At 44.7% G+C, this 143032-nt stretch overlaps 7 protein-coding genes across 13 annotated transcripts in view; 2 read left to right on the forward strand and 5 right to left on the reverse strand.

The window, feature by feature from the left end:
- Nucleotides 1-620: 620 nt before the first annotated feature.
- Nucleotides 621-30948, reverse strand: LOC117604974 (uncharacterized). Of its 2 annotated transcripts, none has more exons than XM_076688375.1 (10): nucleotides 30543-30948; nucleotides 30363-30464; nucleotides 29660-29874; nucleotides 28609-28890; nucleotides 23735-23833; nucleotides 23426-23598; nucleotides 23072-23229; nucleotides 22594-23005; nucleotides 4274-22238; nucleotides 621-4196 (listed from the first exon to the last, which is right to left on the reverse strand). In XM_076688375.1, the coding sequence occupies exons 4-10, from the start codon at nucleotides 28886-28888 to the stop codon at nucleotides 4027-4029; spliced, it is 19257 nt and encodes a 6418-aa protein (XP_076544490.1). In that variant the 5' UTR covers nucleotides 28889-28890; nucleotides 29660-29874; nucleotides 30363-30464; nucleotides 30543-30948; the 3' UTR covers nucleotides 621-4026. The 2 variants fall into 2 exon arrangements, with proteins under 2 accessions (XP_076544490.1, XP_076544489.1); XM_076688374.1 differs by having other exon boundaries at nucleotides 30363-30472.
- A 3302-nt stretch (nucleotides 30949-34250) lies between these two features.
- Nucleotides 34251-44503, forward strand: LOC117604939 (tubulin epsilon chain). Of its 2 annotated transcripts, XM_076688376.1 has the most exons (13): nucleotides 34258-35169; nucleotides 38483-38679; nucleotides 38746-38978; nucleotides 39067-39182; nucleotides 39241-39429; nucleotides 39504-39755; nucleotides 39814-39960; nucleotides 40043-40192; nucleotides 40281-40455; nucleotides 40537-40702; nucleotides 42119-42177; nucleotides 42262-42376; nucleotides 42451-44503. In XM_076688376.1, the coding sequence occupies exons 2-10, from the start codon at nucleotides 38655-38657 to the stop codon at nucleotides 40681-40683; spliced, it is 1434 nt and encodes a 477-aa protein (XP_076544491.1). In that variant the 5' UTR covers nucleotides 34258-35169; nucleotides 38483-38654; the 3' UTR covers nucleotides 40684-40702; nucleotides 42119-42177; nucleotides 42262-42376; nucleotides 42451-44503. The 2 variants fall into 2 exon arrangements, with proteins under 2 accessions (XP_034181458.1, XP_076544491.1); XM_034325567.2 differs by lacking the exons at nucleotides 39814-39960; nucleotides 42119-42177; nucleotides 42262-42376; nucleotides 42451-44503 and having other exon boundaries at nucleotides 34251-35169; nucleotides 40537-40683.
- DCP2 (decapping mRNA 2) lies at nucleotides 36333-38513 on the reverse strand. The gene is made up of 5 exons (XM_034325569.2): nucleotides 38379-38513; nucleotides 38237-38291; nucleotides 37372-38164; nucleotides 37009-37297; nucleotides 36333-36930 (listed from the first exon to the last, which is right to left on the reverse strand). The coding sequence occupies exons 2-5, from the start codon at nucleotides 38281-38283 to the stop codon at nucleotides 36677-36679; spliced, it is 1383 nt and encodes a 460-aa protein (XP_034181460.1). The 5' UTR covers nucleotides 38284-38291; nucleotides 38379-38513; the 3' UTR covers nucleotides 36333-36676.
- On the reverse strand, nucleotides 40773-42037 carry Vps60 (vacuolar protein sorting 60). The gene is made up of 4 exons (XM_034325570.2): nucleotides 41852-42037; nucleotides 41446-41763; nucleotides 41159-41386; nucleotides 40773-41053 (listed from the first exon to the last, which is right to left on the reverse strand). Exons 1-4 carry the CDS (start codon nucleotides 41918-41920, stop codon nucleotides 41003-41005), a joined length of 666 nt encoding a protein of 221 aa, XP_034181461.1. The 5' UTR covers nucleotides 41921-42037; the 3' UTR covers nucleotides 40773-41002.
- On the forward strand, nucleotides 42798-85937 carry orb2 (cytoplasmic polyadenylation element-binding protein orb2). The gene is made up of 8 exons (XM_034325564.2): nucleotides 42798-45746; nucleotides 51442-51553; nucleotides 68478-68528; nucleotides 75208-75516; nucleotides 75599-75711; nucleotides 75786-76178; nucleotides 76243-76353; nucleotides 76446-85937. Exons 1-8 carry the CDS (start codon nucleotides 44649-44651, stop codon nucleotides 76560-76562), a joined length of 2304 nt encoding a protein of 767 aa, XP_034181455.1. The 5' UTR covers nucleotides 42798-44648; the 3' UTR covers nucleotides 76563-85937.
- Nucleotides 85938-101570: 15633 nt separating this feature from the next.
- On the reverse strand, nucleotides 101571-104931 carry LOC143305325 (uncharacterized). Its single transcript, XM_076688377.1, has one exon. It carries the CDS (start codon nucleotides 104888-104890, stop codon nucleotides 104627-104629), a length of 264 nt encoding a protein of 87 aa, XP_076544492.1. The 5' UTR covers nucleotides 104891-104931; the 3' UTR covers nucleotides 101571-104626.
- A 176-nt stretch (nucleotides 104932-105107) lies between these two features.
- Nucleotides 105108-143032, reverse strand: part of Chi (LIM domain-binding protein 2 Chi) — an 85964-nt gene continuing 48039 nt past the window's right edge. For 2 of the 5 annotated variants that reach the window (XM_034325652.2, XM_034325649.2), the window contains 8 exons: nucleotides 120171-120246; nucleotides 108639-108741; nucleotides 108283-108455; nucleotides 107979-108182; nucleotides 106830-106962; nucleotides 105663-105787; nucleotides 105345-105587; nucleotides 105108-105247 (listed from right to left, as the gene is read on the reverse strand). In XM_034325652.2, coding sequence (XP_034181543.2) covers nucleotides 105146-105247; nucleotides 105345-105587; nucleotides 105663-105787; nucleotides 106830-106962; nucleotides 107979-108182; nucleotides 108283-108455; nucleotides 108639-108741; nucleotides 120171-120246 — 1159 coding nt within the window. In that variant the 3' untranslated portion in view covers nucleotides 105108-105145. Of the gene's footprint in view, nucleotides 105248-105344; nucleotides 105588-105662; nucleotides 105788-106829; nucleotides 106963-107978; nucleotides 108183-108282; nucleotides 108456-108638; nucleotides 108742-120170; nucleotides 120265-143032 lie in introns of all 5 variants that reach the window. The other 3 variants (XM_034325650.2, XM_034325647.2, XM_034325648.2) reach the window with 2 other exon arrangements.

Here is a 143032-nt window from a genome sequence, read left to right on the forward strand (position 1 = left end):
ATTATAATAATATTAATAATAATAATTAATAATCATAGCACCATGAACACTCCATAGTAAGTTTTTAATTTGTTACTCGATTAATGCGACGTCCCGTTACGCTTGAAGGGGTGAGAACCGCGATTCGTACAATAAATATAGTCGTGAAAAAATTTGAATCGCCGCGAAGTGTGCGATATAATGCCGCAGTGGCAAAAGATCGACTGTGATAATGACTAGATGATCGCAGCATTAGGAAACGAGACTGTCTGACTAGAACGTTGAGCGTATCCAAAATTGCACTCGGGGTAAATAAACTTTCATCTATCCTGTCTTTTTCGACACCGATTGCCTTTCTTTCGAAGCTTTCCACTTCGAAAATTTTCAACATTTTTTTTATAATCGATCGATTCAACCGTTCGAGCACGCAAAATCGGTCGACAGACTTCCGGTGAGTCTTATCAAAAACGATCATTTAACGAGCCTCTCACCCCGGTACATATTTCGCTGTTGGATGGATACGCGATCGTCAATCGATATCTCTCTTTTACTCCACCCTTTTAAGCCTATTATATTCTATATTCAAATGAAATCGTATCACCGTTCCCACCACCCGTTAAGCACCACGATTGATTTAGGAGTTCGTACACAGGTGTTGAGATTTGTAATTCGTAAATTTTTCTCTCATCTTCTGTTTCTTCTCTTTATTCGCATAATTAAGTTTCTTCCTATTTTTTTTTTCTTTTGCCCTTGTATTTATCTTTTATATATTCGTGTGTTTGTCTTGCTGTCTGTCTGTATATGCGTGTACGTGTTGAGCGTATAATATGTACGTGTATAAGTGTGAACGTGTTTTATATTATATATATATATACTTTTTATTCTTTTCATCTTCATATTTATTCTAAACTGTTTTAATGAAAGCTCGTTCTTAACTTTTATATTCCTCTCCTTCTTAACTTAAATTTGTTCTTTTCGCCATACAGAATTGCCGACGAGTATATTGAACCATTCGCTTTGGTTTACCGATCGGCAATGCCTTCGTTTGCTTTTCTCTCTCTCTCTCTCTCTCCTTTCTATTAAATTCAATTTCATAATTTTAATATCCTACCTAAACAGCTGGTCATTTATATTTGTCAATAAATAATACATAAACACATAAGTGCATGCTTCGTCATTGCCCTTTTACGTTCTCGATTCTTCGATCGGGAACAAAGAAATTGTTCTGAATCGTGATCAGCGATCGATGATGACAGTGACGGTATAACGATCGCATCGGTGTTGATGTGAAACGTAACAATAGCAGCAGCAGGCGCAGCAGCAACAACAGTAACAATAATAATGATTAACGCGATGATAGTGATAATAAGAAAAAAAGAAAGAATCGCAACAATTACCACTAGCAACATTAATGATGGTTATATGTAACAATGACAATAATTACGGTCGTAAGTATGATAATGGTGATGATGGTAATGATAATGCGAGCCCCTATGTCCTATAGTAAAAATAATAAGTATAAATCATAATAAATATTGGAAATTACAAATTCGTAGGATATTCATAATTTTTTCAGTTGTTTGACTGGAGAAAGGAAAAGAAAAATGAATGATTAATTTTACTATGTACATAAATAACCTATTCTATAAAAAGTAAATAAATACATAAATAAATAAATAAATTAAACGTAACGTAGGTACACGTGAAAAAATAAACGATTGCTTTGAGACTGTCGGCAATAAATGAATGGTAAGAAACTTATACGCTAATTAGAAGATTTATTCGAACTCGAAATCACTATAAGCCGTAAGCCGTAAGAGAATCGCACGGCTTTTTCTCTTTGTTCAACTCTCGGTTGTTATTAGAACATCGTCGTCGGATAAGCAAATACGATTATTGTAAATTTCCAAAAGAAATCGGTGTACATTATTTTAGGCAATGACCCGTCGCTCGACGACAACATTTTTCATTCTTTTATTATCTTTCACTGTCCCTTTTTCTTTCGCTATAAAATAACTAAAAACATAACGTATTCAAGCATGTATTGTCACAATCTATCACGCCGCGGTTAATCTGTAAAACGATTATTTCATTCTTTGATTATTATCGAGTATTAATCATGCTTAGAATCACTCTCATTATCACCATTGTCATCATCGTCGTCGTTGTCGTCTTCGTCTTTGTCATTGTCATTATTATGACCATCACCATCATCATCATCATCATCATCATCATCATCATCGTCCTTGTCGTCGTTAGGTTGCGTTATCACCCATCGACATTATCAATATCATCATTCTCTCAACATCATCATAGTTGTCGTCCTCGTCGTCGTCATTGTCTTCGTCATTGTCGTCGTCATTGCCGTCACCAGATATAATCGTGACAATTGAAGCAATAGTTGCTCGAATGCAACGTATCGCGTTTCGGCATTGCGATGCAACAGAAAGACGAGTTGTATAAGTACGAAAAACTGAATCGTCGCGGTGTTGAACGTTGTTAGTCGAATAGTTTCTTTGACACTGCCTGTTCCGATAACAGTAACGCGTCGAAAAGAATAATTAGTCGTACGTATTTTTTTTTTTTTACTTTTTTTTTTATCGAGGGCAAATATCAGAATCGTCAGACTCTATGAGATCCGAAGAAAGTGTAATAATATCCGTACATCGGATAAGTATATTCGGTTTGTTAAAAATTCTTATTAACCGACAAGAATCAGCAGCGCAATAATCGTTTGGTCGTGTGTCAAAATGGTGCGTGTATCATGTTCGCTTCACGCTTATCTCACTCTCATCGTCAGAATTAGTATCTCTTTCATTTGTTTCAAATGAAATATCGATTTTCTACAAAATATCTACAAAGGAATTCGTTAGGGGAGCGATCAGCTCTGTTCGCGGCGTTCCCCAAACGAAACGGAGCACCGTGAATCAGAGATTTTCGCTCGGATAAAATTATCGAACGTGGACTTTGTCCGCTGGATGGATGTTGTACGAGTTTATTTATCGCCGTACCGCGACGCGACGCGGTTTTTCGCTTTTCGCTAGATATCCAAGACTTTCCTCGCTAAATTCTCGTCTAGATGGATTCGAGTGACGTATCCGAAATAGAACACGGTACATGTACCGATGACGATCATTAACGCGAGAAACATTTTTCTTTCGCTTCCGTTTAGTTCGTTCAATTGATACCCGACACGTCCTTTTTTTCCAACTCACCGCTCATCGAATCTCTATCCTCTACACTCTACGGTATAGGTGAATAGGACACAGATAATCCCTATCTATAACACATCCGGAAGTATATTAGTCGTTTACCTATACACGAATAGACACTTACAACGAGAAAGTTGATTTTTTAATTGTCATTACGGAAACTTGCCGTGGAACACGTATCAGGCTAGATAACAATAGTTCTAATTAACCTCTCGAATGACAGAAATTTCAGAAATTTACGAAGAATTCTTCTTCGCCGTCAACGTCGTTTCTTTCTTTTCATCGTGACTGCCTGATTGTTTAGTATAGTTGATGCAGCTTAGTTTTCTTTACTCGACGTATAAAAAATCAGTTGTCCAATATTCGGTATCAAGGAGAGACTTCTCAGAGTTGCATTTTGCGCGTTCTTTAGCTTCGCGAAGAAACGTTTGGAAAATTGACGACGTCTTTTATAGGACGTTAGAAATCGTCAAGAATCGAAAAGAAATGTGACTTTTGAAACCGGTACTCGACCGATAAAACGAGCCTTAACAATCCAAGCCCGTTTTACCGGTCGAAGGTGATTTTGCATTCTTTTTCTTTCCAATCGAATATGTGCGAACAAAGGAAATTGAATGAAAGTCCTAAACGGTTATCGCCTCCCCTTAAGACTTAAGAGCGAAGCTATCGCCGAGTTTCAGGAGTCGCGCACACAGTTTTAGGCACACAGAGTGTAAAGACGGGGCGCGTACTCGATCAATTCGACGGGAAACGAGTCCGTAAACGAAAAGCGACGGCGTTACACCTCGGGCTCCGCTCAGAACTCGACAATCACGGCTGAGCAGGCTGCCAATCCCTAGAATTCGAGTCTATAGGCACTGCAGCTAGTCTCGTGGTCTTGGAGATTGATGGTGCAACGGGATGCCGATGGGGAGAGGTCTATGTGATTCGCAGCTAGGGCCTCTTCGTTGTCGGCCACCCAGTATCCCAGAGTATCCGTGTCGTAAGTTGGTATCATGGTCACTTCTAAAATGATAAAAAAGAAGAATGAAACGAACGTTCGAAGTATCCATAAAAATGGTACGAAAAAGGTAACAACTTACCGAGATCTTTGTCTTCCCAAGTCCGTTTAGCTTCAAGCAATGCATCGTACACTTCTCGACTCGGTTCAGTACCGCTGAATACGTAATATCTAGCACGGACTCTCTTGAAAAACTCCAGCGAAGTGTAATAGGAATTTCCGTGATGAGGAACATAGGTTAAATCGACGTACACCGGTTGAACCTTGTTCTTCGAATCCTTGATCTTCTTCTCATTCTTCGCAGGACTCTCCGAGCGTTTCTTGTTCTTCAAGTTCTCCGACAATACTTTCCTCGCTTGTTTCTTTTCCTTCTTTGGTGTTCCTGGCGCGGCCTTGTTCGACATTTCGTTTGTCACGGGAGCCGGAGAAGGTAATCCAAGCGGTTCGTCCCAGTCGCTAATTACATCGACGTTTAGTCGCACATCGTTTTCGATGCTGGAAGTTGTCGGAAGGTGTTGGGTCAAATTTGATGGTACCGCGAAACTTGTACTCGGTACAGTGTTCTTCAAGTTAAATTTATGGGGTGGTTTAGGGGAAGGAAGACCCAAAGGAGTGCCCCAACCCTCCAGGGGATCTTTCTTCGAATCCTTCTTCGAATCCTTCTTCGAATCTTCCTTAGCAGCGTCCTCGGGCACGGTCCTCTCGGAGGAGCCTTCTCCTCGAACGCTACCGTTCGTGTACCTCTGCGACGACTCTTTCGTTTCCTTCCTTTCCATCAGGGCTTTCTCGAAATCGAGATCAGCTTCGTCGATGTACTTCTTTGCTTCGTGTTTCTCCTCGTACGCACCGGCGTACTCTTTCTCCACTGTGAATCGTTTGAACGAGTAATCCTGGTCAGTTTTGATGGGAATGGGATCGGTGCTCTTGCGAACGGTGTCCAGCGTTTTAACGGGAGCGGATTCGGGTGGGACAACGGGTAATTGGCCGTAAATGCTGCTACTCATATCAGCCGCGGTGAATTCGATCGGTTTTCCCTCCGTTTCCTTTTCTTTCTTTGTATCCTCCAAAACAGGTGTCTTCGATGTACCCTCAATTGCGTGTGGATGCAGTTCGATGCAATCTTTGCTGGGTATGTATTCGTCTACCTTCACGTCGACTTTCTCCGCCAAAATTATCGTTTCACCTTTCTCATTAGTCGTTTCCGTGACCTCCCTGGTGGTTGTTACGATCTCGCCATCGTCAGACACCGTTTTCGTGGTGGTGATGATGGTCCTGATTACCTCGCCTGATCGGAAGCCTTCCGGCGTGCCTGTTAACGATCTGCAATCGGGTCTCCTATCGGGAGTAGAAGTTCGTTCGGGAAGTTGAGAATGAAGGATGCTGCTGTCCGAAGCGACGGCACTTTTCTCTACTTTTTCCGGTACCTTCTTTTCCTTAACTTCAATTTCTCCTCCTTTCACTTCTTTTTCTTTTACAACTTCTTCGCCGCTCTTAATCTTCTCGACGGTAGAAGACGTATCGGCTACCGAAGTTTTTCCTTCGTCTAATTTCTCAGTAACCAGAATTTTCTTTGCTTCAGTCTTGACGGTTTCGATCAGCCGGGAAACCGTTTCCCCGCTCGTCACTGTCGACTTCAACACTTCCAGATCCTCCTTCTCGAGAACTTCATCTTCGGGTACGATCACTTCGCGCTTGATAACCTTGGTAATCACCACCGGTTCCTCCTGTTCGATAATTTCCCGCCTTACGATCCTATGAATCGTCTCGGGTTCTTCCTGCTCCTCCCAATCGATTATTTTCCTGCTTTGCTTCGAGTCCTCGGAGACTCGAATAGTTTCCGGTTCACCGATCTTGCTTTCTTTCAACACGGTGACCATCTGCGTGGTACGCTTTTCCACTGGTTCCTGGATTATCGAAGTTTGCGTCGTCCGTATCGAACAGGTGGTATCTTTGTCCGGTGAAGCGGCAAGATCGGATTTTCTAGCAGCACCTCCGATGGATTTATCATCGACCCTCTCGACGGTGGAAGCCGTGGGTTCAGAGGTAGAATCTGGTGTTCCGTCGCGAGTCAGGTCTGGCGTTGATTTACCTGACAGCGTGGTAATGTGAGTTGTACGTATTTCGGTCATTCCAGCCGCGAACGCTTTCTGGAATTGGCTCTCGTAACTGGCCGGATGCTCGGTTATCGAGCGTCGTTTGGCCGCCTCTTCCGAGTACTCGGTTACCTTGTAATCGCAAGTGGAAGAAGGTTTAATTCCGGCGTCGTGAAGGTGTTCGTAGCGGGATTCCGACGGCGATTTTTCGAGACGGAAGCGTTGCTCTTCGCCTCTTTCGAAAGCGGCGACGATAGCGGCGTCGGCAGCTTTCACCTCTTCGTCGTCGGCTTCCTCCTCTTGATAGATCTCGATGTCTATCACGGTGTCTCGCGAGAGTTTCCTCTTCCAAATGATCTCTTCGATTATCTCCAAAATAATGTACCGGGGCAGAGAGGATCTTATGATTATCTCTTCTAAAATCAACTCTGTGATCTTCCTCCCCTTTTTAACGTACTCCTCCTCTACAAGCTTCTCGATCTCGGTCCTCTTCTCCTCCGATATCGTAATCTCCTCGTCGATATGCGGTTCCGAACGTGCCGGACTATCCTGCGTTGATTTATCGGAGGGGATCTGGTCCGAACTTGGACTCATGCTCCTCGTACTCGCTTTATCCTCCGCGAGAACTTTTCCTAGTTTACCCTCGCTGCTGATATCTAAACCCATTATGTCTTTACGCATGCATTCTTCGATGGAAACCGTGTCCACGATGATATCTATCACCAACGATTCGGACACCGAGTAAATTCTACAGATTTCTTTTATCGCAGAGGCTGTGATCTCCTTCTTCTTGGATGCATAATTGTCTAAAACATATCTTTTAATCTCGGCTTCTTTCTCGATTGACACTTTTGATGCCCGTCCTTTCATTTGCTCTGGCGAGGTAGTTTGGGCGCCCGGCTCGAAAGACATTTGCTCTTTTTTGTCTGTCATCTTTTCCTCTTTCTCTGCTGCTTTCGAAACAATTTCAACTTTCGTCTTCTCCAACGTCACTTCCGTCGATGGTTTCTTCTCCTCTAATTTTTGCGAATCTTCTTCCTTCTTGACGGTAACAACCGTTTCGATGATCGATCGTGTTATATCTTTGGTTTCGTGCAAACTTTCGGATGGAGATTTGTCATCTTTCAGCGTTTTTCCTGTCGACGAATCTTCGGGCTTTTCAGAAATTACAGGCGATTTTTCTTTCTCCTCCATGATTTCCTTCGACTTAGCGTCTTTCGGAGGAGACGGCTCCAAAGAAACGCTCGGTGCTCTCGAACGCTCCGCGGCTGAATCTTTCGGTTTCTCCGGGATACTCGCTACACTGGGTGATCTGGATTTTTCAATGGTAATCGCGTCAAGATCCTTAGAATCGATCGCCTCTCCGGCGACGCTCGGCGATGGCGATTTCGATGCAACTCCACTGGTATCCTTCGCCTCGGAGGATACGCTGAGTTTCCTCGATTCCTCGATCGTCTTTTTAACTTCACTAGATTCTTTCGAATCGACCGTGTCTCCGGAAATGCTCGACGATTTTGAGCGATCGGCTGCTTCTTTTGATTCTCCGGGAGTACTCGTCAGGCTGGGAGATCTGGATTTTTCATCCGTCTTAACGTCCAGGCTCTTTAGATCTGCTGGTTCGCCAGCGATGCTCGGCGATTTTGATGGTTCTTTCGAATCCTTAGGCTCGATCGCAGAAGCACTTGTCACACTCGGCGATCTGGATTTGTCGATCACTTTTTCGTCGACAACGTCTTCCGAAATGCTCGGCGATTTCGAATGAACCGCTGTTTCTTTCGATTCTCCAGGCACACTGGTCACGCTAGGAGACCTGGATTTGTCAATTACTTTTTCGTCAACAACGTCTCCCGAAATGCTCGGCGATTTCGAATGATCCGCTTCTTTCGATTCTCCTGTAGTACTCGTTACACTAGGAGATCTCGATTTTTCGGCTATTTTAACATCAAGAGCCAGTTCAGCTGCGATACTCGGCGATCTCGAATCTTTGTGTTCAATCGCAGGAGCGCTAGTTACGCTCGGCGATCTAGATTTATCCTCGGATTTTGCATCAACAACGTCTCCCGAAATACTCGGCGATTTCGAATGATCCACCATTTCTTTTGTCACGCTGGGAGATCTTGATTTGTCCACTACCTTCTCGTCAACCTCGTGAACGTCCCCAACGCGTTTCGATTCAACTATTTCCTCGGAAATACTCGGCGATTTCGAGTGATCCGCGATTTCCTTCGATTCCATGGAAATACTCGGTGTTCTGGATTTATCGATTACTTTAGCGTCCGTCTGTTTCGGCTCAGGCACATCGGTGGAAGTAGGCGAAGACTTGGAACCATCTACGCTCTCCTTCGATTCCGCAGGGCTAATTACGCTGGGAGATCTGGACTTTTTAATCGGTTCTTTATCGAGGTCCTTCAGATCAATCATCTCGTCAGCGATGCTCGGCGATTTCGATTGATCCTTTGCATCCTTACTAACTGAATCCTCGGTTACACCAGGGATTTTCGATTTTTCTTCTTCGGGAATGCTCGGTGATTTTTCTAAACGATCTTCCGTTTCCTTCGATTCGACGGAAACGCTGGATACGCTCGGTGATCTTGATTTATCTTTGGCATCCGCTGGAATTCCAGTGGGTGAAACATCTTTCGATTCGCCGACAATACTGGGGGACCTAGATTTTTCAGCTACCTCCGCCGCGTGAATATCCTTCGAATCGGCAATCTCAGACGCGATGCTCGGCAATTTAGAATCGTCCTTCGCATCCTTCGATTCGATTACAGGAACGCTCGTGACGCTCGATGATCTGGATTTGTCCAACGCCTCTTCGTGGATCGATTCTCCTGGAGTACTCGTCAAGCTAGGAGATCTTGATTTTTCGCCGATCTTAACGTCGAGAATTTTCATTTCGGTGGGTTCCTCGGCAATGCTCGACGATTTCGAACGGTCTTTGAGGTCTTGCGGTTCGATCACTGGAGCGCTAGATATGCTTGTTACGCTCGTTAGACTCGTCACGCTCGGAGATCTGGATTTGTCGGCTGCTTTCTCGTCGAACGCCTTCGAATCAACCATTTCCTCGGCGATGCTCGGCGATTTCGAACGGTCCTTTGAATCTTTCCGCTCGATGGTAGCGGTAACACTCGCTACGCTAGCCGATCTAGAACGATCTACAGCTTTCTCGTCTATGTCCTTCGAGTCGATCGGCTCTCCCGAGACACTTGGCGATTTCGAACCGTCGATCGTTTCCTTCGACTCTCCGGGAACGCTGCTTACACTGGGAGATCTGGATTTTTCGTCCACTTTGATGTCGAGCTCCTTCGATTCGGAAGGCTCACTCGGCGATTTCGAAGGTTCCTTTGAATCTTTCTGTGCAGGAGCAGAGACAGGAACGCCAGTTACGCTAGGCGACCTGGATTTGTCGCTTGCTTTTTCCTCTACGTCTTTCGAATCGATCACCTCGCCAGAAATACTGGGCGATTTTGATCGATCGATCGCTTCACTTGGAGACCTGGATTTTTCTTCGGATTTAACGTCGACATCTTTGATGTCTGCTGGTTCACTCGCGATGCTCGGTGATTTCGAATGGTCCTTTGAATCCTTAACATCAGCGCTGACAGCAGCGGTATCTGTTACACTAGGCGATCTAGATTTCTCGATCGCTTTCGCGTCAACTTCCTTTGACTCGATCGCTTCTCCAGAAATACTAGGCGATTTCGAGCGATCGCTTGCTTCCTTCTGTTCAGGAACACTCGTCACACTGGGAGATCTTGACTTTTCTTCTATTTTAACGTCCAACACTTTGGAATCGATCGACTCACCGACGATACTCGGTGATTTCGAAGGCTCTTTGGTATCTTCTTTAGTTTCTGCTGGAGCGGTTGTTACGGTAGGAGATGTAGCTTTTTCAACTGCTTTCTCGTCGACTGACTCTCCTGAAATACTCGGAGATTTGGAACGATCTGTGGGTTCTTTCGATTCTCCGGGCACACTCGTCACACTGGGAGATCTAGATTTTTCAAGAGCTTTTAAATCGACCGGTTCACCAGCGATGCTCGGCGACTTTGATGGTTCTTTCGAATCCTTAGGCTCAGTCGCGGGAGCACTCGCTATGCTTGGCGATCTCGATTTGTCGATTACTTTTTCGTCAACGTCTTTCAAGTCTACAGCTTCTCCGGAAATGCTCGGTGATTTCGAAGCGGTTGTACTTTCCTTCGGTTCTACGGTAATGCTCGATATACTCGGTGTTCTTGATTTTTCGGGTGCTTTGGTGTCTGGCTCTTTCGATTCTGCAGGAATGCTGGCCACGCTGGGGGACCTCGATTTTTCGATCGATTCTGCGTCGAGGTCTTTCAGATCGGTCGGTTCACCTGCGATGCTGGGAGATTTTGAACCTTCCTTCGCGTCTACGACTAGAGCAGCAGCTGTCATAACGGAAGATACGATTTTGTCTATTGGCTCTTCTGAGATACTTGGGGATTTAGACTTGTCAGAGGTTTCTTTCGGTTCCACGGTGGGAATGCTGGTTACACTAGGCGTTCTGGATCGATCTGCTTCTTTAGCAGACACGTCTTTCTGATCGGCGACTTCCGTAGAAATGCTGGGTGATTTTGAACGATCGGTAGGTTCTTCGACCGATTTTGCTTCGATATGTTTTACATCGATCATCTCGTCGGCGATACTCGGTGATTTTGATTTCGCGTCTTTTGGCTCTTCCGAGGGCGATCTAGATTTTTCAGCCTCTTTTGTGAGCTTTGGCTCTTCTGAAGGTGATTTAGGTTTCTCATCCACCTTTACGTCTTTTGGTTCCTCCGAAGGCGATCTAGATTTTTCTTCGACCTTCACGTCCTTCAGTTCCTCCGAGGGCGATCTAGATTTCTCTATTGATTTTACGTCCTTTGGTTCCTCTGAGGGCGATCTAGATTTCTCCACTGCTTTCACATCCTTTGGCTCTTCTGAGGGCGACCTTGATTTTTCATCTACCTTCACATCTTTTGGTTCCTCCGAAGGGGATCTAGATTTTTCAACCTCTTTTATGTCTTTTGGTTCCTCCGAAGGGGATCTAGATTTTTCAACTTCTTTTATATCTTTTGGTTCTTCCGAGGGCGACCTAGACTTTTCATCCACCTTCACGTCCTTTGGCTCCTCCGAAGGCGATCTAGATTTTTCATCCACCTTCACGTCCTTTGGTTCCTCTGAGGGCGACCTAGATTTTTCAACCGCTTTCACGTCCACAGTATCCTTTAAATCGACTGCTTCTCCCGAAATGCTCGGCGATTTCGAACGCTCCTTCGCTTCTTTGCTCTCTTCTACAGCAGCAGAAACAGTTTCTACATCTTTCTTCTCCATAACTTCATCCACTGTGGTTGGCAATTTCGAACGATCTACGATATCTGCCGATTCCGCTGGAAGACTCGTTACACTGGGTGACCTAGATTTCTCCACCGTCGTCGCCACGATGTCTTCTTTCAAATCTGTTGGTTTTTCAGTAATAGTCGGCGATACTGATTCTTTCAGATCGGTGGGAGCAGGCGTTGCATCAGGAGACTTGGATTTCTCCTTTACCTCGACATCTTTGAAATCTACAACTTCGCCAACAATGCTTGGGGACTTCGAACGATCCATCGATGGTTTTGAGTCCTCGTCACGGACACTCGCGATGCTAGCTGGGCTTGATTTTCCACTAGCTTCCTCAACGGAGTCTTTGCTCGGTTCGACTGTATCGATCGGTAGTTCAGAAACTTTCTTCGCTTCCTCGGGTTTCTTCAAATCATCTTTCAACAACGTTTCAACTGATTCCTTCCGTTCCACTTCCGGCTGCATTTTCGCGCTTACGATATCTTCTACAGGTGATTTGTCTGCTTTGGTTACTTTGTCCGCGGTAGGCGGAGATGTTTTCTCTTCCGTCGTCTTTTCGACTTTCACAAGCTCTTCGATCGCTTTCTTCTCCTTCTCCTTATCGATATCTTTATCGAGCACTTTCGGCTCTGGTTTTTCCGGGGAAATACTGGGAGACTTTGATTCTTCCGTGACGGATTTCCTTGGTTCCGTGGCGATCGACTCCGCCGGACTCGGCGACTTCGAATCGCGTCTCGGTGCTTTCAGGTCTGTTATCGTTTCTACCTTTTCCTCCTCTTTCTCCACTTTCTCTTCAATTTTGCTCGGAGATTTGTCTTTATCGACTTCGGGTATCTTCGCCTCAACAGCAGACTTCGGTGGGCTTTCCAGCTGTTTTTCAACTGTTTCCTTCAAATCTAATTCGGTTGGTGCAGTTATGCTCGGAGTACGAGACTTTTCCTCCACCTTCGTATCCTTCTCCTCGGGTTTCTCTTTGTCGATGACAATCGTTTCCTTTTCTCCTTCCTCCACCTTCTCATCTTTAGCCAGCGGTTTATCTTTAGCTGCTTCGGGACTTTTCTCGTGCGGTGTCTCAACAATTGCCTTCTCCTCTTTTTTCTCAACAGGAGATTTTACTTTTTCTTCTTCGACTCGTTCAGGCGACGCTTCTTTCGATGCAGGCTTCGCTGCTTCGATCGGCGACTTTTCAGTCGTGGAAACAACTACTTCGGATGGTTCTAAGTCTTGGATCGCGTCTAGAATTTGTGTCGTTTCTTTTTTGTCCGTTGGCGATTTCTCGAAGATCGTCTCTGCCGGTGATACATCTTCCGAACGTAACGATTCTGGTGACTTTACTACACCTATGTCCAAAGATTTCCTTTTCTCCGCGGGAATTTCGGCATCAAGCGTTTCGGCGAGGCTCGGTCGTTTCTCAACCGAGACTGGCGCCTTCTCCGCGATCGGTGATTCGATCGCTTTTTCAGTCTTCGGGGTCACTTCGGGGATCTTCTTCGCCTCTTCCAATGGCGATTCCTCTTTTGGAGATTTAGGTAATTCCTCCTTTGGAGATTTAGGCAGCTCTTCCTTGGCGGAAACGGAAACGGAAACGGGAATGCTCTCCGGTTCCTTCGGTTTTTCAACAACTGCGGCCTTCTCCAAACTGTCTTCGAGTTCGTGGGAACTGGAATCGAACCGATCGACCGGTGATTTTTCCAGACTGTCCTCGGGCGTTACTTTTCCAACATCTTTAAGTTCTGCTGCCGATTTCTCGGAGATGCTATCCTTCTCCGGACTGCTCGTTTCAGAACGCAGCGAATCTTTATCAGTAATCAAAGAATCCTTGTCGGGCGTTGACTTAATCGAAGTGTCTTTCAAGGAATCGTCGGGAGTGATCGGTTTGCTGATCGCGGCGCTGTCGGTCGCGCAGATTTCTGTTTCTTGTCCGCCGTCCTCGCTGCTCGCTGTCACCAACATCCGTCGAACGAATCCCGCGTCTTCCTCGGGCTTCGGCTTGACGTCGTGAGTTTCTTTGGCAGTGATGGTGGCGGGGGTGGTGGCTGGCGAGGGTAATTCCTTCGAAGGCTCGGTTACTTCTTCCCGAACCGGCGACGGAGTTTTCGATTTTTCTTTTTCGATTTTCGTTTCAGGACTTTCAACTTCCTTTTTCTCCTTTTCCTCCTCTTTCTCTTTTACAGCTTCTTTTGGTTTAAGATCAACGTCAACGATCGGTTCGGCAGCTTTAGTCAGTGGAATATCCTTTGGTACCTCCTTCACTTCTGCTTCCTTCTCGAGCGGTGCTGCTTTTTCTTCTTTTGGTTTATCTTTTTCTTTGTCCTTTTCAGCGACGAGAGGTGCTTCCGGTTTCGCTGCTTCCTTTACTGCGGCTTGGTCAGAAGGTTTCCCAACGGATATATCCTCTTTTTTCACTTCTGGTTCAACTTTAACTTCCTCTGGTTTTTCCTTATCAACCACTTTACCAACAACTCGCTCCTCTTCCTTTTCTTTTGCTTCATCCAAGTACTTCTCCACGGTATCGAGAGACTCCGCTATTTCCGCTGGTGTTTCCGCTTTCGCGACAACATCCTTCAACTTCTTATCTTCACTAATGATTTCCTCTTTGCGCGTTTCAATGATCCCTGTGTCCTTCTTCTCCGCTTTCTCCTTTGTCTCGTGCACGAACTTTTCATCAGCTTCGATAACGTCGGTGCCAACCTCTTCCACGGCTTCCTCCGCTTCCTCTCGTTCCCTGGGTTCGTCTGGTTTAGCTGACAACGAATCGATTACACGCTTCTCGTCGGAAACGATCGATGGTACATCGTGTACTTTTAACTCTTGCTCAACCGCTTCGAAGTCGTCTTCTTTCTCAGTCTCTCGATCGTGTTTCTCCTCGGCTTCTTTAGTCGGCTCCGGACGATCCGCAGGAGCCTTTGTCGGTTTCTGGTCCAACTGGGAAATCGTGTCTCTTGAAACTCTTCTACTTTCGATGCGAACGAAACCGTCTTCTTCTACGTCTTCCTCCTCAACCTCCTCCTTTTCCTTTTCCTCCAATTTTGGTGAAGGTGCCTTTTCTTTTTCTTCTAATTTTGGTGAAGGTTCCTTTTCCTTTACCTCTAATTTTGGTGAAGGTTCCTTTTCTTTATCCTCTAATTTTGGAGAAGGTTCCTTTTCTTTTTCTTCCAATTTTGGTGAAGGTTCCTTTTCTTTTTCCTCCAGTTTTGGAGACGGTTCCTTTTCTTTTTCCTCCAATTTGGGAGAAGGTTCCTTTTCTTTTTCCTCCAATTTGGGAGAAGGTTCCTTTTCCATTTCTTCCAATTTTGGTGAAGGTTCCTTTTCTTTATCCTCCAGTTTTGGTGAAGGTGCCTTTTCTTTTTCTTCTAATTTTGGTGAAGGTTCCTTTTCCTTTACCTCTAATTTTGGTGAAGGTTCCTTTTCTTTTTCCTCCAGTTTTGGAGACGGTTCCTTTTCTTTTTCCTCCAATTTGGGAGAAGGTTCCTTTTCTTTTTCCTCCAATTTGGGAGAAGGTTCCTTTTCCATTTCTTCCAATTTTGGTGAAGGTTCCTTTTCTTTATCCTCCAGTTTTGGAGACGGTTCCTTTTCTTTTTCCTCTAGTTTTGGTGAAGGTTCCTTTTCTTTTTCCTCCAGTTTTGGAGACGGTTCCTTTTCTTTTTCCTCCAATTTAGGAGAAGGTTCCTTTTCTTTTTCCTCCAATTTGGGAGAAGGTTCCTTTTCTTTTTCCTCCAATTTGGGAGAAGGTTCCTTTTCCTTTTCTTCCAATTTTGGTGAAGGTTCCTTTTCTTTATCCTCCAGTTTTGGAGACGGTTCCTTTTCTTTTTCCTCTAGTTTTGGTGAAGGTTCCTTTTCTTTTTCCTCCAATTTGGGAGAAGGTTCCTTTTCTTTTGCTTCTAATTTTGGAGAAGGTTCCTTTTCTTTTTCTTCCAATTTCGGAGAGGGTTCCTTTTCTCTTTCCCCCAATTTGGGAGATGGTTCCTTTTCTTTTTCTTCCAATTTTGGTGAAGGTTCCTTTTCTTTTTCCCCTAATTTTGGTGAAGGTTCCTTTTCTTTATCCTCTAGTTTTGGAGAGGGTTCCTTTTCTTTTTCTTCCAATTTTGGTGAAGGTTCCTTTTCTTTTTCCTCTAATTTTGGTGAAGGTTCCTTTTCTTTTTCTTCCAATTTTGGTGAAGGTTCCTTTTCTTTTTCCCCCAGTTTTGGAGACGGTTCCTTTTCTTTTTCCTCTAATTTTGGTGAAGGTTCCTTTTCTATTTTCTCCAATTTGGAAGATGGTTCCTCTTCTTTTTCCTCCAATTTGGGAGAAGGTTCCTTTTCTTCTAATTTTGGAGAAGGTTCCTTTTCTTTTTCTTCCAATTTCGGGGAGGGTTCCTTTTCTTTTTCCTCCAATTTGGGAGAAGGTTCCTTTTCTTTTTCTTCTAATTTTGGAGATGGTTCCTTTTCTTTTTCTTCCAATTTCGGGGAGGGTTCCTTTTCTTTTTCCTCCAATTTCGGGGAGGGTTCCTTTTCTTTTTCCTCCAATTTGGGAGAAGGTTCCTTTTCTTTTTCTTCTAATTTACGAGAAGCTTCCTTTTCTTTTTCTTCCAATTTCGGGGAGGGTTCCTTTTCTTTTTCCTCCAATTTCGGGGAGGGTTCCTTTTCTTTTTCCTCCAATTTGGGAGAAGGTTCCTTTTCTTTTTCTTCCAATTTTGGTGAAGGTTCCTTTTCTTTTTCCTCCAGTTTTGGAGACGGTTCCTTTTCTTTTTCCTCCAATTTGGGAGAAGGTTCCTTTTCTTTTTCTTCCAATTTTGGTGAAGGTTCCTTTTCTTTTTCCTCTAGTTTTGGTGAAGGTTCCTTTTCTTTTTCCTCCAGTTTTGGAGACGGTTCCTTTTCTTTTTCCTCTAGTTTTGGTGAAGGTTCCTTTTCTTTTTCCTCCAATTTGGGAGAAGGTTCCTTTTCTTTTTCTTCCAATTTTGGTGAAGGTTCCTTTTCTTTTTCTTCCAATTTCGGGGAGGGTTCCTTTTCTTTTTCCTCTAATTTTGGTGAAGGTTCCTTTTCTTTATCCTCTAGTTTTGGAGAAGGTTCCTTTTCTTTTTCCTCCAATTTCGGGGAAGGTTCCTTTTCCAGTTTCTCATCAGCAGGCAATGGCGGGCTCGCCTCCTTCTCTGGTTTCGTTTCTGTTTCCGGTTCCAACGATACGTCCGGGGCAACAGAAATGTCGATCGTCCTTCGCGAGATGATCTCCCGAATGATTCGAATCACGATCGTTCTCGAGAGGATCATTCTCACGCAGATTTCTTCGATTATTTGAATGGTGATTACACGAATTCCTTTTGTAATGTATTCGTTGAAAATATGCTCCTCCACGTCCATCCTCAATTCCGTCGAAATTAATTTTTCGTCGATCTTTAACATTTCAACATCCTCGACAACGTCCTTCGCGGAAAGTCCTTTTCTTATGATAATCTCGTGGATCATGTAAATTATACGTTCCCGGGATACTCGTTTGATCGTGATAATGTATTCGATGATCTCGATCGTGATTCGCTTCTTTTTCACGACGAGTTCCTCGATGATCTCTGTCACAGTGCGATCTGCTTTGTCGACGATCGCTTTTATTTCTGTCGCTAGTTGAACAGACATTCGACGGCCTTCTAATTGTTTCTCTCTATCGGTGATAAATTTAGGGGAAGCTGGTGTAGAACCGGCGGAAACGGTTACGATTTCCGCTTTCGCAGGGGAAAGCTTCTGATCGAAACCGATCACAGTTTCCTCTTCGTCCGTACCCACTTCAGTGTGCTTCTTTACGCAGATATCCTCTATTCCAGCTTCCATTACATCCATTTTTAAAGGCTCAACTTTCTCGCTCGGCGCTGCAGCTTCTTTTCCTACAGGAATCTTCAAATCTCCCTTCAGGATCTCCTCGCAAATCTGCTTCGCGTCGCGCTCGTCCTTCTTCTCCTTCTCGTCCGGCGGAGGGCGGATCTCCTCCGTGGTTTTTCTTAATTTTAAACAAGGTTCTTCGAGCGGTTCGATCGAAACCGGCGACGGCGCGACTTCAACCTTGCCTTCGACCAGCTCCTCGATCTCTTCCTGTGGATGGGGAAATACTTCGGTAACGCCGACTTTGGTTGGCATCGCGATCGCCGCGAGTTTCTTATCCTCGCTCTCGATCTCCTTTTCTTTTTCTTTTGCTGCCGGTTTTTCTAGCAACACCTCCAGCGGAAAATCGTCTTCTTTCAACACTTGGGCGACTTTCTTCACGATTTCTATGACATCTTTCGGTTTCTCTTCGATGTCGATACCGGCGGTTCCCGCCAGGACCTCGCCGACATCGCGCACCGCCTCCTTCACGTCCTTTACCGGGATACCAGGAGCTGGGACATCGGCAGTGACTGTCATCGCACTTATTTCTTCGTGTTCCGCTTCGAAAGTTTCGTCCTTTGCTATGTCGAATTTTACTTTCTCAGGTTCTTTACTTTCGGTCGATACGGTTTCGATATGCGGCTTAATCGCTTCCAGTTTCTCCACGACGCCTTCCAAAGTGTCCTTAACGACGTCCTTCACTGGAGGAGCTGAAACTGCGTCCTCCTCAGGCTCCTCGTCAACGATCTTCCCTTCCAAGGACTCCAAAGAATCTCTTAAGCTATCCTTCACTGTCTTAAATTTCTTTGATGCTTCCTCTAGTAATGCTTTTATTTCCTCTGTGTCTTCTTCTACTCCTTCGACCACCTCTTCTTCCTTTCCAATTTGAGCGTCGACTTTTACTATCTCTTCCTTTTCTTCTTTCTTCTTTTCCTCCTCCTCCTTCTCTTTTTCTTTTTCTATTTCTGTTTCCTTTTCTTTTACAGTTTCTATTTCCTTCTCTTTTTCTATTTCCTTTTCTTTTACAGCTTCTATTTCCTTCTCTTTTTCTATTTCTATTTCCTTTTCTTTTACAGCTTCTATTTCCTTCTCTTTTTCTATTTCTATTTCCTTTTCTTTTACAATTTCTATTTCCTTCTCTTTTTCTATTTCTATTTCCTTTTCTATTTCTTTTTCTTTTTCCTTCTCTTTCTCCTTCTTTTCTGGGACAACAGCAACATCCTTTGTTTCGGCTGTTACAAGTTCCTCGGTGGCGGGTGCAGGTTTGCGATCCAACTCGGGTACGGTTTTCGATACAATTTCGGGTTCGATTTCGGGTTTAGGTTCAGGCACGGGTTTAATTTCCTTCTCCTCCTTAACTGGTTCTTCGACAGGTTTTTCTTTAACCTCGGGAACTGCAACGACAGGTTTTTCTTTAACCTCGGGAACTGCAACGGCAGGTTTTTCTTTAACCTCGGGAATTGCAACGGCAGGTTTTTCCTCGAGTTTCACCTCTTCCTTTTTCAAGACAGTTTCTTCGACGATCGAAGGTTTTCTATGATCGACCTTCGCTTCCTTTTCAACAGGTGGAGCTTCTACCTTTTCGGTAGGCTTGGTCACTTTCGGGAACATTTTGTCCATGTCGACCTCTTCGAGAAGGGTCTTCTCCTGCACCTTCACCTCCTTCGGCGAGCTGGACTTGGAGGAGGATTTATCGTCAGTGTCCTTGTCCTGCTCCTTCTTCGATTTCTTCGTCAACTTGTCGATACCCTTTTCAAATTTATCGGCAACTTTTCCGAAGAAGCTGAACACTCCCTTCTGCTCTTTGATCGGTGGCGTGGGAGGCTCTTTGACTTCCTGTATCGGTGGGGATACTTTCTCCTCTTTCTCTTTCTCGAAGTCCTCCATTCGGTACAATTTCGGATCGACCTCTTCGTGAACGGGTAAGTCGGCTACTTCGTCGGGTGTCTTGACGATGTCACGTTGCATCATTTGCGTGGCTTGTCTGACGTCGAACTGTTGGACATCCGGTTTAACCGGAACCGAAGGGACGGTGCGGGAAACGGCGACTCCGGTAGGGAGGCCGACGGAAGTTGGGGTTGGAGTGACCACGGCACCGGTACTCGTCGTCACGGCCGCCACGGCGATCTCTTCTTCTTTAGCTTTTATTGGCGCCTCCTTCTCCTTCACGTCCTCGATTACGTGTTTCTCGTCGATGTCCTCCTTTATTTCGTCCATCGGTATACGCTCGTCTTCGGGGAGCGTCGGCGCCGTGGTCGTGGCACCGGATTCCACGGTCGAGATGCGTTCTTGCGATTCCTCCAGCTTCTCCGGCATTTGCTCCTTTTGATCGGCTTCCGGTTTCAAATCGGTATCGCTGGTCTTCTTCTCGGATAAATCGAACTTGTCCGGGCTCAAACTGGACGGTTCCTTCGTGATATCTTCGCTGTCTCTCTTAACAGAATCTTCCCTTTCTTCGTGTCTCGGTTGTACGGCGTCTGTCGGCGACGCGACGACAGCGTCCTTCTTCATCTCTTCTTCCAATCGTTCGCGACGATCGGGCGACAGATCGATAGGTTCAGCAGTTTCTTCTTCTTCCCTTTCTTCTTCGTGACCCTCCTCCTCTTCTTCCTCCTCTTCCTCCTCTTCTTCCTCCTCCTCCTCTTCCTCTTCTTCTTCCTCCTCCTCTTCACCCTCCTCAGCTTCCTCTTCCTCCTCCTCCTCTTCTTCCGCACCTTTTCTGGACCTCACTTTCAGTTTCTTCTCCACGCTTTCGTCCTTTTCTTTCTCTTCGACTTCTTCTTCCGTACCTTTCTCCTTCACCGTTTCCATGTCCTTTAACATCTTCACCTTCTCCGACTCGGCCTCGTCCAACACGTGCTTCTGTTCACCATCCCCGCTCTGCGCGGAATCTTCCGTGTACACCTCCTCCTTTTCCACAATCAGGTATTCGTCCTCTTCGGTCAATTCTTGACTGCCTTTTCGGAGGCTGTCCTTCTTCGGCGCGTCCTCGATCTCGGCGGTTACATCCTCCTCGGTGATGTCTTCCTCTTTTTTATCAGTTACCTCCGCGGTAATTTCGTCGTCACCCTCGAAACGATCCTCCTTCCTCGCGCCCTCTTCGATGCGTTCCGCCTTCTGGAGAACCGCCTCGATCTCCTCCACCACTTCGCGTTCCTCTTTCAGGTCCGCCAGTACCTTGCTCTCGATCGAATCCAACGAAATGTCCTCCGACTTTTCCATCAGACCCTTGTCTACGAGCCGCGTTCCCGCTTCCGCTTCGATTCCTGAGGGAGTCGACACTGTGGACGAATCGGTCGTGCCCCTGTCGCCCTTCGTTTTACGAACGACGCCGTCTTTGTCGGACTTGACGGAAGCCGTGGGCGTGCTGCGAGTCGATTTCGCCGGGCTGCCGGGCATGCGAGCTTTGCTCGGGCTGACCGGCTTGCCCCGACGACTGATACCTCCTTTTCTATCCATCGGTTTCGGTTTTGCCGTCGCTTTCAACGTACTCACAGCCGTCCCCGGTGCGGCTTCTTTTATCGCCGATTTTTCTATGTTCTTCTGCTCCACCACTTTTCTGTTATTCGCGTCCTTGGTGCTCTTCGCCGGGGCCGCAGTCACGGGTCTATGACCTACCGTTGGCTTCCCTTTCGCGACGCCTCCTCTGGTTATCTCCGTCTTCGTTGCCGCGCCGTTCACCACCTTCTTCGGGGTGGTCGGCGAGGATTTCACGGCCGGACCGGTATCCTTCTTGTCCGCGCTGGTCGGTTGCTTTGCCCTCCTCTCGATAGGCTTAGGCTTCGGCGCGGTATCGATCTTTCCAGCTTTCGGTGCGGCAACTCCCTTTGTATCCTTTGTTTCTCTCCTTCTCGAGTCCACCCTCGATGTCTTGGGCGGTTTCGGCTCCTTCGGAGCAACCGTCGTCTTCTCCGTTTCCGGTTTACCGGTCTCGTCACGTTTCTCAGGCTTTTCTACCTCTGACTTTTCTTTCTTCGCTTCCTTTAATTCTTTCTCCATCTTTTTGCTCTCTTTAGTTTCTTTTCCTTCAACCTCTAATTTCTTGCTCTCCGCTGCGGCTTTTCTCATCTTCGCCTCGGCCGCAGCCGTCACCGCAGCTATCGCTTGAGGCTTCGTCGGGATGATCGGTGTACCGCCCTTCCCTATTTCTTCACCCTTCACTCCTTTCCCGTCGGACGGTTCCTTCTTTTCTTTCTTCGCCTCGGTGCTCACCTTCTTCGCGTCTTTCTCTATCAGGCTGAACTTTTGTCTGGCCGGTTTGTCGCGCAGCGTCGCCAATGACGCGGACGGCGAGAGACTCTTCGCCGAGCAGACCGGATGTTTGAGGAATTCCAAGTGTTTCAGACGTTCGAAACCTTCGAAGATCTTTTGCTGCGGCGTGCTGCCGGGAAACAGAATTCTCGTGATCGTGTCCTCCGGATTGGCCGGTTGCCAGACCAGAAGCGCGCATATCGAGACGAGATTTTGAATGGGAAAAGTTACGTTGTTCGAGTCTTTTCTGTGCGATCCCGCGAACAGTTTCGAATCGGACGAGTGCCATTTCGCCAGGAATTCCCTCACTTCGCGGCTGTCCTTGTTCGGGCTCAGAACGTACATGTCCAGGGTGCCGTGACCGACTTTGTGGTAGAGATTGATAGGGTCCGGATCCCTGTAGCAGGGGTGGGCCTTCAAATTGATGCGGCGAAGATCGACCACCATCTCTTGGCCGATGTCGGTAAGATTCAAGATCAACGGATCGATGTCTTTGTCCCCGTCCGGTGAATTGGATTGTCTTCTCTCCTGTTACGTGAATCAAAGCAATATCGATGTATAACCGTGCTAAATTCGCCAGACTTTATTACGTAAAAGCGAATTACTAAAGAAAAACTGGTTTAATCTTTTCCGTGTAAGTGTACGATGGATCAACGAATAAATTTTCAACACTTTAGAGAGCAAGACTCAAAGTCGGAACACCGTTGCAAGCATGCATCTATCTGGGTCATCGACAAACATACTCTCTCTAAACTCATTATCAGGTTAACTCGATTAAGAGATTAGTATCGCAAATACGGTAAATGAGCATATTAGCAAATTAGCAGATTTCCATATGAAAGGAGAAATAATTATGTTGCTCGATGGACGAGGAGATACTCACGACTAGGTTGCAGAAAAAGTGTCCAATTTGAGGATAAACGTGCATCTCCCTCTTCTTTCGGAGAACGCTAGACATGCCTCCCACGTTACTGTTGTTTATTCTGGTAACCAGAACCGCGTCGAGACGGTCCAAGTGTCTGGTGAAGTCCCAGAAGCATGCCTTTCTGGCGAAACCACCGTCCACCAGCATGTTGAAACCGTTGATGCCGAAAAGTGCGGCATCGCCTTGACCGCCAGGGAAGACGTACAAAGTTGGATGACTAAATCTAATGTTGCCCACCACATCGGACGGCTCCATAAGCTGGTCCAATGTCTGGGCAACGAGATACTGTCCGACATAATTCGTGAAACTGGTGATGGCTGGCACACCCGCCGTAAGGACGTCATCGGGATTTACTCGAACTCGACAGGATCTGAAGAAAAATGAAAATGAATCCGTTTGCTATTTCCTTAATGTATCAATTATTCGAAATTCACACCTGGTACAGGCTTCTTTCGACAGTCGACTCGTAGTCCACTCGCCGACTCCGGCGCAATGGATATCTACTGTGACACTGTTCTCATAGGCGCGAAGAACTCTTTGCACTTCGTGTTCACTGAACGCGTCTAGAAAATCTGCGAGACTAAAGGTTCCATCCTGAAACGAGATCGCAAGGTTGTCGGTGAAGTGTGTGGAATAACGATGAAAGATAAAACTGGGAAAGATAGAATTGAAAAGAAAGCATCTGCGCAGTTGATAATACTAATGTGCTATAATATATTGTAGCAGAATATCCTTGGTTCGAGTCGCGAAAAGGATTACGCTACTAATAGGTAACAGCAACTGCACGTACTTGCAATATCCAGGAACCATTTCCACCAAAGGTATAGCCGGCGTGTATAATGTGTCGGTGTTTCGTGAAACTTGCAAGAAGATTACGAATACACTGTAATAAAGTGTTCGTTTGCGGATGAATGAGAACCTCCGTGACAAGGTTCTCGGTGGCGTATTGGATCAGTCGTTCGCCTAAAATTTCGTTTGGTCTCGTTAAGGGAAACAAGTCACGGCTACGCATCCCGCGTTCGACCATTGAACAAATTTTAATAGCGGATCATATTATCGGCGATTAGCGAAATAATTAATTAGACGGTTATACAAATACCATTTCTAGCTTCTTCTCCTTCGGGAGCTTGCGCCACCAACGCCAATAATTCTTTTTCTAAATCTACGTGACAACTATCCTTATCCCACGACAGGAAACCTGAAACGTAAGAAACATTTTAGAAAAAAAAATATCCCGTGAATCGAAAACGGAGCTCGAAGGGTGCTCCGTCAGGGTGCTTCGATTCGATAGATCAACGATATTACAGCCGGGGATGAGGAGACGCACGATACTTGCTTTCGATCTTCGATCGATCGGTATCGCGACCTAGCACGTATTAAGCCGACGGATCGTAATAGTGGGTCATAACGACGCATAACGATCCCAAGAGTACGCACTAGTTTGGCTTCGTACAGCGAGGCTTGTTCAGGGCTGAAGAACGTAAGGTGAAGGTTAAGAAAGCGAGCAATCTCTTTCTCTCGGCCGTCAATTTGTTTAAATTCCATAAAAAAAAGAGATGACCCTTTAGATCCAATAATTTCCCATTTAACTATCTTCATTTTAATTCGTCCTTGTATCAGAGAATTTCATTCAAATTCTATCTTCTTTCGTTTCAATCGTAGCGAAACGAAATCTCGGAAGGTACAAATGAGAAAAAATTGAATTTCTCGCTAGCCCGATGAGACAGAGGGGTAGTGTGACGTCACGAATACCGCACCCCGTCACGTGGTTCCGTGCTAGTCAGCCAGCCAGCCATCCGGCAATCGATCGACGCACATAGTAGTACTTATATACGTACATATATATCCTACACCCACTCTCTTCACTGCCTACCACCTCTTTTACCTCCTATCAAAAGAACAAAAATTCATCCCCTTCCTTTCATTGTGTTTAATAACATTTCTATTCAGCCGATAAAACAAAAGCAAGATATGTAAATGGATGGTATAATAGGAATTTATATTAGGAATTAAAATCATCTTTCTCATCCCTTGTATTCAAAATGAATTTAAGGGAAAGATTTTTATAACGTGACGTTGAAAGAATTTTTTTCTTATAATAACTACGTTACTGGGTATAATCTCAAACTCTGGGTGGCTCTCAAACCATTGAAATTGTCGCATTGAGCCACACCAGCAAATTCTCTATGTCAAATTGATCGGAAGCCCTAATGATGATACAAGAGAAGCCGTGCGTCGGGGGTCGTACCTTTTAATACGCGACACAACCCCTGCACACCTTCTTTACCAAACCTATCACCCCCCCAGTTATACGTTATAGTCGCAACATATTTAACCAGCGATAAACCTAGAAGCAGTTAAAAATCGACAGCCTGCACAGTACGTTGATTACGATGAAAGTAATTTTTAATTAAAGCAGAAGAGAGAAATACGCTAAGTGACGGTGACGTTTGAAAGTCGCGCAGTACTTAAAAACGGTATACCTAGTTGAAGATAGGGAGTTAAATATAGACAAAATCGTGGGTTTCTTCGTCGGAGCATTTACCCCTCTCATAGCATCTTTTAGAAGCCGAGGCATTCGTTTTCATCGCGTTTCTCGATTTGCATTTTACTTCCTTTCTTCTTTTTTCCCTCTCAATCTCTTTTTTTCTTCCTCCCATCTTTCTTTCTTTCGTTCTAACTTGACGACCACAGCGGCGACGAATGCCCAGAACGTTAGGGGTTGGCCCAACTATGTTTAGACACGGTTTCCCGTTATCCTTCCTGCAACTTTTCGTTCCCAAAGTTCGTACAGATTTTTCAACATACGCAACTCGAGCGAAGAATAACTTGAAATACTGATTTATAAAGGATAGTAGGGAAATTTAATTATTTTCTTGAGTAAAAGCAAACAAAGACAGCGTTAAAATAAAATATATCCCAGAGGATTCTGCAAGTATGGCGCACACGAGAATATAAAATATATCAAGCGAAGGCTTTTGTTACCTATAACAGGGTCAAAAAGTTTTCAACGAGTTTTCTTCGAATAATGCTGACAACGTTGTTCTCGATTGATCTCGCGAGAAAAGGAAACGTCGAACGCGGTCGATGACGAACTGCTGTTTCAACCTGTTTTAATCGCTAATGTTCATCGCTTTACTTTGCTTCTTTAAATATACCTCCAGCAATATTGCATTTCGAACAATACGAAAATAATTCAACGTTGCTCTATTTCTTGGTAGCTACGTGTTAAAAAAAAAAAAAAAGAAAAAGAAACAAAGAGAACTGAAAATGAAACAAACTTTGTTCAATATATATTTCATTTTTTTAATGTTGAAATGTATCAGTAAATTGCATATTATTCTGGTGCTACAATGAAATACTTTGAAATCGTCGACACCAATTAATAAATTAGAAAGGAATGCACACGTTCAAGGAATGAACCAGTAAAGCAATATTTGAACGCGTACGATGATCTCGGTAGAATAGTACAGGGATCGACTTGGCTTATACGCGGCTATTTATATTTTTAAGAGACAAGGGCGAAGACCCGATCCAAGGATTTGTCAAAGATGCGTTAAAAATTGATTCCATATCTGTTGTTGAAATAAACTTATCAAGAAATAGTTGAAATCAACACTGAATATAAATAAAAAGATATACCATAAATTATCAATATTTTGAAACGTTCCACTTAAAACTTTTCATTGTATACTGACAATAAAAATTGTAATTGACAAAAATTTTGATAATCCCCAGAAAAAAGAAAGAAGCAAAATGAAACGGAATGAAAAAGAAGAAGAAGGAAGCGAATAGAAAAGAAAAGAACGAGAAATCAATACCAAACGATTTTGTTACTTCATATACTGTTTCAAGATTACATGGTATTAAAATGTACAGTACGATAGAAGGGTCAGGTTCAAGAACAAACTATAATCGAGAAACGGGGTTTCACGACTCAAAGAGCAGAAGAGCACGATGCACAAGAGAGCAATCACTGGCGAATGTCGTGGTAAAATTAGATACACTATATTCGGTTGAACGTACATACAATGAAATTGTAACGGTCCCTGCTAAATGTCCACCAACTATCATCCTGATCGATTTTTCAATATTCTTTAACAATACTTTCTATCAAGAAAAATAATGTAAAAAAATGTGAAAAAGTATCTGTTCTGAAATCTATACCCGATGGTCCAAAACCTACTTTACATGTACGTAGGTACCCAAAGTTCCTAAAGAAGACACGCAATTCCATTCGATTCGATTCGGTTCGATTCGATTCGATAGAACCTCCCACACTTCGTACGCGAGTTCTTCCGGATATTACAAGCATCGAATAACTCCAACTTTCTCGATGCTCCCCACGTCCTCTCAATCATGATTCATACCGACAAGTATGCCTTCCTATCTTGCGTATGTATGCACGGATTACCTCTACGAGATCTGTAGGTACACGCACCTACACATACGTATCCTCATAAGCATTATCACATCAATCGTTTTTCACCGTATTATCTACATTACCGTATAAACCCGCACGAATCTATTCGTTACCTTTATTAACCCAAATATTATCATTCTACGGGAATATTAGATTTATCCTTAGAAAATTTTCAGGCAATTAAATATACCACCAAATCGGTGTTTTAATTCCACTATACGTATATTTAATGCCACGCGTGATGATCTTATATATTTTATCGGTAGAACGTACCAGTGAGAAATAACTGGAAAGTTAACGCGTTATATAGGTTCGACTTAAAATAAGTAAGTATGCGAATGAATTCACGTCTCGGCTTCTTTCCGCTCTGCCAAACCTTCTCGTGCCCGTCATCTATCTACATAAGCGTGTTGTGAGTCACATGAAACCTGCTCACACGTTTACACCGTACTCTTCGCATACAAAGTGACCCATACGTACTATATACTCCGATACGTATGAATGACCGCGTATATAAATTTATGTTTTTTATCATATCCGTGGTTAACATTGAAAACAGTCGAATCAGACTGTTGGTATAAAGACAAGAGAACTTTAAAAGTACTTGGTGCGAACTTTTTGTGAAAGAGAGCAAATTGCATGTATAGTGAAAAGAAATATGTAAATGGTTCGTGGAAAGAGGGTTGGCGTTCCAAGAAACAGAAGAATACCCTTATAATCTTATTGAAATTACCGCATTTCGAAAAATTACAATAATTATCAGTCTTTCTTCCATCCCTCCTGCGGCAACCCTATCGGTTCTCCCTCCGATCGTTCAACTAGACTAGTGTTTCGCGTGCACGCGCTTCCTTCAATTTTAAGCAACCCCGTTTCCCCTGCTTTCCCTGACGTGCCCACCTATAAATATACACAAGGGTTGTTCATTCAACCCGAAACGTCCAAAACGGATGACGAAATAATATCGTCAATTGTGGTCGTAGTGACAGTTTTCGCTAGATACCGCGTAGACGGATTATTGATCCAAGTTCTGGGGACTGCGGGGATGTGGCTGTAGGCCGATCTAACATGCGCATGCCGCACCAACTTACACCTTTTTCCTTCTTCCACGCATTTATCTTCATTTTATTTCCCGATTTACGCACGAATCTCGATTCTTTCCAAACTAACATACATTGCGTTTTCTTATCCGCGTAAGGAACGTAACGCGCAGGTGTTCAGGGCAATGCGTTGCACGAGTTACACGTGCACGAGTAATTTACAAATCCTCGGTCATTAACAATTAACGAGTAATCAAAGAATACCTCTATATACCGATCGATTTCCTTGCTAATAAGAAGCAGGTGTTCGCTTAAACTCCGCCTAGCAACAGGAGAGAAAGAAAGTAACCCATCGAGGCGGTGGATAAACTAATTCGATAAAAGTACCGCGACGAACTTACATCGACGTACAGGAAAATTAGATTTTATAAAGAGCCCCGGTGCGATCCTGTTAACGCGATGTTAGTCAGGGGAAAGGGAGTTTAGAGGATGAAACTGGTCGTATGCACTTACCTTTTGCGAGGCGATTCAAAATGAGATCTGTATGTTGCGCGGTATGAGGTTCTGGAAGCACAACGAGAAGGTAACAACCGCTTAGCGGCGATGGGGGTGGATGCTGTTGTTGAGAACCCGGTGGAACCGTAGTACTTCCGATCACCGGTGTAACCGGAGATGCATTTTGTTCAACATTTGTCGGTGATGCCGTAGTAGTTTCCCCTCCTCCACCTCCTCCACCTCCGCCTCCTCCTCCTCCTCCTCCTCCTCCTTCACCGGTAGGGTCCGTAGTGCTCATGGCTGCGGAAACGACAGATAAGATACTATGCGTGTATTATTCTGATTTACCGTGACCGATTCTTATTTTTATGGTCTAATTAAATAGCAATCAAACTATTACAATATTGGACCACCTGTCGAGATACCGAAATCGCTCGTTAATAAAATATCATCGGGGTAAAATCGATGATTCCCGGCAATTATGAACGTTTGTCCGAAAATCTTGTCTACTGTCGCTTCTTACATTCTATGTCTGACATATGACATCCTGTTTCACTTATTCTTCAACTTATTTTAATTAACTCATTAATACACGTGAGAAGGGGGTGTCGCGCACGCGAATCTATAAGACACGGTTTATTAAAAGAAATTATTCTATAAATTTATCGTTGGTCCGATAAACAATTTATTCCTTGTTAAATTATCGATAACAACCGATATTTGTTTAACTTGTTGCTCAATTTATTAAAGATCCACCGACAGCCTACCCTACATCATCTCGCGATGATTCCAATGATTTAACTAATCGGTGACGATAATTTGGAACGATCCACCGATGTCATAACGTGCGTACAATTTTTAGATAACACTTAAATATTAACAAATTACACCTGATACTAATCATTTGATTATGCGTGAATGTGTGTGTGTGCGCGCGCGCGTACATTCACTATATGAAAAATGAATATATATATATATATATTGTATGTTATATAATGCATTAAATATCGTATAATTACAAGAGGATTAGTAGCAACGAAAACAGGCTATTTTTACAGCTGAATCTTACCGAAGCAACAAACTTTCGAAGAAAATCTTCTATGAGAAAGTCACCGGGTTGTCTCACCGCGATTTCATGCGGACAATGTTGGCGTTGAGTATTGCGCAGGATTTGCACGTCCCTTTCCCTGAAAGGCGGTAGGGCTATATCCTACCGTCCAATTGCGCAGGACCCGAGCTTCTCTGCACGGCCTTAGATCATTGATCCAAATTCTGGCTAACCAACTAGAAAACAGGACATAAAATGTTTATTCTTAATTATCGATTACGATACGACCGTTCAATGATCCAACTAAAAAAAAAAAAAAAATTTATGGATCGAAAGGATTCAAAGGACGATGTTACTAAAAGGACACAAGAATGAGAAAAGTACAATTTATAAAATATCATTTGTCGTTACAACCTTCGTCAATTTCGCAATAATGAAAAATCAGAAAAGAAAGCAATTGTCACGACACGACAGTACGAACGTTCGAAATTAGAATACATAAGTTTCAGGCGACACCCCACTGTGTGTCGGCACTGCAGTCTACCCCCTAGTAACAACCCCCTCCTGCAGACCAGCCAAATACGCATACGACCGATAGGAAAATCTATACACAGGATGATTCTGAAAATCGCTATCAAACATTTCACCGACTTTCGATGACGATTATCTCGTTTCTACGTTTACAATGAGAAACTACTCTAAAATGCATCTACTGTTCGCTTACCTCTTTACGCGGCAGCGGCGTTAGCAGCGGCAGTGACAGCGGTACGTTCACTCGCGAATCGGACTTTTCGATATCCCAGCAATTTTTTTTCCTCCACGGAAACTGTAATCCTTCGAAGAATACGTTGTTGATCGAATGAAAAGAAAGCGGGAGAAAGGAAAAGAAGAAAAAGATCTCTACCTCGTTGGATTCCCTGCAGCCGATTAATCTCTGCCCTCTCGTACGTGGCGCGCGGTACGTAGAAAGAAGCAGAGGAGATGAGACGCGAAGTTTTAAGTGGAAGCAAAACAAGGGCAATGATAGTGGAACAGGAGAGCGATAGGGAACCGTGTTGCTAATAAAATGGCAAAAAGGAGCCGGAAGAGGATCGTTTAACGACACAAGTGACACTAAGAAAAACGTAACCGGATACGAAGCTGACGGAACGCAATGATGTATCTCGTCGTGACGAGTTTCCTCTTACGATATACGAATGTCTTTTTCTCCCTAACGTTTCAATCGACGGCAAAACTCGAATCAACTCGGCAGCAAACACTCGCGTTGCGGGCTGCCGGCTCTCTGACCAACTTTGCGATATCCTGAGTTGCTGCCACGCAAGCCACCCCTTCTCTTATCTAACTTCCAGTATCCCCACTAGCGATGCGCGTCACCTCGATTTTGCTCCAACTCGCGCACTTTAAACTCTTTCCTACCACCGTTTCGTCGATCCACATCCACCATTTACACACTAATACACGTGTACACCTCCCGCATATACCTGCATCCTGCTACATGCACCTATACCTATGTAGATAAGAGCATGCGCGGCTACATCGCCGCGTCATCGAAAAGTCGCAATGTAAGTAAGTACATAGATCCCATTTACATCGGCACATACGCGTACACACTGCATGCGCTGCTTCACGTATGCATCGAATCGTGTGCATGCATGTCCCATGCATATGTGTACGTATATGTATAACTGACTGACTGACTGACACGGACGGCAAGCCGGCCGGCGCGGCGCGACGTCAGAAAACGCCGGTATCGGAGGAAAAGGACTCGTACCGGAAACGAGGGAAAACGAAGAGAGGATCGAGTCGCACTCTGCAGTACGGGTGCAGCATGCATTTAGGAGAAAATGTTACGAGGTGAAATAATGACCGGATGAAAAGCACGCGATACGCTTTGCCTGTTAGCCCGCCATGCCGCTCCGAGCCAAACCGAATGCCCCGCCGGCCGGCTTACTGTCCCAAATTAACAAATTCCAATTCCTCCCATCTTAATTTCCGATACACCATGGGATTGTACGTATGCACCTTCTGTCCACCAAATTTTTAAACAACCTTTTAAACAGCTTTCGTAGAAACGAATCGAATCAACGCGAGTATTTAATGTCCGACATTTATTTGCGCTGTTCGTTAACTGTAAGATGTAACCACCGTGAATCTTGTTAATATTAACGTTCAACGTGCTTGGGAAATTAAACACGTAACGGGGAAATGAACAGGGTACGATAAACTGATGAATGCTTATCATATAAATTTGTCGCAATGCGGAAAGTAAGAATCTGTGCCCGTAATTCTACGCCTTCGATTTATCCGTTCAGATAATCTTTTTTCCTTACTTTCCACGAGATCTAATCTCCGACGTGTCTTTTGAGAAATTTATTTATTTACTAGAAATCGAATGAACGTAGAAAAGTACCATACACAGAGGTAATTGCATTAGAGGAGAAATTCGTAATTGGATTCGAATTTTTCATTCTTCGATGCGAACCAATTTAAGTAGTTGAAGAAGATATTTGTTTCCGTTTTAATTTTCAACTTATTCTGAACGGTTTGGCTTCGTAATGGCAGCAAAAGAGGAAAAACGTCAACCGAAGCAAACAATCGTGCCGTCGGTTTAACGCGGGATCAATAAACTCTTTCGTAATAGAGGATTTTCTCAGAAACTTATTGTCTGCAGCAGCCCATTTCGTAAATTTATATATAACATTTACCGCGTATATCGATCACATTTAGAAAGCATTCTACTTATAAATGGTTTCACACTTATATACTGAATGTCTCAAATCATTCTTAATTAGCGTTAAATAGCGTTACTAATTGTTTAAAGAAGCAGTACAAAATAGCTACATTCTGGACTGACTATTACAGAAATATCCCTGTTTTTAAAGGAGCAGAGATCTTATCTCGAAAATGCTACAACTTATCTTGACGTAAAATCGTTGTTTATGCTTATACTTATACTTACATGAATTACGTAAAGGATTGTATCTTGAAAAATAATGAATATTTTAATAAATATAAATCGTTTATTTCATGATTAGCATGTTATGTTTTAATTAAATAATATATATGATACATGCAATAGTTTTATAGTGATAAGAAAGAGGGCAATAAAAAAAAGTAATGACGTGATAAAAAACAGGACTTGCGAGAAAAAGTCGATTTATCGATTTGCTGAAATTTTTCGATTGCCGCATTGCATCGCAAGATCCCCAGTCCTGTGCTTACGTGACATTCGTACCCCGTTACTGGGACATTTATGTTCTAATTTTTCAGAAACCACTCATATTTCATGAATATTGTGACAAATATCTTTCTGAATATCTTCTGACTTTCTTCTTGGTTCTCGTCGTAAAACTTTTATCAAACGTCACTTTTAATTTTCTTTCGAGAACCATTCAAAGTAGAAGAGCAAATTTAAGAAATTTTCCGTAAACAGGCATACTTGTTTCATTTTCAATTAAAAAAATAAGAGGATTAAGAAAAAATAGTAACCAGAGTGTCGGAAAAGTGGTATAATTTAATTTCTTGAAATAACAAATTTATATTCCGTTTATTATTCAGAATTCCCATCGTCGTGTACCTGTTTTATTATACATTTTCCATCAATATACGTATGTGATCAGGGTACGGGTTCAAATTTTCACGTCGCTGGCCATAGTGCGCGGCGCTAGTATTGACCGGTACCCCTTACTAACCGTGTCGAGAATATCAGAAACCAAAATATAGCATCTCTTCGAGTCTCGATACTATCTCCTCGTCGTCGTAATCACGATGTATCCCTGCACTTCCTGCTACCTTGCTCTACGTACCTGCGTGTGGTGACGTAGGTAAATGCATTCACGCAAGACGTCGCGACGCGTCGTGTCGCGTCGCTGCAACACATATGACGTTCTGGGTGCACGCGTTACATCCGTACACGGTGCACGTGTTTCAGTGAACCCATTAATGTCGAAATAATAAACAATTCGAACTGGCAACATTATATTTGAAAATATGCATTTGCAAAACGAATTGCATTCAAGTGCATCATTCGAATTCAACTGATTTCTGATGCAACGAGCATACTAATTAAAGAGTTTACAGTCCATATTTAGTAGTACGGTTTTTAAAATGATACTTTTAACAGCTATAACGTTCTTGGCCTCCTTTTAACAGATTTCAAATTCCTCATCCGCGATAAAGCAGCTTCGCCCGCGCCTCTTCTAACGTCTGAATAACCAGCATTAACCAATTGTTCTTTAACCACCTACTTTCTCTGGCGGTTTGAAATTTCATCGAAAACTTCGTTCGTTACATTTTCTACGTTTCGATCGAATATTAATGGCACAATAATCTAGTATCGGTCGTTTTGTTTTCAATATCAATGCTTATTTCTTGTTATACTTATGAGATCCACTATCTGATAGAGTTTCATAGTATTTTCTATGTGGAGATGTACATGTATTAAAGAACTATGATGGGTCGAAAAGAGCAAGTTTATCGAAAACGGTGGAGTTGGGCGTTTACGAGGCGCCACGACGACGGCATCTCATCGATCTGACTAGCCGAATACCGCAGCCACTTACAATATACACAGACCGTGTATAGCCGTGTCATAGAAAATCCACGTATCCGCAGAGACCTGCCAACCACTGCAAACAGCATACCACCTCCGTTACTCGTATATCTTAGTAGTACTTTTAATCACTCGTGTGCTTCTTTGTCTTCTTAATCTTTGCTATTTGTCACACTTTATAACATGGTAGCTTGGCGTTGCATTCCAAGAAATTTTCTTTTTATATTTCCTCGTTTTTATTTCTTTTCTCGTTTGAAGTAAAGAAATTCATCTCGCAAATTAAATTAAAATATAAAAAGGCATCTCTTCCTGCGATGTACATGATCGTAAGTAGAAAGACAAAGTAAGGTGAAGCAAGGAAATAGAACTCGAGTAACGCTATCATTCTACTATTTATTTGTTTTAAAAATTAACTTGCTGGTTTCAAAAATGCATTAGACAAACATTCGACCTAAACACGGTATCTAAATCTACCCCCTGTCAGACAGCTACCAGGAGAGACCATCTAAATCTACCCCCTTTAAGGGTGCTTTTAGATGCCCTCTAGGTAGAATCACGCAAAGGTGAACTTTGAAAAATTGTCTCGCACGGAAGGTGTTAACATGATGTATAATCGTTGTATAATCACGGTGTCATTCTAATTTAAGTTTCGTTTCAAATTTATAACACCTAATTTTTCTCGATCACGTGACGTTCTATTTCTCCGTCGATATACTGTATATGTTGCAAATGTCAGAGGAGCGGTCAAAGGTGCTCTCATCAGCTCAACACATTCGCAGCTATTTGATCAGTTCAAAAGTATAATGAATTAACAAAGAACAAAGTAAAACGACACAAGTATTTATATAGACGTAACATTTTTAATTCTGCTCTGAAATGTCGAGCAAAGATGAGGATACGTTTTGTAAACAAATGCGAAAAGCCACGAGGGAAGTTCATAAAATTAGTGACACTTTAGTGAATGCAAAATTAGCGTTTGGTAAGATCAATTATACCTGTATTTAACTTTCTACTTCTCGTTTGCTCGTAATAACATTATACAGTATAGGTTAACCTTATTACATTTATATTTATAAATAAGGATCCACCTTCTTTGATACCATATTTCTAAGTATTAAGGCAGAGTGTCCTATTATGATTCTTAAATGTTTATCTGAAACAGGATTTTTCGATGACTCTGTATGGGCAGATGGTCTGTTGGTCTTCTTTGAAATTTTTCGATACTTGGAATGTGCAATGGTCAGATTAAAGAACACCAACGTAGGATTATTTTTCCATGATGAACTTTGTCGTACAGAAGCTTTTAAACAAGATCTTGATTTTTATTTAGGAAAAGAGTGGACAAACGATTATACTCCTAGGTATGTTTCTATATAAAAAATACACAAGTGATGCATAAAGTTTTAGGGGTACAAATGAAATAAAATATTATTATTAACTTCAGGGAGAGTGTTGCCAAATATCTAATGCATCTACAAGAGATAGAGAATAAAGATCCAACATTGTTGATAGCATATATTTATCATCTGTACATGGGTCTTTTGAGTGGTGGAATTATTTTACGTAAAAAGAGACAGCTTATGCAAAAGATTTTACCCCAAAAGGAATCCGAAACAAATGGTAATAATGTTACAAGCTTTGCAAACAGTAATATCTATGAACTGAAACATCACATGAGAGATACAATGAATAAGATTGCTGAAACCTTAGATGATGATACAAAGAATAAACTTATTGAAGAAAGTAAAATGGTCTTTACATTAAATAACGAGATTATTAAAAGTGTGCGAAGTGTAGGAACTCCTTTTCTTAAAAAAGTAGCTTGTTTTATCGTCATTCCTACGTTAATTATTTTTGTGTATTTCATTATCTTCAAGTGACAAATTAGACTTTAAGATCTCTCGTATTTTTTTACTTTAACGAATGTACAGATTTTCAACAATTATACCACATTATTCGGAAAACAAATTTTTATTTTGCAACAAATTGATACAATGTTTCAATCGGCTTTTGATGGCTTATTAAACATTCAATGTATGTACATATGTGATGCCATTTAAAGTGGAAAATAAAATTTCGATCGTGTTTATCTACAATCCGCGGATAATGAATACTTCTCAGCATGTTTTTATCAGCTATTTACAATTAAATTTAAATTTATTGCCATTTTTTGTAGCATAATCTATAAACGCGGAAGTTGTTTAATTACTGCACATGATAATAAAAAGAAGAAAAAAAAGAATTTAACTACCTAGTAGTCACTATAAATTAGTAATGGTCTCATTGTTATATCATCATTGTATTTGATAAAATCAGTTGAAAACAAAGTACAGATTGTTAAGAAACTACTGAGATCACAAATATTTAAAATTATATTTAGTACAAATACGAGTATAAACTCATCGAGTATTACGCTTTTTCAACCCCTTTTGCCACCATCGCTCTCTTCCACTGATCACCTATGTCAAAACCTTTTTAATAAAATTTTATAAACAGTTAAGTATTGCTTCCTTATCGAACTTAAAGTGCGCCCAAATCACTGAACTTAGTTCCGTAGAACGTTGTTGAGTTTCTACGTAATTATCAGAAAGAAAGCGCGATGACCTACGATTCATTATCATAAACGGGGAAGGTATCGTTTTTAAATCTGTTTGTAATTTGTTTGTAGCTTTGTCAAATAACAAAGATTTTATATTTCCTTTAAAAAATTCACGATCTTCGAGATCATCCGATGCTTGATCTGAAAGAGGAAATATTATTTTTATTATTTAGCTTAAATTATAGTTGGGGAAGTGAAAATTGTATTTTGAAACGCAACCTTTTATTTCGTTTGTCGAAGCTTGTGCTTTGTAGCTAAAATCGTTGCACTTCACCGACTGAATAGCAGGGTCCATTAAAAATGTGCACGGCTGTTGACCTTGCGGACTGTCCGTTAATTGTTTAGCAAGAATGGCTGTTTCATCTTCAGTTTGTTCCCCAAATAAATTACGTTTAATTGCCGCTTTTGATATGACATTTTTGTTATCGTATATACCGCGACGATTTCGCGCGGGTGATGTATTAGATTGTCGAAAGTTTTTCACGTCTTTAAAACTGGCAATATCATTCTGAAAATAATTCATACTCATTAATGATCCTTACAAATACATATTATTGCAATCCACAATAGAAGCTTAATTACTTGAATGAAATGGGAAAGTGGTTGCTGTTGTCTTTTATTTTTTGAAACAGTCTCAACATCTCCAAGAGATCTGTGTCTGTGTCTTCTAACAGTATTTACATTTTTCTCTCTCAAATGTTTTTCTTGTATCCAACGTCTCATTCTCCTTACAAAAGGGATGACCATAAAAAATGCATTAGGACCAACTCCTGTTTTTACTTTTGGTGTCATATCTTTTTTATTGTTGGGTAGGTCAGCTAAAGAAAACCATTCTACATTTTTTATTTCTTTTCTTGTTTTTGGCTGAAATTTTGTGTCCTTCTGTACACCAGATATTATATACAATCTCACCAATTGTTCATTTATCACTGATTCTATATATTCGTTTTCATCTATTAAATTTGAAATGTCAAAACCAGTTTCCTCTAAAACCTCTCGAACAGCACAGTGGGATGGATCTTCATCTTCATTGACTTTACCTTTGGGAAAGCTCCAACTGCTCTTTGCCCAGTAACTTTGAACAAGTAATACTTTTGTTAAGTCTTCATTTAATACAATTGCTCCAAATGTTGGAACATTTTGTTTATATTCTCTCCATTGATCAAGAATATTATCTATGTTAGCTACATGTGGTTTTAAAAATGGTATGTGATGAAAGATATGAGTGGCAAATTCCCGCATACTACATGGTCGTAGTTTCGGATTTTCATCGGTACAATAAAAATCTAGATAAAACCAGTGAGCTAATTCAATTTGAAAACATATCCGAACCAAATCTTTCCTTTCTTCTTCCGGAACGTTGATGATAAATCGACTGAAAACATAAGATATTTCGGATTAATAAGAAACGAATGATACTTTAAAAGAATAATTAATAAAAGCTAACCTGCTTAAATCGTCTAAAATATCGGATGGTATCGAATGTTCCGTCATTTCAGCAACTGTTAAAATAATTTTCCTGTTTATTACACGTCACCTTTAGTTGTATAATATTAGTTCTTTTACGATAAAACCTCCTGTAAACGTACAATCATTATGTATACATCATTGCGCACTAAACGTCAGTTTCAAAATTTCAACTTGTTCAAAATTATTATACTAATAATGTTGTTCGTTTTTTTTATTTTTTCAGCTTAACTCCTGCCATCTGATGTATTCTTCTCGTAATTATGGCCGAAATCTACTCCGATAGAGGTGCTAGTTTCACTTGTGTTGGGTGATTCGAAAATACGTTATGATCTTGGAAGTTGGAATGAAAGGAGTACGGAGGATAGCAATAATATTAAAACATATAAAAATTCTTAATGAGCCAGTTTATTACAATACAAGGTATATTTACACGAAACTAATTTGAACATTTTCAATACAAGTTACATTCATTTATGTCGATTTTAGTTGGACAATGTGGAAACCAAATTGGCTCAGCATTTTGGCCCCTGGCATTGCACGAGTACGGCATAGACACTGCAAATACTGGCATGAATTTACTTAAGATACAACGAAATTACATTAAAAATCTAAGCGATTTATCAGACGCGTTTCATAGCTTTTTTTTCGTACCCGACAATCGGCATGATTTTTGTTTCAAGACTGTAAATGATTTGAGAAGAGCTAAAGTTAAAGCCAGAGTATGTTATTTTCCTTCTTATAGCGCTATGGCAAGCTAATAACAGAGTAGCCTTAGTAAATTAATATAATGATCTTCCTACTATTTAGGCAATATTAATAGATATGGAAGATAGTGTTGTAGGAGGATTAAAGAGAGGTCCTTTGCGTGATTTGTTTGATCAAAAATGCACAGTGACTAATTACCCAGGATGTGGAAATAATTGGTAATTCTTTATTTAGATAACTGTTTTGGTTTCCAACTAAAAGTTGGATTACTTTTAGGGCTGTAGGTTATCATACTTATGGTAATGAATATCATGAAAAACTGGAGGATGCTATAAGACTTACAGTAGAAAAATGTTCACAGCTACATGGTTTCCTAATTTTGCATTCTCTTGGAGGTGGTACTGGTTCTGGTTTAGGAACAGCTGTTTTAAAATTACTAGCTGACAATTATCCAGTAGTAGATAGGTACTCCCATTTATCTTTTTTATTTACAATTAAAAATATTTATTTTGGTACAATCTTGGTAGTTGATTTTACAGATTAGTATCTTGTATATATCCAACAGCCATGCAAGATGTTGTTACAGCACCTTATAATGCACTGTTAGCAACACAAGAACTCATAGAACATGCAACATGTGTATTTCCTATAGAAAACACATCCCTCCTGGATATATGCAATGCACAATTGAGAAAGAAAGAGAATATAAATCAGCTGAACTATAATATTTCGTGTAAACCATTTCAAGACATGAACAGTATCATTGTAAACATGCTTCTCCATTTAACTAGGTATGTAATTCGATGTAATTAATATAATTAGTAAACGTTGAAAGAAAAATTATTTCAGTGGATCCAGATTTCCTGGTAGCTTAAATATTGATATGAATGAAATAGCGACGAATCTTGTTGCGTATCCGAAATTACAGTACATATTTAGCAGTGTTAGCCCGACAGCGTTAACTGGATCCTCAATGTGCACAACTCAGGGAACAAAGTACATAAGTACTTAACTATTCCTTGATTTTATTACATAAAATTACGTGGAACAAATATGATTTCTCTATTTCTGTTTTTAGATTAATCGACGAATTATTCGCTGATGCCTGGTCACGGAACAATCAGTTGATCAAAGTAGATCCGCTACAAGCCGATTCAAAAGTATTAAGCGCCGCACATATTGTCAGAGGGAACTGTTTTATAAGCGATTTAAAACGAAACATTGAAAAGTATGTGGCTTGTGCGTGTAACGAGCAAGAAGTCTATGTAAGATTACAACGGCTAGTACTAACAATTTACTTCTGTCACATCTCTTAGATTTCAACGGAAAAGTACGTGCACGGAATGGAGCAGAGATGCTATGAAGATAGGTTTGTGCTCTGTACCTCCAGCTGGGCATTCAACATCTTTGCTGTGCCTTTTAAACTCTTCCTCAATGTCCTTGTTGTTTAAAAATATAATAAAACAGTTTGTTACGTTATACAAGAGGAAGGTAATGTTCATAATCATAAACTATCATAATTGTTTATACGTGTACGATAATATTTGTTTAAACAGTACAATTACATTGCAGGCACATGTGTATCACTACACGCAAGTACGTGGTTTCGAAGAAGCACATTTCGTTAATAGCAAAGAGATCATATTGAACTTGATCGCGCGGTACACGGAACTAGAAAATCAGAGACCAACGAGTATATCACGGCTGCAAATCATTTAATTACGTCACAACAAATTTGGTAGTAAAACCTAAATCATATAAATTTTATTTATTAGTTTGATCTATACATTAACAACTTAAACACAATGGAATAAAAATAGTATATCTATCGGCAACAATGAAATATCGCGTTAGTGATCGAGAGACTCGCAATGCGCAAAAGTGTATAGTTGATCGGTTGAAAAATTTTGTTAATACTTTGAAAGTTTATCTACAGAGACGGCATTTCGAAAAGCTTTTCAAAGTCTCCCACGGGCCGAGCTTATTTAGGTACATATATCGATAAACACTGTGGTTAATTATATCGTTCGATAATGTTTTAACTGGCTGGTATTTGCGGCAAGCCAAACTCATCGACCAAGACACCATCCTAAAATGAATAAACGATTTTACAGTAATGAGCAGGGTAATTATCGAAATGACATCGACGAGGAAGTGTTTGCTAGATTGAAATTCATCGGTTATAGATACAAACCTTATTCCTGACCGAGCTAGCGCCCGGTTCTTTATCCGGAGCGTTCGGTGCTTTGATAGCGTCATCCAAATAACTAGTGTCTTCATCGATGGCTAAATCATCGCCAAGAGCTTCTAATTCGGCAGCTAATTCATCCTCGTCGATTTCTGGCATACCGTAGCTACGACCCATTGCCTCTTGAACTTCGTCGGCTTGTTCAAGCATATCGGCTAGGTCATCTTGAAGGTCCTAGAATGCACGTACTCGTTTAATGCAAGAACAGGAAAGAAATATTTCTCCAAAGATACCTCTATCTTATCTATATTGATATTTTTAAATTCCTTCTGCATCTGTTTAACTCCCTCTTTCATAGCGACCACAGTCGTCTGAGTATCTTTTAACGTTTGCGTCGCGTAATTTGCTTGTTCCATGTTAAATGCTTGTTGACGTAAATTATCAGCCTGTGCCTCGTACATTTTTCGTTGCTTTAAAACGCGTAATGCTTTAGCCTTTACTGAGTTCTTTGCGGGACCTTCTCTCATTTTAACCATCTGATCCTTGTATTTCTTTAGTTCCGCGTCCAATTTCGCTATCTTTTTCTCCGTGGAGTCTGCTCTACTGTCAACCTTTGGAAAACATAAAAGATAATTACGTTTCGAGCAAGGTAGAATGGTATCATAACCTGCTTAATGGGAAGATAAAATGTAATTTTACCCCAGCGATGCAATCGGTGATACTCGCTGCTGGTTCTTTGGGTTTAGCTCGACCGAAAAGTCTGTTCATTTTGTTAAGCGAAGCACAACTTTAAAGTTTGGAATAGAAGACTTATTCGTTATTCACTATTGTTCGAAACGTCAAATAGACTAGTTCACACTGATTCATTAGTTAACTCCTCCATCTGTCGAATAAAAGTAGCATTGAGGAAACCTTACAGGGAGTTCGGGACTTCCCCGTGTTATTAATTTTGTCTTTCATTCTCAGATGGAGCCAGATGTGCTGTTTTCAAAAGGCGCGTGGAAACCGAAACGAACTTCTTAAAAGTAAGCAAAACGTTGGGAATACATATTTCCTTTATGGTTTTGCAATTATTGTAAGCATGTAATTCATGAGATTATGGTTTTTAGATATGGGACGCGCAGCAAAATCCCTACTTTAGAGGAGGTACAGTTGATACATCAGATCGTACGAACCGAACTCTTTTAAGATGATCTACACCCGGTCGACGTGAAAACGAATCAGGTGAGCATAGTCGTTTAAGTCGGTGAAGATTAGAGGAATGTCTCGGTTAGTAAGTGACCGAGCATGCAATTTAGTTTCCTCGTCTGACAGAAGAGGGAAAAGACGAGGCGCGCGCGTTGGGCGCGTAATTGAAACCGGAGAAGGGAAGATAGTTGGGTCGGTCAAAGGGAAATACGGTGGTGAGGATGGCTATGGAGGTTTTCTCTGATTATCGGTAGCGGTGGTGGCGGCGGCGGCTAAAACGCGGATACGAACGCGCGTGCGTGACCGATGTCGCCGCACGACGCAACAGCGACGTAGCGACGACGACGTCGACGAGGACGAGGACGAGGACGAAGCGGCGGCCGAAGATCGCCGAGCGCACGGGTACGCGAAGAGACTACGGCTGGTATGGTGAGGGCCGCGGCACGGCCACAGTGTTCTAAAAGTCGGCAGCACGCACGAATCGTATCAGGCGCGACGCAGAGCGACGAAGCTGCGTCGTCGAATCGCGGTCTCCTGGCCACCGATCGTGTGCGGCTAGCAGCTAGGCAGCCAGGGACAGCGAACAGTCAGCCGGCTGCTCGATTGGCAATCGAGCCAGTCTGCGTTTGCCGAGTCACGGGAAACTCGAGGCGACTTTGCGGAGGAACCGCTGCTGCTCCGTATCGGTTCTGAAAACGAGCGAGCGAATACGAGATAAGGAGAGAGAGAGAGAGAAAGAGAGAGAGAAAGAGCGAGAAGAAGGAGAACGATAGCGATAGCCCGAGCAAGAACGGGAACGGGAACGGGAAGGTTGTGCGGTAGCAGCGCGAGTGGGCAAAGTACGTGAGCTGCCAATGGGAAGAGGCGCTAGATCGAACGAAGACGAGACAAGGTGGTAAGCTTGGCGAACGCCCATAGGAGAGGAAAAACCCTGACAAACGGAGGGGTCGCGTCGCGAGGAAACTCGTGTCGTGTCGTGTCGTGTCGTGTCGTGTCGTGTCTCGCGTAGACGAGTGGTCCGTGCGCGTTCTCGTGGACGCGTTTCGTCGGCTTGCTTGTCCGTCGAAAAGAGATTGATCGTTTGGTCGATCGCGAGTGCGCCCTTCGGGCAGTAGCGATCCGATGTCGGTGGAAAGGAATCGCGGAACCGTTTGGTCGGTGGGCTGTGTTTAGTGACGTATCGGTAGTGTCCGCGTGCGCGGCAAGGACCAAGGATCGTTGAGAAGCTGCTTCTTTAGCCAAGTTGTTCGCCAAGTGTGTGAGTGTTTTTTTGGTTGCTAGCTGAATCGCCCGCGCGCTCCGACGCGTGCGTGTGCGTGAGATTCGGCTTTTTTTTTCCACCGCATCGTGGAAGAGGGAAGGTCGCGTTGCACCGGGCCCGTATTTGGGAGCATTCCAAGTGGCTCACCGTTCGTCGAGGGAACCGATTATGTTCGCTGGGGGCGAGTGAACACCGGAAACAGTCTCGCTCGACCTTCGATTAACGGTGGAAGGTCCTCCGTTTCAGGGCAGCAGTTTCACCGGGGAGGTTTTGCTCATCGAACAATGAGGATGCTCGTGGAGCGAACGATCGCTCGATAACGAGGAGAATGCTGCGGAAGCAAAGTCGCTGCCGAATTGCACGGAAGCGACGCGACGTTGGTGTAATCTAATCGGTTCGAACGTTATTATTAGTGGATCGTCGTGTCCAGATAAGGAGCTAGGGCTAAAGCTGAAGGCTGTGGTTAAGAGTCGAAGCAACAGCTAGAGCTAGAGCTAGATCTAGAGCTAGAGCTAGAGCTAGAGCTAGAGCTAAAGCTAGGGTTAGAGGTAATACTAGAAGGAGAGACGGTGAGCTAGCGCGTGAAAGAGAGGGAAGAGGAGGAGGAGGTGGAGGTGGTGGAGGTGGAGAAGAAAGAAAGAGAAAAAGGAGAGCACGCGTGAGGTCAGGAAAGACGGGGTAGGATCGAAGCGCGTGCAAGGGAAGGAAAAAGGTCGAGGGAGAAACGAGGAAATCGAGCGAAAACGAGGAGAAGAAGAGAATCGAAAGAGAGATTGGTGTAGTTCGCACAGCTTCCGGGGCTCGTGGGTGTTTTTACGAGTACGCGGTGGATCGATAGTTGTCTCGCGAGCTCTGCTCGACGGAGCTGCTGTGGTCGACGACGTTCCTACCGGTAGGAACGATTCGATTCCAATTCGATTTACACGATATCAGCAAACGGAATCGAAGAGACGATCGGTTCCCGGCGAGGTAGAAGGAAACTCGAGCCTCGAACCAGAGGGAGTATCGCGCGACGATTACTCGAATCTTGAGTGGTCCCCGTGCTTTATGGGGGACTATAGCGCGACCAGTCTCTTTTCGAACAGCCTGTCCGGCACGAGCAAGTCGTCGATCGGTAGCAGCGCCAGTACCGTCAACACAGCCGTAACCATAACGACGTCAACGATGCAGGACGACCTCTTAATCGAGAAGCAAGCCAGTGGCAAAACTGCGCCTCTGTCGCCGAGCACCGGCCTGGACACGGTGGCCGGACAAGAGAAGACGAAGGACGTGGTCGAGGTCGAGAGTATCGCTATCGCGGCGACGACGACGCCCTCCTCTAGCGAGAAAGAGATCGCGTGCAGCACCAGCTCGACCCTCCAGGGTTTCTCGGAAGCTGGCCGGGTACCGAGCCTCTGGTCTGCCCCGGACGATACCGGTCTCCACGCGTTACCCGTTAACGGTTCGATCGGGGCCTTTCAAAATTTCCCTTCCGGTGGTCCGGCCGGTTTGTTTACCGGTGCTGGCGCGACCGTGTCGGCTGGCGCCCGTCGAGCGATCACTGCTAGTCATAATTTCCCTCAACAACACGGTACCACCACTGCTCCTACAGGTAGACACGGTCTTCAAGTATCGCCAGCGCAACAGCAGCAACAACAGCAGCAACAACAACAGCAACAGCAGCAGCAGCAGCAACATCAACAGCAGCAACAACAGCAACAGCAGCAGCAGCAACACCAACAACAACCAACAGCGAATACCCATCCAGGGGTTTATCTTCCGGCGAAAGGTTACGCGGCTTGGTCCGGTGGACCGCAAGCGCCTCAACAATGGGGAGCCGGACCGCAGGCTGCTGCGGTCGCGAGTCCCGGTCTTTCGCCGTGGAGCCGCGGAAGATCGGTACCGAACCTTCCCCCGTTGCACTCGTCCCTGCACGCCGCTGCAGCAGTCGCGGCTGCTGCTGGACTTCAGGGAAGGAAACCGAGTCCAACGTTTCCCGGTCATCCGGGACCGGCTGCTCATCCATCTTGCATCAGTCCGGTCAAGTTCAGGAGGAGTACATCCTATCCCGGAAAGGGCAACATATATCCGCCCCAACCTGCGCCCACCTTCGAAGTTACCGCCGCCGAAGAGAGGGACTTGCTTCAGTTGCCACCGTTCCAGCAGGTTTGTCCACTCGTACCAAATTCGATCCACGCGTCGTCGACCTTCGTGCCGAGCCATAACGCAACGAGCGTAACTGTCCTCTTGGAGTTTTCACGTTGCGTTATCGGTATCGATCGTCGCTTTGACTATGGTAACATAGCCACGCGGCGTCGGTGGCGGTAATCGCCCGATCCCGTCGAAAAAGCATACGCGCACATACACCGGTAGCCCCAACTTCCGCAGTTTCGTTGGTGCACGCACTCGATGCCAGGTTATGCAATCACTTTGAGGCTCTCGTTTAAATTTAGACGATACGTACAACGCTTGTTTCTACTCTCGCTCGTTGGATGTCGCACGGTCGTTTTCAACCGGGACAAAGTTTCTCGAAATTCGAGGGTGTCTTTGAATTACGTTTCATCGCCGATCGAATTTCCACCCTAGATCCGCGGTCAAACGAACGGATACGTGTAGGGCAAGGGTGTGTTTGCCGTTGGAACGCGTGGTCAGGTGGATATACGAACCTAGTTAGGAAGAGTAAACGGAAACGCAGTGGCTAGGTGAATCGGTATCGGTCGGTAATCGAAGAACGCTATCGAAACGAGGAAACCTTTCTTGATATACTTGTTTTGTCGTTGATGTCTGACCCAATTCCTTTGGTAACGCGGTGGCAGCTCTCTAACAGTGTCTAGCGAAACTTTAAGCTCGGCTATTTTAACCTCTTGTCGAAAATAGACCTGCATACTATCCGAGAGAAATGGCGGATTCCGTTGTACGAGCCATCACCCTTTGCGCACCTTGTTCCACGTTTACGCGTGTCCAACCAACGAATCCAATTTTGCCTTCGACTTTATTATTTTTCTTAACGGATAAAGTGTCGCGTCATACTTATCTATGCGTTTGCGTCTATATTTGCGCGGTCTTTACGTCGATCGCGATAGTTTATCAAACGTTCAAGTTTCACGGCTAACGTGGTAACTTTAACGATGAAATAACTCCGCATTCAAGTTTATCGAAACGTAGGCGTTATACCAATTAGGAAATCGATCGGATTTCTGCAAGCCGTTCGCGAGTATCGTATCAGTGAACGTGGCTGTTCGATAACGATATCGCGTCGAATGATCTAAATTCTTTTTTTTTTTTTTTTTTGCGAAAACCGTGGAGGCATTTGCCAACTCGCGTAAAACGCTTCGTTAAAAATATCACGAATCTCTTTCTGCCAGTCGTCGTTTCGAAAGAAGCGTATATTGCGGTAGAAAATAGAAGGGACGTTAAGCGTGCTAAGGCATTTTTGTGCGAACGTTGCGCGTTTCTCGGCCACCGATTTTCCATCGAAACGGACGCGCGTTTCGTTCCACGTATACGCGGAACATTAACGTCGATACGGCGCGTGCGTGAAGACACACGGCTAAACGAGTACCAAGGTTCCGAGCTTATCTCATAAATCGTTTGAAATTGGTAGAAGGAAAATATCGAGGTACTCTAGGTAAAAATACCGTGTACGCCGCGCAACAGTATATATAGATCGTTTGCATATCTTATTTGCTTCTTGACAATTTTCTTTCCGTCCTACGTCATACCCGGAAACGATTACGTGCGTGGAATTAACGCGTTTACGCGTCACGGAGCGCTGCCCGTCCGTGAGAAGCGAAACGAGAAACGGTACCGTGAATCTTTCGCCGGTTGTATTTCGCGACGATCGATCGATCGATCGATCGATCGGTGGAAAGGAATTCGCGGGAGGAAATGGATCGTGTTCGCGGCTCGCTAGAAGATTCGGACTACGAGTTCTATAGGTGTAATTTCTCAGTCGTCGTTCACCTTGGAAACGAATCGGAGCACGTGCGCCAGGCTGGCTCTACCTAAACAAGAACGAACCGATCGCATTCGATTACACGCGCCCTCGTTAACTCTTGCTTCTTACGTTTACATTTTACAACGGATCGAAGCTTGCTGGCGAGGTTGCGGTAACCTCGTTCGGAGACACCGTCGCGTCGCGTCGCGTCGATTCGAAAAACATTGGAGGCGCGCGAGGATAAAGATTTTTATTGACGTTACCTTGACGCAGTAGCGTTACACAGCGCCGTCGAGGTATTTCGTTACGAAACCCGTATGACTCTGACGAAACGAAAAGGCGAGCAACGTTGGCCACGCGTGCCAGATCAAATCGCTTCGAAAGTACTGGTACACGTACACGCGTGTAAATAACAGCGGAACGACGACGTTTAAAAGCATCGCGATGCCTCTTCGTATCCTCGCCGGAATCGTCCGGTGGATATCGGAATGGAAAACAAAACCGAGGCACCCGAGTGTACACCCGCGTGTAATGTAGGCGGATGCACGTGGCATCTGGTAAATCGCGCTAGAAAATTGATAAATCGGTCAATTAAACGGACTAATCGGTCGATAGCAAGGCGGTAAAAGTAGGCGTGACAAATAAACGGGCAAGTGTCCCCGAGTTTGTCCGAGCCTAACGCGGCACGCGTGGCCAAAAGCGTTAATTGCGTTGCACTAACCATCCGGCGTAAATTCGTCCTTGAATCAGTCACTTAACTGAATAAACCTGAGAGAACAGCATTGCGCTACGAATTAGCTAGGAAGCAAAGTATTTTCAAGCAATTCCGATGTCACGCCGAATATCTGGACGTTAACCCAATTTAAGATCCCTTCTATTTGAATTCGGGACTGCGCCGGTGCAGACTGACCCGACCCGCTACGAGGTTTATAGGTCACTCTGCTTTCGCGCGATATAGATTTTTCGCGTAGAGCTGCTCGGTAGAAGCGTCGCGCGAACAACCGACCTCTTCGAGAATCGCGCTTGCTTCGCCCTTTTCAACGGGAAAACGATATCGAAGCTCGAAGTTGGCGCGCATGGAAATTCCCTTTCCGCCATGCTAGTGTATCGCGTTGTTGCCAGCGAAAATCCCCTCGCCATTATTTCGATACCCCTAATCGGATAAATGCACGCGCAAGATTTACCGCTCAACTCTCGCTAATCCGATCGAGGATTTCTCGAGCAGCTTCTCCTACGAGTAAGCATTTTTTTTCTTTTTTTTTTATCGAAGGCTGAAAGTCGATAACGAGCAAAGTTCGTATCGATTGGTTGCATCAGAGAAGCTCACAACTTATGTAATAAAACGCGGTAAACTGCAACGCGCGACGACCCTGTAGCGAAGCTACTACCGACAGCAAGAGAGAGAATGACGGCGGAGGGAAGAGGGTATGCGCACGACCACCCACTATCGAACGGTGACGTTGTCGCGTCTGTTTGCGTTAGCAGCGTGCCAGCGCAGCAGCGCAGCACCGTTTCGTTTCTAGCAAGGACGTCGTTAGAAACCCTTCGTGGGAGACCGGTAACCGCGTTCATCTTACGTTTACTCGCGAGCGAAATGTCGATAACGACACCGAAGGGCGATGATAGGTAGGAATAGGGCGAAGATTGATATCCCGATAGTAGATCATGGTAGACAGGGTAGTCATTGATAAGGTGGCAAATTGTATTTGCAAGCGATGGATTGTCCGCGAGAAGCAACCAACAGCGACGGCAGCGCTCCACGTTCTCCACCCTTCCGCCCTCACCCACTGTCCCACACCCTCTGCGTTTTCCCTTCCCTTTCCTCTCTTCTGTTTGCAACCGCCTCGTTTCCCCGCCCAGCGAACGGTGACCCAGTTCGCGCTACCCGACTGGAATCGTTCCTTCCGCGCACACCTCGGGAACCAGGTTACGCCGCGCCGTCCCGATCTATACGCTCCACGGACCTTTCCGCAGCCTTGCTCGATTCGCTTTTCAATGATCGAAACCTTCCGGCTCGGTAACCATCTAGCCCTTATTCGACAATTACGTTCTCCTCCAGCTCGTGACAATTACACAGCTTCATTTTCGCGAACGGAGAGTCCTAATGAATGACGCGAAAGAGCGGAAGGAAAAAAGAAACGACATCCTCTCGTGTCTTCCGTGTAGAATGGAGTTGGCGCGTTTTAGCAGGGGGGAGGACGTGAAGGTGTTGGATTGTCGCGCGTGTCTGGCGCGACGCGTAAATGAAAAACAGAGAAAATAAAAAGAGGCTGAAGGAGCGGGGCGCAACGCGTCGGTAGAACAACAGCTGGGTAGTACAAGAACGTTCGCGTCTAGACCGGCGGGATGCGCGTGGAAATGGTGAAGCCGGGGGACGAGTGTATGCGCGAATACCTGCACGCCTCGTAACTTCGCTGACCATCCCTTTGTTTTTCACGAGTGTCTTCTACCTGTTTCCGTCTAACCCCGCGTTTCTCATCTGCTTCGATTAATCGTGGAACGGCTTCGACGTCCCTTAATTCGGTTTCCTCGTCGGAAAGAAACGAATCGAGTTGTCGATCGTTGAACGCGACCTCGGTATGTAAGGACGGTCGAAGGATGCCACCGTTTTTTGTTGGCTGCAAAGTTTGGAAGTGGGCCAATCCCGCCGCAAACGCACGCTTTGCAACCTTATAGCGCAGAATCCTCCTTCGTCCTCCGTTCTCTTTTCCTTCTCGCGTCGCGATGCATCTTCAATATTTTGCCAGAAAAAACATTCCTTCTCCGTAAAATCACGTTTTCTCGTTTTCAATTCGAGCCGCGATTACCCACGGCTTAAACGAAAAGTCTGGATTCGTAAAGAGGAAAGAAAAAGAAAATGAATTGCTTAGACGAGTAGAAAGGCATGGGGGTAGGTAGGGAATAGGGAAGACGTAGAGAAAGAGAGGAATAGGTAGAGCAAGAGCGATACTGTAATGGAGTCTGCACGAAGGTTGCTGTCGACGCCCTGCCGCCGCTTCCTGGTTTTCCTATATTGATTTTCTAGCGTGCCCCTAGCGAGACGGAAAGCGAGCGAGGCAACGCGAGGGAGAGAAACGCGCCGGTCCGTGCTGTACTCGTGCCTCGTGCCTCGTGCTCGTGCTCGTGCCCGTACTCGTGGACTGCACACGAACACTAACATCCGCTTCCATAGCGTTTACACGTAGGTTTTGCGATATTCCAGCCACATTTGCGCGAGTGTGTGCATCCGTAGAAGGGGAAACCGCTTGGTATAGTGGGGGTTGGAGAGTCCGTGGTCCGTGTAAGAGGGTGGAAAGAGTACGCCCCGGGGTTGCAGCTAGCACGAAGGAGACGCAAACACGAAGAAGGTGGGGCCTACCTTTTGCACCTCCGCCCGTGCCATTCGAGAAAGATGGAGAGCAGGATTATCCGACATTGAGCTCGCGCGCTTTCCTATTCTTCCTTTCTCCCTCCTCGTCCCTCCCTTACTTTTCCAGCCCGCTACACCCCATCCTCCGCCACCCCGTTCGATGTATTTATTTCGGTATCCTCTTCTTCTTTCTTCCGCGCGTTTACCGAATAAGTGTCACGGTCATTTTCGTTTCTAAATACCAGTCGCCGTGAACCTTTAAACAAAGGTGTCACTTCGATTTTCCCCTCGCCGTTCGATCTCGACGAACTACGGCGAGGACGCGTTTACGATGCGTGCTCGACCAGCGAATACGTTCCAGGCGACGAAGCGTTGCTTTCTCCTGAAGCGCGTCAAGTAGTAAAGGACGACGCGTGGTCGGACGATCGATCACCTACGAACCTACGTATACAAGCAACGGGAACTCGCCAGTCTTCGTATCGGCGCGTGTTTTCGCGCGGTAGTAACCCTGTTATTTCTACCCTCGATTCGCTGCCCAGTTTATTTCTTTCTAACGTTTCATCGTTATGTTTCAGGATCGTATGACGGCTAATGGAAATTCACCGTTGGACAGTATGAGAACGTTAGAGCATTACTTGAGCGACATCATGCGAGCTGGTGCCGCGGATACACCGGAACACGTGAAGGGTGAGTCGATTTTTTAATTTTTCCGAGTCGACCAACTAGTCAAATTCGAATGATCGTTCGGGGAAGGAAGAGTTTGGTATTTAGAAAAATTTCTGGTCGGTTCAGAGGAACCAGTCAACTTATCCGTCCAACGAGATCAACGAAACTGTCGAGTAGCCGAGTACTTAACGCACGCCGCTGCTCCTTGCCACCCTCCACTCGACGGCCGACTTTGTTCGCTCCACTCGCTCTGTCTTGCAGATTCTAGCGCGTAAATCCACGGGTTCGGTTAGCGAGCCAACGCGAAGACAAAAGTGGACGAAGAAGAAGGAGTCGAGTTCCGAGCGTTTCGCGTCCACTCTCTTTCTCTTTGTTTTCCCTCGGTTCGTCGCGTCGCGTCGCTTTCTTTTTCGCCAGTCTAGCCACCCTGTCTGCGAGCTCTCGCAACCCTCAGACAAGCGTTCTCGCGCCTGCAGTCAAGGGCAAGGGTGGTGCCGTCAGGCCTCTCTTCTTCCTTAGTGCTCGTCCACACCGAAACCGTACGACGCCGTCGTCGCCGACAACCACGGGAACGCGGTAAAGTGGGCCGCCGACCAAGTTCCTTTGCTTCCACGCTTGCCGACAACTTTTCGTGCTTATAGACAATCGTTGAATTTGTATTTTCGTTATGCAACGCGCTCGTTACTCGTAATGGATCCTCGGGTAGAGAAGCGAGGAAGAAAAAAAAGATGAGAAGGAGCGACGATCGAGAAGAATGCAAAAGAGGCGACGGGAGCAGGTGACATCTCCGCAGACCGGCGACTTCATTGTATCGCGTAATTATCGTTTCCCTTAAAGACCAGAGACCCTTCGAGGGATGTCCGTCGAGGACGAGCCAGTCTTCGCTGTTACTTTTTCTTTTTTTTTTCTACCTCGCCGCAGACCCTTATCCTCGCAATTAAAATCTGGTCGGAATCGAATCACCGTCAGGGATAACGATCCTCGGCCAGACAGCGGCAATTGGTCGGAAACAGAGACACGGATCCGAGCGACAAGATAGAGATTCGTGATTCCTTAGCTTCCTTGGGGTGGCAGTTAGCTCCCTGAAACGGAGCTGGTTAGTCGATACTCTTCGAGGTATCCGCGTTGAAAGCGTAACCTCTTTTCGGCAAGGTGGTAGATTGCTGGCTGGAAAAGGAGAAACAGCGCGGAGGGTAGGATAGAATGGGATCGTAGTACGTACGAGTCTTTATTCTAGAACAAAAACCTCTCTCGAGGCATTGTAAGGTTCCGTTGAGTGGGCGTGCTTCTCCACGACGCCATCTTTGAAAGTGTCAGCACGCCACTTTAAACTGCACTAGTAGGTCAACTCTTGTAAAATCCAAGTGTAACCTCGTCGTGTTCGTGGACGTGGACAGGTCGTTGCGAGTCTATAGGAAAACTCTGAAATAGAATTCTTTTTTCATTCCAATTTCGGTTTGATTCGCGAGTCGTTTCGAGCTCCGCGTTTTCCAGCTGGATCGATATCGCGAAATGGATCACGCTACACACGCCCGTAACGATCGCGTGTTTCGCATCGATAAGATCCTTTTAAAAATAAGCGAATCGATTTCGCGTTTGCATGTCGCGTTTTCGCGATATCGCTGCTCCGAACGACACGAACGATGCAACGGGCTACCGTGTTTGCCGATCAACCTTTCGTTCGCAACCGTAGATCTATCGGTGCTCGTTGTATTGCCTTTCGCTCGATCGGGCCGAGGTTGTGCAAACCAGACCAACGCGGCACCGTTTACGAAGATGTCCAACGATCGATCGAACGGACTCGGTGCGACGACGTTTCACGATCAACGGCCAAGTAGCCGTCAACTTGGCGTCCTTCGGCGACCGACTTGAGGCTATTTTATAGTTGCATTTTCTGACCTACATATATCTGACTATATAACGCCTACGCAAGCCGAGTAATCCGTAACGACGATAGAACGGTAAGAGGGGTGGTTTTAACCCGTCGCTCTCCAGCCATCTAGGGTTTCTCTTCATCCTTCGCCTCCCTATCAGCGCGACGTATAACCGGCTAATACATATAATTGAAATGGTGAATGAATAAAGGGAGCAACCTGTGAATACGGGCCGTGCGTCGGAAATACCATTCGCGAAAGAAAGCAACGATTAATTTCACGCCTGTTTTTCTTCCCTTTCTTGCCTACAAAACAATTGACCGACTTTTTACACTTTTCCTTCGACGCTTTTCTTGCTGACACGGCGAACCGATCCTCTTTCGGTTTCGAATAAATCCGCGACGCGTATTCTTTCACGCAGAATGCGATAACATAGTCGAGCCTGAATTACAGATAATGATCCGAAAAATGAAGGTAACGTCCGATAACGAGGTAACGGTGCAAACAATAAAGGCTCTAAAGCGATAAGGTACGATTGGACTAAAAATAGATCTCCAAGAAGGAGAACGAGGAAATAATCCAACGAAAACTCGAACATTCTGTTACATTACAAAATTATTATTTAATATCAAAAACGTAGAACGTCTTGTCAGATTTTTATTTTTAATTTTTTATATACGTAATATAGATAAGTGGACGCTTGGTAAATGAAAGAAGGAATGAAAAGGCGTTTGGATCGTTTTTCATAGAATAATGTCATGTATTCTGGTGCGGTCGAACGTGGAAAAGCTGCGCGTCGACACGGACCGAGTACCGACCGAGTACGCGTATCCTCGAAATGGTTCGTCGGCTAGGAAAGATACACGTCGCCATCTCTAGGTGCTCCCTAGAAGGAACCGCGATCATTTCGTATGGCGCTGGCGGGTCACACTTTCAAATCTGAAATCGAGCTAGCTAAAAGATCGTCGTCGAGGAAGGATTTGTATAAATTTCGTGGCTCTTCGATCGATCGATCGTAATGAGTGTAGGATACGCGTGAGAGATGTTCCTTTCCGAATCGTACGTTCGATGCTGACCGTACGAAATGGTACAAGGGCTTATTTAAATTCGATCGGAATTGGCTGGTTGCCTGTTGACCAACTGCCACAGTCAGCCGCATTGCAGTGACCTGCAACGTTACGGTTCGCGCCTCCGAATAGGATTCGATAACTCAACTTCTCGATTCGTTAGCTTTTTTCCCCCGTTTCATTCCGCCGGTTCGACTCGCATTGTTTCCTTGACCACGGTCAAATTATAAATAAACATTGGCCGGCATCGAGCGGGCGGGCAACCCTTTGTATCCTCGGTGCCGGTGCCATTAGCGACGTATATTTAAGCCGCTATACAGTCCGTCGTCGAAACAAAGCTCCGCAAATATCCTGGGGGGACAAAAGGCTTGCGTCAAAGAATGAAAAGGGTAAAAAAAGAAGAAGGGTGAAAGAGCGAGAGTGGATGAAAGCGTTAGGCGGGCGAACGAACGAGGCGCGGCCAACGCGACGATGCGACTAACGCCTGGACATCGCGGAACCCCTTTTCTTGGCCTTGCACCTGAAACCTATCAAGGTCGCGTTTTCAATCTTACGTCTCGTTTCATTTTCCACGGAATACCCCAGCCGCGACGTTCCCGTTAAATATCTTATACCCCGTCGACGAGCAGGGGAACGCTGCCTCTTACTCCACCGCGTTTTTCCCCGTTTTTCAAACAAGAATCGAAACTCTTTCATTTTCCACCGCCGCGTTTTGTCGCCTCTACAAAGGAACCTTATAAACGTATCTGGAAACGATTCAAGATTTTTTACCGAGCTAGGAAAATCACTCTCCGTGGCACGATATTATTTCTAGCTCGATTTCCCTTACTCGCCGACGACCGATTCGCCCGTTTCCTATCATTTTTTCCCCGTTTCTTTCGTTTCTGGACGCGCTCGTTTGGAACGCGAACGAACCTTCCATCTTTTTCTCCTTTCCACCTGCAATAGTTTTTCACCCTTTTAATTATATTTCCATTCGTTCCTCGCCGATACGCTAGCCTCTCTTCGCCGCGTGGAAGGATAAACGTAAGAAAAGAAGGGAAATTAGAATACCGAGTGAGAAGTGAAGGAAAGAGGAAGAGGGAACGATCCGATGGGCCGATTTCATCGATCAACCTCTCCTTCTACGCGACCGCACGCCAGCTATCCATCGGCAACGTCATTTGCGCGTGTCTAGGGGGTGGGTCCTTTCCTGGCTGAGTGCAACGACCCCCTCCTGCCGTTACTTTCCCCGTTGTTACTTTGAGCCAGCGTTTCTCAAACGCCCAAACCACCGCTGTCCTTCTTTTCACCGAGAGTTTAAAATAATCCATCGCTCTCGCCTCTGCTTTTAGTCTTTTCCATTGCTTTCCGTGTTTTTGCCGCATTCGCGCGGTTCCGCGACTTTCAAAAGGCAAAGAATCAAGATCGCTGGTAGAAATTTGGGAGAGTTTGAGAAACCCTGCTTAGGGTGACTAAAAGGGCTAACGCTCGTAAAAATTGCTACCCTCCGATTCGTAGACTAGTTTCCTGCGTCTCCAGAGAAATTAGAGACTAGAAGCTGCTTCGCATTCTAACCAAAATTCGAAACTTGCCTGACTTTATTCCCTTCGGAAATGTTTTAAGCTCGATCAACACGCAACCGGTGAAAATACCGGGGACATGAAAACTCGGTAGCGAAAAAGCGTTCTCGATCCTTTGCTAAAAGTACGCATTCACAGATGATTGCTGGAAACATTTCTTCGAGAATTTACAAACGTATCTCGTTTCCACGTTGAATCCTTTCATCCGATATTCACTGTTTTCCCACGGTTTTCGTTATCCCCGAACGGTCGCAATTTCCGCCGACTTTTCCCGACGTCGCGTTTCGTACAACGAACGCCCCGTCCAATTATTTACAAGAGCGAAAACGCAAACGAACGACAAAAATTGTTACGCAACCGTTCTATCGTGCAGCCTTCGACGAGAGAGCAGGAAAGAGAGAGAGAGAGAGAGGGAGAGAGCACGGTTAAAGAAGCCCGACGAATAATGGAAGAACGAGCGTTACATAAATTCAAGGATACCATGCGCAGCATTGGCTATCCTATTCGTTACGATACGGTGTTTCATTGAAATCGTTACGTACGTGGCGTAATCGCGCTTGGACGTAACGCGATAGACGGTGTTGCGTCGAATTATTATAAAGATTTTTTACTCGCCTTGCGTCGCGATAACTTTGCTTTCGAAGTCTGATTCTCGAAGAAAGAGGAAAGAAAAGAAAAAAAGAAAATGGGAGCGGTTCGAATTCGAACTTTTGTCGCGGCTGAGTGACAGCGCGCAGCGCGCGGACGGTAATTCGTATTTTCGTCTGCAGGGATGGCGCTCGATTCGAAAGCGTGTCGCCTCGCATCGAAACAATAAAATCGAATCGTAATCGAGTTTCGGCCGCACCGAAATCGTGCCACACGATTAACGCGCGTTGCTCGTGTCGGTCGTCGACCGACGCATCGTTCGTTACGCAAGGAGTCCAAAAATAAGACGGCTCCCGGGATAGAATGCTCGACCGTCGATCGGCCCTCGGATACTTTTCCAAAGATTCACCGCACGCGGAGCTGTTTTCACTTTTCTCCGTCGAATAAATCATTCTTATCGTATCGAGACGCGGGGCGTTATCGAAATTGCATATCGAACGCGATTCTCGTTTCGTCGCGGCGGTGAACCGCGATAACGATTAACAGTGGCACGGCTGATTCGATTCGGTGCTTCGCTCGAATCGTTCGCGATAGACCCGTTTCGAGAGGTTTCGTTTCGAATACGAGTTAGGGAATGTTTTACGGCTTACGGTTATCGTCGTACCGGTTCCCGCACCGATAACAGCCGCGACATTGCGATACACGTACGCTGCCCCATTTTCGACCGCGTTACGCCCGCTTCCTCCGCCTCATCGCGGTTACTTCACTATAGGCGGACGGAAAATTTTCCGCTTCCAATTCGACAATGCTGTATATAATCTGACGACAGACCGGTGGGCATGGTGTCTCATCGAATCGGTCACGGAACACGCGAGTCATCGTGGTCGCGTGCATCGATACAGCTGTTTTGGCAGTCAGCTGGTTCGGTTGATTCGCGCTTACGTGTCAGCGTTCGCTCGGAAGCTGCGGGCGTAAGTATGCGAAACGCGAGCTACCGTTTCTATGACCGACGCTCAGGCGAACTGGAATTTCGCTGAAACTCGATGAGAAACAAAAGGGACGTGGATAGAAGGCATTAGAGCGGAAACGGTTAAGAGGTTATTTCGTATTCGTGGGGCGACGCAAAACGCTCTGTTCGCTGGTATACGTGTTCGTCGAAAAGTCTGGAGCGGAGGTAGACGGAAGGAACGTTGGAGATATCGAAATGCAAATAGGACCAGTTTTCCGCGATGCGGGATCTCTGATATCCATTATGTATGGAGCTTAAGATGCGCAGGCCGGTACGTGTACGCGCGAAGGTTCGAGGTAAGGGACGGGGTTGAAGTTGGAATCGGAGTGGAAGTTGCGTAGACAAGCCTGCTAGCGTAATGCTTTGAGAGCGGGAAAGCAAAGGATGAGCACACGCCAACGTCTAAATTTAGAGACGCCCGCTCGCGTTGCTTACTTCCGCTTATTTTAGCTAAGGGGGCAATCGTTTCGGACGAGAAACGTTCCGTGCGACTCCTTCCTCTTCGCCGTTTCCTCTTTCATCGCGTTTCGGCTCTTCCACTACGTTCGCCGAAGCGATCGGCGCACTTGCGACATTTCTTACCATTTCCTTTACCACCTCGCGAAATTCCATATCGCCTGGTTATACGCCAGCAAGCCTCGTCGGCAAATTCTTCGCTCCTCTTTCGCCGCGTGTTTAAACTTTTCATTAACGATGAATCGATCGGTCGACGGTCGACTTGTTACTAGGTCGCCGGTTACGAAACTCGATTACACGTATGCGTGTACAAACGTAGTCTCGTTTCAGAAAAACGATTTCTTCGAGGAGGAATTCGCTAAACGAATAAACTCGAATACGATACTCGCGTAGTTCGCGTTTTCGGGCCTGCGAACTTTGGTTGACGAAAAGGCGGACAGGTAAAAGAGTACGGGATAGAGCGAGCGAGAAAGAAGCTAGGCGGATAGGTAGCCAGAGAAGACAGCGCGTAAGTCGCTGGTGCACGGTTATGTAACGGGTGTGTGTCACAAAACGCCAGCATACGACGTCGTATCGATATGCGTTTCGAGCCGCGAGTATGTCGCAACGATCGCGCGTTCACGCTCGCTAATAATTGTGCCGTGTAACCTTGAGGATCGATTAAACGATCCTCCGTGTCGGTATACCTCTTCGTGGCAGCGCGGTGTCGCGCGTACGAAGACCACCGTGTAGATAATGCGCAAAAATGTTTACGCGAACGATAAATATACGTCGATTTAACGGGCAATCGAAAAGCGGCGCGGCGGAGTTAGCCAGACTGATTTCGCGAAGCAGCGAAATTAGATCCGATTAAACGGGCTACCGTATGCAAAAACTTTCCTCCTTTATTCTTACAAATTCTTTCTCTCTCGAAGGGGAATCCGACGGACAGGAACGAGGCGTAATTGGCGCGATGCTCGAAAGCGAAGCTCCGAAACGCGTGTAACGCGTTACGTAATTATTCACCGCGGGGCGTGAGCTCCGACGAAAACTCGTAACGATGGTAAACGTTATCTCTGCCGTGGTACGGCACTGCGTTAGCTCGGTTATAAACGGGCTTGTATGCAACCGAGTATGTATGTACAGAACGCTTCGACAACACGATTCTCCAAAGACGAGACACGATCGGGCGCGGTGATACGAATTGCAAATCAAAGGGGACATTGCGGTTCGCACGAGGTGCCCTTTTTGTCTTTTTCACCCTTCGTCAGTTGGTGAGATGCTCCGAAAAAATTCCTGCGATCGTTATACCAATTTCAAAGTACTCCTCCTCGCTTCTCGATCACGTTTTTCGAACGATCGAACGACGGGAAGGGAAATCTCGTTCGAAGCCAAATTTGACGCGCGACCAAAATGGCGTTCGCGTATTGCGCGATGTCACGTGTACGCAGAAACACGCGCATAAGCGGCACGCTCGCGAACAGACAACCTTGAGCGTATTATCGAGTTCCTACGCGACCAAGTTGTTGCACACTAACGAATGAAATGTTACAACATTTTTCTCGGTTTTGTCATCCTTTGATCCGCGGCTCGCATCGGATACCATAGGTGTCCGCTCCGTTCGCTGGTTCCTTCCGAAGAGTCTAACGGATTGCCCGATCAATCTATAATTTAATAAACGACTTTTACTTTACAATCGCAAATCGGTGGGTACTTGGAAAGTAGCGGTTGGAGGAAAAAATAGGTAATTTTGTGGATAAGAAAGCGATGGAAGTATAACGGCACACGATCCTCGGCTAGGTCAATGTGCATCGCACGCAGTAAATGCACACGGTGCGCACGCGTTTTTAGAGTCGTCGCGTTTCAATGCTGAACCGGTGAACGAGGACTTGCGCGCGCCTACATTGCCGTACGTTTCCCGTATGTGTACCATACGTATAGTCGCATAAGCTGGATTCCCATTTTTAGTTCTATCATATTCTCCTCTCTACGCGCACATGCGTGCAACGTCTTGCATCGTTCTTTTTTATCTTCGGCTACGTCGACTACCTCCTGTTTCTTCGACCCCTTTGACACGCACGCTAGCTTAACCCCATGCCAACCACGAACGACCACCACTCGAGTTCGGTATCCTACTCCGAATATTCCTAGCGCGAGCTAGATTACTTTTTCACGGCTTTCTTTTTTCGTCCATCAAGTTGACGGGCCTTTTGGCGCTGTACGACTATCGTCTCGATTTGCCTTAGAAGTGGCATAGTTTATTCAAATGATGTAAAAGGAAAAAATGATAATCATTTATAGGGTGTACGAGGGTACTCGTTTAGGAAAATTTGAATAGAAGCAAAAGGTTCGAGTTAGGGTGTTTGGAAAGTGTAGTACGCCCCTGGTGGACGCAGCCCGCGGCCCTCGCCCCTGCGACTCGTCCTGCTTTCCTCCTCGTCGCTCGTACGCGCTGTTAACTCTTTCTTTCCACTATGCATACGTAACTACGGGTGGGTACACGTGCATATGTGTGTCGCGTGTTCGCGCGTGGATAGGGGGGTTAGCGTGGTCTTCGTTCATCGAATAGCCCGTTCTCGTTGCCGATCCGGCCGACGAGCGATTTCGAGCGGCTTCGTCGGCGCCATCGATCCCTGTCGCGCGCGTGCTTTCCTACTTTGTCGCGTCCGTTGGTGGACGAACGGAGCCGGTACGCAGACATGCACGCACACGCGTCAGAAGCGGTCGGTGTGTACACGCCGCGTCATGCATGCTCCGCGATGGACTTCGGCTCGGTTCGCCTCTTTTCGCCTCTCTCCTCCGTCGCGTCTCGGTTCGTTTCGCCCCCACCACAGCTCGTTTCGCCCGGTCTCGCTCGCGTTCCCTACCCGCCCCGACCCGTACCGTCACGACTCGACTCGACTCGACTCGGCTCTCTTCGTCGCAGCATGCCTCGTCGCGTCGCACCGCGCCTACACTCTCTACCAGCTTCCTCCCACGCCTGGGGGCCGGGGACCATCGCGGGGCAGCCATTCCTTCAGCGAACTTCGAGTAGCGCGTATCATATGCCGTGTTCGCGCGTCGCGCAACCGCACTCGTAACCGTAACAGTGACCGTAACCGTAACCACGCCTTTTCCCAAAAACAAACAGTCGAACGTGTGCGTTTACCGGAAGTCGTCGAACCGGCTACTCGTGGAGGAAGCGGCAAAGTATAGAGAAGAACGAGCACGATCTGTTGGGAGGAAGGTGTATAGGAGAGTCGAGGTAAAGTGCGCGCGGTTCAGTCGGCGTATCGCGCGAGCCCTTACCTAAGAACGCTTTCGCCTCCGAAGAGCGTAAGCATAATCCCTGCGCACGCCGCGATACGACGATACCGGTCGTCCACCGCGGCCGTCGATCGAAAGGAAAATTTGTGGAAAACCGCGTAGCAACGTTTCGTTATTGTGCGCGATCGAGGAAAGAGGGAATCGCGAGGTCGAAACATCGAGTGTGTCGCAACGTGTAACAGTGTGAAATCGAAGAGATCGCCGGAGTGTGGGCTCGGTGACGCGATAGCGGAGGAGGAAGCTTTATCTGCGGTTCATCGGCTAACGAAACGGTACCCCGGTGCTACGGTGATCCGGTCTGCCTGCTCGCTCGCGCCCACCAGCGTGCCGTTTTCTGTCCGTATGTGCCTTGTGCATAAACACGGAACTTCCGATGCTCTGATCGCGTCCCGTTGCACGCACTCGCTCCGTCTTGCCCGCGGTGTGTCGAACGTATCGAGAATCGAGAGTCGATCGCCTAGGTGAGGTTCGAAGTGCGCGAATACGGCGACCGGGCCGTGCGGACGAACGAGCAAGCGAACAGAGGAAACTAAAGGGAAGAAGGAAGGAACGAGTACAAAACGGAGCGAAAAGGGTTCGCGGCTAGTACGGGACAAGCGGCGAGCGAAGCATCGCGGCCGAGTTCACCGAGATTCGCCGAGATTCAACGGGTTCGCCGAGTGACCGTAGTCGGATCTCAGGGGCCCGCGTAGCCGAAGAAGAGAGCAGATAGCCCGGTGGGAAGATGTTTCGCGCGTACGGCGCTGCGCCGGCCGAGACACCTTCGAGCGCCGACATCTACCCATGGACCAATAACACGTTTCTCAATAAAGGTGCCTACATACCGTACATATATACCCGGAGCGCTTTTCTCGAATTTTGCGGGACGCTCGCGGGGCGAACGCGGCACGATGACGCAACGACTCGCAGCCTGGCCGTTTTCGGCTCGAGCCGAGAGTTCGTCGACGCGTGTCTCGCCACGTGATCTCGCGAGCTTGTATTTTCTTCCCATTCCATGCTTCCGTCTTGCGATACGAGAATGAAAGAAAAAAAGAAAAAGAAAATTGTTCGAGTAATAAGTAATCGTAAGTAAAATCGGTTATTCGCGACAGAGAGAAACGTTCGAACGAACCGAACCCATCGTGAATTCTCGTGAAAGAGAGGCCCTTTAAAGTTTAAAAGGTCTCTTCGGTAGGTCAGGTGCCGTGCACCTGTTCCACGCTCCGCTCGAACAGAGTGTGCGCAATCACCGGCTCCTATCTCGTATCTCGGACCACGAGACACACCGGGCTCGCGATTTCTCTAATTCCCGTGAAATTTCATTTTAATTGTAATTGAAAGGAAAATCGCGCGGAATCCGTGTCGAGGAAATAGCTTGAAACAAGTTCGAAGAAGTTTCAAGGTTGCCTCGTTTTTACATCGTCGACGAAGGTTTTGCAATATTATGGCATTGATTTCCTTTTACTATCGAGCAATCGTATCGTTCTCGATTCTATCGCGATTTCGAGGCCACCCTGTATTTCGTTCGCCGCTAGAGTGCCTTGACCTGGCCTGACCTGCGCAACGTTCCACCCTACCCCGCGGGAAAAAGCTTCTCTCCCTGCTCGTATATACACACCAGGCTGAAACGCGTTTCGTTCCGGGTTACTTATCCCTCCTCTATCCGCTCCTCCATCCGCCTATCGGGATCCGTAAACGCGACGCTCCGCTACCTTTTCTATTCTCTTTCGTTTCCCATTTTCCGTACATCCTACCCGTTCGCTCGAACGGCTTTGATAAACGAAGCAGGAAAAGCGTTTCGTTATAAATTGCACAACGCGGGATAGAAGTTTTCCTTGGTTGATCTTTGTTTATCGCACGCGCGAGAAATCCCAGGAACAGCAAAGAAACCGCTGGATAATGGTGTAGATGGTAGAGGAAAACGTAAGAGCGTACCGAGGTTGTCCGTTGCGTGCGGAGCGCGCGACCGTGAACGGTATCCTAGGGGAACGGAAAAGGAAACGCACGGGACGGGACGGCACGGCACGGTACAGCAAATTTCGCCGGCTAAACGTAGCGTACTCGTGGTAAAATGTTTCTATGACCGGTGAAATAGTTGAAAGTTGTACACCGCGAATCGATCGAAACGAACGATTCGTAGCTGGTTGGCATGCTTCTTCACAGGTACACGTACGAAATACCCCTTCCTCGTTTGCGTTGTTTCTCAACGAGCGGGCCCTTGTCGCAACAGCCTCGACCGACTTTCGAAAACGATACCAACAGCAGCCAGACTGTTCTTTGCAACGTTTCGGTTAGCCTACGGTCGCAAGCCTGTACACCATCTATTATCCTATCGCGTAATTGAGAAATCATTTTCTTTCCTATCGAACGATTCGGCTATTTTTCGTCGAATCGATGCGTTTTTGGCAACGATCGTGTATACGATTCCGAATTTACTGACACGGCACGGTTGCTCCGTATCGATCGGCCTCGGCCGCACCTCCAGTCTTTTTCGGCCGGTCATTCGCGCCGACCCTATGCACGCTGTGCACTATTTTTTGGCACCGAACACCGCGTCCGATCGATCCGTTTCCACAAAACTAGCTACTCTCTTTTCAACGTTGTTTTATCCCCGAACGCCTACCGTGTCCGTTATCGCACGCGCTTCCTTCGCCTAACCGACAGTCACCTACGTTACGTAAGCAACAATGCGCAATTATATAACGCGTGTACGTTTTAATGTGCACGCCTAGGTACAGTGACAGCGCGCGAAATCATCGACTTTACGACGGCCATGATTCGCGGTGGACGAACACAGAGTTGCGTAAAACGTTACGCGGAAAATGTTTCGGGAAAACTCCTTTAGACGTAATTCCTTTTAGAGAGGCAAGAAAGTCGCGACTTCTTATCGCGCGTAGAAAATCTTGATAATACGTGGATTTTGAAAAAAAAAAAAAAATGCTGACGCGTTGCGTAATTTTCATAGGAACGCAAAACATTGAACGAGGCCGGTCGGTTGGTTATCGCGAACCACCGATAAGATATCGATTTAGTTCTCTAACAAACGAAAGCGTTTTCGATTCAAGTTCTCGATCGGGTAATCTGCCAATCGTGCTGATATTTGACTGTCCCATTCGCGAGAACGGGGAGGGTTCAGGATCGTTTTCACGAGGCCCGCCGTTTGCTACGATTAAAATTAGACACGGATCGAGGCGAATTAACGATCGGCTCGACGAATACTCATTCGTTGGTAGTATATTTTCTATGAGCTAACGATTTCCTTCTCGCGCAGTTTGTTCGCGCGATACGCGGGATAATTATAGCTCGGAACTGTGACGATAATTAATGCGGGAATGCATTATCGAACCGTTTCTCGGATCAATGCCAACTCGTGCGACTAATTGGATGTAATTCCCAACACGGGACGCTTTCTGCGATATTTTGTCCCAGCTTCTTCCCTATAAAACTCGAACAGCAACGGGAAGAGATATATAAGAGTCGAAGAAGAAGACTATCTCTACTTCTCTACTCGTCTTCGGAAAAGGGGCGAATTATCGAGGCGCGATTGATCGAGATAACGGCAGGGTTGGAATAGAAAGGAAAAAGTTATCGAAAGCGTGGGTAGGAGAGCAGGTATGGGCTACGCATGTCAACTAGAGGGCATTCAACTATCGATCGCATAGTTTCAGCCACCCTCTGCCCGGCCGGATTCAACCTTTTCTCTTTCTCCTGGTTTTCGCTTCCTCGCTTGCTCGCCACCTCTCTTCATCCTTCCTTCCTTCCTTAAACAGTTTCACCAAGTTTCTCCCTTAATCGGCGAATTCGGCGCCTCGCAATTTTGTCCGTCGACGCGGAAACGGGTCGACTCGATTCACGAGAACCTCCTTACGCCCGGAAGCTCGTCGCGATCGACTCAGACGCGGATGCAAACGCATCGAGTGGTCGGCAGACTGGAGAAAATTGCAGTTCACTCGGCGAGTTGGTTTACTCGGCCGTGAACGTTCGCGATGCGAAACGTTTCCACGGCGCAGCCTGGTATCCCGTTGGTCGCGGCGCGCCGTTTCCCAATGAATTCGCGGTGGTCGAGTGGAGCTCCGTATCGAAGGGACGTCGGAAACGGAACGGCAAACGACGAGGGACAACGGGGCAGGAAGAGAGAGATACGGGGCAGGGATGGGTGAAAGAGGAAGAGGGTGGTGGAAGCTTGCATGCGGGCCAGCTGATCGGTCGCGACGCACGTGTACGCGGCACGTATAGGTAACGTCCGCTCGGAGCCGGCTGTGGGGACGGGATGGAACGGCTGTGCAAGCGCCTCGTCGAGTACCGGGCCATTTAAATTTAGCCCGGCTCCCCGAATTGCCCGCATCTCTCGCGTCCACCGCTTTTTCGTAGCCCGCCGCAAAGGTCGTGCTTGCCGGCTAACGATCGCACTCTAACCGCTCGAGAGTGCCTCTTCATCGCTTGAAACGTCACTCGAATTCGACGAAATTAAACCGACGAAATAAGAAATCGTCTCGGTTGCGCTAAACGTTAGAGAACGGTACACGTTCGTCGTTCAAATTAAAATTTCTCTCCATTCGTTGCTTCGGAAATTCATTTTTTTCCATAAAAAGAGACGGAACTGCCTCGTGACTGTGCAGGATCGAAGGAGACCAAGCGAGAGAGAGAGAGAGAGAGAGATAACGAAGCGGAGTACGTCAGCGGTGTTTAAGATGCAAGGTCAAGGGTTATATCGAAGCCGGTCGGATCGCGAGCACGAAACGTTCTATGTTCTTCTTCCTTCGAACTCTCAAGTAGTCTCGTTCCCTCTACTCGCGGCTACTTAATCGGATTAGTCTCTGCGACGTTAGCTTCTCGCCGATGCTCGAGACTATTCTTAACAGTCGAATAGTACAGCGAGCAAAGTCGAGAAGAGTTATCTTTTTATTCCTCCGCGTAACATTCCAGTTGATCAACTTTTTCTCACTCTTGTTTTTTACCCGTTCGCGTTCAACGGTGACGACGACCACAACCACGAAGCTTTTGTCACGTAAATCGACGGTTTAACTTCGCTCCATCTTTCTCCTCACTTTTTCCTTTGCATACGAGCTTTTGTCGCATCCACTACAATGAACAGGCCGCGTTCAATCCGTTTAATTTATCGTCGCGGTTCGCGTCGAAAGATTACTTTGTTAGTATAACGTTTGCGACTAGACGATCGCCAGTACTTATATCGTTTCCACCATTTATTTCACTCGTTTCCTCGTAGAAGGAACAGGATGTTTAATCTCGTTGTGCGGTTAACGGGACGCGCGTGTTCCGGTTGCGCGAGTTGGACGCAGCATTGAAACTGGCGGGAATTTAACTAGGATATCTGAATCGAAACGATTCGTCAGGCGTTAACGCGTGATTGCTGCTGTTCCTTGGGGTTATCGCGCGCCTCCGACCTTCTCGCCTTCGAAGAAAGCTCCCTCACCCGTTAGCATCGGAGAGAAGGCTTCGAGTTTTCGAACAAGAGGCATCGTCGATTCTTCCGTGTTCGTTTGCGCGATCAAACTCGACCGTACGGTGCACGAGGCGGACCGTGCATTGTCCGTGCGTAACGGAGCTAAATGGGTTAATATGCACATCCGTATGGTGGCTCGCGTTATGTCACCGATGCCAGTTTAATCGAATAGGCGAAACTCGGCCGGGAGACTCGTATTCCCACAAAATTACTCGGTTAGTCGAGCAAATGGTCGACTTTGCCCGTTTCGAAAGGCGATAAAGTTACGGCAGGAAATCGCGGCTTGAACTAGCATCAACGTCGTACAACGGTGTATTCGTTGGTTGACTGGCGTTAAACGATCGGCCTGACGAAGGCGTGGTAAAGCGGACAGGTCGCGAGGCGGTTTTCATTCGCGTCGCGGCGGAGAAAACCGCGGAGGAGAAAGCGTTTGGAAATTTTATCGAAACGGAGCGACTGCGAGAGACAAGCGGAGCCGCGTTGCTTGGCAAAAAGTCAAGCCGTCGTGGTTTCGTGGCTCGAAACGAGCGTTTCGTTTCCGAAGTAAATGCTGTTTCGCGTGAAAACAGGGTGGGATGGAGGGAGGGAGGGTGGAGAGAAGTATTTGTCGACGGGTCAAATCAGCGAGGCGCGGTCTGGCCGCGAATAGCGCTTGCTTTGTTGCTTCGACCGTTCGATACATTCGAGCGTAGCCGAGTGTAAACGAGCGAAGAAAGCGTTTCGCGAGAGCAACGGACTCAGGATTTGTCGAGCAACGAAAAACGCACTCGAGAATAGCCCCTGGTCTTCTCATAGATATTCTCGTCCCCGTTCGATCCGATTGACGGTCGATCGCACAAACGGAGCCTTCCCACAACTCGCGAAGCGACGAAACAGAAAGGAATCACTTGTAAACGATAAGTCGGGATCAAACTTTCTCTTAAACTTAAACCCGATTGTAAGTTGATCGAGCGCCTCCACCGGCTTGCTCAAAACGTATCACAGCGTTGAGCAACGGCGCGGTTTCGTGATCGAAAAACCAGCCGGTCTCGCCTATCCTTTACGCGTCTCACTGTACTAACAAGTTTGTCAGTTTCGTAATCCAGACCTGTTAAAGTCGCGGATATCGTAACGAGTCTCGGGAATCGATATCATCCGAGACAATCGATTTCCCTTGCAGCGGACGAAGGCTGCTGAAGGATCGAGCCCGATCGAACTTCGTAATTCGATCGTTATCGATCGACACGGGCTATTGACAAGTCATTCGTTTGAATGTTTAAATCGGTGCAAAAATCATTTATTAGAAAAACGACGGTGTTAGCAATTGCCAGCCTCCTTCGTCCGATAATCCGGCTAAAACGCGAACTTTTTTCGAATTATGCAACCGCGTGTTATCCAGTAGGTACAGCAGGCTTTCGTGTCGCTGCTTACGACACCGTGCAACCCGATCTTCGAGAACAGCACGCGAGTGGTTTGATTTTTCTCCTCTGTTCTTTTTCCCTTACACCCTTACGATATAATACCGGTGCCGCGTGTATAACGTTACGCGCGCGTGGATCCTCCTGCAAGCAAACGCGATAAATCTCCTTCCCTAGGTCGATTCTCGCTTTCGTGCAACGTCGGTCTTACCGATAAATACAAAAGTTCAATTAATCGAATCGTTTTCATCTTCTCTGTTCCAGGGTACATGAACTGCAATGCCAGCACGCTGCAATCGCTCGCGCAACTGCACGGTGAGTGAAAACTACTCCGTCCTTTCTTCCTTCGCGTTGCTCAATTAAAATTTGCGCTTGCACAAGAACCTCGCGACGTCGATTGCTCGCGATCGTTGCGTTGGGAAATTTGATTAGCCGATTTTTCTCAAAGGTTCTAATTGACATTTTTACCGAAAGCTCGTCGCGGAGAGGATAGTCGATGAGCAGAGGCACGCGCGAAGGACGCGGCTGCGGTGCCGAAGAACAGATCCGTAATTTCATCCGCCCCGTCATCGAGAGTCTCCTCTCCTGCGATGCCTCCATGGTTTCGCCTTTCCTTCTATCTCTTTCGAACCGATACTCTCCTTGTTAGGTCGCCGACAAATTTTGGAGCATCGGGAAAAATTACAATGGACGCGGGAAAATTTCAACTGTTCCCGGTCGAATCAAATGCGCGAAATGGTTCACGATATTCTCGAGGCAAGCTGTAAATCGTATTGTGCCATTGTTGCGTTCGTGTTGTCGCGTTGGCGTGGTCCCGCTCTCGAGACAGAAGCAACGGAAAGCAGAGAAGCGAAGAGAAAGAAAACGTGTAACGGTACATCGTGGGCGGTAAAGTAGCGCAGCATAATCTCTAGACTGGAAGCGAGCTTAATTTCCCGTAGCAATTGATCTGCAGAGTTACGGTATTCGCTGCTGCCCGAATTAATCATGTTTCCTTCGGCGAATACGCGGACTCGTGTTATATTCTTTCGTTTGCTTGATTATTTGGGGAATCGAGGAAAGCAGGAAGGAAGAGGTCAAGGCGGTCGCGTTTTGCATATTCAGCGGATGCAAATTAGGTTGGAAGGGCGGACCTACTAAAAATAAGTACATTAATTAGACGGCTCATCGAGAATTTGAAATCTCTTTGACCGGGTTCTTCGTGAATAACGATAGAAGCTTCTTCAGTTTTTAATCCGTAATGAGCTCGCTCGATACTCTATTGTTGTACGAATCGATACAACGAGCCTCCAAGTTTTCTCGCTAAAAATATTTGCCGGATGAATGTATCGATCGAAGGAACTGAGACGAAAATAACCGTGGATCGCGTCAGAAACGAAGCACGATTCAACGATAATCGTGTGGTGAACGCGTGGACCAACTCTCGCGAGTAGGTGCGTTCGATTCTTTGTCATTTTTGCCGGTGAAACGTTAGACGTCGTTGCGAAACACATCGAAGCCAAGGCGCAAGATTTTCCTTGTCCCAGATATTCCTAGCATCCTTGGCAAAGTTTCGCGCCGTTCGTGTTCCCTCTTTACAGGATAGTTTGTCGCGGTAGATGGCGAAAAATCGCAAACGAACCGTAAAAATCGGATGTATATTATAAAAAGAAAGAGGAGCGTGTTCCGACGTATTAGAAAGTCGAAGGAATAGAAATGGGATAATTAAAGTTGTCCTGTCCGTTGAAAGGTGGTAGTGGATCGAGAAGATCCGCCGAACGATCGACAATCCAACCGAGACTTACGATTATCGTTTGAAACTGCTCGTCTCTAACCAGTTTCTCCAAGGACGGTAAAAGCGATTCTTTGACCAATTAAAATCCGCGAGTCTCGTAGCGAAGTTTGCCAGAGAAGGCAGTCGATTAAAGGTAATTATTAACAGCTGGGTTTTATTCGCGTGGCGAATCCGCGGGACGTCGCGAACTACTTTTACCCCACCGATCATCCCTTTTGTTCGACCTTCTTATCGACTTTTTTACTTTCCTCCTAATCCGATCCTCGTTTCATACGATTTTTATCCTTCGATTCATCCATCGAAGTTAAGGCTTCGCGCGAAGCAGCCAGAGAAGAAGAAGAATGAAAAGAGGAAGAGGTACCGGGCAGACCTGTTTTCAAGACCTGCCTTAACGCGTTACAGGGCGCGTCTCGTATCAAGAGCACTTTCGCGTTCGACGTCGATGGAAAAACAGAAAGGGGAGTTCGAGTTCTCCAAAGCGAGATTGCAAGTTTAAAAAGGCGTCGGAGAAAGTCGAGTATATTTTGAAAACTTGAAATTCTTTGGTTCGCGACCATTGCAATGACAACTTCGTTACCGCGAAGCTCGCGCAATTTCGCAGACTGCGTCGCCTCTCCTGCTTTTCCCACTTTTCTTTTCTTTTCTCTTTTCTCACGGTGGTTAGTAGATCGTGGTCTAAGGGGTTGGACGAATATCGCGGGAAAAGGGCGACGAGGAAGAGAAGGAGGACGAAAGCCGACTCGTCGAGGTCGACGGAACGAGGACGTAGAAGGGCTGTCGTAGACCCAGGCTCTTGAGACGCGTGCTCGTTAATTTACTGGATTCTCTAAGTCGTTAATAAGCCCATAATTACGAATTTTTATAAGTTGCGCTGGCGAACGGAAGTCGGCAGAGAGGAAGGAAGGGCGCCAGGGGGTGAGCTAGACGACAGAGAGAAAAAAAGAGGTAGCGAAATCGTCGCGCCTCTAGTAACGTTTTAATTGCTGCTTCGACCATCCCTCTTTTCTCCTCCTCCTCCTCCTCCTCGTCTCTTGCCTTACAGATTACCGCGATCACCGGCAATCCGGGAAAAGCACCCCCTTCTTGCGATTACTCTTCCATCTTCCGCGTCGCTCAAACGACTCGTTCCTTTTCTCCTCCGCGTTTAATCGATCCTTCTTTCCCGATAATAATTATCTCGTTTTTACTGCCTCGAGAAAGCAGCCGTTCGACCGACTCCCGCTGTCATAATTTTCTTTTCGCATTCGCGTGCTTCAGAATCGTGAAGCGCACCGAAAAACGGGAAAACCTTCCTATTTTTCCACACTCGAGATACTCGGCGAGATATCGGAGGGTAACGAACCTGAGTTCTTTTTCCTAAGTCTCTTCGTACTCGACGCCGAACGCGAACCGTAAAGTTATCGAAAAGGTCGATCGTTGAGGAGAAAAAAAGTCGTGGGCGTGCGTTTCAAGCGGCGAGATAACGCTCTATGAGCATCTAAAAAGTAAAGAGTAAAAGGAATATTCGGGCCGGCATTCGAATGGTCTCGACGAAAAATTTGACTGGCGTACTGTGAAATTGAGTTGAAAAGAACGCGAGCAGTTTCGGTGTTCGTCAGAAAAGTCAATCCCTTCGAGCTTATCTAAGATGAAATCTGCTCTGGGAATAAGGAAACCGGGTAAATCGTAGCCGGGGATTACGGGGGACTATGGGACAGGAAGAACGTCATGAAAGAAGAATGGCCAACCTCGTCCATGAGACAACATTCATTATATTCCCTCAACAATGGCCGATTATTAGTACAAACCCTCCTCTTCCTACGTGACCGGCTTTTCCCCTTTTACCTTCCAAATTGGATTAGATGTCGCGCTTTTCTACCGTCCTTCCTTTCGTTACGCGAGACTCCGCGCGTTGCGTTCCCTTCGCCGATGGTACACGAATTTTCGATGCTTTAAACTTTAAAAAGTTCCATGGAATTGGAGCAAAGTTGACGTCGTTAGCTGTGAAACATCAGGGTGGCCGACGTGGCTGAGATTTACGAGACGTTCGCGTATCGAAATGGAAAATCGGCGAGTCTGGTAGGGTAATAGCGTTTATCGCGTAAATTGCAGCCGGGATTTACGGCGACATTTACATACGGCTTGTAAAAAGTCGCGTGACCGTGTGTTCGTTTCTCGACCCCTCGAGCTTTCCGAAATGAGCGATATCCAGCTGCCCTAGCAGCCTGCCACGGTTTTATTTTTATCTCCGCCCTCAACGGTGGAAAAGCAATCGCGGTTTATTACGCATTACCGGGACGATTAAAGGATCAAGCGATTTTCCTCGATACACGAGGTTTTATCAGCTTTCGTGTAGCAATAGCGTGATCCACGTGCTTTCGCCTGCGGTTGAGGAAAAATCAACGGAGAGCAGAAACAGAGGGTTAGGTAAGGGGAAAGGGAATGGCATACTACGATGCATCGGCGTCGGGACGCTAGGAAAATAGAAGGCTATCGTAAGGGGGCGCCGCGGCGCGAGGCAATAGGGGTAAAGCATGGAGACGGTGGTGGTGGTGGTGGGAACTGGAAAAGGGCATTCACCTCGGTCTGCTTCCACGCGGGTTTCTTTCGATCGCGCTCACGCGGGTACAGGTCGTTTCGTAAGCCTCGATATGATCAGGTAACGAAAGTAAGGTCGTTCGCATTCCCCAAACACCATCATCCGATTCCGCTACTGCTCGCTGCCAGTTTAACCTTTCGATGAACAAAGTGGACAACGCGTGGCAACCCCTGTACCCTATCGATCACTCGCCGATATCGTATCGATAACAAAGTTCCTATTAGCTACCTGTTCGACGATTCGAGTAGCTAACGGAGAGATAGCAGCTTGTGTCAGGGTGAACTTTGCGCGGTGTAGAGAAAACTTGGGTGTAAAATTTCGGCTTAGCTGAAAGCGTAGGAGGTAGAATCAGGTGCGCGCGAGTTAAGGTACCGTCTCGGTGTGTACGTACGCGTGTGCTCGAGGGGCGAGGAATGGCGGCGTAGCTAACGAAGGAAGGGCGGAACGGGCACAGGGAGTAGAGCTACCTGTAATATTGATCCGAACAACCTCGCAGCGTTGGAGCCGCGTGTTAGAAGGATGTCCCGTATCTGTCGCGGAGCGACGAAACGACCAGCCCGTTTCTCCTTCCGTCTCCACTCGTCTCATCCGCTCATCTCCGCTCCTCTCATCTCGCTTCGGCTACGTTTCGCCTTTCTAAAAGACTGCCAGTCCCGTGTTGTCGCGTTTCCACTTCCCTTTCCCTCGTTTTTCCTTACTTTCCACGAAATCCTAAGGGAAAATCAAACCAGACAGCGTGTAGATAAAACCCCTTTTCCGAACAGCGATACCGTTGCGCCTTCGATCTTCGTTCGAATATTTTGCGAGTATAACGGGACAGAATTGACCTCTGCGCGATGGCCGTTACTTTATAGCCACTAGGAATAATTGCGAGGACTCGGGTTTCCTTGTTGGTTAACGCTCGCGTCACCGATTTCTCAGACTCGACAGTTATATAGCCTTCGAATTAATTCTGAAATCGCGTCGATCAGTCTTCGATTTGTAAATGGACGAGCGAAAGATATCAACGCTGACGCAAGAAACAACAGCTATGAGTCATATACGTGAAACGGGAAAGCGTTCAATAATTTCTTAAAACGATAAGTCTCGATCCATCCGTGCAGATTATTTCTCGTTTAGCCACCCTGTCGTTCCGCTGGTCTCGGTCGATCGAGAACCCTCCCGTTTCGTGTCGCGACGCCTCGTGCCGTGTCTGCAGTTTGCCGAGCTATCGCGATCACGCATGCACCGACTTATCCGTTTTAACTGGTTCCTCGAAAGGGTCGAAGAAGTTACGGAATCGTGGTTAAGCCTCGAGGTGCTTCCCCGTCCGGAGGGTGCGCTATCGGTTCGCCTTCTCCCTTATCTACGTCCCCGAGAGTATGTATCTCACGAAACTCGACCAGTTTGGACCCCAGCGATGCCCAGCGTCGTCCCGAACCGCCCTCTTTTAAATCGTATCGCGTCAAGCGGATACTCACTTCTAACAACCGCGCCGGTTCGCCAGTCTCGCCGAAAGATACCGGATAAAGATAAAATAGGAAACGAGATTCTTTGCTTGCACAAGGTCGATTTTTGCTCGTGCTTCGAAAAGGAATCGTCGGAGAAGAATAAAACACGAGTCCCTGGAAAAGTGTCGGAAAAAGGAAAGGTCTTAGCCTGGTCGATCGAATGCCCTGTCGGGGTTAGCGAATGATTAACGAGAAATCGAGGCCCGGGGTTAGGAGAAAGGAAGACCTAGGGCCTGAAACCGCGTTCGGATCGATAGGAGCACGATGCGTGCCAGTCATGCTCCGCTTCGATGAAATTTTATACCAACACCCTATACACGTAACAGATTATCGCACGGCTATTTCGGGGGTGCGGGGATTAAATCTCCTTCTGCTCGTTCCTCGGGCGTAGCTAGAAAGGGCAACAGTAGATGGTGGACTCGGTTCGTAAACCCTCGAAGCCTGGGGCGAATCTTGGATGGAGCTTGCTTCGAATCCATTTCGAGTAAATGGCTCGATTCCCGTTACAGCCTCTAGCACCCTCTGCTTTTCCATCCACGCGGCTGTTTTTCATTTTTCTCGTCGCCGGAAGGATCGTTATCCGCGTTCGCGGGGGACGAAACAGCCGTTCGACCAGACAAATTGTCGAAACAATATCGATTCTCGACTCGCGCGAGTAACCGAGGAAGAAAAAGACGAGCGCCGAGTGGGTACGCTCGACTGTTTCGTAAATGCAGCAGTGTCCATTCGCGAGTGCTCCGTTACACTCGCACGCGTTTTGCTCGTTTTCTGCGTTCCCTTAACGACAGCGGCAAACAAACGATCACATTTGCACGAATTCACGTTTTCTTCACTTTCGTTGTCATTACGCGTAACCGAAGATTCGCCGGCAATGGCGACGTTCATCAGAAGAGCGAGATTTCCTATTCGAAGAAGATACAGTGAGTTTCGGAGCGGAGGATCGAGACGATTCGACGAACGATGGCGATGTCTGTCGCGCGATATCGCGATTTATTGTCATGTTTTGTCGCGAAATCGAACCACTTTGCCGTTTCCGCGTTTCATCGAAACCGAGCATCGAGTCGGGTCGAGTCGCGTGGCGAATTTTTCGAGCGAAGAAGAGGAATACTCGAAAGTGGGAATAACGAGAGCGTTGGCGTGTTATGGTTTCAGGCAAATCACCGTTCTTCCCGAGTCTGGAGGATCAAAGCGGAACCCTGTTGGAGGACCCGAACGCGCCGAGTCAGTTGGATGGCGTCGGCGTTGGCGTAGGTGTCGGTGTCGGTGTCGGTGTTGGAGTCGGTGTCGGCGTCGGCGTCGGTGTCGGTGTTGGCGTCGGGGTCGGCAGCGGGATAACCGGCTCTCAAGCAGCGCCGCTTTCTTCGCCGAGTCGGAGCAGTCCTCACAGTCAGGGCAGCGAAAACGGGGAACGTTTCTCTAGGAAAGTATTCGTCGGTGGTTTGCCACCGGACATCGACGAAGGTACGTTTTCCCTTTCGATCGATCGAATCGATTTTACGTCATTCGGTATTTTAATATCACACACTGTTTCGCAATATTCCAGAGGAGATCAAAGCCAGTTTCCGTCGTTTCGGATCGCTGGTCGTCGATTGGCCGCACAAGGCGGAGAGTAAATCCTACTTTCCACCAAAGGGCTACGCTTTCCTGCTTTTCCAGGTAATTCAGATACATTCTGGTGATTTCGCGAGACGGAACGAGTGATCGATTCGATTCTACTTAAAAATTCGCAGGACGAAGCGTCGGTGCAACAGCTGATCGACGCGTGCATTCAGGACGAGGAGAAACTGTATCTGTGCGTAAGCTCGCCGACGACTAAAGACAAACCGGTGCAGATTCGACCGTGGCGGTTGAGCGACGCGGATTTTGTGCTGGACGCGTCGATGCCGTTGGATCCACGAAAAACCGTGTTCGTCGGCGGTGTTCCGCGACCGTTGAAAGCCGTCGAGCTGGCGATGATCATGGACCGACTTTACGGAGGCGTGTGTTACGCCGGCATCGATACCGATCCGGAACTGAAATATCCGAAAGGGGCTGGCCGGGTCGCGTTCAGCAATCAGCAGAGCTACATAGCTGCCATATCGGCCAGATTCGTTCAGTTACAACACGGCGACATAGACAAAAGGGTAAGTGGTCTTAGGTTCTTTCTAAACGCGTTCTCAACGGCTCACACGTTTATTCGTTGCTCAGGTCGAAGTGAAGCCGTACGTTTTGGACGATCAGATGTGCGACGAATGTCAGGGGCAACGTTGCGGAGGGAAATTCGCACCGTTCTTTTGCGCGAACGTTACCTGCTTACAGGTAAATTCCTCCCCGCCTCTTCGTCTTGGCTGCACGAAAACGTTGGTACGCGTACGCGAGCAACCAATTTCCTCGTCTTTTCTTTTTTCCAGTACTATTGCGAGCACTGTTGGGCGACGATTCACTCGCGACCAGGTCGGGAATTCCACAAGCCGCTGGTGAAGGAGGGCGCGGATCGGCCTCGAGCCGTGCCTTACCGCTGGTGTTAACCCCAGCTGCGTTGTCCTTAATTATCGCGCAACCCTAGCTAATTAACTACCACTTCTACGAACCACCTCCCCTTTATCCACCAGGCCCTCCAACAACCGCTCGCCGCTCCTCGCCCAACCACCACCACCACCACCCACTCACCCACCCGTTCATCCGCACTCTTCCACCAGTCCGACATTCCGCGACTCCCGCCCCCCAGCCACCCACCTCTCGCTTACTTACCTTGCCGAAACACACCACCCCGAGAACCACCGTCACCACCGTTACTTACCCATTCGATCCTTCGTAACTACCGCTATTCTATTACCAACACCACCATCACTATTATCGATACTCTACTATTACCGTTCTATCGCTACTACCACACCATTACTATTCTACTACCAGTTACTTCTCTACTCTGCTATCCACTGCTACTTGAACGCGTTTACCGGATACTCGGCGAACAAACCAACCGCCGTGTTCTACCAGCCGATGCGACTCGTCGAAGCAATGCACGGAGGAAACCACGGAAAGAAGCATTCGGAAGAAAGAATCCGCCAGCCGGAAGTGGAAGAAGCGGACGCCCGTTATCGACGACTTAACACTTCGTAAACGTATTCCGTCTGTATCGAGATCGAACATTCGTTAGTTACCGAATATTACGAATTTTCTCGTTTCGAGACACGTTGTTGGCGCGTTCGCGACTCGCATCTTTCACGTTTCACCGAGAGGCGCGAGTTTCTCTTCTGCTTGCCCCCGTTCGCTCGTCTCTTTTCTCTCAGCGTTCCGGGCAAAGGTGGACAGAGAGTTTCTCGCGTCGATCGATCGCGAAGTAGGTGCTTTCGTACCCGACGTAGCAGATTATTTCTTCGCTTCTCTTCGACTCTCTTTCTCTCTCCCTCTCTCTCTCTCTCTTTTTTCTTTCCTCTCCTCTTCTCTCAATATCTCTCCCTCTCTTCGTTTCGATCGAGCGAGTCGACTGAAAACGGAAACTTCCTCGTCGAACGCGTCGGTAGAAGAGGCTCGTTTTCTTCTTTCTCCTGATCGTTTGTCCTTTGTTCGAACGGGCTAGGGTAAGAAGAAGAGAAACCGAAGGACCGAGAGAGAGAGAGAGAGATAGGCACACCGTGTAACCAGCCATGGAAAATTTCCTTCCTTTCGTCGATCCTCTTGTCTGCTCGATGGCAAAGATCCAGAGAGAGAATCGAAGCTCCGATTCGTCGCGCTCGGAGTCGCGGCTTCTCGTCGATGGATCACGGCTTCGCCGGACGAAAGAAGCGAGCGCGAACGCGGATCGAAACGGTAAGAGAGAAAAAAAAAAAATGATATACCGAGTACCTGACAGCACCGCGAAAGTACGACGAAAGATCGGACGAATTGACGAAAAGGCGCGAGACGAGGCGACCGATAAACGTTGATAGAATCGAGCGAATCGTCGGGACAAAACGATGGTAAAAACGCGGCGGAGAGTGATAGAAAGAAAAGAAAATAGGGACGCGAAACTGGGAGGCGAATCATTCGTATTGAACGTTGAATAGATAATGAAAAAAACATCCACGCTTCGAACCGCTGTGTATTAGATAATTCTCTGTATCACAGTCTTTAGGTATTAAGAACTTATTAAATATGTTACATAGGTGCGTTATATATACATACATACATACATTATATATATATTATACACGTGCGTTTTTCGCGTGAGCAACGCGATTCACGCTCCTAGGCAGAATGTTTGGATGAAGCAGACGATTTTTTACTAATTAACTTATTCGAGTGCAAAACGTAGCGAAAAATTAGGGAACGAGGGGAGAGCGAAAACGAAAAGGAGAGAGAGGGAGAGAGAGTGCGTAAGATAGTGAAAATGCGCGCGAGAGAAAGAGAAGAGGGAGGGTGTGAAAGAAAGTAGAGCGGAGGAATCGGAGGTTTAGAGAAGCGAGACGTTGAAAAAGACTCTAGTTGGATTCGCTAGCTTTAACCGTACCAGATTTTTTTCCCAATAACACGGAATCTTAGCTCGTTTTCAGGAAAGGAAAGAGACGAAAAGACGGTACAAAGCGAATCTTTTTTCCAGGCGATAGCGAGAAAACGATTCCGCGTATCTAAGCCTCCGCGTTCCTTTTTCGAAAAACGAAAGACGAGAACGTCTCCGTCGCGCAAGTATACTCGAGCTAACGCTCTTCCAAGGCGAAGAGAAAGGAAAACTCGCTCGTCCGGGAAGAAACGCGGCGATCGAGGTCGTAGGGTAATTACTCTTCATACGTCCGGTAGAAAATTCCGAAGCAAACGAAACGCGTGCGAGGAGTAAAGTTCTTTTTTTCGTGCAAACACGTTAGATCGGTATAGGGAAAAGGCTCGCATGGATCCCTCTTCTTGTACATAAACGGTTTCCTCTTGTACCGATACAAGCCGTGTTTAACCGCGGCCCACGATGCGCGTTTTTCTTAATCCTAACGAATTACTTCGCTCGATGTATATAATCAAGTGCAGCGAGGCAATCGACGTAGTTCAAATGAAAAATCTCGTCTCAACGGGGGCGCGTTATTACAGATTCTTCTATTCTTCGAGAGAGCAGCTAGCTGAGAGTATTCTCGGTGGTGATTTCCTTGGCGCGTCGTTCGCGGACTGAAGAACGATCGATCAATCGATTTACTCTTCGAGCGGGCGAATCGTAATCGATTATTCGAACGATCCAAACGACGAGCGTGGAAAGGCCATTTCTATGCAGCGTTCTGTGTTCCGCTTAATAGATGATCGTTCTATACGTAGCAGCATCTCATCGTCATTCGAAACCGTAAGCTCGTAGATTAACCTCGCACCACCAGTCTCTTTGACGACACGCTCTCGCGTGTACGCATTCGCGACACACCCCAAAAACCCAACACCCACAGTCTACAGTCTACAATCCACAACACACACTCGTACAACACGCATCTATCGTACCGCAAACGTTGTCGTTCGATAACGAAATCGGTAGAAAAAAAAAAAAAATATATAACAGGTGATAATGGCTCGATCTGATACGTTGCGTACATCTTGGAAACGAAGAATGGAATACACACGAATCCATACGTATGCGTATAATTATATATACATATATATATTTATTTTTTTGGTAATCTTTTTGTATATACTCGTCACCGTAGATAGGGTGACATCTAGACACCGCACGTGGGACGGATGTACGCAAGAGAGAAAGCGAACGTATGAGTGGAAAAAAAAAAGAAGCGGATAAAGACTCGCGGGAGAAATTGGCATTTCGTTCCAATCCTTCGTCCTTTCGTTCTTGAGAATTCGTGTCGATAACTACGATCTTGCTTTCCTTCGGCTCTTTAAACGGCGAACAGGGAAAGGAAGGTGGTAGGATGAAAGAGAAACGCGGCACGGTTCGGTATCTTTTATCGGGTAGTTAGCGAACGATCGATGGACGAAAGGGCTCCTCGCGAGGAAAAGTGTGTGCGCGCGAGAGGGTGACTGGGTGAGAAAGAGGGAACAGAACGACAGGATGGAAAGTGTGGAGGAAAATCAAGAGCATTAGATAGCGTAATTTTTCAACGGTCGGCATTGTCTCGCGTGAACGAGGAACAATGATAACGCGGAGTATACGTAAACACACGCGTCGATATGTCCCGAATTGAATTTATTAAACGCAAATAACAGACGCGCGTTACGATTATACAGGTACGAGGCGGTGAAAGGAGATGATTTCTCGATTGTTTCTGAAAACACGGTTCGTTTGAAAACGATATAAAAAGGACGTAATTGGAATTTTGAAATCGAACTCGAGCGAGTAAGAAAATAAATCGACGAACCATCTCCGCGATTCGTACGCTAGGTGAAAATTGACTTGCCGTTAACTAGCACGACGTATGCGTCCGCAACGCTTTCACGCGTGGACACACATTTCGTACACACAGCTACACACGATGCAGATACGTACACACGCGATCTCGTTCGTGCAGAGAGACGAGGCTCTCCCCGTTAATCGATATGATTCTAGTAAAACTGAACTAGGTACCAATTCACCTAAATCAATTGATAATTTAAAAAAAAGTATATATAAATATATAAATATATAGATATGTATTTCGTGAACGAGGGAGAGAGAGGGAGAGAGAGAAAGAGAGAGAAAGAGGGAACGATAGCATAATGCCAATACTTGAAGAACGCGTCAGGTATTTGGACGGGAATCGAAATCAAGATTTTTCTAGACAAATTTTTCTAATATATTAAAAGAATCCAGAGTTCTCCGCCGGATCGTGGAGCGTCTCTGAATCTTACTATTGGCGTTTATTCGCGCGTTTTATACGGTATACGCGTTAGAACAGATTTCTTTCTCGATTTTCGCGTTCTGGCGCGGGTCGTACCGATTTATGCATCCACGTGCGCGTGCAACATACATCACACTCAACACCTACACACAAACTTCGTATGCGCGTGTCCTATACGCGGGACTATAATCGGATTTTCTCCTCGCGTATGGATGTTTGACCAAATGTTGTTGATATAGAACGATCGTTCGGAATTCGTGTAACGTTTCGCGAAATTCTTGCACGGCATTGGTGTATCGCTTTGGCGGCGACACACGCGCATACGAGGACACACACATACGCACGGTAATAATCGAAGGCGAAAGTAGGAGCGACAAAGTTTCGACGAGATGTTCGTTGATCGCTGGCGAGTTGGTCGGTCGCGTCGCTTTCGAAATTGGCGTGCCTCCGCGTTGGCAAGCTGCGCCAACGATTTTTCGTCGATTTCTTTCCCCGGTCTCAACGACGCGATCGCGTGTCCCGCGAACCTTAGGTGAAAAATTAAATTAGAAAATTTCATTTGACCAACTCCGATACGCGGACGCGGTTCGATACGGATCTTTAGTGAAAATTATTTCGCGTTTCCAAGAACAATGTTGCTCGAAGCGGACATATCACTCGTAATTTTGATACGTGAAAACGCTGAAAATTCGTCGAGCCTCCATTTCTCGAACGACATCCGACGAAAATCCCTTTTCTTCCTCGCGGACCCGCGAAAATCACGATCTCGGAGAGAATTCGTTGAGAGGGAGAGAGCAGGCGAGAAAGCGGAGGAATCAAAAGGCGCGATCGAACTCGCGAAACTTCACTTTGCACGCGTACACGCGATGAAACGCATCTATCATGGTGCCGCGCGATCAGTTTCACCTAAAGTAACCGACGATAGTAATTCCGATTCAACCACTTCGGCCACAGAGTTGTCGTTTGATATCGCCAGTAACAAAAGTAACAACAAGAAAAATAATAAATAATATATTAGGTATGATTCTTCACCTCCTTTGTAATATGTGTGATAAAGCATAATATATAACGACAATTATATAGAATATATATAGATACATAAATATGAATATGAATATGGATATAAATATAAATATAAATATATACGTATACATATATATTTATATTTATATAGGAAATATTAATATATAATTGATAATAATGATCGAAATATCTAATATATTATGAGAGATTCGAAAAGAGAAGAGAAAATGTACGGAATATAATTGGGAATAAAGTGTTGCGCGACACGACAGTAGGGGGAGGTCGAGGAAAATAGAGAAAAGAACGGGTGTGAAAAGTGGTTAATTGGCGAATCGCGGCTACGCGGGGATGTAATGTCGCGCGAGTAACGCGTTTGAATAATTAAAAAAGAAAAGAAAAGAAAGATAAGGATGTAAAGTTGGGGGTTGGGAGGGTGGGAAGGGGAACGAGTAACAATGGTAGTCATTTACGATAGATTTGTATTTTTCAGTGTTGAAAAGTTTTTTATACTGCTGTTATATTCTTATCTAAATATCTTAGTTTGGAGAAAATGTGTGAGAGGAGCGTTGCGTTTTAGCGCCCGTGCGATTAGGTGCATTTGATAAACGTTCTAGCGCGAGAGCGCGTACGCGAGAGTGAGTGAGAGAGTATGAGAGAGATGACGGGAGCGAATTTCGGAGAACGCGTCGCGATCGCTGAATCGTACGAAACGAATGGAAATTCGTTACTTTTCACCGAATTTCCTTCCGTTTCCAAACCGAAGAAAAGTCTCGACTCGTTCAGCGAACGCGTTGCTTGCCGTTACGTTCTGCGGACGACGGGCATCGAGACGCCTGACGCGAACGCTTTGAAAAGCTTCGAAAAGCTTGGAAAACTCGTAAAAAACGCGCGAGTTCTCCGTGCGCGTTATCCAAGGAACGTTGACACGCGGGATACGCGTTACTGATACGCGGCCGCGATCCAACCTCCGCGTTAATCCTATCATCATTTACGAGACGTAGAATAGAGAGTATTTTTGTTGTTGCCCGTATAGTATATAACGTTTAGGAAGTCGGGGTTGAGATCGCGGCCAGGAATCCTGAGGAGCGATTTTTCGCGGAGAAACTTGTGCCGAGTGACGCGCCGTTTTCGAGCCTCGCTTCGCGATCGAGTTCGACGACAAATTAACGAACGTAATCGCGGAAATCGAAGCGAAACGCACGCCTACCTACGTAGCTCTCCGAATCGTAATCTAGTTGCTTGCTCATCCACCGATCTACCCCTTTACGCGTACGATACGACGCGACAGATTTTTATTTTTTTTTCCTCCCTCATTTATTTTTTTTTTTTTTTACTTTTATTTTTTATCTTTTCTAATCGTCCTCGTACGGTTCACGTGGAAGCATAGACGTTCGTATTATTCGTAGCGATAAGTTTTTGTTAAGCAATTCTCCTGTTTTGTTTCCTTTTATTTTTCGCAGTATCCGTCTTTACCGCGTCGATTCTTTCGTCGTTGTCGAATGATCTGTATCGCAACGGACGCGATACCTCGTAAGGAGAGACGTGTCGAATTGATTTTTACAAGTTTTGTACCGATTTCTTAGGCACGCACGGTTCTCCGATTACAATGTTGTACAGGCTTTTTCTACCGCGTGGAACACTTTCCTATTTTTGTAAAACCTTTCCTTTTATTTTTTCCCTTCTACAAATTTTTATATTTTCACGAGATATTTTCGACGATTACTATTAGTTCATAGCGCTTGAACGCAATTAATATTAACGCTGTTATTACACGATTACAGTTTATCGCAACATACTACTACTGATTCAATTATTCATCGATTATTATTATTATTATTATTACGATTATTATTATTATTACTACTATTATCATTACTTTTGCTATTTTTACAGTTACTACTATTATTATAGATGCGTCTACTATTATACATGTACACATGTATCTTCATGTACCAAAGAAACAGTCAAACGTACTTGTACATTTGATGTATACATGGGCACGTGCAAGTTAGGCACTGCTAGAATATATATATAATAATGTTTATTTGGACGCGGGAGATGTAGAAAAGGAACAGAGACATAGTTGCGATTAACTTGCACGTTCGTCATTTTTTACGCTTGATACGTGGTATCTTTTTTGATTTTTCTCAGATCGATTGAAATTTTCGTGTTCTTCTTCTTCCTCTTCTTCCCTATTCGAATCTGTTGAAGAAATTTCATTTCATCGAACTGAAACGGTTCTAAAATTTGCCATTTTTCAAACTCCGTGTAATATCAGTGTAAGATCAGTGATGGAGAAGCGGAACATTGTAAATTTCACCGCGAGAAAGGTATCACGATTTCGTAGGAATGGAAATGGAGATTGGGTTGGTAAGATGCCAGTCGGTAGCTACGTTAAAGGTAGCTTCCAATTATCTAGGAAGTCGCTTACTTGGATCGACGGGGACGTCTACGGGGTAGGCGGTTTTCGTTCGATTCTCATCGATCAACGAAATCGATCAGTTTGTAATTAGTAGATCGAGAGCGAGGTGAATCCACTGCGCCCGCGGTACTGGTCGCGCGACTATGCAAACACTTTAGGTACGTTTTAATGTAAATGTGGGGTAACGATGTAAACTTAAATGTATGTACGTGTATATGTTTTACGGAGACACTTAGAGCGTAAACCGTGATAAGGCTATAAGACAGTATAAAACTGGAGCTGGGAGCCGTGCAATGTTCTTACAGGGCGAAAGGAAAGCGTAATAGCGACGAGCGAAAGTAAGGGTGAGAATGAAATGGGAACGAAAGGGTGCGGGAGAGTTGGGGCGAGGAACGGCGAAGGATAGAGCGGCGAGGTGGGGGGGTGGGAGAAACGGAATGCCGAATTTCTGAAATCACGAAAGAAACAGAGGGAAGAAAATATTTTTTTATTTTTTTAACGAGAGCCTGAAAATTAACAAAATACTTTACGCATGAGAGAAATTGGCAAGGAGTGAGGGAGAGGAGAGAAAGAGCGCGTATGCGTGTGCACGTGTGTGTATGTTTGCCGGGTGAATGGAAGAAAATAATAAAACAAAGAGCGCGGAGAATAGTAATATACAAAGTTAAGTGCATCCCAGAGGCGGGCACAGTGCATGCGTTTTTTACGTAGAAATAGAAAGTCTGACTGCTTTTGTTTTGTGGAAGTTTTTATGGGAAATAGTAAAAGTCTTTTAGATATATAGAAAAATGATATGAAAAAAAGCAAAAAAAAAAATATATGGGAGGAAAGAGAGAAGGGATGAAAGGAGACGAGGAAAAAAAGAACGAAACGTTTTTGTAACAGCGAGGATGAAACTGAATTTTTTTAAAACGTCGTTTCGAATTTCTACGTATCTTTTTATGTACATTTATACGTGAACGTTTGTTTTTATTGTAAAAATTTCGCCGTCTGTATTTGTAAGTTATCGTAGAAGTCTGTTGTTACTAATACTATTTACTTAAGATAGCCACTTTTGTCCTAGCGTATAATTGTGAAGGCAAATTTCTATGAGTTTGTAATATAATCGACGACGAAGGAGGACGAGGACGACGACGACGACGACGACGACGACGACTAGAACGACGTGGACGGTAAAGACGATAATGAAATTAGAGGAAACTTACAAGTGCAACTTAAGTCTTAACTCAAAGTTACCAAACCATACGCGAGGTTTCGTACTCGAAGGATATAATTTTTTATTAAAGCAACTTTTTGCGGAGCTCGTTTAACGATCATCCTTATTTTTTTATACCAGTGGTAGTATCCTGCCCACCTCTGGGTAAAGAAAGAAACAAAGAAAAAAGAAAAAAATACAAAAAAAAAACAAAACGAAACGATCGAACGGAGACACCTGTCGCGATGCAAGACGCGATTTCGCCCCTTTTTTACATTGCATTTCTATTTTTAATAACGTGTGCTCTTTCATATTTCGCCGCATCGAATACGACACGAGCATCGCAATAAATCTTTGTCCCGTTTTGTAAATAAATCCATCTGAAATCGCGTTTTGAACATCGACGAAAGCTTTCTTAGCAAAAATAACAGAAACAAAAAAAATGTAATAAAAGAAAAGGAGCAAAAAAAAAAAAAGAAAGAAAGAACGAAAAGACGAAGGTGTAAAAGAACGAGAAGGGAGGAAAGAAATCGCGAAAGCAAGTACATTACTAGTCAATCCTCGATCCACGAAAGTTGCACGGAAGTTACGAAACGAACGAGAGAGAACGTTTTTACTTTCGATTCATAAAAGACTTGGTTTATATCTCGATCCTTGAATTTTGATAAGAACCCAATAGGTATTAACAGGACTGTGAACAAGTCCTACTGATTTAGAAACTATTTACACGATTCGATGGATCCTTTTTGTACGTTATTTCTAGGTTCACCTGTAATTTAACGTTGCCCGCGTTATATCGTAGAGAATAGCGACGACTATCGTTGTACCGTGATCCTTATTTTTAAATTCATTTTTATTACCGTTGATAATGTTAAGAGTACTCTATAGCTCGCTTGTATTCGAGAGAAAAGCGTTAAGTACTTTATTACTACTATGATTATTATTATTATTATGATTATTATTACTATTATTATTGTATTCAGATATAGACGACGTTGACTTGGTTTCCTTTATTTCGTATTTTTCTGTTTTGTTAACAAGTTTCTTTTTTTTCGTACTCTAGTTAAATGCAGATTAAGCATAGATATTCATTGACCTTTTTCGTTTCTTTGTGTGTTTTCTTTTCCCCTGTGTCCTGCGAACGTTCGTTCGAAGATCGAGAGAAAGGAGAACCTCGAGGGAATAAGATATCTTCTTAAACGCGGATCGATCGAGAATGGACATCGTGTTTCTAATTCTTTATACTCGAAACATATCCGTCGTACATACGCGCGCGTAAACGTTAGTGGCTCGGAACTGATACGAATCGGCCAATTTGCCATTGCTTACCATTTTTCGAAAAACCTGAGAACGATCGTCTTGATTTATTTTATCGTACAGTTTTCCTTTTTATTGTCCTTTTCTCGAATCTCCGCGATGGGAGAACAAACGTAAGAAAGTAATCATTTTATCAGCGCGATTCAGCACAGTATTAATATTATATCGAACACGATCGATCGTGACCGAGTGGACGAAACGGCACGACGGCCAAGGAGGAAATTGCGCTGCAAATGTAGGATATTGCACACATTACGCTTAACGTAATTTTAAGTAAGTAACTACGCTTAAGCGGATCCGACACCTTAACGCTAATTTCACGATTGCGTCGCGATTCATATTTTCTCGTCTATCGCGTGCTATTTTCTATCAGATTTCTAGGCAAATTTTACGAACCGCCGAAATTTTGTATATTCTTTGGCTTTCGAATAATGTTCCATCAAGGGATTTTCAAATAAAGATGAAAATAAGGTAACGCAAGACTGTTCTTGGTTCGGTTCAGTTTCGTATCTCTCGTACGATTTTAGCCACTCGTTAATTCGCGTGCAATTGATCGTTCACGGTATTAAATCGACGCAAGGCAACGTGGTCCCTCTCGTATTTTTTCGACGAATTTTACTGTGAAAATATAAACCGGTTGAAAAGGATCGAGAGGAGTAGAAAAGAATTGATGACGTGAAATGCGGTATGAATGAGAGAAACAGAAAGAATGGATGATTAAAGAAAAGATACCGATCGATTAATTACCCTTAAATAGCGTACTGTGTATAGCGACAAAGTATCGATACGACAATTGATCGTCGATCGATCGCGTTGCTAGCCAATTCGCTCTTACCAGTCCCTTTTGTATCGTTCTTTTTTTCTAAATAATCGAAGTAACCTGTTTATATTAGAGAGATTTAAGAAATACTCTGTGCTTAGAGAGAAAATAAAAACAAGAAAAGACGATCGTTGTTGCAGACGCGCGTTTAAGGCGCGAGGAAATCGGCCAAGTCCGATCGGTAGATCGCGTTCTTTCGCTAGTTTACGCACCTACGGGACGTATTCTTTCGAGAAGTAACGCAAACACCCGGAGCGTCGAAAGATAAAACGAAAGGAAAAGAAACGAAGCGATTCGATTCGCGATTTCTCATACGACGATGTCGGATCCATCGACTGAACGACGATTCTCCGTACAGATTCGTTTCAACGATCGTTAAATCGTCCAACTTTGACGATTCTATATTTTAAAACGCAAAGTACAGAACCAACGAGGCCGTTGGCCGAGCGAAAGCAACAGTTTCTATGCCGAAACGTAGAGGAACTGCGGCAGCAGTGTTCGAATAGAGTAGAATTTTTAAACGAGTCTTCTTCTCTTTACCTCCGATTAAAGTTATTCAAAATGTACGAATACGTAAGCTACTCATTCGAATAGATTAGCGTTTAAGTACGTCAAAGCAATACTACGTATGCGATATTTCTTACGTCGAACGGCTTAGAATCGAGTTGTTTTCACTACCGATCGAACATTTCACGAACGCAGTTTTTCCAAGATAACATTCGATATTTCCACGCAGAAACAATAGTTCCGAGAGTTGCGCATTTTCGATGCAACGTCCACGATTTTTCTACTTTCTTTTTCCCTTACGATTTTACTATCGGTGGAATTATTAGTTTCTTCGTGTCAGAACGATCGGTCGATTCGAGTCTACTAAAAGGGCGAACAACACTTTAGGGATGAAAAGTTTTTTAGCAAAATCGAACCATGTTGCGATCGTCATTCCCCGTGTTCTAATAAGTAATTAACACAACTATGACTAGCGGGAAAAGAAGAAGGGGTAAAATTTTGCATTACCGCGGTATTATACCATTTTATATGATGTATTATTGTAGCGCAATTCATTTGCATCGATAAAATTTATTTTTCTATTAATGTTATTCTTTAATAATACGGAGAACTACCTAACGTAAGTGTTACACTCACTTATTAATGAAACTTTGCCAGCTTGTAGAGTTCGTCGAGCTGAACACGCCTATACCCTGTTTTGTGGACAGACGGCTAATTGTTTCAAAGATATTAATAATTAAAGTTAATTGCTACTTACATTGAGAAGTATGACAAACTCACACATATAAACGGTTAACTCTGTGGTAAAACGCTTGACTCGTAATCTAAAAGTCCACGGTTCAAATTCATGGTTCCCAAGTTTTTTTTTTTAATGATAATTTGTCTCTTTTTGAATAACTATTACAACTGTGCTATAATCATTGGATTTATTAATAATTAATTACATACACTGCAATTTTTATAGAATTTTAGTTTAGAATTACACAGAATTTTAGTTATTCAAAAAGAGACAAATTATCATTAAAAAAAAAAAAAAAAAAAAAAAAAATGGGAACCAAGGATTTGAACCGAGGACCTTTAGATTGCGAGTCATGAGTTTAACTACGGAGCGGATCCATGACTCGCAATCTGCAGGTCCTAGGTTCAAATCCTTGGTTCCTAACAATTTTTTTTTTTTTCTTTTTATGATAATTTTTATGTAATAGTTATTCAAAAAGAGACAAATTATCATTAAAATAAAAAAAAAAATGTTGAGAACCAAGGATTTGAACCGTGGATCTCTAGATTGCAAGTTGTATGTGTGAGTTTGTCATACTTCAGAATGTAAGGAGTAACTAACTGTAATTGTTAATACCTTTTAAACAATTAGCCGTCTGCCCCCAAAAGGGGGTATAGGCGTGTTCAGCTCGACGAGCTCTACAAGCTGGCAAAGTTTCATTAATAAGTGAGTGTAACACTTGAGTAGTTCCCCTTGTAAGTTGTAACATTTTAGAGCGGACAACTCCCGTACGAATTTCTATTTCGTTTTATGGTTTCGTACATCTACAGACACACACATACACGCAAACACTTCTAGGTACACATAGTATTGAACGTTCGCGATATCGCTGCATAATCTGTAAATTCGATTATCTGCAAATCAATAGATTTTCAATCGAACCGATATAGTCAATAGGAAAGTACTCGAGTTGCAAAAGGGAAAATAATGAAAAAACAAACGAATCGATAATAATTTAATTATGGTTTCGCTTTTATTTCTATTCCGTCACCTTTGCATGATTAAATGGCAAATTTCTGAAAGCATTCGTCTAAAGGTGAAACGAAAGAATAGAATTTCAAAGCCGGGACAATCAAATTTTTCTATTTTATACGTTGTTCGATTTTCGAGGGGGGCAATCGCGATTTTTTAAACGAATTTTCGTTCGTCCAACGAACGCGGCCCAGTTGAAATGCACCGGATAGAAGAAGAATAAGGGAGGATGGAACGGACGAGCATTGGAATTGTAATCTTCCACGAAAAAATAGGGGTATTTCAGCGACGAGTTTCACCGTCTCAAAATTGAACGATGCCTTTCATTTAAACGTGTCCTCGTTTGACTCGATTTTTAATCTCATCGAATAGCAATACGAAAAACCACGAGCCTGAGATCGGAGAGAAAAGTGTCTCGAATCGAAACGAAACGAGGTGGTCGTGCGTTCGATTAACAAAAGGGAAAGCAAGAAATCGCGAGATGGTGAATAAAATGCATCGCGTTCTTTTCTATTTTTCCTTTTATCGCGATTACGTTCGAGTTTACTCTGTGATCGGCTATGCAAAAGCCAACTAGAAAATTTTCCGATAAATTTTCGCGACACCGAGGTAGAAGTCTCGAACCATTCGAATCGATCGACGCTCTCGAGATTCGCGCTACTTTCTTTTTTCCCTATTCGAATCTTCTAAGCACGATCGTTCGGCTCTCGTCCAAATATAGGAAAAAATATGAAACGATTCAGGAGGATGAAATCGGTAAAAAGAAGGAAGAGGTAGAGAAAGATAGTGTGCATGCGTGGGAGGGAGAGAGAGACAGATGTTCACGATCGTTCGAACGTAATCGTAGCCGTAAACGATCGACGATTATGTAGCTTAACTAGCCAATAACGTACGTACACGATAGAGTTTATTTTTTTGGTCGCAGAATACTGTTATAGGTATATTTAACCGTGTCGCGTGCGAAAGTGGACAGAAGAGACGCGTACGATTTGCGAGGAAGATGAATGCGAGGGAACGCGGAAACGAGAAAGAAAATCGCTGTGAAAATGTCAAATCGTCGCGGGTGCTCCTCAATGCGCGTATATACGAGTTCGAATCCGGTGTCTGATCGTGCGTCGAATTGTCGACGAGCAAGAACGCGTAAGCCAGTGCTAGTTGTCGCGTCGATCCGGCAAACGGGGAATTAACTTTAGTCCAAGTATCGACTGTGTTCGATATCGTTTCGATTCGATCACGCGTCAATTCGAATATGGAAATCTAGTCGAATTCACTTAGTCGTATGGTAGCTAATGAAACGCCGGTCGATTCGACTCGACTAACGTTTAGCGTTTTAATAAATTAATTAGATATTAAGCGACGAGTCCCCCAGATTTCAGGTAACGACGAATTAATACTAGCACTGGGTTCATCTTCGTCTCGCGCGATCACTTTTATTATTATCGTTCACTAACTTTCTACATTTCACGAACGATTAATCTCCTCGACTACACGATTGTACGTTCTTTTAACAACCACTTAGGGGACGAATTTTTAGAGTCGTTTTTTTTAAAAAATAGGAAAAATCTAATCGCGCGTCGCGTCGGGCCAGCTGTCGAAGCGAACGAGGGACCGAATCGTTTAACCAGAAGTAATCCTTTATCTCCCTTTCCCCTTTTTTCCCCCCCTCTAAAAGCGTCGAATCGAAAACGATCAATTAGAAAGGACGTCGTCTGGTTTACCGGATCCCTCGTTATTTATTGTATAGTTTGTAAGGATCAGGACTGTTTGTACACTAGGTCCGCGTCGCAAAGGAAACAAACGCGGTGGTTAAGTATTGTGGCATTAGTAAAATTAAGAAGGAGACACGTGCGCTGCCACGTAACGAATATTCGCTCTGCTGTACTCGCATTTTCATCGTTCGCCTCTTATCCGAAATTATTCTCAATTAATTTTAACGATTTTACAATTACCTTGAATCCTATTTAATATATCAAAACCTCGTGCGTTGATTTCAATTTCAGAAAATTATTTCCACTTTATTTTTCGGTATGAATTTTCTATTGACATTGATTATTCAAAAACGGCGACAATGAGGGTGCAGCAAAACCTCGCTTTGCGCTAATATATGTATGTGCGTGTACATGTATGTTACGTGACGACCATTTGCAAAGGGAATCGAATGAAAGTGAGAAAATATAGAGAAAGATGAAGGAGGAGAGAACCGACGAGACAAGGATCAAGCGTGTTTTGTACGCGTGCAACAATGTCACTAGTTACGAATAACGAATAATTAGCGCGCGCCTAAAATTAATTCCGCGAGGCGTTCCGTTCGCGACCGAGGAGGATCACGACGTATCTCGTTGGAACGGCGATTAAGAACAAAAAAAAAAACGATTTAAAAAAGTGAATGTAAAAAGGAAAACGTTACGCAACAGTGACGAAAAAAAAAAAGATATGGGAAACAGATACACATACACGCGAGAAACAAAATGTAACATTAGTAGGAAACCGTAATTTTTCATGCTCGTTTCTTGATCACACTACTCTAATTACCCAGATGTAATTTGTACTGTGTAACTATTACTATTTTTATGAATTTTTGTACATTTTTCTAATTATTTTGTATGATAATCCTTAGCGGAAAGAATGGCGAGTCTGGCACCCAGCTTCCCCCGATAGAAAACAAAAAAAAAAAGTGTTCAAATGATAAACGAGAGAAAAGAAAAGTGGAAAGGAGAAAATGAAAGGGAAAATTAGTGGTAAGGGTAGTCGATACGCGAGACAAGTGTTGTTACGCGACGGTATTCGAACGCGATTGCGTTTTGGGGTTGATCAAGGGTGTCAGAGCAGAACGGATTTCAAATTCGATTTATATATAAAGCAAGGGGAAGCGAAAGAAGATTTTATTGCGCGTAGATCGTGACATTCAAAGAAAAGCCACAGTTATTGGATAGCGTAGTCCACCATTTGTCCATGTAGTTTATCTGCTCGCCTATCTGTCTGTCTGTCTGTCTGTCTGTCTGTCTATCTACCTCTTTGTGTATCTACCTGTAATGTATTATTTTTCATTACTTTTATACGCATTGCGTTACTTTGAACAAATGATAAAAAATCAAAAATACAAACTCGTTTTCCTGTTATTTATTTATTAGGGAAATCGAAAGAAATGATATTCGTTTGCAAACATAGAAAAGTTAAGGATGAAAAATAAAATGTCGATATTTTACGACTAGGGAGGAAGGAAGAGAGAGAGGGTGAGAGAGGGAGAGGGAAGAGAGGGAGAGACAGACGGTCAAAAAGAAAAACACAGTGGCGGAGAAAACCGAAAGACTCGCGTGTAAACGCGTAAGTTGAATGTGTGAACCTTCTTCGTGAGTTGACGACATGTTTGTTATTAATTATAAGAATCACCTTTTCTTTTTGTCTTGAATTTGAAATGCTATCAAATAGATCAATTCTTTCATGGAAATATGACTTTATGCTTTTACCCTTTCCCTTAAGAACATAGCTCCGTTACAAAGTAATCCTATTAATTATTGAAAATATATAGTTCTTGACTTCACAGAGAAATTCATTCGGAATTCTCCATCTTCTAATACATACAAATTGCAAAATTAAATATTCTTAAAAATTAATAGTCGGTACACTGAATATAATTCAAATCGTTTACCATCTGTTAGGGAACGACGGAAACTACACGAAAACTTATCGACCGGAACATAATCGCCGATGCATCGGGGTCCCAGACACCCCGGATGCCATGTCGGTATGCAGTGCTCGGTGCTGCGGGGTCCTAGACACCCCGGATGCCATATCGGTATGTAGTATCTTCGGTGCTTGGGGGTCCCTAACATCCCAAGATGAAAATTAATATACAATCCCCGATGCGTAGGGGTCCCTGACACCGCAAGATGATAGCAGCTCAGTATACAGAAAGCGCCAGCGGTGTATCAGGGTCCATGACACCCCGGATGCCATAATGTCGGTAAGCAAAGAGTGTAAGCAGTACTACGGGGTCCCTGACACCCCAAGATGTATCAGGTGAGTATTCAGAACGTCCTACATGAAGCTAGCCGGAAGGAATAATAAAATATGATTATGTTTAATTTTTCTTAGTGTATTTCGTTTGTGATTGATTGTGAGTCTATTTTTAATGTTTGTGACAAATTAGGTCTTTTGTAATTAGCAATTTATTTTCAATCATGATGTGAGCCGAAACTTTTTAGTAATATTTTATAATAAACAGATTTTGCGATAACTAATATCTATAATTGATTAGAAATCATTTGTGATTTACAAATATATCATTTTTATTGTTTGTGAGTGAATAATTTCTTCATTATTTACAAGTTTGGTGTATAATAGATAATTGTAGTGCGCAAGCGCTACAAATCCAGTCATACCCATCACTACCTCGAACAAGGGAGTTACACGATTTGTTCGTTTTTAGGTCTTATATTTCGCTACGTACTAGGGGTCCCTGACACCCCAGATGCCATAATGTCGCTATGCAGAATCGTTAGAGTTTCGGGGTCCTTAGAACCCCGCGACAATATAATTTAGGTATAGGGAATCGTCGGTACGCGGGGTTCGTAGAACCCCAAGACAATATAATTTTAGTATACAGCATCCACAGTGCTTCGGGGTCTATAGAACCCCATGACGATACAAATTTAGTAACCTACATGAAGCTAGCAGTAAGGAATTATAAAATATGATTATTTTTAATGTTTCTTAGTGTATTTCGTTTGTAAATCGTTTGTGATTGATTGTGTGTCTATTTTTAACATTTGTAACAAATTAATTCTTTTGTAATTAGCATTTTTATTTAAATTATGATGTGAGCGGAAACTTTTCAGTAATATTTTATAATAAACAGATTTCGTGACAACTGAAATCTGTAATTAATTAGAAATCATTTGTGATTTACAAATATATCATTTTTATTGTTTCTGAGTGAACAATTTCTTCATTATTTACAAGTTTGTTGTATAATAAATAATTATAGTGCACTTGCGCTACAGAACCGGTCGTACCCATCACTACCTCGAACAAGTGAGTTTCACGATTTGTTCGTTTTTCGTTCTTATATTTCGCTAGATCCGCTCAAACCCATCACTATTCCGAACAAGAGAGTTTCACGATTTGTTCGTTTTTCGTTCTTATATTTCGCTAGATCCGCTCAAACCCATCACTTTTCCGAACAAGTGAGTTTCGCGATTTGTTCGTTTTTCGTTCTTATATTTCGCTACTTACTTGGGGTCCCTGACACCCCAGATACCATATCGTCGGTATGCAGAATCAACTGAGCTTCGGGGTCCTTAGAACCCCAAGACAATATAATTTAGATGTACAGAATTGTCGATTCTTGGGGTCTTTAGAACCCCGAGAGAATATAATCTAGATGTACAGAATTGTCGGTGCTTGGGGTCCTTAGAACCCCGAGACAATATAATATAGGTATACAGAATCGTCGGTACGCGGGGTTCTTAGAACCCCAAGACAATATAATTTTAGTATGCAGTATCCACAGTGCTACGGGGTCTTTAGAACCCCATGACGATACAATTTTAGTAACCTACATGAAGCTAGCAGTAAGGAATTATAAAATATGATTATTTTTAATGTTTCTTAGTGTATTTCGTTTGTAAATCGTTTGTGATTGATTGTGTGTGTATTTTTAACATTTGTAACAAATTAATTCTTTTGTAATTAGCATTTTTATTTAAATTATGATGTGAGCGGAAACTTTTCAGTAATATTTTGTAATAAACGGATTTCGTGACAACTGAAATCTGTAATTAATTAGAAATCATTTGTGGTTTACAAATATATCAATTTTATTGTTTGTGAATGAATAAGTTCTTCATTATTTACAAGTTTATTATATAATAAATAATTGTAGTGTGCTTGCGATACAGAACCGGTCGTATCCATCACTACCTCGAACAAGTGAGTTTCTCGATTTGTTCGTTTTTCGTTCTTATATTTCGCTAGATTCGCTCAAACCCATCACTATTCCGAACAAGAGAGTTTCACGATTTGTTCGTTTTTCGTTCTTATATTTCGCTAGATCCGCTCAAACCCATCACTATTCCGAACAAGTGAGTTTCGCGATTTGTTCGTTTTTCGTTCTTATATTTCGCTACTTACTTGGGGTCCCTGACACCCCAGATACCATATCGTCGGTATGCAGAATCATCTGAGATTCGGGGTCCTTAGAACCCCAAGGCAATATAATTTAAATGTACAGAATTGTCGATGCTTGGGGTCTTTAGAACCCCGAGACAATATAATCTGGATGTACAAAATTGTCGGCGCTTGGGGTCCTTAGAACCCCGAGACAATATAATATAGGTACACAGAATCGTCGGTACGCGGGGTTCTTAGAACCCCTCGACAATATAATTTTAGTATGCGGCATCCACAGTGCTTCGGGGTCCTTAGAACCCCTCGACGATACAATTTTAGTAACCTACATGACGCTAGCTGGAAGGAATAATAAAATATGATTATTTTTAATGTTTCTTAGTGTATTTCGTGTGTAAATCGTTTGTGATTGATTGTGTGTGTATTTTTAACATTTGTAACAAATTAATTCTTTTATAATTAGCAATTTTGTTTAAATCATGATGTGACCCGAAACATTTTAGTAATTTTTAATAATAAACAGATTTTGTGACAACTGATAACTGTGATTGATTGGAAATCGTTTGTGACTTACAAATATATCATTTTCATCGTTTTTGAGTGAATAACTTCTTAATTATTTACAAGTTTGTTTTATAATAAATAATTGTAGCTCCGTAATACCCGAATATGATATCAGGTCCGTATGAAGAGGGCACAATAAGTATAATTTTTTTTCAGAGTTTATTTAATTTACTCCATTTATTTTTTTTTTCTTATTAAATAAGCTCAAAGAAGGGGAATAACATTTATGATTATATCCCTCTTCTGAGTCTCATCCGAGGACCCCATTTATTTTACTTTCTCCAGTTATTTATATAATTTTATCCCTCATTATAGGCCAAGGCCATCTCGGTAGCCCTTATATCCCTGTATTCCTTCCATCCCAGCATTCCTTACATTCCTGCAACCCTTAAATATCATTTTTTTTTTTTTTTTTTTTTTTTTAACGTGGTGGAAATCTTCAGAAAGACACCTTCAGCCCCCCTGGGGAGGGGCCGGAGGTAGTGTGGGATTTTTACCCACTAAAACCACCACGGTGGCCTGCACTAGGGCGTTAAGGAGGGTGGTTTGACCCTCCGCCATGTGCCAAACTCCGCCGACATCGGGGGCCACACCCGATGCCGGCATTCCTCGGGCCGCGTGCAGTGGAGACCGGGGCCCCAGCCCCGAACCCCTGCGGAATTACTTTACATCCCCCGTTCCGTTATATTTCAGCATCCCTTACATCCCTGCATTCTTTTTATCCCTACATTCCTTTCATCCCTACATTCTTTTCATCCCTAAACTCCTTGCATATCTTCATCCTTTACATCCCTATATTCTTTTCATCCCTACATCCCTTACATCGCTTCATCCCTTACATCGCTTCATCCCTTACATCCCTACATTCTTTACATCCCTACATTCCTTACATCTCTTCATCCCTTAAATTCCTACATTCTTATCATCCCTATATTCTTTCCATCCCTACATTCTTTCCATCGCTACATTCTTTCCATCCCTACATTCTTTTCATCCCTACATTCCTTACATCTCTTCATCCCTTACATCCCTACATTCTTTTCATCCCTTAAATTCCTACATTCTTATCATCCCTACATTCTTTCCATCCCTACATTCGTTTCCTCCCTACGTTCCTTACATCTCTTCATCCCTTACATCCCTACATTCTTTTCATCCCTACATTCTTTACATCCCTACATTCTTTTCATCCCTACATTCCTTATAATAAATATATTATAAAGACTGCTTCGAGTAAAGGTAAATAAAGGTAAGTAAAGGTAAGTAAAGGTAAGTAAAGGTGTTAGAATTTCGCGAAAATTTCGAAAAACAGCGCCCCCTAGCGGCAAAAATGTGAACTAAAATTTCGATGTCGAATCAGCGCCATCTGGTTTCGGAAAAAGGAACTAAACCACGCACCAATTTTGGCCCTCTGGCGGCAAAAATGTGAACTAAAATTTCGATGTCGAATCAGCGCCATCTGGTTTCGGAAAAAGGAACTAAACCATGCACCAATTTTGGCCCTCTGGCGGCAAAAATGTGAACTAAAATTTCGATGTCGAATCAGCGCCCTCTGGTGGCGAAAAAAGGAACTAAATTTGAATAAAATCGCGGGCGTTATAGCCGCAAAAATTTCAAATAATAAGTGATACAAGGATGTAAAGGATACAGGCATGTAAGGGAAGCAGGGATGTAAGGGATGTTGGGATATAAAGAAGGCAGAAATGTGAGGAATAGATATGTAAGGGATGTAGAGATGCGAGGATTGCAGGGATGTAAGGGAAGCAGAGATGTAAAGGATGTAGAGATGTATGGAATGTAGGGATGTAAGGGATAAAGAGATGTAGCGAACTGATATAAGGGATGAAGCGATGTGAGGAATGTCCGGATGTAAAGGATAAAGATATGTAAGGAATGTAGGGATGAAAAGAATGCAGGGTTGTAAGGGATGAAGAGATGTAAGGAATGTCGGGATATAAAGGGTAAGAATATGTAAGGAATGTAGGGATATAAGGGATGAAGCGATGTAAGGAATGTAGGGATGAAAAGGATGCAGGGATGTAAGGGATGATGAGATGTAAGGAATGTCGGGATGTAAAGGGTAAGGATATGTAAGGAATGTAGGGATGAAAAGAAAGTAGGGGTGAAAAGAATGCAGAGATGTAAGGGATGCAGAGATGTTAGGAATACTGAGATGTAAGGGTTGTTGGGATGTAAGGAATGCAGTGATATAAGGGTGCAGAGATATAGTGGAATCAGAGATATAAAGGGTGGAGATGGAAGTAATAAAATCAACACGTTCGTCCTCCTAAGGAGTTTACTCAATAAGCTAAGAAGATAATTACAGCAAATTAAATGAACGCAGAAAATAAAATAAGGGTATATATATGCCTTTAGCTACCTACATGAAGTTAGCCGCAAGGAATAAGAGGGTTCTTGACACCCCGGATGCCACAATGTCGGTAAGCAAAGAATGTCACTGGTGCTTCGGGGTCTCTGACACCCCAAGATGTATCAGGTCGGTATGCAGAGAACACCACTGATACATCGGGATCCCTGACACTACTGGATGAAATCAGACCCGTATGAACATTTTAAGTAAGCATTCAGACTTGAAAAGAGGAGATCATGTAATTAAAGAAGTAATTTAATTATAAAAACGCCATTATTTATGTAGATTTTCCGCATAAAAATAAATTAGTTCCCCGAAAACAAGTTTCACTTTAATTTACCATTGATTTATGTTAACGATCTCTAGTCGCCAGGCAAGGTACAATGTTCACAATCATTAAATTGGTTTAAATCTATCGTTCAAATGAAACGCACATCAAACATAGGATCCATGAGCAAAGATTCGAATATCATTTTTTTATTAACGTTTTGTCAGTTACAATTTTGATTACATACATATAATGTGGATTCATCTTTAAACACATGTCGCTATGATACAAATGACGAGGATAAAAATTTGGAGTGCGTAAAAATGTAATTAGATGACAATTTTTTTTTTGTTTTCTTTTGCTTTGTTTCTTGCATTTCTTTCCTTCTTTCATTCTTATTTCTCCCCCATTATTACTTCATTGGTCATGGCGATGGGCCAACTTTGAATGTATATTAATATAATATACCTTAGCTGGCCCATGTCCACTTAGGGTAAACTTGTAATTACTCCTTTCGATCGCATTTTAAATCGTCCCTAATTCGCTAATATTTTGTTTTGTGTTTTTTTTTCTTTTTTGTTAATCTCCCCCTTTTCTTTTATACACTATGAATCGGTGCACGTTCGTCGCCCAAGACTGGTCCAGTAATAGCGATTGACCGACGCGTTGATCGAGAATCTCAAATATCTTTCACACCGACCACACAGGCACGGATTAGTGCCAAATTCAGAGGACAGAATATTTACAGATGAACAAACGGCTTGGCCAAGCATATTTCCGGTCTCTTGTGGACGTCACGCTTATGTACACGTTTTCTCGTCTCTCTTCAATTCATTCATCATTTCTTTCTCGTCGTTGATCCCTCGAATCTCTATCTTACTCTCTAATTTATCAAACGAAAATTTTGTTAAAATTTAGAAAATGGGAACTACCAGTTAGAAAAATTTAATTCACTCTATTCTTCAGAAAAATAATTAAAAATTGAATGGAAACAGAGGATCTAATACTAATCAATCAAGATTCTACTTTCGTTTAGACGCCGATCTTCCGAGGATCCGAAAATTTTGATGAAAGAAACAAGAATGTTTCTTCTTCGTGTTTGTAATTCGGCTGCTCAGTCCAAAAGGCCGCAAATAACACTTTCGAGTACGATACTTCTTGCTTATCCCTGAGCCAAAATCTACTTGGGACCTTTCTGACTCAGGACCGAAGTTTTCCCTTCTTTCTTTTTAGTCTCTTGTCGAATGAAATTCGCTTCAGTTGCTGTGGACGGAAAAGGAACGATCCTTCTTTCTGACAAATTTTTCTTAAACGTGAGTGAGGAGAAAGAAATCTTTTCGAAAGAAGAACAGCGTCTCGACGACGAGATACACGACATAAAATTATAGAAATTCGATTTACGAAGGATTACCTTTCTATAAATCACGATAATAAAATTGTAAATACGTTGTTTTATTAATAGGAACTGTTAAAAATAAAAAGAAAAATTTTCTCAGATTTCTTTTGTGTTTCAAATTAAATGATAATGCGTTCTTAACCCTTTCGCTGCGGTATCTGATGAAAAATCGATGAAACATGATAAATAATTTATTATTTAACTCGACGTTCAGCATCTCCATTGATGGTCGCATTAAATTCTAATGTGACGCGCAACGAAAGGGTTTAGTTATTTTCTTTTTTTATCAAACGATATAAGAAGAGAGGGAGATCGATTATGATCGAGAAATCAACGAGGAACACAGATGCTACGAGCCATTTTCTACTTGTACGATCGATACTTTCACAGAGAGACGTCGTCGATCGCCCCGTCGTGTCCTCTCCCTTTTTTTCCCACGAAATTTTAAAAACTAATTTGTATGATTCTTCCCAACCGGCCGAATAAAAAAGGCCGAGCGATGGCGAGGCTTAGAATTTCATTAAAAGAATAAAATAATTAGTAAAATCGTTTGGAATCGAGCGCATAAAAGGGTCGCTCGTAAATGGGTAATTAGATTAATTAATCGTAGAAATTCACGCATCACCCAAATACGAGCGGAGTGGCTATTCAAAGTGTTAAAATTCGAATCACCTTTGATCCTCGCCATCGCTTGGCTGCTTTGCGTGATTCGTTAAAATGCATCATCAAGATCTAACGCGTGATTCATATTTTTCTAAAATTCATGAAAAGCCTTGAAACACTTTGTACATGCTTCTGGGTCATCGATAGGAAACGAGAAATGAAAAGCTAGAAAACAATAGAAAAAGAAAAGTTTGAAAATCTATGGAAACTTGATCGATGCACTTTATCATTGGTGACAAAGCGTGTCGCGTTGATTTTTCAAAATTTTACCCTCGACAGCGTCACGAGGCTGATCTGATCGGCCCGCATTCAGAGCTTCGCAACCCAAGCTGTTCTGTTTTTTTTTTTTTTTATTTTATATAAATCCGGTTCCGTGTTGTATGTGTATTTCGTTAACAATTAAAAATTCATTATCTTTTGCTTCCTATTTTTTACTTATCGTTTCTCCTGTTGCATCACCTATTCCCACATCTTCGATCCTTCCTCTGTCGTTTAAATTCAATTCGCATTATTAGGGTATAATAATTAATTAATTGATGAATTAATTAATTATAATAGTGTCATTATAATTCGTAATAATATACAACATTTGTCAATAGATCATTTATCCTAAAACCCACCGCATGCTCGTGTCGAAATAATCGTTTGCATCTATTCTCCTTTTCTCGCACACCCACACACACACACACGTACGTACATTTTTTCCTAACACATTCTTACATGGAAACACGCAGAGGCATACTTTCTTCGATTCTTCATTTCTTTTACGAAACACCCTTTTCTCGTTTTCTTCGCACACTCTCACACGCCGTGGGACTGTACTGGCTTCACGCGTATCTTACCTATCTAATTCAATGATTTGTATTCGTTAGTGTTCGTGTATGTGTGTACGCGCGTGTCTAAGCTTTTTTACTCGCACGTTCTTACCCGCTTTTCCTACCCCGTTCACCGCTTCATTTTCCCGAACGAGTTTCAAATTTCATTTCTACCGATCTTTTCGTCTAAAATTGAATACTAATCAAATTACAGTAAAAGAATTAAATGGAGCAGAGAACGGGGATGGAAATTTCGGCGAGAAACAAACGGCGAGGACCTCTTGCTCCTCGTACTGGATCACCGTATTCCCCCGTGGAAACAGAAAGAAAAAAAAATAAAGAGAACCCCCTTCTAGAGCTCGTTCTCCGTTTTGTCACCTAAATGCGTGTGTGTCTGTCTGTCTGCCTGCGTGTGTGAACGATGCCTGTGGTCGATGAAGAAAAAGGCGATCGTGCGAAGTGGAAGCAACTACCCCCGGATAGCGCAGAGTTTATGGACGTGATGAAACGCCGACGTTCGTGCCCTCTTCCCCCACACAGTAATTGTCAATTAATTAACCAAATGGATTTTCTATCGAGTTTTCACGCGGATCGTTTGTATCCCTGTCCGACGCGTCATTAATTAATTAATGGAAGAATAAATCTCCTGCGGTTGTTCTTAGCCGCGCTTTGAAAATTTTCACGCAACTCCGCTTCGAAGGGTACTTTGGTAGGTAAAAATTTCTATAAATCCCCGCTTCGAAGGGCACTTCTTCGAACACTAAAACTTAGCACGACTTCCGGAGGATGCAATGAACGTCGATCGTCGAATATTGAGACAAGAAAATGCCGGAAGAAATCGTGTACTCGCGGTGACACCAGTCGGGAGAGGTGAAGCCTAATAAATATACGCGAATAAAACTAAAACGATGTTCCTTTCTTAAGAGAAACTATGATGTGCGAACAGGACGATCGTGACGGATCTGTAAATGACGATTGTACGCAACAGAGAAGAAGGCGAACAGCAGAAGAACGTGGACTTTGTTAGGTTCAAAATGTCGCTATGTTTCACGCATTTTCGAATATATCCTCTCGGTATATGTAATGCCCCGTTATGCTTGTGCTCGAGAGCTTAAAACAGCGAAGGAAGAGAACACAACGAATCACGATGATTAATACAAAAAAATAGGAACAAACAGTGTAAGCATACAGTGTGAGGAACATATATATATATACACACATATATATATATATATATATCGTGTACAAACGTAACGCGCAAGGAACTTTATGCTAGAATGATTCACATTGTGTCGTACGCAATCCTGCTGTGTTAATGTTTCATTTTGAAAATCTTTCTTTTCTGTTCTCGATACGCGTGCCGTGTTACGAACGAAGGTAGATGGTCGGCGGGGTATTAAGTAACGATTGTCTCGCTGAACATCCGAAGCAAACGCATCATCCACACCGATGAACATGCTGTTCCCGACGATGTATCCTCCGCAAGGATCGCGCGAACCATTGGCTAAGAAAAAATGAAATAAGACGATAAAACCTGACAGCCTCGGCCGATCAACGTATCCACGACGAACTGGAAAATATTTTCATCAGCTATCCTGTCTGCACCTGGTCACACACGCGTAACGACGATAAAGGAAAGGACGAAAAGTTCGACAAGATTCGATACACGGGGCAATCAGGGCCTGTGCGTTGGCGTTCGATCGGGCTCCGCGCTTGTTAGAAACCTTTCAGCCTAACGGATGATCCGGTATTCCTATTACACACCCATATCATCTCGCAACCACACTCTCCTACCTCGCATACGCTTGCACAATACGTACTTACGATATACCTCTTACAATATTTTTTTTTTTTATATTCATTTATTCTATTAATTATATCAATACTGTTGACGGATAGAGATTCATTCACAGCTCGCACCAGAGCGAATGATCGTCTCTGCCGTGCGCGGCGTACCGTTTCATTTTCTTTTCTCAATAAACATTTACTTGCGTTCTATCTTGCATTTCTTCTTCTTCTTCCTCTTCTATGTCCCCTATCTCCCCCCCTACCCCCCACCCCCAAGAAAGCGTTTCACCGATACTTAATCTTCCTTCTACATTTTCTTTATATACTTTGTTTTCTTTCGACGTAACGTCTTATCACACGCAAAACGCTTGGCCTCAGCGGCAAAGCCAGAGGCCGTCACGGTTCTCGTCACGGCGCGTCGTTTCCGTCGATTCACCGCGAAGCGTACGAGCTTACGATACGACCGATCCCTCGCCTTCCGGTATCCTGATTCACCCATCGAACTCGACGAACTCGGAAACACCGTGCACGCCTCCCCGTATACCGCCCGTTCGACAGGCGATCCGCCTCGAACGGGCACACGCGTGCGTCCATCTTCAGCCCCGAAGTCGGGGTCGGTCACAGCACGAGACAAAAAATGCGAACGATGCGAACGACGCGTAAAAGCTAGTAAACGAAACGCGCACTTCTCTCTTTTGTACCGAGTCCTTCGCGTTCGTCGCGTTCGCCGTCGCTGATCTGGATCCTCGGGAAGCAGAGCTGGTCCTCTAGGAGGAGGAGGAGGATCACTTGTGGCCACGCTGCGCGAGGAAGTATTCGATCTGTTGCAAACAGATCAGCTGCTGCATCAGGCTCTGCAACGGATCCTGGCCCTGGGACTGAGGTTGCTGCGCTTGCTGCAACGGTTGCGGCAATGTTCCAACCGGTGGTTGACCAACCGGCGGCAGCATAGCGCCAGCAGCCGACTGCTGTTCGGCCAACAATTGTCGCTGAAGCTGTTGCGCCTGGTAGTGAGCGACCGCGACCAATTCCGAGGATTCCATCCCCATGGATGCCGCAGCAGCGGCCGCGGCCGCGGCGTGACCCAGTTGAACGTGCTGTTCCGAACGATGATGGCTGGCCAGGGCGGCCGGATGACAGGCTGCCAACGGGTGTACACCGACGTGCGACAGTCTGCCGGCCGAACAACCGGACGAGGCCAGGTACGCGCCGGGGAGGTTGGGGTTCTCGCCCCGCTAGGGAGCCATGTTCTTGGGCCTGCGCCCCCGTCGCCCCCTGGTAGGGGGGCGCGGGGACTCCTGGCCTCACTGGCTCACCGCAGGGCTCTTCTTGTCTTGTTGCTGTTGACTGGCATCCTGAGACCCCTGTACACCCGTCGCTGCACCGCCTTGCCCGCCTTGTACTCCCTGGAACAGGTACGCGAGACCAGGGAACGCTTCAGTTTCGAGATCGGCCAGCGTGTATCCTGCATGGAAATTCACGAGACAGTGGAACGGTTACTACCTGACTACCAGGTCCTCCCTGTGGCGGGCCGGGACCACGGTCTGGCGGCCAAGAGTTGCCCGGTGTTGGTTCCGAATGGAACTGGTGAGGATGAGGTGGCGGTCCACCCTGAGTGTCGTGACTGTGAGGGTCCAGGCTGTTCGCCGCGTCGTACTGCGTGTTCTCCAGCCTTGTAATCAACCGCTCGTCCTCGTCGCCGAAGTCGCCACCCATCAGGGATGGTTCACCCACCACCATCACGTCCTGCGGAGAAAAATTTCGTTGATGAAGTAAACGTATTCCAGCATAGACGTGGACAGTTTCGTCTGGCGGACTTACCTGGGACGCTAGGGAAAAATTTGGACCGGGTGACCTCTTCTTGCTAGGTGCCGGGGGCGCGTTGTTGCCCGGCCCCGAGGTGCTACCCTTTCGCTTTCTTCGTTTACTAGCCGGCCTCTGCGATTCTGCAAGAACAGGTCCCGGATCAGGTCGTTAGATCGTGTAGAGGGAGGATATGCTAGCCATGTAGCAGCGCGCTAAGAAACTTCAGACCGCTACCCAGCTTTGGACCTTTATTCGCGTCAAAGGTCTCTGACACACAGAAGCATGCATGCATCGATGGACGAACAGATAGACAGACGTATGTCTCTCGCGTCTCTGTCGTCCCTTTCTCCAACGAAAGCTACTCAAAAGAAGTCAGCACTCACGTCGAAGTGTCTTTTTACAGAGAAACACGCATCGCGTCGCATCGATACGATCCTATATACGCTTGTTAACGCTCTCGGTTCCGTGATTTCGTCGACCTTGAAGAGAGGCAGGGCCGCGCAGGATGATCCGACGGGGGGGGATCGTGGGCTAAAAAGGAAGAGGAAACGCGGTGCACGCATACGCATGATAAAAAGGCTCGATAAGTGTTCGAGAAGAGGCGGTTTACGAGTCCAAGTGGCACGCAACGCGGGCGAACGAATCGGGGAAACATTGGAAAGCACTACGTTATCTACCGGCAACCATCGACCGTGAGACTCAAAGTTGCTCGATTCCGCGGAAACAGAAGCTTTTCATCCAAGCAGATACGATTCAAGGTTAACCCATTCAACCGATCGCTGAATCGTGGAAACAAACCGTAGCTTGTTTCCATGCTACTTTGCGAATTCGTATGCAACCACGATCGAGTCGTGCCGTGTTCAGTAGTGGATGCAACATCGTGACCGGTAACGGTTGAGCGAAAAAAACGGCAGGAAACTGGAATGCTCCCCCTGTTTCAACTACGTTAGCAACAACACCAATTAGCAAGTGAAAGAAGAAGAAAAATACAAGAGGATCGATGAGGAAAGGGAATAGTTCTGGTCTTCGAAAACAACTGGAACCGAGATTCGTAACGCGGCAAACGTTGGCCGACGACAAATTTCCGTCGTATCGCGATCGAAAAACGAATCCTGCGGTAGACTGGTCGGCCGTTTGGCTCCACTGGCTGGTGCTTCTCATGTAAAGCAACTGTTCGTCTACCTCTCTTACCCGGCGGGGCAATCATCCTCTGCCATTTCTGGAACAAGGTCGTCTTCAAGCAATCCCGTGGTGACAACGCGTACGCCTTGTGCCTCGACATTAGCTCCTGCATCGGTTCCAAGATCACGCATAACTGAAAACGGAAATGAGGAAAATATTCTAGAATTAAACAAAGAAACCGCGTATCGGGAGCGTATGAAAATGCGTGTTTATACATCGTTAGGAGTAAATCGTGATAAAATGATATTCATCTAAAAGGGAAACGAAAATATTCGCTGGATACGGAGAAACGAAATAAATGCGAGAGCGTTATTTAATCCGACCCGACTTCGACAGGGAACTTATGCGAGCTATTAATATGAAAATTATCGTATACATCGTGTATAGCCCGGTTGAAAATAAACTTCCTAAAATATATTTCCACGGTGCGTAGCACACGCGAGTGCTGCGAGCAAATTAAATTTGGTTTATGTTTGCCGTGATAAAACTGAAATCCATTTTACATTATTATCGTGAGCGCGTAATTTCCTGTCTGCCTTTATATCATAATGACGACAATTAAAATAATCGATAACTCAGGGCGATTGGACAAAGAGGCGACGCGTTTCGAATTTATTTCAAATTACCAAATAACAAAATGAAAAAAAGGAAAAAAGATTAAAAGAATTAAACAATATATACCGAATTGATATTAGAAAAAGGGTACGAGTCGCGGATAAAAGAATCGTTTAAAACGCGTTCTTAATTAGCCGAGTCTTTCTCAATCCCGTAACGAAGAACAACCGGACGTGGGTAGATTTTCTCTGACAGCTTTCGATCAACGACACAACAATCGTTTCAGCGAACAGAGAGTAACGATACGCGCGAGTGAAAGCGCTTCCGAGCGTGCAAAGAAGGTGGATCGTAAACCCGGATATACTGTCTGATACTTTCGCGAGACGATCACCTCGCGATACTTGGCCCATTTAGCCCTTTGCTTTCCATGTTTACATTTCACCTCGCCAACTGTTGTCCCGCCACAAATAGCACCGTGAGAATGTTAGCTATTTTATCAGGTACGAATTCACCAGGTTACAAGACACGGAGGAACTCGTAAAGCCGACGACACGGTTGACACGCCCGATGGCAAGGAGGTTTAGTTATACTTACCCTAAGGTAGTTCAGGGTAGAATTGGTGATGCCCTGCCTGGTAATGTTTTTGCTAAGCTGTTCGAGCATCGTCGGGTCCTGTTGCATACCGACCACAGACCTAGGCACCAGCTCCTTGTGCGTCCTCACAGCCATATGCCACGACTTTATCCTCATAAGGTCGTCAAACGTGAATTCCAATATTAATCTACCCTCCGTGCATACCTGGGAAACGAACACACACGTTTAAATGCCATCGAAACAATGGATGTTATAGGAAAGTAACGTGTTCACCGGCCGACTGAATCGAGATCGAACAATTTACCTTCGTGAACATCGGTTTTCCGTGATGCGTGACCATTACGCAGTGATCACAGTCGAGGGTTATGCTTGTATTATGAAATGACTCCTTGGGGTGCTTCAAATTGTAGTAAAGTTCCGTCACTCCGCCCTCGAATATCGAGCGGAAGTACCTAGGTATTAACGTCCTACCTATCGCTGCAAGGATGAACAAACAGCTCGTTAGTTGATCGAAGGGTTAACATATCCACCGATTGTCGGAATTTTTTCATAACTTTCTCGCCAAGTCGCGTTACGCGCCAGAGGGAAAAGTTGGGAAGGCGAGGTATTTCAAGAGAAAATTCAGTGAAAAGCTGTTGGAACTCGGTGGCTGACACTTACTGTATCTCTTGGGACCATCCTCCAAGCAAAACGAGAGGGTTAAGGTTGCGTCGTCCTCGAAGAATTCGGTCGCGAATGCGTCCCACCAGAGATTATCGCTCTCCTGTAACAAAATAGCAAACGGAAAGATTGTAATACCTAACACATCCGGTCAAACGATATCGAAGTTCCATAACAGCAGTTACTATCGAAAAGGTAAACAGAAACTAGATTCTCGACTCGGTGTTCGCCACTTCCGTTACAATTTTCCCTCGCAATAGGAAAAGTTTACAAACGAACGCGTTTCAACTTCCTTTAAGAGGAAATTCATCGTCGAGGCGATGAGTTTTGAATGAAATTCAGGTGTGAATTATACCTGGTGAATAGCATGATCGACAGACGTCGAATACGTGAAACCGTTCGGGACCGACAACATTATGACCGGCTCGGTACAACTATGTCCCTTCAACATATTCCTGTTACTCTACATATATATTGACGCGTTCGTCGCTGCATGAATATTTATAACGTCGATACGAAACGCTTGAAATTTTTACGTCGTAACCTCGTGAAAAATCGACCGACTATGAACACGGAGGTTCGCTGTCTCGTTTTCGAATCGCGCGAATAAGAGCGCATAAACACGCGGCACGTCTAAGTAGTCGGTTAAAGAAACAAAGTTGGACACGATATCGATCAGCTGTGACAACTGTACATCCTCTGTCGGACCTATAGAACCGCTCTATAATTAATAAATTTTAAATGACCCGTGGTAAATTGAACGGAAAAAAATTAAGTCCAAGTTGAACGACCTGTATGTTCTAACGACAACTGCAACAGTTTGATATCGTGACACGAAATCGAATGACAGGACTATCGGCGAGGACTAACTGACAGCATTAAACGTCGCGATTTACCGTCAGATGAAAACGTAGGGTAAGGGTTGCGGGCGAAGAAAAGACGTCGGGAGCGAGGCCATGCGCGGGAAAATAATAATAAGAGCGAAGGGAGAGGACGGTGTGGGTGGAAGCTGGATGCATAATTGAATGAAAGCGCAGCGAACAAGCGCGGCCAAGAGCCAAGGGGTAGTTCCTGCGACTAAGAGGGGGAGGTGAAAATGCTATAATTTCAAGCCAGACAGTCATGCGTTATTCAGCAACGACCATAGGCTGGCTCTGTCTTCGCCTCGTCCTTTCCTCCACCCTCGTCCGCTTCTCCTCTTCTCCTTTTCATTCCGATCCCCATGGACTTTCGCGTCTTCGAAGCGCACCCCCCAGAAATGATTCCGAGTTCTCTAAATCGACGCTCGATCGATCCCGATGATTCGCGAAACGCGAATCCGAGCGGACAATAGGAAGAGGCGCGTGGCCAGCCGAGATTTATTTCGGCCGCGTAAACCGCGCCGTGCCAAATCAAGCAAACTGTTGCCACTCTCGCGCAAATTGATATTTCTGGCAAGCGTACAGCTCCGTAGCGAGACGGAATCCGGTAGAGGGGAATAAAGACGTGGAGCAGTCGATCGGGATCGAGAAATAGATCGAACAGTGCTGGAAGTAACCCGCTGAGCACGGAAGACGAATGCCAAACGTTAAGTAATATCTCGAGCACGCTTCGCGAGAAGTTTCAACGAGATGAACGCTGATCGCGAGTAGAGTATACAGTCGTTCGGAGAGCTACTCGAGTTTCTAGATTTCTTCTCCCCGATTGGTTTGTTCGTTTAGAAGGAACGAACTTCAAGCTAGTTCACCTGTTAATGCCTTTGTAAAAATTTTCCATTCGTACAACCGCGAACGGTTCGATTCTGTCGTATCGCTATCAGCCTCTACGATCGTCATTATTTCAGTGATTGGTACTGAATTAATCATAATTACACGTGTCGCGGTTATTCACGATATTCGTGTCGCTATCGTTGCCAGAAATTCCTAGCGCCTATAATTTAGTATATAATTATCGTTAACCTTCGTTGGTATCCTAGAAAAATATTAGCTCCCAGGATCGTAGCGTAATTTATATCGCGAACGTGGGTACACAGAGAAAGCAATCCCTCGTTAATATGCAATTTTCGACTCGTCTCCGCGAGACCGGTATCATTCTCGCGTTTCTTCATTGTCGTTACCTGGTAAAAACCGAGCACGACTTTGTAGCGCAAAACTTTCGAAACTTTTAATCAAACTGGCGCACTTCGAAGACACAAGTTCCGTATACACGGAAGCTTGAATCGATACCAGCTAGTGTTCCTACGAATCAAGCAAACTGTTCGTTACCGGTGCGAATTCGTCGGAAAAAAGGAAACTGTACTAATTAAAATATTTCAATTTGTAATTAATTAAAAATCTTTCTCCTTCCGATTGAAAATCGGAGGAAGATCTCGATTTCTCGAATCACGTACGAGCGTTGTCCATGTACAGCGAGTAAAAAGGAAATCGGCACGGGCGATCGGCGGAGAAAAGCGCGAACGACAACACGCAAGAAATTCAATCTCGATTCTCTGCGACGCGAGACGGGTAGGGAAAAAGGCGGGGGTGAAAAAAGGGAATGGAGGAAAATCCGTCGCGGCGCCGGAGACACACAAATCATCGCTGATTTCCACGATGTGCCCGGACAAAGCGGCGAAATACGCGCTCTTTCGGCCGGCGTATTAGCCAGAGTTAAATTCAATTTGTTCAGGCCGAAGTAGTCCTGCCGCAGACTGTATGTACACGTATACGCGCGAGATAGAGAGAGGAAAAACGGAAAAATCCAGGAAATGCATCGTAATAAGTGAAGCTGGAGCAGAAATGAATCAGGCGAATCAAAAATATCAATAAATTAAGATGAAATCTGATTTCTACTTTTCTGCTCGACGCCCCTTTTTAGGACCTCGAGTTAAAATTAATCGAAAATTTATTTCAGGAAGATTCTACCCTTTTCTGTTACCGTTAGTTGAAGGAAGCCTAAGTTACTACCGAATAGAATATTAAAAAACCAACACATAATTTTCTGCTATTAATTCTCTAGGGTCCGTTGCCAATTTTTTTGCTAGCTTTCTACAAGAATTTGATGCTGGTAATAGGGGATTCTTTTTTTTCCAATCGTTGGCTCGTTTTCAGATCTTAAGGGTGGAATCGTGCCATCTCCTCCTCGGCTAAGATCTTGGAAGGAAGAACAAAAAAACATTGTTGAAATAAGTGTTTGATCATTCCGTTATGTTTCATAGAATGTGTAAGAGCGTTGTGCGACTAGGTGTAGATTCAGAGGGTGGTGGTAAAGCTGATCGAATCGTTGGAATCTATCTAAAGACTGATCGATATTCATAGACAGTTTCTAATTTGATGCGCACAGTTCTGCCTTCTGTCGCCGATACAACTTATTGTTGAATCAGTATGATACGCTCGCAAATGTCTACACAAAAGTTAGAGAATGGTCGGTTTTAGATATTTCGGGAACAATGTATCCTTTTCCTGTTACCGAGTAAGGTGAAACGATTTGTACGAATTTCAGAAATATTTCACAGGTGAGGTAATTATAGAACAAACATGAAATATAAATTACAAGTAACTGAACGAACACAATAAAAGATGAAAGAAATCCAAATGTTTTCAAGTTTCGTCGTTCAATAAAGAAGAAACCCAAATTAGAATAAGAATCGCTCAAGCATCTCAATTACACTAAATAATAAAAGTAATTCAACATTTATGAAATATGACCACTTGAATTTTCCAATGTTTCTTCTTCGATGAACAAGAAAGACACAGGTAGAAAACTAAGCCAAAAAACGAGATCATAAAGAAGAAAAAGAAGGAACACAATGGCAGGAGAGTCGTCAGCATCGTCGTGTGCTCGAGCCTCCCCGATTCCGGTTCGATTCCAGCGACAGAAAAGGAAAAAACGACGCGAAGAACCCGGCATATTTCCAACGTTAGCAGGTACTACCAACGTTCCACTCCGAAACTACTATTTCACCACGAATAAATATTTCTTCTGTCATCGATCCTACGATCCATCTCTCGCCGAACGTGTCTCGTCTTCGTCACTTTCATATAGGATAAATAATTTTATCAAAAATCGAACAGGAATTGTATCTCTTCGTCATTTGTCAATTCTTTGTCACCTTTAACGTTTCTCTATTAATTATTAATAAATTTAATTAAAATAAAGGAGCACCGTCTTGTCTTTCTTCCCTGTCAATTCTTCGTTACCTTTGTTGCAGCTGCATCGATTCTCAAAAAAAAAAGAAAGAAAAATCAAACAACAACAACAAAAGGACTTGAAAAACAGAAGAGAAAAATGTATTATCAGAATTGTTCCCGGTCCTCGTCCCAGAAACGATTCACCGCCAATAATTTCATCCCTCTTCCTGTCCTTATCAACCCTCTCTCTTTCTTTCATTCCTCTCTGCAACTGCATTTTTTTTCCCTTCCATTTTTCACCCCGGCTGGGCGTCGGTCTTTGTGCTGGCTGTACCAGTGCCGGGGTTGCCGTCGGCTTTTCACCAGGACTGTACCACCCTACTGTTGTTAGGGGGGTGTGGGGAGACTAGGGGTGGTATATGATCGTGTATATACGCCGGCGAGAAAGTATTGTCGCTGCGCTCCACCTCTCGATTTTCTTACGAAAATCATTTCGATCCGGTTAATCATCATCGATCCGGATAATTAGTATATGGAAAAATCGAGAAAATTCCTGGTAACACAACCATCATTTTTCAGAAATTTTCGTGAACGGTAAGGGTGGCGGATAGCAAGGAAGAGATTTCTCTCTGGACAGTCGAGCCAGGACAAAACTGTTCCGGCCGATCGTAGTATATACGGCCAGGGGCGGCGGCGAGAGGGGCGAGCCTGGGTGGGAGAACCAGGGGTTGGGGGGTACAATATGGGTTATCGAGGGGGCCCCACCCCCGGGGGAGAGCAGGGGCCCTCATTTTATTACCCAGGCTCCCATAGAGGTTCTCAACCGACCCTTACGCTTCTCTTCTCTCGACTTTCTCGTTCCGTCACTCTTCTACCACAGTGACTCGCATATTCCTTCAAATATTTTCTAATTCGAAAATCACTTTTCAAAACGATACTCCACTATCTTGAGAAGCTTTTTCACACAGATTAATCAATTTATCAGAAATCTTTTAACACTTACGATATATTAAATTGAAGCCTAAAGTTTTATGAAAGTTTCATTGATATTCTTTTACATCTTGAAAATAAAATATTTTCGACTTCTGAAAATGAATAAGAAATATTTTGCTTCTGAACTTAGAATGATATAATTATTCGTCTTTGATAATATTACCCTAACTATCCATTTATACTTATTCTACGTTCTCCGTTCTAGTCTCGATACGTTCTTTCCAGCTTCTTCGTATCGTTGATCGATGCGAATATTCCGTCGAGATATTTTTCAAAATGAACACGAGCAACGCGGTAGAGGCACACCCCGACCGGATGCGTCGATGAATAATTCCATGAATTTCTCGGCATGCGTTATTTTTGCTCGCTCGAGTCGCGGTCGACACCGAAAACGCACGATGGGGTTGTTGTTTCGCGATTGAAAATTTTCCTCGCGTTGCGAATAATGTCGCGGAACCGATTGGTCACTGACCGGACTCCTCGTTTCGCGTTCGCGACTAAGTGTTGGAAAATATATCGAGCTTACTTAAAAGTTGACATTCTGAAAAATGAATGGTAGAATAATGAAAAGCTGCTTGTTCTCGGACAATCGACAAAATATTTTCGTCAGCTGTGAAACCACATTACAAAGTAATTTTCCAGATAACCTAGAGAGAAAAATTTGCAAATCTGACCTTCTCGCATCATCTTATTTCCTTTTTCTTCTTCTTCTTCTTCTTCTTCTTCTTCTTCTTCTTCTTCTTCTGTTTCGTTGTTCTTCCACGTTGTTTCGCGTTTCCACCCCCACGGCTTACGGCATACCGAGGAAACTTTTACGTAAACATCGGGACCGCCCTTTGCTCGCCTGTACCTGACGATATTGTGCGAAGGAAAAACAGCATCGTTCGAAGGATACGCTTCAGGAAGAACAGCCAGGATAATGTTTGTCTCCGTGGTCTGTTTCCGTGTTCTTTTCGACCGCGGAACACGCGATTCAATCCGCGATTAAACAGGATCTTTTATTCAAGCTTTGCTCGATACCGTATTGGGTCATAATATTGACTTACATTTGTCAAATAAGAATTATCCACTGGAAAATTTTATATTTTAATATTTTACGAATTGTAAACTGAAGGATGATAAATGTAAGTACTGCTAATTTTAATTTTCCTCTAATTAAGGATTACGATATAATTTTTCAACATTGTTCCGAACAATGTCAATGATGTTGTTCACTTAGGTCCGACGTAAAATTACTCGATTCTGGGACAAGCATGATCGTTCGACGGACCGGGCCGAGTAATTGAGCAGGGAATTTCTCATCAGCGCTTTATTATCGGGGATTTACGCGATTTCGACTGTTTTGAAGCGAGTCAGGGGGGAGGATGTAGCGCGCGCAGCAAAGGCAGAAAAATTGCGAGGCTGTGCAATATAGATTTTCGCGATGAATACTCGCGGCGTCGGTGAATGTTCACAGCGGCGTACGACAGCTCGTCCCGAGCTTGTTTTCAAAATTAGAACTTTTCGAGCCACGACTTGCACGTTATTAAAAACTTTCCCTCCCTCTTTCAGCCCTCCCCCAAACCCCTCGCTATTCTCTACATTACGAGACCGCGTTCTCTCAAAGTTGCAAAAAAGATTGGCAAGAAAATGTCGCGATACACCGAGAAATAATTACGCTTTCGCGTTCTCCCTACGAAATTACTCCTTCGAATTTAGATTTTTATTACGTCTAACCCTTTCGCAACTTACCCTCATGATTTAACGCGATAAATCGCACGGATTTCGGTATAAAAGCCCCCTTTTTTCTCCACTGAACACTATTATGGTAAAAAATTGAAGAACGAAAGATAACGAACGAAATAATTTTTCTGTCTGATTAGCCAGGTCTTAAGGGATCACGCCATCGCGAGGAAATACGATTATTTCGTCGTGGACAAAAATATGGGGAAGTGGCACGACTTTCGGTTACGAAACCCAGCCAAGGTAAATGAGATGTCGTCTGTCACGATGAGAATGCACCCTGTACATTTTCATATTCTTCAAAGTGCAACAATGAAAATGAGACTCTCCGCAGGAATTTCAGAGATTCTGAGGAATAAATTCTCAACGTGAATGAAAATGATTAGGCCGTCATGCGTACACCGGTCAACAAATGAATTTTATCCACAAACAATTAAACAATCAATCGGAACGCGACGACTTGCGTATGGATTTTCAGAAAATATACAGCGCAACGGGACAATGGGAATTCTATTTAATTATAGTTTCAATTTGCTGTTCGTTTAAACCGAATTGAATCGAATTTGCTTTCATTTCCTTGAAAAGAAAAAAAGACCTGGAAAAGTTGGTCGAAATAGCGGAAGAGCTATTTCTAGTGGAAAATTTCCGAATAACGAATCTTGATAATGATTATCTTCGAAAATTGAGCAGAAATGGAAGAGAAAAAAAAATTGAATCGCTAATAAATCGATTGTTTCGTTTAATTCGACGAAGAAGACAGGTTGTCGAGAAAGCTACGAACCAGAGGAGAAAGCATGTGGTACTTCCGGTACCGAGTGACAAAACAACGCTTGGAATCTTTACCTTCCGATCGATGCGATCGTTTTGAAACATTCATTTCGCGTTGGCTACACCAAGTCAAAAATATTAAACCGGATAACAAAGGAAACTGAAGAAGCAAGCTGAAGAAACTTTTGAAAGCTGCATGCATCCTTGTTCGTAATTTATGATTACTGAAAAATATATTTTTTTCTAAGTATCAAATGAAACAATGTATGAAGGAAAAATTGCAGCTTTGACGTCTCGTTAACGAAGAGAAAAGACTTCGGATGCATTTGATTCCGTGGAACGTGACGAAGCTCGGTGGAAAGAAACGGGCGTGCAGTTTCGGCTCGGTGAAGCGGAACGCGTGCCAGTATTTCTTTCTATGTATGTTGCAAAATCGCAGCCTAAACCTTGTCGAACCTACACCGATTTTCGCAATCCCCGCGTTCGAGCGGATTTCGCGGAAATTCGACTGGCTCTGATTTACAAGTTGGACGGGGCGCGATCGAACCACGGAAATATCAGCGTTATTTGAAACTATATCATTCCTTTTCTTTCCTCGGAAACACAGAAAAATTTTTCATTTTCCCCAGCAACAAATCAAATTCACGGAACCAAGTTTCCGCGGCGAGCAACTCGTTCTAGCGAAAGGAACGAAAATTAAAACAAAAACGACGAAATAACCGAGTCAGCGTGTTCCCTGATTTTAATTCCCCTCTCGTCGCCCCTTGTCTCTCGCTCTCTTTCGCTTTGTTACCAGCCAGTTCCTTCTTGCACCGCGCAAACCAACCCCCGGGCACCCCCTCGACACGAACGTAACCCCAACGTAGGCAAAACTACGGCAAACTTCGCAGTAACGTACACGTAGACGTTCAAGAGTCTCTCCTCGCGACCGCAATGTAAAGATCCGCCATCGAATGCTGCTGTTCTCTCAATCGTTAATAATCCTTTCATCCCCCTCTACGACCCTCGTGAAATTCGATTTCCTATCTTTTTTTATTTTCTTATTTTTCTCGACGTTGGATACCAACAAAAACCGGGAAACAAAATTTGTCGAATGAATTTGAGAACCACGAAAAACGACGCAAGGTAATTAAATGTCTTTATCGGTGTAATTTAGGGTGTATTGAAAGTGTTGGGTGGCAATTTCATTAACGCGAATTAAATTCCCCTTTTACAACGACTTACGTTCGACATCGTTGCCGGGATTCGAAGACATTGTTCATGCAAGAGGTACGATTTGTTCGAACAGATTTGACCCGCTGAACTGCGGGGGCGAACCTAAATCGTAGTTATGCACTTAAGATCGAGCCGCAATCCTTCGGAATTATTCAGAATCGCTGGAGGAGCCATGAATCGAACAAGACCACCCAGGGACAGAAACAAAGTCTCCGAATGAATTGTTGAAAAGCACTCGAGGCGCTCGAGGGCTGGTCCCGAGAGGTCCGTGTCCGCTTGACGAATGCGTCGTGTCGCGTCGCGTCGCTTCGAAGCAGAACGAGCGCGAAGCGGGCGAGCTCGGTGTTCACGCGGTTCTGACGGAAGTCGTCGAAGGAACAGCAGTGAACCGTGCACACGCACGCTGACAACCCGCAGATTCGACGATACGCCGGGCAAAAGATGATTTATGACCCGCGAACACGCCACGTCGTTTGCTCGACTCCTACGAATCGCTCGCCGAGAGTGAACAACGAAACGGATCGAAGCAGAAGGGTTGAAAAAAGAAGGAAAAAATTAAAATAGGGAAACTAAACGGTCGCTTGAGAAATTTTCAAATATTTCACTAACTCGAAGAAAAGCAAGGATGAAACTTTGTTCGAAAGAATATAAAAGGGTTAGAGAAGAGGATTAGCGGAGGCGCGGGGTCAAAAGTCGGTCGAAATTATCCGCCGAGGTTAATAAATGATACATAAACGTTTCGGCAGGCTGGACGCGCGTGCTGGCAATAATGACCGAGTTCTCGAGTGACTAATGATTTCCCTCGACCCGATGACGGTCTGATACACTACTGTCGATATTTTATTTTCACTCTGGACGGTCAAGGTCGCCTATGAAACGAGTATGGCATTTCTTACCAGATGAAATTGATTGAGATCTTAATGGGTAGTTCTATAAATAACGTCGTTTGAAATTCAATCGATAGGATAATTATTCCGAAACTGATACGTAAGGCTATGCGAAAATTATTGTATTTGTAGGTTCGAACGATCCTGACCAGGACACAATGCTCGGACGATGAAGAAAGGATCCTGCAGGAGGAATTGAAAAAGAAGGAGTGAAAAAAGCGGTTCGAGACGGAAAGAAAATAATAAGAGAAAAATAGACGGAGGAGCGGAGAGGGTGCAAGGACAAAGGATGAGGTAGATGAAACGAAAACGAGCCTACACGGATTCGTGGAGGTTTCCGACGACGGATTTTCGATGGTTGTGTGCCTTTTCTGTTTCATAGCTCGTTAGCGACTCGACGCGTGCACAGTGCACTCGTTGCACTTGGAAATGCAGGTCAGTGCATCGCTTTCCGCGTGACCTAATCGCGATGCACGATATTTAGCAAGTATTTATTAGATTCGTTTCCAAGGATTTATTCTGTGTCACCAGAGTTATCCGGATAAAAATTGCTCCATTTCGTTTTAACAAATGTGTTTCTAATTGTAATTAGAATAATTTTGACTCGACAAATTTTCGCGCAGCTTCCGAGGAAAGAAATGAAACGATGGCTCGATCTATGACAGAGGGTTAATTGCAGGGTACTTTTTTACACGAATGTTCGCCACGTGACAAATGTAAACGAGCAAGTAGGCTGATAATATCGAGATCGCGAAGACCGGTTGTCCATCTGGCCCAGCGAGATTAATGAACGCGTTGCTTAGGTATCGGAGGCTCATTAAGACACATTAACCCCGGCCTCTTTTACCCTCCTCCCTTTTTTTTCGCGTTACCTTGTCCTAATGGCACATTGATCACTGTTGCCTCCAAGAAAAAGAATATTCGCGCGGCTGTTAGCGCAACAAATGCGCCGAAATCGATTCGTCGCGCTCCGTTAATTGATTCGAGGTCGCTATAATATGATTTCTTGCGATTAAATCGATGCAACGGATAATTCAAATTCATGAATAATTTGTACGTTACTTATTCCGACACTCTAAAAAATGATAAACGTTCAAGTGCCACGTGAAAATCCTAGAAAATCCTTTTAGTTATTCTATATCCAATAAATTTACCATACCGTTATCCCGTTAAAATAAGCGAAAGATTATAATGAAAATGAATTTCAAGTACGTATCAAAAGGAATTAAGGTTTTCGGTAGATTCTGCGAAAGTCACAGGAAATCTATTAATCCCAGCTTGGCTGAAATCGACGGAACACTCGATAGTCGATAGTCCAGGGGAACGAGACGACATGTGCGCGAACGATAATCCGTTCCCGTGGATTGTATCTTATCGCTATTATCAGGAATCCCTGAAAGGAGAGCAAGTTTATCTAGCCGTTGTATATGGGCCAGATAATTTTACAATGCGCGGAATCGGGCGACTTTCGATTGCCTGCGACTTTCATAACTCCTAATAAATCCGGCGTTAAATCGATCGCGAAGGAAAACTCGAAACAGCGCAAAAATTAATTTTCTAACATTCGTAATTAAGAATCAATAGTCTTCTAATTGCCGCAAGTACACCTGTTGAAAATATCGATGCAAAGTTACGCAACGAATACTTCAGTTCTATCGACTTTATCTTTCGAGCGTATCGAAGAGAATCTAGTTTTGTAGAAAATAAATAATTTCCATTCCAAGTGTCGCGATTTCAAGGTGTCACCACACCATCGTCACCCCTTGTTTCGAAACACCATAACGATTCTTTATTTCGCGACACTTGGAAAAGAAATGGTACACAGGAAAAAATGATGGAAAATGAAATAATGTACTCACCTCGGTGCGCTGCTGTAACCTCTTGTTCAACTCGTAGAGCCTGTAGTCCGGTTGGCCAAAGTACGGAGTGTGCCTCCTGGGGACAGGCAACGATCTGTCAGATCAGACCGATCGGTCATGTTAGGTGTGCTGTGTACAGTGTGTTCTCTGGTGTGGGTCGCGTGTCGCATGCATGTAAACCGAAGGGGGTTCAACGTGCAAACGCGGACTTTCGTAAGCCGCCTCGAGCAATGCAACGAAATCGACGAAACGTGGCACAGATTCGCGAACACGAAACTTACGACTTTCACCGAGGAAACAACGATCGCTAACATACTCAATCTAGCTTGCTTCGTGGCAATTTTCCTTCGAATTCCTTTGAAATCTAACACCTTGACTTAGGATCTTCGTTTGCGATTCGATGGAACCGATCCACTGGAAATTCTAAAGTGATTTGCAACGGTATTTAATTTTTTCACCAGCAATTTATCCTTTCCGTCTTCCATTAATAGGAAGAACAAATTTTGTAGTAACAATGTCATAACGAAATGAATCCATCGGATCTATCGAAACGCGAACACGGTACACCCCTCCGTATCGTCGAACGACAGACTAATTCTTGAAAATTGGATTTGCACTGTAATGCGTGCTCGTAATACGGACAATTGATTGGTGGCATCAAAATATTAGCGTTCGACTGACCGTTGGCAGGCAGCTGACAGCCGGCTCCACCGTTCTCCGGAATTGTTATCGATTTTAATATCGACACCGGTCCATTAACGGTGTTCGAACGCGTTCGATCGCGAAACTTACACGTGCCAACCGCGATACACTTCGACGCGTGCCGTGTCGCGATTCCGACTGGTTCGATGATTATCCTGTTTTTCGTCCGGAGAATCGGCGATCCACGGTACTTAGTTCCCTTTATCGTTGTTTACGTTTATCGGGTTGAAACCTTGCAACCTTTTACCTTTAGCTATATAATCGAACAATGAAACGTAGGTTCGAACGAGATTTCACTGTTACGAACACGATAAAACGAGAATGGTGCATGTCGTTGGAAAGATCGATCGTGCCAGAAAGAACTTGGCCTTTCTAGTCTCCGGAGAATCACCGCTGTGGGACCTGACGACACGTCACTGCCGTTCCTGCGTGTGTGTACACTCAGCGGGGTGAATTTACCAGGGAAGGGTCGAGGCTCAAGGGTTGCAAGGGTAACCTACTGTCGTACATGGTTCACCAGGGACGAGCTCGACAAATTTCTCCTCCCATTCGTGTTCTGATTCATCTTGATCCTGAGCGATTCACCGAAAATCTACTGCTTTATTTCTCTCTATATCTCGTTTCTTTTCCAACCCCAAGTTTCCCTTGTTCGTTCAATTTTTTAATACCTACGAGAGAGTCGACATTTAACGAAGCGAAAACAAAGTTGATTATTAACCGGCTCGAATTACGTTAACTTTTTCATCGGTCGGTTAGCGCGTCGAAACAAAGGTTAACACACGTTCGTCTATAATTAATCGGCTTATTTTAGTTCGAAACGCGTGAATGTGGTATCGATCGAATAATACGTATGAAAAATTTTTAGGTCGCCTGTTTATTTATAAATAAACAAGCGAAGGATTAATAATAAACCAGGTATTATTGGTTACCGATCGAAGCTCGGCCTGATAATTATAATTAATCATTTTCCAAATCGAGACACATCTTTTTCTTTTTTTTTTTTTTTTTTTCAATTTCGATCACTGGCGAAACTGTCATATAGGAAAAGAGACACGAGTGCTGGTTGACAGATCGAGCGTGTGGCGTAACATAAAACAGAATGGAAACGCGCTAATTTAGCCGACAACGTAATTTCACGTGAGGCACGTACGCGGCGTGTAGCCGCGTGCAATAATCCGAAACCGGCTCGCGTGGTACTCACCAAGTATCTCTCTCTCGTTCAAGACGTGCCCGCCACGATCGAACTAATTAATTCGTCGCACGGCAGAGCGGCGGGTTCGGTTGCACGCTCCCCAGAATTTTTTCCTTCTTCTCTGCCGTTCCCCGCGAATGATCGTGACAGATCGTTCCTCCCGATACGGAACTAATCCCGGTGAATGAAAAACTTTCAGCGGCGAGCGTCGTGTGTCACATTTTCGCTGACCGATCTCGCATCGCTAAATTTTCTTTTATCCATTCTCGACTCGATCTTCCGTCGAACGCGTCCGAAGGAGAACCGCGAAACGCTTAGAAAGCACGGGGAAAGCAGAGTGTCGCCGCGGGATTTTCGATGAGGTTCGCTCACCGGGTACACGGTCGTTATCAACTCGTGGGAGTTAATAGGTTTAGTTGGCGCGGCTAATGGGTGTCCCCGGTGCGGCGGGTCGCGTCGCGTCGGCAGGAAATCAGCTGACCGGCCAGCTGGTCATGGAAGAAGGTGCAGGAACCCGCTGGTTGAGAGCCGTCGCCTGCAGGGGTCTCAGATTGGGTTAGCAAAGGGCGCAGTTCAGACTGGAGGAGGGTGGCTGGTCGAGGGTGAGTCTGGTGCGCGGAGGGAGGAACGGGGTGTTATTAGGGGTTGCTCATGGGGTGGCACTGCGATCAATGCTGGGGAGTCATGCTAACCCCCCTTTCGAAGTCTATATATAGAAGAATCGCGCGCGCACACACACGTAAAGAGCGACACGGAGGCTACACAACCGGTGCTGAGTAGCGATGGCCATTCGAATTCCTGTCTCGCGAGTTTCCGAGCGATTTGCTAGCACGCACTGCTTTCGAGTCGCTTCGAATATTATTCCGATTGATACGAGGGGAGGAGGAATCGCCAACAACGTGATTGCCGAAACGTGTTCCTTCGTCACCTAGGAGTTAATATTACTTATTTCTTTGTTCTATCATCCCCTTTACCTTTCGTCCATTCTCAAAGGAGAAGTATACGCGTTTAGATTTCTATGGAAATCATTTTACAACCATTGTTCGGGATGTTACTTGTTATCGCAGATCGACCGATAGACAATGTCCGACTCGGTTGATTAATCGCGGAATCTAGCGGAAGTTTTCAAGGTAAACTGAAAGCGATTGAAAGAGCGTTAAAGCCATCGCTAGGGACGAAAGCGTCGGTGTGAATACGTAAGCCCAGGGGATGAGCGTCGGTCTTGCGGGAGAGACCCTCGGGAAGGGGGCTAACGAAACGCGACGTACACGTGTAAGCTTCACGGCCTCAAGTGGGATTTTTCCGAGCAACTTTGCTCTAATTTTCTAATCGTTAAAATCATTGATTCCGTAAGGGGGATATATTAAAAGATTATGAATACGATTTTCGTGAGTATGATTACTATTAAATTCGTTACTTTTTACAGAGATCTACGGTTTTTATTTAAGAAAATTTCATCGATAGACTTGTTCGACAAATTTTTATTCCGCTACCTACTCGATTTTCCAGAATTGCGCTGATGGCGAGAAACGGTTTAAGGAATGTTTACGAAGGTTGTTTTAAGGAAAAGCGGAACCACCGTGACAAGCGGCAAGGAACGTCTCTATAAAAACGCAAGAGAGCTCGTTACTTTAGGATTTATCGGCTCGTTGCTTTTATGCAGCGCCTTAAACGCGCGACAGGTCGCGTTCCCGCGCGAAACTATCGCAAATTGAACGGCAATCTATCCGAGGAACCCTTTCGCTACAGAAATTGTCCAGTTTACGAGGAAGAATTTGCATCGCGCCGATACCAGAATCCTCTTCATTCGCCGGCCGTGATGGTCGCTCGTAAAAATTTACTCGAAAAGAAAAGAAAAACGTGTTACACAATCGTAGAATGGATCGTTTTATTAGTTCCGCTTCTTCCTTCGGGTACCGGCCGAAGAAACCATCTCAATTATTGACCCTACGAGTTATAAAACTGAGAAAAACACACGGCACGGCTTATCAGAGGAGGAATACGTCGTTACGTAACGTTCCTGTCCGATAAGAGCGTGCATTTATCGATCTCTGACACGAGCCGAGTAATCGTGTCGATAATTGAAACTACAGTTTCATTGAACGTGGAAAAGAAAAGGAAAGGCGTGCCGATACTTTCGTCGATAATTGACTTTCTCGATCTTTCAATGACCGAGATGCTTATCTACACTATTTTCGACCAGTCGAGATGAGGAACTTTTAAAATTCGACTACTCGAAAAGTCGATCCAGTTTTAGCGAGAAATTATATTCAGCAGGTAAACGAAGCTCTTCCGTTATCGTTCATAGAGTTGTTAATCGATTTATCTACTTCGGAAGAATCTCAATTGAAGTTGAACGATCGAAACCCTCGAGAACCTGTTGCTGAGGGAAAAATCATTTCTATTATTTTTAATCGCAATTAAAATAAAGCAATCGCGAACTGTTCCATTAGATTACACGCAGAAAGTAAAGAGCAAGTCAGCTTTCCAACAGCAAGTCCCTTATACTTTCGTCGCTGGCGCAGCAGTAATCGCACCGTCGCTCTCGCGATTTATGTTCACCAGCAACGATACTTTATCCTCGATTCATCCTTCTATCATAGTTTTTTTTTTTCTCTTTTTTTCATCGTCTGTTAATTAAACGCGAGTCGACTCTCTGCGTTTTCTATATTTCAGAAAGAAATTCTAAGGATCGAATTAATGAAAAATCGATTAGACTATTGATAAATCTTCCTCGAGATCGCTGGTGTACACCGAGTCGTGGAATTCGTCCGAAGTTTGCTCGTGGGAACAGAAAGCGATCCGACTTGTTAAGCGAACCGGAGAAAACCACGTTGGTCGTACGATGTGTGCCAGCCATAAAAGAGCAATAATCAGCGTGCCACGCCGGTTCGCGTTCAACTCGGCCAGTGGCCATTGCTGGAAAAGTGAACGGTGGTGCGCCTCTCCGTGACGAAATGCCGAGCAAAACGTACCTCCAATCGTGGCTTCTCTTCTCGCGATTATACTCGATTTAATTCACGTACCTTCTCTCGGCGTTCCTTAAACCAAGGAATTTTCAAACGATCCCCATCGGACCGGGAAAAGTTTACCGCTCTAGTACCGGTAGCCAGAGTTGATCAACGTTTAACCCTTTCGTTACGCGTTCAGACTGGCCAAAAAGCGGTGTGTACGGTAGAACGAGTTTGAGGGTTTGCACTTTACCACGAATCGAGTTTACGTCTATTTGCTGCTTCACGCAATTTATCGCCCCTGCACGACAGTTACTTAACCCTTTACCCTCTATACTGCACGATAAAACACATCGTTGGCAACAATTTCCGCGCTTTGCCGTAAGGTGGAAAAATTCGAAGAGGAATCAAACTATTTAATGAAATTCATTCATTTCGCTTGCGCGCTCCTTAAATTGCATTTCTCTCGAATATCCTAAGTAATTAAAATTATGTTCAATGTTTTGACCAACTCTTGGTAACGACAGAATCTTAATTGAAAGGCAACACGAGGAATCAATGAGGGCGGAGTGTTCGAATTTTCAGTGTTAAAAATAAAACTCACCGTCAGGTGTTTCGTTCTCGTGAAAATGTCACGTTGTCAGAATTTTTCCGATCAGAAGTCAATGAAATAACGTACACTGGGAGGACATTTTTCCATGCCGGTCGTGGTTAAACAAAGAGACGATATTTTCTGGAAAAGCTAAGAGAATGGGAAAAGATCGATATAGGCCGCGACTTGGTGCAGCCTCCTCTCTTCCTGGATCCATCCATTTATTTGTTCGCGCTAAACGCGAGATCATTTCACCGCGGAGCGTGTTGGTTGCGTCGAGAGGAGGCTAGCATGTGGCGTTTCACCGTTCTCTATGACGAAATCGCAGGCCAAGCCAGGCCAGGCCAGGCGAAACGGCCGTCTAGAATAGAAAGAAAAGAGATTCTCATTTCGCCATCGATACGGAACGAACCGCGAAACACGCATTCGCGGTTGGTCCCCGCTTTTGTATCAGAAACGCTCCGTTTCCCTGCTTTCGCTCCTCTGTAAATTCGAAAATCTCCCGTTTTCACTAAAATACAAAGGGCGTTTCATTCCTCATTTTTTCTCTTTATCTCCTTCTCTGTTTTAATGCCGATTTATTATTAGTCGTTTCGTCAGTGTGACGCAAGGACGACGTTTGCCAGGCGAACACCGAGGCTTCGTCGAAACTCTCCAGCTTATTTATCACTGTTCGTTGCGATTCGACGATGACTGTCTTATCGTGAATTTAACGCACGTTTATTGTCACAGGGGTCATCGGTAGCCGACATCTCGCGGTGTAATCAAATGTAACCTTTGCTATTTTGTTAATGATAAAGGGTAGAAAATTGAAATAAATTAATCAACGAATCTTTGTTGTTGTTTTTCTCAAAAGATTCAACGAAATATTAACAAATATTGCGTCTTTACGCGTCGCGAGCAATAAAAGAAAAAATGTAAAATTCAGCGAGGTTCACGGTGTGGTCGCTAGTTCGTTCCGCCTGGCCTCTGACCCTAATGATTACGGGTATCAATTAGCGGTGCATGCCTCCTGGTAATGAGAGAGTCCAAAAGGCACACAAGCATAGCTGATAATTAACAACGTACGATAACGAAACGATCGACGGAACGAAAGTTCGGTAGGAAAGCGCGTACTCTTGCCGCGTAACTTCAGACCGAAGGAAAACAGAAGATTGTAACAACGAAACGTTACAAAACGATGACACATCTGTTCCAGTTAAATTGCCGTGGGATTATTGGACTCGAAGATGTTACACGAACTTGAGGAACCGGTTTCGAAGAGTTCTAAAGACTAAAAAAGAAAAAGAAGAAGAAAACTCGCGGGTCCAGCGTCGATCATTTACCCTCCTTCTTTCTTTTTCTTTTTCTTTTTTTTTTTTCGTGTGTCATCCACTCGACGTTTCCTTACAGTTTCCTCTTTTTCCTCTCGCGTCCACGTGAAATTCTAACAAACGCGACAGCTACAACAATTTATTCATCGGTTAAGAAGTAAAAGAAAGTTTAACGGTGATGTTTGACCCGTCGAATTCCAAAGAGGACATCAGCCATCTGTTGAGCGAGAAAGATGAGTGATCTCTTGTCACTCGAGAGATCTTTTGTAATTGGAATCACGCCAGGCTTTAATAGTTACACTCGTTCGAACAACGTTACATAAAATGCCATTTGTTGTTGCTTCGGGTTGGCAATTTCTTTTAACGATCGTGTTAATAACCGGCTATCCCGTGTCGACAACCCTTGCCCGGCTCTATCGTTTTTCACCATTTCAAAATACAAATTTCAATTAAGTTTCTTAAAAATATAGCACAATTTATTAATGCGATCTCGATGGTTTTGAACGAAGGATGAAAGGGTGCCGTTTATGGCGTCACGTTAGGAGTATTTATACGGAAGTGACGGCACGATAAATCCGTAGTGTCACGGTCCATCGTTGTCCACGGGGTTGGAACGCTTATACCGGTTTACGAGCCGCGTCTGAAAGCTCCGCGACCCACCTCCTCCAACGGGTTTATTCGACGTACCTCGCTGATTTAGGGGAGAATCGATCGATCGAAAATTATCCCCGATCCCTGTTTTCTCTCCCTCTAAACACCCGCGAAATCTGTCCACCGTTGAAAGGAACTTCGCACGACAAGAAATGGGACGGTGATAAATATTTCTGAGGGAATTGCTGAAAGATGTCGAAATGCGTTCTATTATTATTTAATCACTCGAGTGTAGAAATACATTCAAAATATCATTCTATAACTTTGTTTCACAGCGGAGACTCGTTTCTATTATCGCGCTCTTATCGATCACCTACCTAGCAATGAATCACCGATAAAGGTGTAAATCACCGAGGCGTGAATCAATCCGGAAAAATGTGCTCGATAATCAAGGAAACAAAGAAACTGTACAACGAAATCCCATGAGTTTTCCACGAGACTAAGACGTCGAAGAGGTAAGCCGAGCCGTGTTGCTGGTAAGCCGCGTGTGGGAGGCCGCTAATTTATTGTGCATTAACGTCACTTGTCTCTGACCACGCACCAGACGGCTCGTGGCTGTCCAGCGTGTATCGTCGCTGAACTTTCGGTCGCGGAACTAACAACCGTTTTAATTAGATAACGAGTGTAAAGAAATATCGATAAGATTTCTCAACGAGAAAATCATAGACGGATGGATGTCGAAGGGAGGCGAAAGATTTGCGGGCAAGGAATGCGGTACATCCGCGGGAGAGGAAGCGGATCGGATTGACAGGTTCGTGACTTTCGAAGAGATGAGGCGAGAAACAGCAAGCGAGTAGAGCGGGGTCCAAGCATGCAACACGCGACGAGAAATCCTCGGCTTCCTCGCTCGCTCGTCCTTAATTGGGTTCGTGCCACCGCGTTAATAAATGCGGCCAGGCAAGTGCATTCTGCGCATTGCCAAGTCCGGCCACGCGTACCCCAGGCCCTTATAAAGGCTCAATCAGCCTGATCCCGATTGAGTCGTTAATTGCCTTAAAGAGGGCAAGGCCTTGTCTACGTTGCTAAAATGCAAAGCTGCTCTGACCATGCTCTGCCGCGTCGGTCGATCTCGCGGATTTCATTCAAGACGAATCGAAGTTGATACGCGTACTTTTTGGTACCTCGAATTCTAATTGATTCTAACCTAACGGGAAGGCAAAAGGCATTAAGCAAACTTTCATATCCTGGCACGACCCATCGTATACCTGGTGCCAGGTATTTTCCTCGTGATACAAGGAATGTCGTCGTTTGCAAAAAAGAAAGAAGGGAAGTAACGGACGCAACGCCAAAGGCATCTAGCCTTGCCTGGTGCATTACGAGGAAGGATGCATTTCCTTCCACCTTCGCCATTCCATTTTTACACGACCCGGCCGAGATATATCTCCAATGACCCACCTACCTACCTACCCTAATGCAACCGTTCGCCGTTTAATAACCCGCTCGTAAAGGCACCGAAATGAATCATTCCGGCTCGTATCTTCTTTTACGCGTCTAATCCAGCCGCACGGACGGATTTACGGAAGAGATCGAAGGAGAAATCATTAGCCGAGTGGTAGGCTTTTAAGGAAGAGGACGTTCGTCAACGGGGAATAAAGATTTCGTAGAAGCTTTCTGGATCCTTAAGCACCGCGATAAACGAGGCACCGATCGAGCTTCGCGGTTTATAATCTATCAAGGGGGGGAAGCCGGAGAAGTAAGTAGAAGCAAATAGAGAAGCCAGAAATGTCCCGTTTGATTCTCGCCGAAGAATCCGTGTTTCTAAGTTGAAAGAAGAATAAATTATTTTTTTGTACATTTAAAACATTTAACCCTTTCCACTGAACGAAAATTATTTCTCGTAAACTGTTCTTGTTTTTTTAAAAAAAAGTATTTTCCTTTTACCTTCATCAAGGATTAATTTGAAGATGAGAGATCCAGGACACGGCGCATCGAGCACTTGACTCTCTGTCGCGTGAAGTAGGATGATTCCAGGACGAAGGACGTCGTTAGGTGGCACGCCGACAATGCAACGCTGAAGGCAGCAGGCATCGTTTCATGCATTATGAGAAAGGAAGCACTTCCCTCTACCAGCATCCCTCTATTCTCGGGCCAACGTGGCCCCCAGGCGCTTCCATAACTTCCTTCTTACCCCTTACTCTCTCTGCTACCCCGTAGATTTCCTCGTTGCCCGTCTAGTTTCCCTCTTTTCCCGTCTTTCTTTCCTCTCGGATCCCTTGATACGTTATACCGATCGCAAACTTTATTTTTTCATAAACCAACGGGACGAGTTTCGGCCGTTCTTTGATCACTTTTAAATGAAATTATATTTTCCGAATCAAAATATCAGCACCCAGGTGAAATAAAAATATTTTAGAATCGTATGTACTGAAAAGTTTCGAACGTTAGTTGCAGAGGACAAACGTTTCTTCCTGTTGCTGTTACCCCTTCTAGCTAAACACCCTGTCCCTCCCCTTTCAACCCTCTTTTTGGCACGGTGCGCTCGTTTTTACCGCACAGCCTCGGAAGTTTGCTCTCTCCCCTCGGTTTCGTTCAATGAAACTGGTGGATGGTTTTTTGGGGTGCTGGAACCCCGGCGTTCGATTTCAACCAACATTTCACGGTACTCTTCTAACGTAGGGTGTAAAAAAATACAACACGGTATTAAACGATTTGTTATTACACAAGGCTCGTCTTATTACACGTGTTAAGAAACCACGTTACAATGTCAACACGAGGAAAGATGTATTTATATATGATTCTAACCTTTATTGGCCTAACGTCGTAACAGATTCCTGACACTCTGAAATACCTTTCGGAAGACACGACGGCTTGCGCGGGCTCTAAATAAACCCCGAACGCTATAAAACACAACGTCCAAGTCGACGTAGAACCAAAGAGTGAACATTCATTCGGGCCGTGCCAAGTTTTCCTCTTGCCAGAAAGAAACAATATCGAAGTCAAAGTCTCGCTGCCCGATTTCCTAGCTGGATCAAGAAAAACTATAAATTTATTAATTATTATAATAAACGAATCCTAACATTTTGACAATTGTTTTAGTGTATTCATAATTCGACGTGTAATATTTTTCAACCCTATCCTTTGCCTAATTTTTAAATCGCAATTAGAAGATCATTAATTTCATAGTGCTCGAGGCTCTGAAATATAATATAATTAAGATTTTAAAATTTAAATGGGTAAATGGTTTGAAGAAAGTGAAATGTACATTCAAGGTACAATACGTGAATTCGTGGATCGCAAACGCGTTCGTGCATTGCGTAAGCAGAAGGAGAACACCGCGTTTGTTTGCACGCACGTGCGAGGACGGAATTAGCCAAGACCCGGTTGTCCCTCGGCGAACGGACGAGAAGACTGGCCGGTCCGTTGTACTCCTGACCGAGGAGACTTCCTGACTGATCCACGCACCCGTTCTATCCTTCGTCCTGTGCCGCCTTACTGACGCGACCCGAACACATCGACGGAGTCTCTTCTGTAAACATGGCGCGACGCCTTGGCAGGCCAATTTTAGAATGTGTGCGCGTATACACAGGCACGCCGCCACCGAGACGTCTCCATTAATCGGGCGTCCAGAAATTTTCGTCGATACAGCCTTCTCTTGATCGAGAGAAATTTGACAGGATGATAAAAAACGACGTTTAAAAATAGCGTAGAAATATTTGGGGTTGATTCAAACCGAGCGACAGAGGGATATATTTTTAAACCGACAGTTTCTCGATCCCACGTATCGTGTGGAATAATTAAGACACATTTCGCAATTAATTCGAGCGCGATCCGGTAACGATAAGGTGAACCGGAGTCGAGTCTCGAGGAACAGCAGCAAGTGGAACATGAGACGCGGATGAAGGAGCGTCACGACGGATGCGGTGAGAGGCACGTGCCTTCCTTGAACACGTGTAGCAAGTGCACTGCTTTCGTCGATACTTTTGCCACTCCTCCACCCTCGTCCCGGACAATTGTCCGAGTCTGAACGAGCTTTCAACCCTTCCCTTCCGACAGCATTTGCACACAGCTACTTTTAATACTCGAGATGAGATCTTAGAGAATCGTCTAAATTCGTCGATTTGAATGAATCGAGAAAAATTCACATCGATCGAATCGATTGCACAGCGCGTCGAATTTAAATCCAACCCGTTGCTCGTGGAACGTGGGATCGTTTGAGATGCGAGCTGTACATTATCCGCGGCTGAGCGTGCCGTAGCGAGTCATGACAAGCGTGAAGAAGCGCGATCCGTTAAGGTGAGACGAGGTGTCGTTTGAACCGACACGAACCGCTGTTACAATATCGCGTGGCACGTGCCCTGTCCCCGGCCATCGGCTCCACCTTTTCCCTCTTCCGATCGTTGTTCGAGCAGATTTTAAATCGCCTGTCCGAGTGACAGTTTGACGCGTGCAAAACACTCCGAGCTGAATGTTTAAACTCGAAAAAAAAAAGCAGACGGACGGATGGTTTGCAAGTGAAATGAACCCTTTCGCTCCGAACCGCGTGTAAAAATATCATAAGTACGGAGAAAGGGTTAAAATATCCCTTTCGAATTACGAACGGGATACAAAGAGGACTAAGAAGTTTGTTTCGAAGAGGAATTTGCTGGCTGTGTTCTCGAGACTCGTCAGGGTCTGAGAAATCCGTCCGGACTAATTCTGATACGGCAAAGGGCAGTGGCCTTCGATTAATTTATTTCCGCCACGCGGGTGAGACGGCTCTTCGTTGCGGAGAAAAGGGAAGGAAAGTTATGATTTAGCGGGGAATAATCGGTCGGCTGGTCGAGCGGATCTAAAAATAATCCGCGCGCGGTTTGATCTATTCGGGCTGGCGCAAGACCGATGCCAAGATAGGCTCGTCCTATGCTTCTTCACGGTTCCCGAGTTGACTGTGATGAATGTCTTGAAATTTCGCGACCACCTTCCTCCCGACCGTTCCGTCTTTCCATGAGCGTCCGCGAACTCGTATCGTCAGCGTTAAACGTTATACTGTCATTTGTAAAATAATAAAAATAAAATGCAATCGTTGAGAAACTTTTATATGTTGAATTATTTTTCTGTGTAAAACAACCTATTTCTCATCAGACGCGTGCTAGCTGTTAAACCTATGACCGAGATTTTACGCGACGGCAATATTTCAAATCGAGTGGGCTGCTTGTGACAAGCCATTGAAAGGATCGGATATCTCCAGACAACCACTGCGAGAAATCTTATTAAGCTACTGATTCTAGCGCGATAAATTATGACGAAGTTATTATGACGATTATACACGGTAAGCAGTCGGAACAGGTGTGAATGAAAATTATAGAGAAGTATCTTTCGAAGATCGGTATTCGAGATACTTTTAAAGAATGAAAATCTAACTGGATACGCCTGAAATTTGTAGACGATGGAACAAGAAAATCTACTCGACTGGTTACTAGACGATAAACCTAACGTGGAAAGTAAAGTCACGTACGATCTCCAAAAATAGTTCCACCCCAGGAAGTCGATGTTCGAGCTACGCATACGGTCTCCAAAAGTAGATTCCAGATGATTCGACTAATCGTCCTTCGCTTTAAACAATTTTACGAAATTCCACGAGGAATATCCTTTAAAAAGAAAATGATCTGACGAAGGAGTCCCTTTAATTTCATGTTTCTAGTAGGTTATTAACAAAGCACAAAGTGTCGTGAGGACCAAAGAACGTTCAACCACCTGCGTCCCCCTTGTTTCCCTGTTTCTCTCGATGCGCAAAGCCAGTGTAAACGCGGTTTGCAAAATGTCGCGCAACACTATGGACACGTCAGTGAATTATTCCTGGGATCCACGGTTTGTAGTGTCACCAGTTCGACGATACACCCACACAGACCGAGCGATAGTGAATTTACGCATGAAACGAGGCCGACTCTCCGTGGAAGGCAGAGAATCCGCGAGACGCATAAATTGAGCCCTCCCTCTCTAATTTCCCTCATGAATATTCCCTCGTTATATCAATTAAAATCGCAGCGACGCCTGAATATTTATCGTGGCCACATAAATTTATTAGAGACCGCGTAACGAAGCATGGGAACCACCGATCGACCGCCGCGAACTTCGTCTTCTTTCGTTTGACCTGGCCAGAAGGAAAATACATTTTTTCTTTTTCTCTCCACGGTTTTCAACGCTTCTAAGCTCGTTTAACCGTTTCAAAATGGGTGTCGGAGGCGAAGAATCGGGAGAAGAAGAAGAAAAAAAAAACGAGGAGATTACGCTAGAAAAGAGTCATGTCCATTGGCGAAGAGCGCGACTCGTTAGAAGCCTCCTCCCCCACCAGAAGCGACGAAGCAACACCTAGCTGAACCTCGACTAATTACGCAACTGCTCACCTGCACTACCTGTCACGACGACTGATTCTCCCTCTCTTCTTTCCATTTTTTCGCTCTTTTCCGCGCCGAAGCAGAGTTTAGTTACGACCGACACACGCGCCTTATCTCTGCGCCGAAACTAAGCAGCGTGATATTTAATAATAGAACGTTCCACTGACAGGGATAGCCTGCCAATCTCTTTAACCCGTTCCTTCTTATCTCATACTCCGCGAAATCACTGAGTACACACACGTTCCTTGAAATTTTTCAATGACGATTTTAAACAGCCGTGTGCAACACGCGTTGCAACGAGAAAGGAATTATGCCGATCAAAGGCACGTTCGATTATCACACCCTTAATAACTATTATTAAGCGTCTCGCTACACGTGTTCATTTTCAACGTGCCACTTAACGCGTTATCTTTATTCCTAAATTTCGTGTGGAAAATTCAAGTAAATCAGAAAATTTCAGTATTGTGTAACGTGAGATTAGATAATTAAGTATAACAAGTTTGATTCTGTTTTCCTATCGAGGACAGGGTAGAAGGGTTAACGCGAATTTCTTGAAGAAGATTTGCAAGAAGCGTGAAAAAGCATCGTTCGAGCCCTGCGATGTTATTATCGCAGTGTTGTTGTCATTGAAGTCTTTGTCATCGTTATCATTGCGCAACGAAGACCACCGAGGACGTAGTTAGCTCATAACCGCGCCAGTCAGACATTCAGGAACGTCCAATCGAATGGCTAGATTTTCATCTGACTGACAATTATGAAAGAAAAAAACGAAAGAAAAAAAATCAGAAGAAACCTGTGATCATCCTTCGTTTTGAGCGATTTGAACCCTTTGACTCTCGCATGATTCGACTGGAAATTATCTATGCAGTCACTCGCGTGAAAGCATACGTGTACGACTTTCCTATCGGTGCGTCGAGTCTTCGGTTATGTTGATTTCCTCAAGGAAAATTACTCGAATGAAGTAATTTTATTTCAGCGCGGTTACAAGTACGTATTAATTTTCGAGATACCGTCGAAACTGATAAAGTAGGCAAATAGTGACATTGAATTGTCAAGAAATGAAGCGCTTCGATATTCAACCGTTACATCAGAGCTACGCTGTTAATTGATAACGTCGTGAGTAATAAAGAGAGTCATTGTTTGACTGGTTGGCGATCGGGAAAAATAATCTGTCGTTCCACTTACGTTTGAAAATAACGAGAGGCAAACTCGTGCATAATCGCAACGACTATATACGTTGAGAATGCGTTAAGAATCGACGGACGAACCAGGAAACATTAAATTATTTCATTTCAAACAGTCGGAATAAAAATTCGTAAAGAATTCCATTCGAGGAAATACCGAGATAATCGAGCGGTGATTCGAGAGGAGGTTCGTTATCGGTTCGATAAGGCATCGTCGATTCGCGAGAACGATGATCGCGTGGAAGCGGTCGCCGTTTCGTTTCGGGACTCGGTAGAAGTTTAAATCGGGAATGGCGGGCCAGGAGGCCGTCATGCGGGAGGCGCGATGGTATTTTTATCGGGCTAAATATAGGTAAACCTCCTATACGGAACGCCATAGCAGCGTGGAGGAACCGCAGAGGGTCGGCCCGTAACTACTCGTTAACCACGTACCCCGGGGTGTCCCGTGACCGCAAAAGAGCTTCCGCGAAAGAAAAAGAAGAAAAGAAAATAAACACTGAGGGAAAAAAGAAGGAAAAAGAGCCCGACCGCCCTGGGGCTTGATTAATTTTTAATCGAGGGACACGCGCGCTTGGTGTCGTGAATCGCGACCGAGCTCTTTCACGCCTAAGCGTTCACTGCATTTCCCTCAACCAACCACCGTCCTCTTTCCAATTTACTCGTTTATCAATTGCAGTATTCGTTATTGGTTTAAGGAGCTCGACATTTCTTCGTTTGTATAATTAATTTGCGTTTTAATCGCTCAAGTAGTACGAGCGTTATATAGGTCCGACGAAAGGTAATTGTAAATCTAAAACTGTGTCGGAGAATGATTACTCGTTTATGAATTAGCTGAACCCTCGCTGCGAAAGGGGTAGTAAAAAATGAAGAGGTCACGGCGCGAAGGGGATGATTCGCGTGTCATTTACAGCACATTATCCAGCCCCGTAGGTGACCGCCGATTCTCGTTCTTGTCGTTCACGCGTCCACAGGCCGCGGTGGGGATTTTTGGAAACGGGATAGAGGCGACCGTAAACGGGCCACAGTGTGTAATCGTGCCGTCATAGGGTGGTGTCCCGCGACCGCAGAAGAGCCTGCACAAAGGGTGGACATGTAATTCGAGCCCCGATCCGAAGCGTCGCGTGGCCATCGAAACTGCAATTTTTTTTCTCCTATTTTCCCTCCCTCGCTCTCTTTGTTTTTTGTTTTTTTTTTTTTTTCTGCCTCCACCCTGCATCTCGTTCGTTCACGCGGACGTTTTATTTTTCAGCTGGTTCGCGGCGATATTGACACGAGTGTCGACGATAAAAACTGATCGACACCGCGCGTCCACTTCTACCAGTTCGATGATTGATGGCCAACCCGGTCGCGTGCTTCTTTCCGTCTCGTTCTACTGATTCTATGACTTATAGAAATCATCGATGAAAATCTTTGAGAAGTTCTAACCCTAAATAAATTTAACCCTCGACCTTCGAAAAATGTAATTTCATATCGCAACCGGCAGCCTGTTCGTAGGTTGTCCGCGTTCCCGTAAAATCGTGCAAACCGATTTTCAGGTGGAAACTACGATATCGGTTGAAAGTTCAGGTTGCTCGGTGAACTGGAGGTGGTTCGTTCTACCGGATAGCAGACTCCTTTAGCGGTTTAATCCACGCTCGCGAAACTACGCGCAACTTTTGTCGAACTTCTCTGCTCGAGGCGAGTGTCTCGAATTAAGGGCGCAGACGTCGTAACGTGAAACTTTCACCGAGCCACGCGACAGCCTGACGTTCCTCTCTTCGATATCTCGAAGAAAAATCGCTCCTGATTTTTCCGGTCGAGAAAAATAAGAAGAGTGCAACAGGTTCGGGGTGATCTTTTCCGCGATCGACAGGGAGTATCGCGATTTTTCAAGGGTCCCGTGGAAACGGAGAAAGAGGTAGGAGACGATCGTTGATGCAGGAAAGTATCTCGACTTTCGATCGCGTCGACCACGGGCGAGGGACTTTCAAAAGTAAAAGTTACTCGTTTCTGCTTCAATTTCTACTCTCCAATAATGAACACCTCGTTGCTCCGACGTTCTTCCGTTTCTTTGCAAATTTTTGTGTATCTTCGCGGTCCGTTCGCAGGACCAAATAGGGAACTGGGTTAGTCGAGTGGTTCCAAAGTGTTTCGAGTCCCGTTCACGATTTCGTAGGTCGAATATGAAATACAATAAAATTCGATATAGGGGCTGGTGGGCGTAGATAATGGACGGGCACGGCGATTCGCTCCACTTTTCGTCGCTCGAGAATCGAGCATCCTCGCGGTTGGCCGCGATTCCTGGAGAAATCGAGAGAGCAACTCTTCTCGACTGACTCGAACGTTTGTTTCTAACGAAGACACTTCGATCAAATTGCACAGGAATTTAAAAAAAAATCATTTAACGCTAAGTTAATGATATCGCATTCGTGTTCCTGTTTCTAGCAACACGTTTCACACACGATTGGAACATTTTCCCGAGCAACAGAACCCAGTTACAACTCGAAGAAACACGGGACGAATCGCGCAAGAGTATCCTAGCACGAGCCAGTGTTTCGTCTCTTTCTCGAAGGAGCGGTGTAAAAACGCGGCCTTGCTCGGCACGCGGTACATGCGAACTCGCCCATCCAAGCTGATTCATTCCAAGGCGCTAGAAACAACTCGAGCACGGCGCACCGAGAATGACTGGGACGGGAACGCGGAAAAAACGCGAATCAGAAACACAAAGTAGAGCAGAAGGATACTCGCGACGCTGAACCATGGATTACGAGCGGGGGAACGCGACGTGAATGAACAAAAAACGATTCCAGGAGATTACGAAGGGAGGGAAAAAAGGGGATTACGGTGGACCAGCAACCGATAAGTCGAGAGAAAAACCCGTAGGAACGGAGGCTACCGAGAAAGATGGGAAATGGGAGAAAGAAAGAAGAAAGGTGGACGCGTATCGGTTCGGAATTCTTCAAGGTCCGTGCATCGTGTCTCCACGTGGGTTTCGTGGAACGACGAGCGCATAGGAAAAGCCGTCGCTACTGTTGCTGTTGTGCAGGACGACGAACTCGAGCATGGTTCTGGCGATGGAAAGAACGTCGTTGCTACCGCCTCGTCCTTCGTCGACGAGTCGCGCGACTGCGCCGTTATAAATGCGGCTTGCGGTCGGAAATACGTGGGAACCTGCGGGAGAGGAGGCTCTTTTCCTTCCAATGTATTGGCGTGTTCGTGGGTTTCCTAGTGTGGGACCGAACGGAGCTGCCTGTTCCAACCTACTTTTCCAAGTTCCTTTATTCCTTTGCTATCAGTAAGGTTTGTAACCGTTAAGCGTACCAAGAATCGGTATGGCACTGTTGAAATATTTTCCAAATTAAAAGGGAACGATGTTTAATTATTTTTATAATAAATCTAGGTAGAGGTGTGCTATTAGATATTAATCTTTGGAAAAGCTAATTGGAACCGATCGGAAGGAAAGTTTGTTGTACACGAGTGAAATTGACTTATAGCTTTCGCTAGTGTCAGCCGTGAGACGGTGTTGTGTGCGCAACGTCCCGTGGGAATCCATACCCGACCGCACCAAGTGCGATACAAAGGCGATCCTCCCGCCTGCCCTATGAATCCCTTCCGTGTTTTTCCACCCCAGACCACGTTGTTCCTGATTCGAAGAGGAATCGGAGAGAAATCCTGGCCCGGTATTCGACATATGGCGTCGCCGACAGAAGTGTTGCTCGATTTAGAAACTCTCGCTCCGTCCTTACAATCCTAAACCTTTCTCTTTCATTGTAAGCGGCCGACTGTTACAAGACGAATAAATGCAAATACCATTCGGCGTACACGGCACGACAATGGGAAAGCGATCTAGAAATTCAAAGAAAATACAAAATTTCTAAAGTATCTAAAAATAGTAGCCTGCTTATGAAATCACGTTCGAGGTTTGTTCAACGACTTTCTCGAACTTCACCACCATTCGCAACTTCGCGAACGTAAACGTCCTATACAGGACGGTGAAAGTTTTCCTTCGCTGCGAAACAACTAGAATACCACTTACGCAATCCGTGGCACGAGTATCGATTCGAAAAAAGTAAACGGAAAGACTTGCAAAGAGACATCGGAACGAAACAATCGTTCTCCGCGATGGTTAATTTTCGAATGTATCCAGAAAGGGATTGAGAAATTTCGATCCGATCCGCGACCGATGAATTCATTCTACCTTTCTTCGAGCAGTCCCGAAAGATCCGGACCGAAAATGAAATCATCGTGGAATGAAGACGCTGTTCCCGGTGACCTCGGGCACATTAGTGAGATCAGTTCTCGGTAGGTGATCACAGCGAGAAGGCACAAGCGGATTTGGCCCCGTGTGGACCACTCGAAACTGGTTCCTAAAAATGGTCCAGAGGTGTTCCACGCGCGACACACCGTACAGTCCGAGATAAAACGTCGCTGACGGAAGCACGAGGGACGATGGTTGGAAAGGTGGAGCAAACCTCCCACCGTTTCCATCGTCATCGTACCATGTGACTGGGTTACGGTAGCGCGTCTACGTTGCTCGGCATCCTTCCATGGATAAAAGAGGCCGAACAAATCCGGATTATGCCGCGAACTTGGACCATCCATTTCGACGGTTCACCCACGTGGCCCACTTCTAACGCGCGAAAATTCACGCTGACTGGAGAATTTTCAAAGATACGTTGATAATTGGAAAAATAATTCAACTATTTACCTTCCTATCTGTTCTCTACTACGAATCTTTTGTCGAAGACGAAAAATATGTTGCATGTTAAACGAACGAGCTATCACGACAGGAAGTTTACAACTACACGGTCGAGAGACGATTACATTTTCAACAGATTAAACGTTGCCGATGGTGACCTTCCGGTGACGTAACGTCGGATGTCGATCTTACATCAACTGAAATTCAAATTCCTCTGACGCGATACGTCGATTCCGACCTTAAAATAATACTGTACCGAGAGGTCTATGGTTTTCAAGTTTGCCGCCAATAATTCGCGCCCTCCGTTCGAATCTTCCGCCGCGGAGAAGGGATTTATAAGCTATCAATTTATGGCGATTTTTATTGGCGAAAGGATTGAAAAATTCTGGTAAAATCGTCGAGTCTCTCGAAAAAGTTTCACGTGGAATCTCGAGACGAAAATTCGAAGAGCGCGAGAGAGGATGGCTTTTCGTAGTTTCCTTGCGGCTTGAAGGGCTCATTCGAGAACTGCTTGACGACGAGCCACGCGACGTACCTTTCAAGGTGAACGGGATTCGTCTTTCGAAAAAAAAAAGGGAAAAAAAAATAAAAATCCGTCCGAGGAATAAAGTGGAGGTGCTCTTTCTTCTCCTTCTTCTCCTCCCTCTCGCTCTTCCTCGCGCATGTTCCGAGAGCAGTCGGCTGTACGCGTTTCATCGACACGCGGGAAAATTAAAATCAATGGGAAAATTTTCAAAAATCGAAAGATTTCGGTCCCTGCCTCGTTTCTTATTTCTATTCGCTCGATGCTTTCTGCCAAAATATAAATTCCTCGTGTCGTGTAACACCCGAATGATGCGTAACCAATTAACACTTTGAATGCCAAGCTAAATTTCTCGAAAACCCCGGTAAATCTCACCTATTATCCTTCTCATACTAAATCTTTCTATTGGGCGTACATCCAAGCATTTAGCAAACGTATTCCTGCGACACTTAAACACCGATGAATTTCCAAAAACAAAGCGGAAGCCCAGCACCGACCATAACCTTCCTCATCGGGCAACCTTCTTTCACCGTGGCCGGTCGGCCAGCAGTCTGAATCTCTGGTCGGAAAAAAGGAAGGAATCGCGATCGTGGCTGAAGGGACCACATCATGGCAACCGGACCTAAACGCCTCGGAGAAACTGGTCGAACGACATTTCCCGCGTCTCTCACAAGGTGCCGTGTGGTCAATTTCACCGGCAGGATTCCGCTTTCCAACTTCTTTCCTCGACTTTTCTTCGTCCGCGCGTACCCTCCTGAACGAGGAGGCGCGAAAGGTACAGAAAATGGATCTCTAAGAGAAATCTAAATACGCCTGTAGAATTATCGATATCGAAATAAAGGATTTCTTTTCGAAATAACTCGAAGAGTTCGATTATTCAAAGTTTCCTATCCCTAGTACGAAGTCCAAGAGGAAGGAGAGTCGACAGCAGCTCGAGGTAAGAATGCCTGCTGCGAGCAGAGGCGAGAGAGGTCCGTGCGGAAAGAGGAGAAATTCGAGGAGGTGGGAGAGCGAGAGGAGAGGGGCGATACAGTAGGGGCGGGAGAGCAGAGAGAGAGAGGGGAAGAAGAGGAGGCGGCCTTGAGAACGCGGAGAGAGCAGAACGCGGGTCTAAGAAGAAGAACCAGAAGAAGAAGAAGAAGAAGAAGAGAGAAAGGAGAGACTAGCTGAGCCAACTCCAACGCCAACGAACTGCTTCACTGGCAAATCACTGACGGTTCTCATCCCAGCTTCGATTCTTCATCGGTGAATTAATGAACCGAGGACACGTAGGAGCGGCGCTCCACAGAGGCGCGGCTTTCTCAGCTCCAAAGAACTCTATACTTTGCCACTCACAATGACACTTTTCCCAAAATCGTGGGTAAAAGTCATTTGGTCTAATTACTTTATGAAGTCAAACGTAAGCCTTTGATTACAAGTCCTTCTACGATGATCCTTACAATTCTCCGGTCGAAATTTGAAAATCATTTGATCACAGAGATTTAGACGATTTAAACGGTGTTGCTAGAGGCTGTTGTAACGTTGCACAGGTCGCAGATACGAAGCATTATGCAACGACGATGATGTAAGGATCGCGACGTAAAACTGGGAGATCCGGAGACGCGAGTGCGACCAGTACGCTACGGAACACGATTTCTTTGGTCCTGCCTACGTTCAACGTTTTCTCATCTCGTTTTCATTTCACTGGCGCGCGTTGGAAACGATCTAGAGAAGAGGGAATTCGTATTTGGAGTAGGAGCGTGGCTAGCGGGATCGAAACTAAAACGGAACACCTTGAGATCTCCGGAATTAGCTGGCAACAATCGACCGCGCGAACGATCAGATCCAAATTCTGAAATTCTGGCATAGTAAATTATCAACCAGCCGGAAAGCTCCATCTGCTGGATAGAACGCATGCGAACGTCGAGATTCCAAAGGTAAATTTTTCAACGTATGCTGCGCGAAGTTAGATAATTATTCCGGTGACTTATCGCGGAAGCCAAGGAAACGGAACGTTCGCAAACGCAATCGTCGTAACGTCTCGGATCGGTGGAGCACTGTTTTATGTAACGGATAGGAAATATTTCGAAGAATACATTTCCTCCAATTACGCGACTCTTAATGCACCACTGTTCGCGGTAATGCAACGACGTGCTGCCGGAACTGATGTTGAAATTAGAGTTTTCGAAAATGGTACCTAATAAAGTATCATCGTTTGACGATGGGTATCGCGTGAATCAATATCGAGACGGGAAGAAAATGAAGATGCAAATTCCATCAGCAAAGATGCCGAAGAATAGGTAGAGAGATCGCGTTGAGATCCACTGGGTCGTGAGTGTGCGCGGCGCAGGTAGGTCGGTTGAACCCACGGCTCTCTACGGAATATACAGACACTTGGCGAGATTCGCGAGGTCACGTGCTGCATTTGGACAGCCAGTGCTAATTTCATTATTTATAGCTTTAAAGCTTTCGATTTGCCGATCTACCATTATTCCACCTCGCGATTTCTACGTTTTTATCGCGCAAAACTAAAATGTCCAAAAAATGGACCCTATCAATATTTTGAGGTGAAGATCGAAAGTTTCGAAATTGGCGCGTATCGAGTTAAGAAGCTCGACAACGACCAGTTGAAATCGATGATCGTTCGCGCGGATTCGAGCGATAACAATTTCATAGTTGGATAAACGACTAGCGTTATCACGCCTGGACGAGAAATTAGCTGAGATTCGAAGATAATTGGCCCCGATTCCCTCTGTTCCCGCGTTTGTTCCGTCGCGACGAGC

Source organism: Osmia lignaria, chromosome 5 (assembly GCF_051020975.1).
Source record: "Osmia lignaria lignaria isolate PbOS001 chromosome 5, iyOsmLign1, whole genome shotgun sequence".
Classification (NCBI taxonomy): domain Eukaryota; kingdom Metazoa; phylum Arthropoda; class Insecta; order Hymenoptera; family Megachilidae; genus Osmia; species Osmia lignaria.

Excerpts from the sequence above, each read along its gene's own strand:
- orb2 (XM_034325564.2), top strand. The coding sequence starts at position 44,649 with ATGGGGGACTATAGCGCGACCAGTCTCTTTTCGAACAGCCTGTCCGGC. Across the intron at positions 75,517-75,598 it reads GCCACCGGACATCGACGAAG|AGGAGATCAAAGCCAGTTTC; the intron begins GTACGTTTTCCC and ends GCAATATTCCAG. Across the intron at positions 76,179-76,242 it reads ACGGCGACATAGACAAAAGG|GTCGAAGTGAAGCCGTACGT; the intron begins GTAAGTGGTCTT and ends TTCGTTGCTCAG.
- LOC117604974 (XM_076688375.1), bottom strand. The coding sequence starts at position 28,888 with ATGAGCACTACGGACCCTACCGGTGAAGGAGGAGGAGGAGGAGGAGGA. Across the intron at positions 23,834-28,608 it reads TTTGAATCGCCTCGCAAAAG|GTTTCCTGTCGTGGGATAAG; the intron begins GTAAGTGCATAC and ends CTTACGTTTCAG. Across the intron at positions 23,230-23,425 it reads ATGGTTCCTGGATATTGCAA|GATGGAACCTTTAGTCTCGC; the intron begins GTACGTGCAGTT and ends ATCTCGTTTCAG.
- Vps60 (XM_034325570.2), bottom strand. The coding sequence starts at position 41,920 with ATGAACAGACTTTTCGGTCGAGCTAAACCCAAAGAACCAGCAGCGAGT. Across the intron at positions 41,387-41,445 it reads TCAATATAGATAAGATAGAG|GACCTTCAAGATGACCTAGC; the intron begins GTATCTTTGGAG and ends CGTGCATTCTAG. Across the intron at positions 41,054-41,158 it reads CTAGCTCGGTCAGGAATAAG|GATGGTGTCTTGGTCGATGA; the intron begins GTTTGTATCTAT and ends TATTCATTTTAG.
- DCP2 (XM_034325569.2), bottom strand. The coding sequence starts at position 38,283 with ATGACGGAACATTCGATACCATCCGATATTTTAGACGATTTAAGCAG. Across the intron at positions 37,298-37,371 it reads CACTTTCCCATTTCATTCAA|AATGATATTGCCAGTTTTAA; the intron begins GTAATTAAGCTT and ends AATTATTTTCAG. Across the intron at positions 36,931-37,008 it reads TTCGACAAACGAAATAAAAG|ATCAAGCATCGGATGATCTC; the intron begins GTTGCGTTTCAA and ends TTCCTCTTTCAG.
- LOC117604939 (XM_076688376.1), top strand. The coding sequence starts at position 38,655 with ATGAGCCAGTTTATTACAATACAAG. Across the intron at positions 38,979-39,066 it reads GAGCTAAAGTTAAAGCCAGA|GCAATATTAATAGATATGGA; the intron begins GTATGTTATTTT and ends CCTACTATTTAG. Across the intron at positions 40,193-40,280 it reads TTAAAACGAAACATTGAAAA|ATTTCAACGGAAAAGTACGT; the intron begins GTATGTGGCTTG and ends CACATCTCTTAG.
- LOC143305325 (XM_076688377.1), bottom strand. The coding sequence starts at position 104,890 with ATGGGGATGGAATCCTCGGAATTGGTCGCGGTCGCTCACTACCAGGCG.